Source organism: Heterodontus francisci, chromosome 6 (assembly GCF_036365525.1).
Source record: "Heterodontus francisci isolate sHetFra1 chromosome 6, sHetFra1.hap1, whole genome shotgun sequence".
NCBI lineage: Eukaryota > Metazoa > Chordata > Chondrichthyes > Heterodontiformes > Heterodontidae > Heterodontus > Heterodontus francisci.
In genome coordinates this window covers 69,327,247-69,471,425 of record NC_090376.1, presented here as the reverse complement: position 1 = coordinate 69,471,425, position 144,179 = coordinate 69,327,247, and the positions used below count along the sequence as shown (strand labels likewise).

The window sequence follows — 144,179 nt, the reverse complement described above, 5'->3', positions numbered from 1 at the left end:
TGATGGGGCGGTAATTGGCCAGGTTGGGCTTGTCCTGCTTTTTGTGTACAGGACATACCTGGGCAATTTTCCACATTGCAGGGTAGATGCCAGTGTTGTAGCTGTACTGGAACAGCTTGGCCAGGGGCGCAGCAAGTTCTGGAGCACAGGTCTTCAGTACTATTGCCGGAATATTGTCAGGGCCCATAGCTTTTGCAGTATCCAGTGCCTTCAATCCTTTCTTGATATCATGCAGAGTGAATCGAATTGGCTGAAGTCTGGCATCTGTGACGCTGGGGACTTCAGGACGAGGCTGAGATGGATCATCAACTCGGCACTTCTGGCTGAAGATTGTTGCAAATGCTTCAGCCTTATCTTTCGCACTGATGTGCTGGGCTCCCCCATCATTGAGGATGGGGATATTTGTGGAGCCACCTCCTCCAGTTAGCTGTTTAATTGTCCACCACCATTCACGGCTGGATGTGGCAGGACTGCACAGCTTCGATCTGATCCATTGGTTATGGGATCGCTTAGCTCTGTCTATCGCATGCTGCTTACGCAGTTTGGCACGCAGATAGTCCTGTGTTGTAGCTTCACCAGGTTGACACCTCATTTTGAGGTATGCCTGGTGCTGCTCCTGGCATCCCCTCCTGTACTCTTCATTGGTCTCCTGGCTTGATGGTAATGGTAGAGTGGGGGATATGCCGGGCCATGAGGTTACAGTTTGTGGTTGAGTACAATTCTGCTGCTGCTGATGGCCCACAGCGCCTCATGGATGCCCAGTTTAGCATTGCTAAATCTGTTCCAAATCTATCCCATTTAGCACGGTGATAGTGCCACACAACACGACGGACGGTATCCTCAATGTGAAGGCAGGACTTCGTCTCCACAAGGACTGTGCAGTGGTCACTCCTACCAATACAGTCATGGACAGAAGCATCTGCAGCAGGCAGACTGGTGAGGACGAGGTCAAGTATGTTTTTCCCTCGTGTTGGTTCCCCCACCACCTGCCGCAGACCCAGTCTAGCAGCTATGTCCTTTCGGACTTGGCCAGCTCGGTCAGTAGTGGTGCTACTGAGCCACTCTTGGTGATGGACATTGAGGTCCCCCACCCAGAGTACATTTTGTGCCCTTGCCACCCTCAGTGCTTTCTCCAAGTGGTGTTCAACATGCTGGAGTACTGTCATCAGCTGAGGGAGGGCGGTAGGTGGTAATCAGTAGGAGGTTACCTTGCCCATGTTTGATCTGATGCCATGAGACATCATGGGGTCCGGAGTCGATGTTGAAGACTCCCAGGGCAACTCCCTCCCTACTGTATACCACTGTCCCGCCACCTCTGGTGGGTCTGTCTTGCCAGTGGGACAGGACATACCCGGGGATGCTGATGGCAGTGTCTGGGACATTGTCTGTAAGGTATGATTCCGTGAGTATGACTATGTCAGGTTGTTGCTTGACGAGTCTGTGGGACAGCTCTCCCAACTTTGGCACAAGCCCCCAGATGTTAGTAAGGAGGACTTTGCAGGGTTGACAGGGCTGGGTTTGCCGTTGTCGTTTTCGGTGCCGAGGTCAATGCCGGGTGGTCCGTCCGGTTTCATTCCTATGTAAAAAGGAAAATATTGGCAAAGACAAATGTGGGCCCATTACAGGCACAGAGAAGAGAAATTATAATGGGGAATAAGAAAATGGCGGAGAGGAGAAAGATACAAAAACCTCCCAAAAATACTAGAGAACCAAGGGACTAGCAACAATGGGGAACTGAAAGAAATTAGTATTAGTATAAAATTATTACTGGAGAAATTAATGGGACCTGATGATCTACATCCCAGAGTTTTGAAAGAGGTGGCTGTAGAGATAGCGGATGTATTGGTGGTCATCTTCCTAAATTCTATAGATTCTGGAGCGGTTCCTGCAGATTGGAAGGTAGCAAATGCAACCCCACTATTTAAGAAAGGCGGGCGAGAAAAAATTGGGAAACTATAAATCTGTTAGCCTGACATCAGTAGTCGGGAAAATGCTAGAATATATTATAAAGGACACTTAGAAAATAATGGTAGGATTGCGCAGAGTCAACATGGATCTATGAAAGGGAAATCATGTTTGGCAAACCTGTTGGAGATTTTTGAGGATGTAACTAGCAGAATAGATAAGGGGGAACCAGTGAATGTGATGTATTTGGATTTTCAGAAGGCTTTCGATAAGGTCCCACACAGGTTAGACTGAGAATTGGTTAACAGATAGTAAACAGAATAGGAATCAATGTGTTATTCTCAGGTTGGCAGGCTGTGACTAGTGGGGTACCGTAAGGATCAATGCTTGGACCCCAGCTGTTCACAATCTATATCAATGATTTGGTTGTGGAGACCAAATGTAATATTTCCAAGTTTGCTGATGACACAAAACTAGGTGGGAATGTGAGTTGTGAGGAGAATACAAAGAGGCTTCAAGGGAATTTAGACAGGCTAAGTAACATGGCAGATGGAATATAATCTGGAAAACCAGAAATGCAGAGTATCTCTTAAATGGTGAGAGATTGGGAAGTGTTGAAATCCTGGTTCATGAGTCACTGAAAGCTAAAATGCAGGTGCATCAAGCAATTGGGAAGGCAAATGGCATTTTGGCCTTTATTGCAAGAGGATTTGAGTACAGGAGTAAAGATGCCTTGTTGCAATTGTATATAGCCTTGATGAGACCGCACCTGGAGTATTGTGTACAGTTTTGCTCTCCTTACCCAAGGAAGGATATACTTGTCTTAGAGGGAGTGCAACAAAGGTTCACCAGATTAATTCCTGGGATGGTGGGATTGTCCTATGAGGAGAGATTGAGGAGGCTGGGCCTGTATTCTCTAGAGTTTAGAAGAATGAGAGGGGATCTCATTGAAACATACAAAATTTTTTACAGGGCTTGACAGGATAGATGTTTCCCCTGGCTGAGGTTCAAGAACCAGGGGACACAGAATCAGAATAAGGGGAGGCTATTTAGGACTGAGATGAGGAGGAATTTCTTCACTCAGAGCGTGGTGAATCTTTGGAATTCTCTACCCCAGAGGGTGGTGGAGGCTCAGTCATTGAGTACGCTCAAGACAAAGATTGATAGATTTCTATATATTAAAGGCATCAAGGGATATGGGGATAGTGCAGGAAAATGGCGTTGAGGTAAAAGATCAACCTTGATCCAGTTGAATGGAGGAGCAGGCTTGAGGGGCCGAATGGCGTACTCACGCTCCTATTTCCTATGTTTCTTACATGGCTCAGTGTCATATTCTGTTTTATAAAGCTGCTGTGAAGCACCTTGGGATGTTTTATTATGTTAAATGCACTATAGAAATATAACTTGTAATTCATGATAAACTTAACTATGCAGTTCTTTTTGTTTGAAATCTCACAATTCATGTTTCTTATCATAGGCCAGGATTTTTTTTAATGATTGACAGAACATAAGAACATAAGAAATAGGAGCAGGAGTAGACCTACTCTGCCATTCAATATGATCATGGCTGATCTTTGGCTTCAACTCCACTTTCCCACCCACTCCCTATATCCCTTGATTCCCTTAGACACCAAAAATCTGCCTATACCTTAAATATATTCAATGATGGAGTGTCCACAAGCCTCTGGTGTAGAGAATTCCACCTTTGAGTGAAGGAATTTCTCCTCATATCAGTCCTAAATGATCATCTCCTTATCTTGAGACTTTGGCCCTCAGACAGCAAACCTGAATGCTAACAGCATGGTAGGACTTTCTGTTTGTAAGCTTTATGTACAACCCAATCCTCCACCTGGGTTTAATAATGCTAAATAAACTGAAAGGATTGGAAGTGAATCCGCTTGTCTAAACTGCAGTAAAGCACAAACTCAATATTCTATCAGACAACTAACAGGAAAAATAATGTAACTATTGACAAAGGCTTGTAATATGTATGAAAGAAATGTTACAGAGAACAAACACAACTGCTTTCAACAGCTTCCTTTCAGCCTCAATCCAACGAACATCTCTGCTCCCTGGAAATCCTTAATTCCTAGCCTCAGATCTAGAAATGCCTGTGCTCCCATCCTGAGCTCCAAGAATGCGTCTGCACCTGGCCTGAGGCCCAGGAACACTTTGAACTGTACTTTCCCATTCCCAGTTTCATATACCAAGAAACTAAACCTGCTCCAGTCCTACTTAGATGTTGGTCTCTTTCTAGGACAAGTAGTGAAGGTTACTAGACTGGTTCCTGGAATGAGGGGATTGCCCTGTAAGAAGAGATTAAGTAGACTTTATTCCCTGGAATTTAGAAGAATGAGAGGTGATCTAATTGAAAAGTATAAAATTATTAAGGGACTTGACAGGGTAGATGCTGAGAAAATGTTTCCTCTGGCTGGGGAATCTAGAACATGGGGCTGGCCATTGAGGACTGAGATGAGAAATTTCTTTGGAAACTTTGGAGTTCTCTACCCCAGAAAGCTTTGGATGCTCAGTCAACCAGCATATTGAAGACAGAGGTTGATATGTTTTTGGGTACAAAGGGAATTAAGGGATATGGGGATAGTATGGGAAGGTGGAGTTGAGCTGGAACATCAGCCATGATCTTATTGAATGGCGGAGCAGGCTCCAAGGGCCAATTGGCCTACTCTTGCTCCTGCTCCTAAGTTCTTATGTTGTGGCCCTATCTTTTTCTATCTCAAGACTTCATCCAAATGTTGTGCTCCCTAGCTATGTGTTATATTTTTCATTACTCCGCTTCCCAATCTCCATTCCCTTCATGATTGCTATTCGATGGCCACATTTCTGACTACTTATGAGAATTGCCATGGGTCACTGAGTGCTTTCAGGGTAGGCGGTGGTGTAGTGGTATTATTACTGGACTAGTAACCCAGAGAACCAGGGTATTGATCTGGAGACATGGGTTCGAATCCCACCACAGCAGAAGGTGGAATTTGAATTTACTTAATAAATCTGGAATTAAAAGCTAGTCTAATGATGGCCATGAAACCATTGTCGATTGTTGTAAGATCCCATCTGGTTCACTAATGTCCTTTAGGGAAGGAAATCTGCTGTCCTTACCTGGTCTGGCCTACATGTTACTCCAGACCCACAGCAATCTAGTTAACTCTTACATGCCTTCTGAAATGGCCTAGCAAGCCACTCAGTTGTACCTAACTGCAACAAAGTCAATAAAAAGGAATGAAACCGGATGGACCGCCCGGCATCGACCTTGGCACCACAAACGACAACGGCAAACCCAGCCCTTTCGATCCTGCAAAGTCCTCCTGACTAACATCTGGGGGCTTGTGCCAACGTTGGGAGAGCTGTCCCACAGACTAGTCAAGCAACAGCCTGACATAGTCATACTCACGGAATCATACCTGACAGACAATGTCCCAGACACTACAATCACTATCCCTGGGTGTGTCCTGTCCCACCGGCAGGACAGACCCACCAGAGGTGGCGGGACAGTGGTCTACAGTAGGGAGGGAGTTGCCCTGGGAGTCCTCAACATCGACTCTGGACCCCATGAAGTCTCATGGCACCAGGTCAAACATGGGCAAGGTAACCTCCTACTGATTACCACCGACCACCCTCCCTCAGCTGATGAGTCAACACTCCTCCATGTTGAACACCACTTCAGGAAGCACTGAGGGTGGCAAAGGCACAAAATGTACTCTGGGTGGTAGACTTCAATGTACATCACCAAAAGTGGCTCGGTAGCACCACTACTGACCGAGCTGGCCGAGTACTATAGGACATAGCTGCTAGACTGCGTCTGCAGCAGGTGCTGGGGGAACCAACACAAGGGAAAAACATACTTGACCTTGTCCTCACCAATCTGCCTGCCGCAGATGCTTCTGTCCATGACTGTATTGGTAGGAGAGACCACCGCACAGTCCTTGTGGAGACGAAGACCCGCCTTCACATTGAGGATACTGTCCATCGTGTTGTGTGACACTATCACTGTGCTAAATGGGATAGATTTCGAAAAGATCTAGCAATGCAAAACTGGGCATCCAGGAGGCGCTGTGGGCCATCAGCAGCAGCAAAATTGTACTCAACCACAATCTGTAACCTCATGGCCCGGCATATCCCCCACTCTACCATTACCATCAAGCTAGGAGACCAACCCCTGGTTCAGTAAAGAGTGCAGGAGGGCATGCCAGCAACAGCACCAAGCATACCTCAAAATGAGGTGTCAACCTGGTGAAGCTCCAACCCAGGACTATCTGCGTGCCAAACTGCATAAGCAGCATGCAATAGACAGAGCTAAGCAATCCCATAACCAACGGATGAGATCTAAGCTCTGCAGTCCTGCCACATCCAGCCGTGAATGGTGGTGGACAATTAAACAACTAGCTGGAGGAGGTGGCTCCACAAATATCCCCATCCTCAATGATGGGGGAGCCCAGCACATCAGTGCGAAAGATAAGGCTGAAGCATTTGCAACAATCTTCAGCCAGAAGTGCCGAGTTGATGATCCATCTCGGCCTTGTCCTGAAGTCCCCAGCATTACAGATGCCAGACTTCAGCCAATTCGATTCATTCCGTGTGATATCAAGAAATGACTGAAGGCACTGGATACTGCAAAGGCTGTGGGCCCTGACAATATTCCGGCAATAGTACTGAAGACCTGTGCTCCAGAACTTGCCGCACCCCTAGCCAAGCTGTTCCAGTATAGCTACAACACTGGCATCAACCCTGCAATGTGGAAAATTGCCCAGGTATGTCCTGTACACAAAAAGTAGGACAAGTCCAACCCGGCCAATTACCGCCCCATCAGCCTACTCTCAATCATCAGTAAAGTGATGGAAGGTGTCATCAACAGTGCCATCAAGCTGCACTTGCTTAGCAATAACCTGCTCAGTGACGCTCAGTTTGCGTTCCGCCAGGGCCACTCAGCTCCTGACCTCATTACAGCCTTGGTTCAAACATGGACAAAAGAGCTGAACTCAAGAGGTGAGGTGAGAGTGACTGCCCTTGACATCAAGGCAGCATTTGACCGAGTATGGCATCAAGGAGCCCGAGCAAAACTGGAGTCAATGGGAATCAGGGGAAAACTCTCTGCTGGTTGGAGTCATACCTAGCGCAAAGAAAGATGGCTGTGGGTATTGGAGGTCAATCATCTGAGCTCCAGGACATCACTGCAGGAGTTCATCAGGGTAATGTCCTGGGCCCAACCATCTTCAGCTGCTTCATCAATGGCCTTCCTTCAATCATAAGGTCAGAAGTGGGTTGTTTGCTGACGATTGCACAATGTTTAGCACCATTCACGACTCCTCAAATACTGAAGCAGTCCGTGTAGAAATGCAGCAAGATCTGGACAATATCCAGGCTTGGGCTGATAAGTGGCAAGTAACATTTGCGCCACACAAGTACTAGGCAATGACCATCTCCAACAAGAGAGAATCTAACCATCCCCCCTTGACATTCAATGGAATTACCATCGCTGAATCCCCCACTATCAACATCCTAGGGGCTACCATTGACCAGAAACTGAACTGGAGTAGCCATATAAATACCGTGGCTACAAAAGCAGGTCAGAGGCTTGGAATCCTGAGGCGAGTAACTCACCTCCTGACTCCTAAAGCCTGTCCACCATCTACAAGGTACAAGTCAGGAGTGTGATGGAATACTCTCCACTTGCCTGGATGGGTGCTGCTCCAACAACACTCAAGAAGCTCAACACCATCCAGAACAAAGCAGCCCGCTTGATTGGCACACCATCCACAAACATTCACTCCCTCCACCACGAACGCATAATGGCAGCAGTGTGTACCATCTACAAGATGCACTGCAGCAACGCACCAAGGCTCCTTAGACAGCACCTTCCAAACCTGCGACCTCCACCACCTCGAAGGACAAGAGCTGCAGATGCTTGGGAACATCACCACCTGCAAGTTCCCGTCTAAGTCACACACCATCCTGACCTGGAACTATATCGCCGTTCCTTCACTGTCGTTGGGTCAAAATCCTGGAACTCCCTTCCTAACAGCACTGTGGGTGTACCTACCCCACATGGAGTGCAGCGGTTCAAGAAGGCAGCTCACCACCACCTTCTCAAAGGCAATTAGGGATGGGCAATAAATGCTGGCATAGCCAGTGACGCCCACATCCCACAAATGAATTTAAAAAAAATTGTAATGATTCAAGTGTTCAACTTGATAATTTAAACTGCAAATATATGATGAAACTTAATTTGGGATTGACCAGAATTATTTTAGTGTGAAAAGTTGTAATCAATGCATTGGTGAATTTAAGTTATTTGTTATTTGACCATAATGTGCTGTTGCCAAACAGGTGAGTCCTAATTTTGTTATAGCAAAGGAAAATTTGGTTTGTTTAATGTTGATACTGATAGAGCTCTGTTTCAGGGGAAAACATACCATAAACTGGGTAAATATAATCCTAATTTACTTGAATCAGAGAAATATAAGCATAGCACTGTCAGGAAAAAATGTTATTAATAAAGTGCTGACAGAATTTGCTTTCAACAGTTGTCATCTACGAACACTTGTGGTGTATTGTCGAGCAAGAATCTCCAGTTCCTTGTATGAAAAGTCCTGAGGTCTGATATTCTTGATCTCTGTTCCCACCCTTTGCCTGGTTACTGGATAAGTGCAACATACCACAGCTGCTTTACACCTATCAAAGTCATGCTGTTTGAATTGGTTGGCTGGGTCATTACATTGCCCAATTCCGCCCTCAAATGCAGGATACCGCTGCTTCCCCTGCCCCCAGGTATGGTCTTGTGCTGGGAAACAGGTGGAAACAAGAGCCCAGCAGCAGGCCAGTTGGAGGACAGCAGCAGGAAGATCCAATGAGTCACTGAGTAAAAAGCAAGATAACTTACCCTTTTAACCTTCTTTGTTTTGCTGCCTAGCGGTCAGACCTCCCACTTTGAGTGGAGTCAAGATGCATGGCCCTTTGCAGGCTCCTTGAAGCATCATTACAAAAGCGAATCCCATGAATGCAACCAGAGGAAATTTGTGCCATGATATTTGACCTTAATGTGCTGTAGGCTTTGGTAGTGTAATGGTTTGGATTACTAGTCCAGTACATGAGGCTTGGACGAGTAACTGCAACAGTTTGTGAATTTAATTGTATTTTTAAACTGAACTCAGATAAATCTGGAATAAAAAGCTATTATCAGTAATGGTGACCGTGAAACTATTGTATTGTAAAAACTCAACTGGTTCACTAAAGTCCTTGAGAGAAGGAAATCTGCTGTCCTTATCTAGTTTGGCATACATGTGACTCTAGACCCACAGCAGTTAAGACTTTAACCTCCTTCTGAAAATGCCAATCAGGTGTATCAAACCACTACAAAGAAGTGTAAGACTGCTGCCCCACAGACTAGTCAAGCAACAGTCTGTCATAGTTGTATTCAAAGAATCCTATCACCCAAACTCCTCCATCACCATCCATGGAGCAAAAGAATTCCAGAGGTAAGATTGAGCCAGAATTTAACAGAGTATGGAACCAAGGAGTCTTAGTAAAACTGAAGTCAATGAATCATGGAGAAAACTCTCCCTATCTATCACAAAAGAAGATGGTTATGGTTGTTGGAGGCCGATCATCTCAGTCCCAGGACATTGCTGCAAGCGTTCCTCAGGGCAGTGTCCTAGGCCCAGCCATCTTCTGCTTCTTCATCAATGACCTTATCTCCATCATGCAGATGTTCACTGATGAGTGCATAGTGCTTAATTCGATTTGCAATTTTTAAAATTCTTCCACGGGATGTGGGGGTCACTGGCTAGGCCAGCATTTATTGCCCATCACTAATTGCCCTTGAGAAGGTGGTGGTGAGCCGTTTTTTGAACCGCTGCAGTCCACCTTATGTGACCAGACCCACAGTGCTGTTAGGGAGTTCCAGGATTTTGACCCAGCAGCAGTGAAAGAACAGCGATATCGTTCCAAGCTAGGATGGTGTGTGGCTTCAAGGGGAACTTGCAGGTGGTGATCTTCCCTTGCATTCGCTGCCCTTGTCCTTCTAGACGATAGAAATTGTACTTATATGGCTGGTCCAGTTCAGTTTCTGGTCAATGGTATTCCCCAGGATGTTGATAGTGGGGGATTCAGTGATGGCAATGCCATTGAATATCAAGGGGAAATGTTTAGATTGTCATAGTTGAAGACGGTCATTGCCTGGCACTTGTGTGGCACAAATGTAACTTGCCACTTATCAGCCCAAGCCTGAATGTTGTCCAGGTCCTGCTGCAAATGGACACAGACTGCTTCAGTATCTGAGGAGTCGCAAATGGTGAATATTGTGCAATCATTACTTTCCACCCCACCAGCCTCCACATCAAAAGGATCATCCTCCACCATTTCTGGCACCTCCAGTGTGATGCCACCACCAAACACATCTTCCCCTCCCCTCCCCTCCCCTGTCAGCATTCCGAAGGGACCATTCCCTCCACGACATCCTGGCCCACTCCTGCATCACCACCAACACCTCGTCCCCTTCCCATGGCACCTTCCCGTGCAATTGCAGTAGGTGCAACACTTGCCCTTTTACCTCCTATCTCCTCACCATCCAAGGCCTCAAACACTCCTTCCAGGTGAAGCGGCGATTTACTTGTTATTTTTTCAATTTAGTATACTGTATTCACTGCTTACAATGCAGTCTCCTCTACACTGGGGAGACCAAACGTGGATTAGGTGACCGCTTTGCGGAACATCTCCACTCAGTCCGAAAGCATGACTCCGAGCTTCCGATTGCTTGCCATTTTAATTCACCACCCTGCTCTAATGTCCACATTTCTGTCCTCGGGTTGCTATGGTGCTCCAGTGAAGTTCAACGTAAGCTCAAGGAACAGCACCTCATCTTCCAATTAGGCACTCTGCAGCATGTGGACTCAATATTGAGTTCAACAATTTCAGACCGTGAGCGCCATTTTGATTGGTTTTTTTTAAACCATGTACCAGTCTCAAACTCGTTTTTCATGTTTCTGCTTTCACTCAGGGGTTGTTCATTATTCTCACTGTATAAATGCTTTGTCTTTCATAAAACCTATTACATTTCTAACCTTTGCTAGTTCGGATGAAAGACCACAGACCGGAAATATTAACACTGTTTCTCTCTCCACAGATGCTGCCAGACCTGTTATGTATTGCCAGCACTCTTTTTATTTCAGATTTCCAGCATCTGCAGTATTTTGCTTTCATTTTAGGTTACAGAGTGTGGTTGAATACAATTAGGAACATAGGAAACAGGAGCAGGAGTAGGCCATTCAGCCCTCGAGCCTGCTCCGCCATTCAACTAGATCGTGGCTGATCTTCTACCTCAAAGCCATTTTCCTGTACTATCCCCATGTCCCTTGATGCCTTTGATATCTAGAAATCTATCAATCTCTGTCTTGAACGTACTCAATGACTGAACCTCCACCGCCCTCTGGGCTAGTGAATTCCAAAGATTCACCACGCTCTGAGTGAAGAGATTTCTCCTCATCTTAGTCCTAAATGGCCGACCCCTTATTCTGATTCTGTGTCCCCTGGTTCTCGAACCCCAGCCAGGGGAAACATCCTTCCTGCATATAACCTGTCGAGCCCTGTAAGAATTTTGTATGTTTCAATGACATCCCTCTCATTCGTCTAAACTCTAGAGAATACAGGCCCAGCCTTCTCAATCTCTCCTCATAGGACAATCCCACTATCCCAGGAATTAGTCTGGTGAACCTTTGTTGCACTCCCTCTATAGCAAGTATATCCTTCCTTAGGTAAGGAGAGCAAAACTGTATACAATATTCCAGGTGCAGTCTCACCAAGGTTATATACAATTGCAGCAAGGCATCTTTGCTCCTGTCTACAAATCCTCTTGCAATAAAGACCAATATACCATTTGCCTTCCCAACTGCCTGCTGCACCTGCATGTTAGCTTTCAGTGACTCATGAATAAGGTATTCCAGGTCCCTTTGAACACCAATACTTCCCAATCTCTCACCATTTAAGAAATACTCTGCATTTCTGTTTTTCCTACCAAAGTGGATAACTTCACATTTTTCCAGATTATATTCCATCTGCCATGTTCTTGCCCACTCACTTAGCCTGTCTAAATTCCATCGAAGCTTCTTCGCATCCTCCTCACAAATTACATTCCCTCCTAATTTTGTGTCATCAACAAACTTGGAAATATTACATTTGGTCCCCACATCCAAATCATTGATATAGATTGTGAATAGCTAGGCCCAAGCACTGATCCTTGCGGTACCCCTAGTCACAACCTGCTAACCTGAAAATGACCCGTTTATTCCTACTCTCTGTTTTTTGTATATTAACCAATTTTCAATCCATGACAGTATATTACTCCCAATCCCATGTACTCTAATTTTATTTACTAACCTCTTGTGTGGGACATTATCGAAAGCCTTCTGAAAATCCAAATACACCAGATCCACTGGTTCCCCCTTATCTATTCTGCTCATTACATCCTCAAAAAACTCCAACAGGTTTGTCAAACATGACTTCCCTTTCATAGATCCATGTTGACTCTGCCCGATCCTACCATTATTTTCTAAGTGTCCAGTTATCACATACTTTGTAATTGATTCTGGCATTTTTCCTACTACTGATGTCAGGATAAAAGGTCTGTAGTTCCCCATTTGCTCTCTCCCTCCTTTCTTAAATAGTGGGGTTACATTTGCTGCTTCCAATCTGCAGGAACCACTCCAGAATCTATAGAATTTTGGAAGATGATCACCAATAAATTCACTATCTCCATAGCTACCTCTTTCAACACTCTGGGATGCAGAATATCAGGTATGGGAACTTATCAACCATCAGTCCCATTAATTTCTCCAGTAATACTTTTATACGAATACTAATTTCTTTCAGCTCCCCATTGTTAATAGTCCTTTGGTTCTCTAGTATTTTTGTAAGGTTTTTTGTATCTTCCTCCGTGAAAGCAGACAGTAAAGGCTGAATTTTACCAACCCCTCGACGTCGGAGGTCGTGGTGGGGGGCACGTAAAATACTTACAGGAGCGGCCCGCCACGACCCCAACGCTGAGAAGGCCCGCTGCATTTTACCGCCGGCGCCGAGGCCTTGGTGTGGCCCATCTGCCGCTCGGCGGTGGGACCTTCATTTAAATAGCAAAATCAATGCAAATTAATTTACTTGTACTTACCTTGTCCCAGCGGCTGTCCCATGCTGATAATACGCCTGCCAGCCGCAACATATGCGCCTTCGAAACTCCATTTAGAGTTCCGAAGCGAGACACTGGTGGGGATGGGGCAGGAGTGAAATTATCAGGGTGGGAGGGGAACAGGGAAAACCTTTTCTATTGGTTGTGAGGATGTCAGGAAGGGGTTGAGGGTCAAATATTCTGAAGGTGGGGGGTTGAAGTTCGTAATTTTGCAAATTGGTTTTTCGGCAGGAATTGGTTATCTTATTGATAACTCAGTGGTGGGGGCGGGGGGTGGGGGGGGATTGGAAAGGGGATTGAAAGTGTTTCTGACATTTTGTTTGTTATTTTTGGGCACCAGCACCTTTCAAAATTTTACTTAACCTGAAGGGCTTGAAGCCCTTTAAAAATGGTGCCGGTGTGGTGGCGCCGGATGCCATTGCCGGGTACGCAGCGGATTGTCCCCTCCATTTAAATGAGCTCCCGTGCAAAATATCATGGGGGCTCAGCAGCAGGACTTCCATGTCTGAAGGCCGCTGAGTTCAAATAATAAAATTTAGCCCTAAGTATTTGTTTAGTTACTCTACCATTTCCTTATTCCGCATTATAAATTCTCCTTTCTCTGCATGTCATGGTCCCACATTTGTCTTTGCTAATCCTTTCTCTTTTACATACCTAGAGAAGCTTTTATTGTCTGTTTTCTTGTTTCTCGCTAGTTTACATTCATATTCTATTTTCCCTTTTTGTATCAGTTTCTGGGTCCTCCTTTACTCAATTCTAAAATGCTCCCAAACCTCAGGCATAGTACTTTTCTTGGCAGATAGTCAGTCAGGTGACCAAAAGCTTCTGCTGCTGCTGATGGCCCACAGTGCCTCATGGATGCCCAGTTCCGAGTTGCTGGATCTGTTTGAAATCTATCCCATTTAGCACGGTGGTTGTGCCACACAACACGATGGAAGGTCTCCTCAATGTGAAGATGGAACGTAGTCTCCACAAGGACAGTGCGGTAGTCACTCCTACCAAAACTGTCATTGACAGAGGCATCTGCGACAGGTAGATTGGTGAGGATGAGGTCAAGTAATTTTTTCCCCCTTGTTGTTCCTCAGATAATTAAGCCGTATGTGCCTGCATACAGCAAGACCTGGACACCATCCAGGTAGGGCAGATACGTGGCAAGTAACATTTGCACCATACAAGTGCTGGGCAATGACTATCTCCAACAAATGAGAGTGTAACCATCTCCCCTTGATATTCAATGTCATTACTATTACCGTGCTCCGTCATGACCCCCTGGGGGGTCACCACTGATCAGAAACCTCAGCCACATAAATATTGTGGCTACAAGAGCTGGTCAGAGGCTGGGCATGCTGTGGCAAATGACTCACTTCCTGATTCCCATCTATAAGGCACAAGTCATGAGTGTGAATGAATGCTCTCCACTTGCCTGGATGGTTACTGCTCCAACAAGACTAAATAAGCCTGGCACCATCCAGGACAAAGAAGCACACTTGACTGGCACCCCATCCACCACCTTAAACATTCACTCCCTCCAACACTGGCACACCTGGGCAGCAGTCTATATCATTTACAAGATACATTACAGTAACTCGCCAAGGCTTTTTCAACAGCACCTTCCAAACCAGCAAAATGTACCACCTAGAAGGACAAGGGCAGCAGGCACGAGATCATCACCGCTTCCAAGTTTCCCTCCAAGTCACACACTATAGTGACTTGAACACATATTGCTGTTCTTTCATCATCGCTGGGTCAAAATCCTGGAACTCCCTACCGAACAACACTGTGGAAGTACATTCACCAGAGGGATTGCTGTGATTCAAGAAAATTGAGTTAACAAAATTGAGGCTCATGGAATAGGAGCGTCAGTGTCCAATTGGATAAAAAATTGGCTTAAGGACAGAAAACGAGTCGTAGTAAAAGGTTATTTTTCAGACTGAGGATGGTAGACAGTGGTGTTCCCCAAGGGTCAGTGCTGGGACCACTGCTTTTTTTTTGCTATATATAAATGACTTGGATCTTGGAATACACAGTAGAATCTCAAAATTTGCTGATGACACCAAACTTGGAGGTGAGGCAAACAGTGAGGATGATATGAACTGCCTGCAACAGGACATACATAGGCTAGTGGAATGGGCAGACAAGTGGCAGATGGAATTTAATACTGACAAGTGTCAGGTAATACATTTTGGCAGAAGGAATAGGGAGAGGCAATATATACTTAATGGCACAGTTCGAAAGAGTGTGCAGGAGCAGAGGGACCTGGGGGTGCATGTGCATCGATCTTTGAAGTTGACAGGTCATATTGAGAGAGTGGTTACTAAAGCCTATGGGATCTTGGGCTTCATAAATAAAGGCATTGAGTACAAATGCAGGGAAGTTATGCTGATTCTTTATAAAGCTCTGGTTAGGCCCTAACTGGAGTATTACATCCAGTTTTGGTCACCACACTTCAAGAAGAATGAGGGTCCTTGAGAGGGTGCAGAGGAGATTTACCAGAATGGTTTCAGGGATGGGGGATTTTAGTTACAAGGTTAGGTTGGAAAAGCTGGGTTTGTTCTCCTCAGAACAAAGGAAATTGAGGGGAAATTTAATTGAAGTGTACAAAATTATGACAGGCTTAAGTTAGACAAGTAAAAACTGTTCCCATTAACTGATGCTACAAGGCCAAGGAGACACAGATTGAAAGTTTTGGGCAAGAGATGCAGGGGGAATATGAGGAATCAATTTTTTGCACAGTGGGTGGTAATGCCCGGAAGGGTGGTGGAAGTGGAGACGATCAACGACTTCAAGAGGAAATTAGATGGCCACCTGAGAGAAACAGACTTGCAGGGCTACGGGGATCGAGCCAGGGAGTGGGACTAACTGCACAGCTCCCTGAAGAGCCGGCATGTACTTGATGGGCCAAATGGCCTCCTTCTGTGCTGTAGATGACTCTATGATTCTAAGATAATACAGGCTGGCATTGCCAACAACACCCATATCCCAAGAATGAATAAATAAAAATTAAAATCTTGAGGTAAGATGGTTGGGATACTCCCTTTGCCCCATTTCCACAATTGGGCCTGTGCCTGTTGCAGGTACAGGACCTGGTCTCTCCTCTTGGTGGATGTCTCAGAAGTTCTAGAGCAACAAAATGGGGTTGAAGACCTGGTAAAGTCTCCAACCCCTTTTCTTGCCCTTTGCACATGGGGAAAAGCCATTCTCAGGGCAAAGGTCAGGAAAATTGGCTTTCTGATCTCTCTGATCCTGAGAGGTGCGAAGCAAATGCCAAGAAAACTGCAGGGTCTGGCTACTCTAACACATCATCTATTACCTGCTTTTCATAAGATCATAAGAGCTAGGAGCAGGAGTAGGCCGTCCGGCCCCTCGAGCCTGCTCCGCCATTCAATAAGATCATGGCTGATCTTTTCGTGGACTCAGATCCACTTACCTGCGCTCCCACCGTATCCCTTAATTCCTTTATTGTTCAAAAAGATATCTACCTTAGCTTTAAAGACGTTTACTGAAGAAGCGTCAACTACTTCACTGGGCAAGGAATTCCATAGATTAACAACCCTCTGGGTGAAGAAGTTCCTTCTTAATTCAGTCCTAAATCTGCTCCCTCTAATCTTGAGGCTATGCCCTCTTGTCCTAGATTCACCTGCCAGTGGAAACATCCTCTCTACTTGTATCTTATCTATTCCCTTCATGATTTTATATGTTTCTATAAGATTCCCCCCTCATTCTTCTGAACTCCAATGAATATAATCCCAATCTACTCAGTCTCTCCTCATAAGCCAACCCCCTCAACTCCGGAATCAACCTAGTGAACCTCCTCTGCACCCTCTCCAGTGCCAGTATATCCTTTCTCAAGTAAGGAGACCAAAACTGCACACAGTACTCCGGGTGCGGCCTCACCAGTACCTTATACAGTTGCAACATAACCTCTCTGCTTTTAAACTCAATCCCTTTAGCAATGAAGGACAAAATTCCATTTGCCTTCCTAATTACTTGCTGTACCTGCAGACCAACCTTCTGCGATTCATGCACAAGGACACCTAGGTCCCTCTGCATAGCAGCATGCTGCAACTTTTTACCATTCAAGTAATAATCCTCTTTACTGTTACTCCTACCGAAATGAATGACTTCACATTTATTAACATTGTATTCCATCTGCCAGACCTTTGCCCACTCACTCAATGTATCTATGTTCCTCTGCAAAGTTTCAGTCATCTGCACACTTTGCTCTGCCACTCATCTTAGTGTCATCTGCAAACTTTGACACCCTACACGTGGTCCCCAACTCCAAATCATCTATATAAATTGTAAATAATTGCGGTCCCAACACCGATCCCTGAGGCACACCACGAGTGACTGATTGCCAACCAGAATAGCACTCATTTATCCCCACTCTCTGCTTCCTGTTAGTCAACCAATCCTCTATCCATGCTAATACTTTACCCCTGACGCCATACATCCTTATCTTATGCAGCAGCCTCTTGTGCGGCACCTTGTCGAAGGCCTTTTGGAAATCTAGGTTCACCACATCCACTGGGTCCCCATTGTCCACCTTGCTCGTAATGTCATCATAGAATTCCAAAAGATTTGTCAAGCATGACCTGCCCTTCATGAACCCATGCTGCGTCTGCCCAACGTGACAATTTCTATCGAGATGCCCTGCTATCTCTTCCTTGATAATAGACTCAAGCATCTTCCCCACTACAGAGGTTAAGCTAATCGGTCTATAATTCCCCATCTTTTGTCTACCTCCCTTTTTAAACAGTGGCGTCACATCTGCTGTTTTCCAATCAACTGGGACTACCCCAGAGTCCAGCGAGTTTTGGAAAATTACCGTCAGTGCACCTGCTATTTCTCCCGCCATCTCTTTTAGTACCCTGGGATGCATTCCGTCAGAGCCAGGAGACTTATCAATCCTTAGCTCCATTAGCTTGCCCAACACTACCTCTTCCGTAATAATGATTGTTCCCAGGTCCTCACCTACGTTCATCTCTTTGTCAATTACTGGCATGTTATTAATGTCCTCCACTGTGAAGACCGATACAAAATACAAAATTCAATGCCTCGGCCATTTCATCATATCCCATAACTAAATTCCCCTTCTCATCCTCTAAAGGACCAACGTTTACTTTAGCCACTGTTTTTCGTTTTATATATTTATAGAAACTTTTGCTATCTGTCTTTATATTCTATGCTAGTTTTTTCTCATGTTCCATCTTACTTTTCTTTATAGCCCTTTTTGAAGCTTTCTGTTGACCTTTAAAGTTTTCCCAATCTTCTAGTTTCATGCTGCTTTTGGCCACTTTGTATGCCTTCTTTTTCAATTTGATAGCCTCCCTTATTTCCTTAGACACCCATGGCAGATTACCCCTTTTCATCCATGTCCTTCCTTTTCACTGGAATATACTTTTACTGAGCACTTTGAAAAATTGCTTTGAAAGTCCTCCACTGCTCGTCAACTGTCCCACCGTAAAATCTTTGTTTCCAGTCCACTTTAGCCAAGTCCTCCCTCATTCTATTGTAGTCCCTCTTGTTCAAGCACAGGACCCTGGTATTGAATTTTATCTTCACATTCTCCATCTGTATTCTAAATTCAACCATACTGTGATCACTCCTTCCAAGAGGATCCCTAACCATGAGGTCATTAATTATTCCTGTCTCATTACACAGTACTAGATCTAGGATAGCTTGCTCCCTCGTCGGTTCCATTACATACTGTTCAAGAAAACTATCACGAATTCCTCCTCAAGGCTACCCTGACTGAGCTGGTTCGACCAATCTACATGTAGATTAAAATCCCCCATGATAATTGCCGTACCATTTTTACAGGCATTAGTTATTTCTTTGTTTATTGCCCGCCCCAATGTGATATTATTTGGTGGCCTATAGACTACGCCTATCAATTACTTTTTCTTCTTAGAGTTTCTAATTTCCATCCAAATGGATTCAACCTCATTCTCCATAGAACCTATATCATCTCTCAGCACCGCCCTGATGTCGTCCTTGAGTATCAGAGCTACACCACCTCCCTTACCTTCCTATCTGTCCTTCCGAATAGTCTGGTACCCCTGGATATTTAACTCCCAGTCGTGACCAACCTGCAACCATGTCTCCGTAATGGCTACCAAATCATATTTATTCGCGATGATTTGTGCCGTTAACTCATCAACCTTGTTACGAATGCTACGAGCATTCAGGTAAAGTGCCTTTATGCTAGCTTTCTTACCCTCATGATTCCCAACATCTCTAATAATAACTCCTGAGTTATCCTTCCTTTCTGCTTCTTTCATCGTCTGCCTTGAACTTAAACCCTCCTGCACACATGTTAGCCTGCTGCTTACCTTTTTATTTATCATACTCCCTGTCGTTTTCCCTTTCCCTTCCCCCCGAGTCACTAGTTTAAAGTCCTAGAGACCACCCTATTTATCCGTTTCGCTAGAACACTGGTTCCAGATCGGTTCAGGTGGAGACCGTCCCATCGGTACAGATCCCCCCGGTTCCAAAACTGATGCCAATGCCCCATGAAATGGAACCCCTCTTTCCCACACCACTCCCTTAGCCACGTGTTTACTTCCCTAATATTCTTATCCCTAAGCCAATTTGCACGTGGCTCGGGCAGTAATCCGGAGATTATGACCCTCGAGGACCTGTTCCTTAATTTCGTTCCTAGTGCTTTATAATCCCCAAACAGGTCCTCCATCCTAGCCTTGCCTATGTTGTTAGTCCCAATGTGGACCACAACAACTGGATCCTCCCCCTCCCGCTCCAATATCCTTTCAAGCTGGTCAGAGATGTCCTGCACCCTGGCACCGGGCAGGCAACACACCATGCGGGACTCCCGATCCGGCTTGCAAAGGATACTATCTATCCCCCTAATTATAGAATCCCCTATAACTACCACTTGTCTTTTTGCTCCCCCCTCTTGAATGGCCTTCTGCACCATGGTGCCATGGTCAGTTGGCTCATCCTCCCCGCAGCCCTTTTCCTCATCCACACAGGGAGCAAGTATCTCGTACCTGTTGGATAAGGTCAAAGGCTGAGGCTCCTCCACTCCTGAACTCAGGATCCCCCTACCTGCCTCATTTGCAATCACACCCTGTTGTCCCTGATCACTAACTGAATTTGAATTACTTAATCTACCAGGTGTGACTGCCTCCTGAAACAAAACGTCCAGGTAACTCTCCCCCTCCCGGATGTGCCGCAGTGTTTGAAGCTCAGATTCCAGATCATCAACTCTGAGCCGGTGTTCTTCCAGCAACCAACACTTGCTGCAGATGTGGTCCCTGCCGTTCACAATGGGGTCAGCCAGCTCCCACATCATTCAGCTACAGCACATCACCTGCCCAGCCATCTCTACTTAGTTAATTACTTTATTACTTTATATAAATTTATGAGTTAAATACTTTGATACTTCTCTGCTATGGTCTTTTTCAAATAACCAATAGATAAATCAAAAAAAGTAAGTAAGTAAATTTTTAACCAATCACACGATACAGAAGAAATAAAAAAGCTTACCTTATCAACACACCAGAGTCCTTTTTTTTGGTTAGAGGAGGAGGGCGGGTGGGAGACACTACATGTGTAGTGTCTCAGGTTCAGCCACTGCCCAAATATACAAGTTTTTACTTACCCAGCGGCCCCCTGTTCCACCGAAACAAATGGTAATCTACATTAGGCTGAAACTGACTTCCCAGCTGTTCACTCGCTCGCACTGCCTCTGCTTCCGAAAAAGCTGCTGCACAAAAGGTAAGATATTTTACACTGCCCAAATATATAAGTTTTTACTTACCCAGCAGCCCCCTGTTCCACCGAAACAAACGGTAATCTACTTTAGGCTGAAACTGACTTCCCAGCTGTTCACTCGCTCGCACTGCCTCTGCTTCCGAAAAAGCTGCTGCACAAAAGGAATTAGGTAGTGTACTGGGCGAGCAGGTTGGTCTCTCACCTCCGAGTCTTGGGTTTGAATCCAAGCCAGGCTAATGGAGCGAATGGCTACAAGGGTCTTCAATGAAATAGATTTGGTCAGTGTCAGCACACTACCTAATGGCTGTAATACAGATGTACATCAGCTCTGTGATCGGTGCCATGGTTTCCAGGGTCAGCTTCATTTGAATATGTTGGGCAAACGCTAGCATTGTCACTACCTCTTACTAAGAGCATGGCCGCTTGGGATTATAAATAACATGCTGCTTAAAGGATGATAAATAATCAAAATAAGTCTTACTTAAAATTAGGGGCATGTCTCATTGGACAATCTGAGATAAATTTGCTGCAGAACAGACCCACAGAAGCAGGAGTAGAAACTACTGGCTCAAGTAAAGCAGAGGAGGGAGGCTCTATTTGGCAGCTAGCAAAATAATGTGCCCAGGTCCAGTGGGAGTAAGTGGCCAGGAGAGACAGTGACAATGCCAGGAACCCACAAAGTGCTATTCATTGTCACAAGAAGTTTAGTAATCTTACCAGGTCAGCTTTGTTTTTCACATGTTTTTGAAAACAAAGCTCAGGTCATATAGAACACTTGTGTTGGAATGTAAATCAGACAGAATACAATTAAATAATGAGATCAAAATGTAATCAGTCTTTAAGAAGCAAATACTACAAGTTTATCTTAAAAATGACTCTAAGGGATTTTTTTCAATTAATTTTAAGATCAGTTCACAGGATAAAAAAAGTAAGCAGTAATTTGTTAAGCATTTGTTGGAATAATAATTTTTGTTTAACATTTTCAATTTGTACGTTAAAGAGTAATGAACAAGCAATTACTTTTCATACAAAAGACCGCAATTGGAACCAAAATCTTCTATTGGGTGTATGAAATCCCTCGATTTTCCCTCAGGCAAGCTTCAACAGATCACACATTTCTTCCAGCTGAGAGACTGGGTAGGCAACTTATTTTCACCCTTTCATTAAAGCTACTCCAAAATTGGCTACTAGGAGGTATGTGCAGTGGCATGTCAATTCATCTCCCTCCAATTTTCTTTTTCTAGGGTGAAAGTGCCTTGTTTTCCAACACCACTGTTGCAGAAATCATTTGCTAAAATGAGCAAGGGTAATCAAATCAATGTCCCACCAATCTGTGCTGTAATACTGCCACAAATCAAACACATTTCAGAGAAGATATCTTCCCCATTTCTCCCAACTTGATTGCTTCTCATGTTATTCACTGCATCAATACTGGCATGCCTAGTTAGGGTGGCAAAATAGTATAATCCATAAATATAATCACTGGCATTCAACATTCAATCTGCCAGAAAGACTGAAGGTTGATTAATGCAGCAAAGGATACCAATTTTTTTTTTACAATCAAAGGAATTCTCATACTAATGAATCATATTAAAGGCACTCTACTTAAATTGATCTATCAGAAGAAGCTCTACCTTGCAGTTCTTTAGCAACTCGTCAGTAGGAAATGCACCATTTTTCTTTTCTAAACAGTTAGTAGAAGTAAAGTGACAAAAGATTTTCACAATATCAACGTCTGAGTAACCACTTTTTAATTAGATTGAAAGAATAACGCATTATATTAAGTTCAGATTAGTTTTGGTCTGAAGAGAGGAGGTTTCATGTATTCAAGGTTTTGCTACAATGGAACAAAGGAAAAAGTCAGTATAAAAATGGATTTGCAAGCAGTGGACCAAAGACCAAATCCAAATCTTCAATAATTATTTCCAATTCCCACCTTTCTTTACGGGGAAATTTAATTACTGAATGCAGCCTCAAATGATAGAATATCGTCATGCAGACCCCACCTGCCAAGACTGAGGCACACATTATTTCACCACATGAACATTAAAACTTAAAATTATGGCTGGGAAGAGGGCCTTTCACAAGGAACTGCCAAGCCCCTGACTGGAAAGACATTTGCATAGTAATAGACAGTACTTGGAATGGACAAAGGGGCCACTCCCTGCTCCAGTGTAACCCACAATAGACTTTTGATTACCAGACGTTGAAGCATTCCAGGTTAACTGCTAAGATGGCCGAATACACAGACGTGGTCAGACCAATTTAGTCACATGACTAACTGACTTGGAGTTTTTTGAATTTGAACTTGCCACAGAGATTTGAACTCAGAAAGCTGTTTTCTCCTGGACTGAGAACAGGGCCGGAATTTTACGCTGGGCGGACGGGAGCCGGACTCCGACATAAACGTCGGTGCTGATCCCACTCCCGCCCAACCAGGGGATCCGTCCCGTATTTTACGGATCCCCAGGCTTTAATTGGCCTGAGGTGGGACTTGCACCCACTTGAGGGAGGAGGTCCCGCCTCAGTGAGCTGCCGGCCAATCAGCGGGCCGGCAGCTCTTAGTCTCAGCAGCGCCACCGGGAGCGGTGGCCACTGCTGAGACTGCAGCCCAGCCGACCGAGGAGGACGCAATAGAACCGGGACAGAAGGTAAGTTCGGGCAGCCTCACCAGGGAAATCAGTCATGCCCTGCTGAGGCTAGGGTGGCCGTTTGGGGGGAGGGGGGGGCTGCGTCTTGGATCCCGGGCTTGGGTTGGGAGGCGGCCCTCAATCAGGCACCCTGTGCCCGATTGCCAGGCCCCCCTTCCCAGGGTGCGGAAAGGCCGGCAGCTTTAGTTGAGTGGCCTTTCACGTCCCCGACACACCCGCTTGCCACGGGTAAAATACCAGTGGAGGTGGGCGAGGGCCCTTAAGTGGCCACTTAAGGGTCTTGATTGGCATCGGGCAGGCGGGCCGCTTCTCACCCACCCCGCCGGACCTCCGTAAACTTGGTCGGAGGTAGAATCGGGGCGGTTAGGCCTCCTGGAACCTGCCGCTCAATTTTACGCCGCCCCCCCGCCACCATCCGACCTGCTGGGGCGGCGTAAAATTCCGCCCACCTCTCTCCTGCATGCTTTCATCCCGCTCTCACCAGGTTTGGAAACCACTGAAGATACATGAACCCCAAGAGAGAAAAGTCTCCTACAGTAAACAAGGTTTGAGAAGAATACCAGGCCCCAACGAAAAGCAAAACTACTTACAAAAGGACTACAGTGAGCTCGAAGCACAGTAAACAAGAAACTCTTCAGATATTGCCTCAAACCTCTCCATTTTATTTTTCTTCTGCTCTTTTCTGTCCCTATTTGCATGCGTGTATTGCATGTGCATACTAGCGTGGGTGCGTTGTCTGTCAGTAGGCCTTAACCGTATTAGAGTTTAAGTTTAAGGTTTAATAAATTTTACTTTTCTTCTTTAAACCTAAGAAAGGCTGTTTATGCTCATTTCTTTGCCTTATAATTGGAAAGTGAACAAGGATTCATTAAAACACGATGTGTTTAAAATTTAAACCCTGTTACAATAAGACCAGGTGAAGACAGTAAAAGACCCCTAGATACATTTCTCACCTGGCCATAACAATATTTTATGTGTTGCTCTCAAACTTGTATTTCAGCTGAACTGAACGATGCATTCTACACACAGCAAGATACTACAAACAGTTGTGAATTGAATGATGTGTTTACTCTGTTCTTTTCAGTGATGTTAATTGAGGAAGGAGCAACAGGACACTAGGTGTATTCCCCATTTATCTTTGAATAATGCTATAGGATTTAAAGCCAGAGTTCTCTGCTTCCAGTTTCGCTAGTTTATGACTCTCATTAAAATGAATGGATGGTGAGTGCAGAAGCAGAAAATTTCAGCATTAATGTCCAGGTAAACCACTGGAAATGAGCATAGAGGAACATGGTTTAATATCCTATCCTAAGGGCAACAACTTGAACAGGTGCGCCCTCTGCCACTACAGCTGCACCCCCACCTCCACCACATAAGGGCGGCACAGTGGTGCAGTGGTTAGCACCGCAGCCTCACAGCTCCAGGGACCCGGGTTCGATTCCGGGTACTGCCTGTGTGGAGTTTGCAAGTTCTCCCTGTGTCTGCGTGGGTTTTCTCCGGGTGCTCCGGTTTCCTCCCACAAGCCAAAAGACTTGCAGGTTGATAGGTAAATTGGCCATTATAAATTGTCACTAGTATAGGTAGGTGGTAGGGAAATATAGGGACAGGTGGGGATGTTTGGTAGGATTATGGGATTAGTGTAGGATTAGTATAAATGGGTGGTTGATGTTCGGCACAGACTCGGTGGGCCGAAGGGCCTGTTTCAGTGCTGTATCTCTAATCTAATCTAATCTAAAAAACATCTCCCCTCAAACATACAAACTCCCAGAGTTTTGATGAAGGGTCACCGACCTGAAACGTTAACTTTTCTCTCTCCACAGCCAGACTTGCTGAGTATTTCCAGCATTTCTTGTTTTATTAACTCCCAGATTTGTTATGCCAGATTACTTACTAGTGACTGATGGAATGCTTACATGTGGACAAGGGTGGACTTGATTGTGATGCCAAATCATAGGCAGAGCCACATTTTCCAAGACCATACAATGAAAACTGACAATGGAAAAAATGAAGACTACATCCCAGTAAAGCCTGGCTACCCGACCCGAACCCAACTAGACTCAATTACATGTGTCGTGTACGGGTCGGGTCGGGTCGGGTCGAAAGTTTGAGTCCGCCATTCGGGCTCGGGTCGGGTGGGGCTGGACACTGCTTCCGGGAAGTCATGGGATCAGGCTTACCCATTATTCCCCACAACTCCAGCTGCAGGAATAGCCTGCTGCCGGAACAGATGAAGGAGATTTGTGTCGGGTCAGGTTGGGTCGGGCACAAAAGAAAATTAAAGGGCTCAGGCTCGGGTTGGGTTTGGGTTGGCTGTGGTCGGGTCGGGCCCGGGTCAGGTTTTAATTTTATATCCGAGCCAGGCTTCACATCCCAGTATATGTTTAAGAGGGAAGGGTAAAATCATAAAATTATGAGGGACATTGAAGAGGTAAAAAGATATGTTGACTGTAGGCCTAGAATTTATCCTTGTCCATGACCAATTCAAATGTGTATGTTGGAACAAATATTTTTATTCAAAAAACACACTGTAATTGAAAAGTACAATTAAAATCTGATATAATGCACAGCTCAAAGTGTGTTTATTGCGTGCATATAAATTCACTAAGGGGCTAGTCTTTAAAACCCTTGCAAATACCTAAGCTTATTTGCAACAATTATTATCACAAATTGACCCTGGAGCTTTTACAACAGACATGTTTAAACTACACAGCTGGCCAGGCACAAAATGAAGTAAAATGGCAGATTGAAGGAAATTCCTCTAAAGAAGCTGGAGGCAAGTAGAGTCTTGCTGCAACTTCCTTGCAACAAATTGCATCTTGTCACAATGTATTGCTGGCATTTCATTTGTTAAGTTGAAAAACCCTCGTACTTTTTAGACTCCTGGTACTTCACTGGTTTGACCTGGGCCTCACATAAAAAATAAAATAGTAGCAAATTGTCTGCTGTGTAACTTGCAGATCAGATTAAAATTTCCTTACAATTCCATACTTTTGCAACATTCATGCCATTACATGCAGTTAACGTTGAATAATTTTATAAAAATTAGGAATTAATTGTTTTGTTACACCTGCTTTGAAATTACTTGAAAATAATAGAATTTTGTATTCTATTACAAGAGTTCCTAAAATTAATATACTTTTCCAGGTTGATGTCCAAATCATTGTATAAATAAGAGGATTTGAGAATTATAAATTATTATAGATTATAAACTCTATTTTGTTGGCATAAGGCACAAGGCTTTATTGCTTTTTTACACTTAAAAGAAGTGTAAGTGTAAGATCATACTCTTTGGCCTAATTAGAAAACATTGCCAATTTCAAGTCCTGTCCTTTAGTTCTTTTATATGATGTGGTAACACGGTATTGCAATAACGGACATAATAATTAGCTTTAAATTGATAAAGTTGCATCACTGCTTCAGAACTACTGAGGTTCGTAAGTTTATTAGAATTATTTTTATGGAAATCTTTACCAAACAATTTTCAACATCTGTTCCATGACATTTCTGCAGTACAGAGAATTCAACACCACAAACAGGGACTCTGCAAAATATATTCTGATCCAATTACAATATGAAGTCTTTTATGGCAGCTGTGATAATTAGAAGTTTAACAGATTTTTTAAAAATTCTGCAATCTTTTTAGTGCATTTTAATAGAAAACTAATTTCGCCATTAGAGGTTTATCACTACAGATGCAAAAATTAAATTACCATACAATATCTTTAAAGTGGAATGGATACTTACAGACAATACGACTAAACACCAAGTAAAGGTTGAGGACCAAACCAGTACCATAGATTAATGCTCCGGTATAACATTATGCATTACTAGTTCGATTAAAGTCATTGACAATACCACCACCTGACAACTAAGTACAGGACAAGTAACTCTTTAACTCTCTAAACATCTGAAAAATTGGCTAAGAAGAAATTCAATGAAAATAAGCATATTTACAAATATATTTTATAGGCTGCACAGTACTTACAGAGAATAATATATGAAGACAAAAGGGGCACACTTGTAACCAAACAGTGATTGAAAGCTGTAAATTCCAGTTTCAGTAAACACACCATAAGATCAAAGTACCTTTTTTTTTAAAGAGTGGAAGAACAGGAATTTTGCTGTGTCTAAGCAGGAGTCCCCATGCGTTACCAAATCAACATAGTGACCTCTATAAAGCATATCCATTTTTTTCCATTTTGGCTAAGGTTATTTTAATCAGTTAGAACTGCAATGAAATGAATTAGAAATGCATGATCTAGTATTTTGTTGCACACATTAAACAGTGTTTTCATTTCTGTTCCAAGAACTCACAATGGCCTTTCTTGTGCTTTAAAATCAAAACCGATTTCCAATTTATTTTCTTCAGAAATATTCATCTGGCATCTGGACATCCAATGGGACAAGACGAACTGTCACTATTTGTTTGATTTTCTAAATTCGCTTCTAGAAATAGAAGGAGAGAAAGTATAAAACTCTAGCAAGACGCAAAGCCTTAAGTTTTAAAAAAAGCTAACTATATATTGGGCCAGATTCTACGGTCAGCGGCAAAGCAAGGGCACTTGCCACTGACGACAAAGCAAGTCTTGGTGAGAGATCAAGCAATCTCTCTGGTGAGAATTTCACCTCTATTACATGCAGTGGTACTGCAATTGATTGCAGTGTTCTTTACTGGGCATTCACAGCATGGAGCTGGAATGATGTCAACAGGCAATCCAAGCAGCCAATCACATTAAAGGATTTTCACAGACGAGAAAAGCACTAAAATAAAAAACTTTTTAAAAAATGTTTACACAAAAATTAAAGATTGGAACATGCACATGGGGTGAAAGTAGAAGGTAAAACATTCTGAAAAAACGTTTTCTAAGATATTAAAACAATTTAGCTTAAAAAAATCTTGTTGGCATTTCTTCGCTGACAAAGGTTTTGGGAAAGTTGTAGTCATCGGTTGTAGGGCCGCTGGTGGCTAGTCAGGCCTATCCGTGAGGGGCAGATTCTCCCACAGCAGGTACAACTGAAGGTGTAGTCACTGCTGGGGGCAATTGGATCTATACTTCTCCTCCTTTTCTCTTTCATGCTGGTTCTTCACTCAGTCTCAAAGGTGTCTGTAGCCCTCCTGATGTAGCATTTCCAGGCATCACGATCTATGGCCTGCGCTTCCCACTGGCGATGGTCAATGCAGCACACAGAGAGGGACTTCTTCAGGGAGTCCCTGAGATGTTTGCCAGTCGTCAGCTCTTCATAAAACACAATCTTGGGCAGGTGACTCTCGTCCATCTGGGCAATGTGACCCGCCCAATGCTGGTGATGCTGGCTGTTTCCAGGACTTCAATGTTTGTGATGTGGTCCTGCCAGCGGATCTTGAGGATGTTGCGGAGGCAGCATTAATGGAAGCGCTCTGGAAGGCGTACATGACGGTGGTATAGGACCCATGACTCTGCATTGAACAGTACTCCATGATGATAAAATTATTTTTCAGGGCCAGTTCTATTCAGCAAATTTTATTAATCACATCACTATTAAAAACCTTGTTACACCTGAATGAACAAGGTGCAACTTTTTAAGGTTTCAAGTTCAAGGTTTTAAGTTTTTGTCAGGTGTGTCCAGGAAGGTTTCCTGACTCAATATGTAGATAGGCCGACTAGAGGGGAGAGAGACTATGTTGGACTTGGTGCTTGGCAACGAACCAGGCCAGGTGGCAGATCTCTCGGTGGGAGAGCATTTCGGTGACAGTGATCACAACTCCCTGACCTTTACTATAGTCATGGAGAGGGACAGGAGCAGACGGGATGGGAAAATATTTAATTGGGGGAGGGGGAATTACAATGCTATTAGGCAGGAACTGGGGAGCATAAATTGGGAACAGATGTTCTCAGGGAAATGCACGACAGAAATGTGGAGGTTGTTTAGGGAGCATTTGCTGCGACTGCTGGATAGGTTTGTCCCGATGAGGCAGGGAAGGGATGGTAGGGTGAAGGAACCTTGGATGACAAGAGATGTGGAACAGCTAGTCAAGAGGAAGAAGGAAGCTTACTTAAGGTTGAGGAAGCAAGGATCAGACAGGGCTCTAGAGGGTTACAAGGTAGCCAGGAAGGAACTGAAGAATGGACTTAGGAGAGCTAGAAGGGGACATGAAAAAGTCTTGGCGGGTAGGATTAAGGAAAATCCCAAGGCGTTCTACACTTATGTGAGGAACAAGAGGATGGCCAGAGTGAGGGTAGGGCCGATCAGGGATAGTGGAGGGAACTTGTGCCTGGAGTCGAAGGAGGTAGGGGAGGTCCTAAATGAATACTTTGCTTCAGTATTCACCAGTGAGAGGGACCTGGTCATTTGTGAGGACAGCGTGGAACCGGCTGATATGCTCAAACAGGTTGAGGTTAAGAGGGAGGATGTGCTGGAAATTTTGAATGATATGAGAACAGATAAGTCCCCGGGGCCAGACGGGATAAACCCAAGGATATTACGGGAAGCGAGGGAAGAGATTGCTGCGCCTTTGGCGATGATCTTTGCATCTTCACAGTCCACTGGAGTAGTACTGGATGATTGGAGGGTGGCAAATGTTGTTCCCTTGTTCAAGAAAGGGAATAGGGATAACCCTGGGAATTATAGACCAGTTAATCTTACGTCGGTAGTGGGCAAATTATTGGAGAAGATTCTGAGAGACAGGATTTATGATTATTTGGAGAAGCATGGTTTGATTAGAGACAGTCAGCATGGCTTTGTGAGGGGCAGGTCATGCCTCACAAGCCTTATTGAATTCTTTGAAGATGTGACAAAACACATTGATGAAGGAAGAGCAGTGAATGTGGTGTATATGGATTGTAGCAAGGCGTTTGATAAGGTTCCCCATGGTAGGCTCATTCAGAAAGTAAGGAGGCATGGGATTCAGGGAAAGTTGGCTGTCTGGATACAGAATTGGCTGGCCCATAGAAGTCAGAGGGTGGTAGTAGATGGAAAGTATTCAGCATGGAGCTCGGTGACCAGTGGTGTTCCACAAGGATCTGTTCTGGGACCTCTGCTCTTTGTGATTTTTATAAATGACTTGGATGAGGAAGTGGAAGGCTGGGTTAGCAAGTTTGCCGATGACACGAAGGTTGCTGGAGTTGTGGATAGTGTGGAAGGCTGTTGTAGGTTGCAACAGGACATTGACAGGATGCAGAGCTGGGCTGAGAAGTGGCAGATGGAGTTCAACCTGGAAAAGTGTGAAGTGATTCATTTTGGAAGGTCGAATTTGAATGCGGAATGCAGGCTTAAAGACAGGATTCTTGGTAGTGTGGAGGAACAGAGGGATCTTGGGGTCCATGTCCATAGATCGCTCAAAGTTGCCACCCAAGTTGATAGGGTTGTTAAGAAGGCGTATGGTGTGTTGGCTTTCATTAACAGGGGGATTGAGTTTAAGAGCCACGAGGTTATGCTGCAGCTCTATAAGGCCCTGGTTCGACCACACTTGGAATATTGTGTTCAGTTCTGGTCGCCTCATTATAGGAAGGATGTGGAAGCTTTAGAGAGGGTGCAGAGGAGATTTACCAGGATGCTGCCTGGACTGGAGGGCATGTCCTACGAAGAAAGATTGAGGGAGCTACGGCTTTTCTCATTGGAGCGAAGAAGGATGAGAGGTGACTTGATAGAGGGGTACAAGATGATGAGAGGCATAGATAGAGTGGATAGTCAGAGACTTTTTCCCAGGGTGGAAAGGGCTATCACTAGGGGGCATAATTTTAAGGTTATTGGAGGAAGGTTTCGGGGAGATGTCAGAGGTAGGTTCTTTACACAGAGAGTGGTGGGTGCGTGGAATGCGCTGCCAGCGGTGGTAGTAGAAGCAGATACGTTAGGGGCATTTAAGCGATTCTTGGATAGGTACATGGATGATAGTAGAATGAAGGGTAGGTAGTTAGTTTGATCTTAGAGTAGGTTAAAGGTTCGGCACAACATCGTGGGCCGAAGGGCCTGTACTGTGCTGTACTGTTCTATGTTCTAACGACGATGTGAGGGTCAAGAAAGTTGAAATTCTCACTGATTTCAGTGATTGCCGGTTCTGGGAGTAGCCACAGTGCAGCTTGTGTCAGAGTCCTGAGTGAGAGACTGCAACCACAGGATTTCCACACTAATCTGCGTGTAAAGTTGATGTCAGCTTCACAGGAGTAAAACCGGCGACCACTAACAGTTCGCTGTAAACCGCACCCTCCCAATCCATCCACCCACCCCGCAAAATTGGCCCACTTTAATAGATTCTACATACTCAGCATGCAAATCTGCTATCTGTTTGAAAGAGTGCCTCTGTGCACTGCATGTAGCAAAATCATTATCAACATATTTATGATTTTGCTGTATGTAGAAGACATCTTGGGGGTAATTGTGACTTTATGTGACAATGTGAAACTGGTGATAGTGAATTGGCAGCCCATTTTACATCTATCCTGATTTTTAATTCCATTGGCTTAAAACCCTCCTATCACCCATTTTACACCATCACACCAAGTTAAAATTACCCCTTGCTCCTTTAACAAAGTGCGAGAAAATCTGTGGGAGAAGCTTGATGTAATAACCACAAGTGAAGAATGAAGTCCATTAGCTGGGAGTAACATGATGCATTGAACATTTACGAATTTCTTCTCTTGCAGTTTGTGATATATAGTCCTCAGGTGCAAAAAAAAAGACATCTATCCAGAATACTCTGCATTGCTACAACATGTGTGCAGGCAATCATTGACTACTTGTGCAAGCAAAAAATTGCCAGGTATCTCACTAAATCAGTGTCCAACATAGCGACCAGAAATCAAGTCAATGAATTAGTCTTCTCACTTAAAGTTTCTTCAAAAAAATGCACCTTTGTTGTTGTTTTGATTAATACTAAGATACATTTTTCATGCCTTTATCTTTCTGAAATGGTCTTACCAGCCCCCTATGTTAAGACAAAAATTGTAATGTGGCTCCCCACGCGAAAATGTTGGACACCCCTGCTTCAAGTCTTTAAGCTTGGGCTGAATTTTGCCAGCCCTCCAACGTCGGGGGTCTTGGTGGGGGACCTGGAATATTCTAGTGGGAGAGGCACGCGCAATCCCAGACGCCAGGTATGTCCCACCCCATTTTATCGGTGGCGGTGGGACCTCGGTTCCCGCCCCACCCCCCACCCACCGCTCAGTGGCGGCACCCCTATTACTGTGTATAACTTGCCTGATTATGCATCTGCTGCTCGTCGCTCCTCAGTTCCATATTTTTCGCTGAACAGGCGTCTGTCATCTGCCGTCCTGTTCACGAATGAGTGAAGCTGGCGGGACAGCAGAAGAGGAAGCAATCGGACAGTGCAGGAAAGTCTCTGTCTACCAGTGTCTTCCTTCTGCATACTTGAAGGGAGATGGGAGGTGATGGGATTACTGGGGGCACAGCTCTGCATACTTGAAGGGGGGAATGAGATTACTGGGGGCACATCTCTGCATACTTGAAGGGGGGTTGGGATTACTGGGGGCACAGCTCTGCAGGCATGATGGGAGGTACTGTGTGCCCTCCCTCCATAAAGACCGCTCAGCATTGTTTACTTGGCTGAGGGCATCTTCTTACCATCGCTGGGGAAAAGAACCTCCTGTCTTGCCCGCACAGCCTGGAGGAGAGTGAACAGTGAGGCATCGCTAAACCGTGGGGCCATCCTACAGCACCCCTCTGTCATCTTCGGTTTCTGCTCTGATCCTTTAAATGTAAAGGTGATTCCAAACAGTAATTGTCTAATTTCTGGCTGCAAGGTTTTTCTTGCACATGTTTGAAAACTAATGCAGGACTAGTGAGGAAATCTGTTGTCCTAGTTTTTCCATCTATGACAGATCGACAAATGTTCATGTACACTTTGCTTCTGCAGCAGCTGATCATACTTACTGATATAATATTTCTGGTTTGCAGTGCAGCTAGAATAAAAAAATATGTTCCTGGTTCTTTAAGAAGTACTTTTAATTTCAGTTACATGTCTTTTCACATAACAGTTAGCAAAGAAATTAATACAGATTCCAAATGCATATTAGCCTGCAGCTTTTCACATACAGGTAATTAAAAGGCCATAGTATGTAGATATTCTTAAATTATGCTTTTATTTCTGATAGCGTATTTGCCATTTATGATGCAATTCAGTCTCACGTTCTGGTATGTGCAAAATTAAGATTATTCACCCAGGTGCAGCATACCTACAAAAAGAAATGTTACACTTGAGTGGAAGAAGAGGATCTCAGCTGCACAGGACATTGGGACAAAGCAGTGTAAGTATGTGGCAGCAAAGGAGAAAGTGCTGGAGAAACTCAGCAGGCTCCAGCACTTTTGGCTTTGCTGCCAGACTGCTAGCAGCCCCACTCTTCAGTAAACTGGTAAGCATTCATTTAGCAGCTGTCAGGAAGCAGGTGCTGGGGTGCTTTAAATAGGGCCCCACCACCTGCTACACAGCTGAGCCAATGTCCATCATGGTGCCGGATGTCCTGTCTCCCGCCACGTACTATGGGGGGCGGCTATGCATCGCCGTGATGATAATGAGCCCCGCGTCTAATATAGCGGGGGCTCATCGACGGGTGATCCGCAAGGGCGGACCGCCATCTTCAAAGCACACTGCCACAATCGGCGGTGCACTCGTGAAATTCAGCCCCTTGTGTTTTAAAATAACCTAGCAGCTAGGTTATTTTAAAATGCAAGTTTAAAGGCTTGCATTGTGTAAACTCATTTTAAAATGTCATAAGTTATTTAGGAAATGTCTCAATTTCTACTCTCTGGCATGCATTACTTTCACCTGGGTCACAAGCTCAGTGACATGTCAAAAGTTGCTGGAATTTTACTTCTTTATAAATGTCGCAATTCCGCTGCTATCCATTTGGAATCACATTGCTCTAGAACTTGTACTGAGGGGAAAACAGGCAAGAAAATCCAAGGAATCTCCAGAAGTCAGCACTGTGCGGTGTAATGGGGCTGAGTGACATTGGCAAAAATAGGATGCTACTGACCCACATACAATAGTTAGTAAGTACAATGTAATGGATAGCTTTAATAAAATTTAATCTATGATGAACTTTCTACAATTCCTTAATAAAATCCAAGCTGCATTTTCAGTTTTAAAAACCATCAGGGAAGACACAGTAAAAATTTATTATATTTCGATGATCACTTTAGAAATAGACATTAACTGATTTTTTTTTTTGCTGTGAATTGGATTAAAGGGCAAGTTTTGCAAGTCTGTCAAAGATCAGTAACCGCAATTTGCCTCATTTACTATCCAGTCGGAGGGTAGATAACCTGAGTAGCCTATGTCATTTGAAAGATGTCTGTATCATATAATTACATTATGTTAAAAGTGTACCTTTGTTGATAGGTAATATATTTGGCTTAGACAGAAATTGGTTAGTCTGGAGTACAAACTTACAGATAGTGACTAAATATTTTTTAACTGAATAATACATGCTGTAACAACTGCTCAACTTTTTGCAGAAAAGCTTTTTGTTATTATCTTATCAGAGCTGAATCGGAATCGACAGTGATAGACTGAGATATAGACATAAGCGAATTTAAGAAAATCGCTTTTCTTTATTTTTTATTTTTCTTATTTAGCGATACAGCACCGAAACAGGCCCTTCGGCCCACTGAGTCTCTGCCGACCATCAACCACCCATTTATATTAATCCTATATTCCCCTACCACCTTTCTATACTAGGGGCAATTTATAATGGCCAATTTACCTATCAACCTGCAAGTCTTTGGCTGTGGGAGGAAACCGGAGCACCCGGCGAAAACCCACGTGGTCACAGGGAGAACTTGCAAACTCCGCACAGGCAGTACCCAGAATTGAACCCGGGTCGCTGGAGCTGTGAGGCTGCGGTGCTAACCACTGCGCCGCCCGGAGGAACTGAAGGACGCTCTTTATTTGTAATTGTGTTTATATAATTTTGTCACTAGCTTTAGTGAGCAAATTACATTTTGTCCATGAGAGATTCTGTTTTTTCTGTATTTTAGAATCCAGGACTTAGTTTAACAGCCTGTCAAGATGAATAAACTAGTCTTGGCTACCGACTATCAATCTCTCTGTCCCTTCCTGTCCCACTCTGCTTTTCTGTTTTACATGACTCTTCTGAATTACTATCTGCTTCATGCTATAAAATTCTCCTGATTTGGAGATCACTGCCCTTTTGTTGGCTGCCCTGTCTTCAGACACATATTACACACAGGTGGAGACGTTGCACAAACATTGACCATCACGGGTTAAACTGTCTTGTGACAATAGCAGTGTAAAAAATGGTCCATCTTCCTATTGCTGATTTTTCTATTGCCTCACCTCAGTAACCACAATAACAATCCTCTCCTTAGGTTTCATAGTTTATTGAATGAATTTGCACTCCTGACACAGTGTGAATCCACAGAGGTCATCCGATAAGGTTCATCTACACCATGACATGGTGTAGCTAGCTCTATTCAGCCAACAAAAGTATTGTTGATAGAACAGTAAAAGTAATCTCTGGATGATTACCTGAGCCACATGCAAATTGGAGTAGGGCAAATAAGATTAGAGAAATGAATGCGCGGCTCAAAGATTGGCGTGGGAGAAGTGGGTTCCAGTTCGTGGGGCAGTGGCATTTGAAAAATTCCAAGGGGTGGACCCACCATCATGGTTAACTAAAACAGTTAGAGATAATATCAAACTTAAAGAAAAAGCATATAATTGTGCAAAGATGGGTGGCAGGTCAGAAGATTAAAGAGAATATAAAAAGCTGCAAAAAACAACTAAAAGATTAATAAAGAGGGAAAAATTAGAGTATGAGAGAAAGCTGGCGAGAAATATAAAGACAGATCATAAGAGGAAGTGAGTCTGGGGAATTAATAAGGAAAAATACAGAGATGGCAGATGAATTGAACAGGTATTTTGCATCAGTCTTCAACACAGAGGATGCAAACAACATCCTAGAAATAGCTGTAAGTCAGGAAATGGAAGGGTGGGAAGAACTCAAGAAAATTACAATCACCAGGGAAGTGGTACTGAGCAAATTGTTGGAGCTGCAGGCTGACAAGTCCCCGGGTTCTGATGGAATTCATCCTAGGGTCTTAAAAGAAGTGGCTAATGAGATAGTTGATGCGTTGGTTTCGATTTTCCAAAACTACCTGGATTTGGGGAAGGTTCGATTTGATTGGAAAATAGTCAATGTAACTCCTTTATTCAAAAGGGAGGGAGACTGAAAGCAGGAAACTACAGGCCAGTTAGCTTAACATCTGTCACAGGGAAAATGTTAGAAGCTATTATTAAAGACGTTATAGAAGGGCACTTAGAAAAATTCACGGTAATCAGGCAGAGTCAACATGATTTTGAGAAAGGGAAATCATTTTTAACCAATTTATTGGAGTTCTTTGAAGAAGCAACAGGTGCTATGGATAAAGGGGAACCAGTGGATGCATTGCACTTAGATTTCCAGAAGACATTTGATAACGTGCCACATCAAAGGTTATTGCAGGAAATAAAAGCTCATGGTGTAGGGGGTAACATTTTGGCATGGATAGAAGATTGGCGAACTAACTTGAAACAGAGTAGCAGCCATAAATGGGTCATTTTCTGGTTGGCAAGATGTAACAAATGGTGTGCCACAGGGATCAGTGCTGGGGCCTCAACTTTTTACAATTTATATAAATGACTTGAATAAAGGGATTGAAGGTATCGTTACTAAATTTGCTGATGACACAAAGATAGGTAGGGAAGTAAATTGTGAAGAGGACATAAGGAGGCTACAAAGGGATATAGATAGGTTAAGTGAGTGGGAAAAGATCTGGCAAATGGAGTATAATGTGGGAAAATGTGTAATTGTCCATTTTGGCAGGAAGAATAAAAATCTAAATGGTGAGCGATTGCAGAGCTCTGAGATGCAGAGACATCTGGGTGTCCTAGTGCATGAATCACAAAAGGTTAGTATGCAGGTTCAGCAAGTAATTAGGAAAGCTAATAGAATGTTATTGTTTATTGTGAGGGGAATTGAATACAAAACTAGGGAGGTTATGCTTCAGCTATATAGGGCATTGGTGAGACCACATCTGGAGTAGTGTGTACAGTATTGGTCTCCTTATTTAAGGAAGGATGTAAATGAGTTGGAAGCAGTTCAGAGAAGGTTTGCTAAACTAATACCTGGAATGGGCGGGTTGTCTTATGACGTAAGGTTGGACAGACTAGGCTTGTATCCGCTGGAATTTCGAAGAATAAGAGGCATCTTGATTGAAACATGGAAGATTCTGAGGGGTCTTAACATGGTGGATGTGAAAAGGATGTTTCCTGCTGTGGCAGAATCTAGAAGTAGGGGTCACTGTTTAAAAATAAGGGGTCGCCCATTTAAGACAGAGACAAGGAGAAATTTTTCCTCTCAGAGGGTCGTGAGTCTTTGGAACTCTCTTCCTCAAAAGGTAGTGGAGGCAGAGTCTTTAAATATTTTTAAGGCAGAGGTAGATAGATTCTTGATAAGCAAGGGGGTGAAAGGTTATTGGGGATAGGCAGGAATGTGGAGGTGAGGTTACACTCAGATCAGCCATGATCTTATTGAATGGCGCAGCAGGCTCGAGGGAACATAGGAAAATAGGAACAGGAGTAGGCCATTCAGCCCCTCGAGCCGTCCCGCCATTCAATGAGATCATGGCTGATCGGTGGCCTAACTCCATATACCTGCCTTTGGCCCATATCCCTTAATATCTTTGCTTAACAAAAATTCCAAACCTCTACCACCCTTTGCATGAAGAAGTGCTTCCTAACATCTCTCCTGAACGGTCTGCTCCTAATTTTTAGACTATGCCCCCTAGTTTTTGAATCTCCAACCAGTGGAAATAGTTTATCTTTATCTAGCCTGTCTGGTCCTGTTAATATTTTGAAGACTTCAATCAGATCACCCCTTAACCTTCTAAATTCTCGTGAAAACAGGCCTAATTTGTGTAATCTCTCCTTGTAACTTAACCTCTGTAGTCCAGGTATCATACAGTGACGTACTCCTGCTCCTAATTTGTATGTTTGGATGTAATTCGCATTGGCATTGTATACTAGTTTACTTGCTAGCTAGCTTATACAGTTGTGCTGCTCTCCATTGATGTTTGTATGCTTGGCTACTTTATTTATCGGCAGAAATGTGTTTTAAATTGGCCTGTGTTTCGATGGCATTAGATTGGTTATATAATTTATACACTGATTAATTGTCCCCATGTCTGTGCCTGAGTCAATAACTTTGTCAAACGTCCCTGGGGAAGGCGCGGGATGGGAGCCTAATGTCTTGCCGCCACCATGCCATATTGCCAGCAGCAGGAAAGCTGGCGGCTCGGCCACCCTCTGGGTGGCCATTTGAATCACTTAAGTGGCCAATTAAGGGCCACTTCTCAATTCCGCAGGCATTTTGCCCGTATTGGAAGGTCCTACCCCCATGTGTGGAGGCTGCCCGGTGAAACCTGGCGGCCTCGCAATGGGCTCTGGAGGGGAGGGCCCTCCTTTATGGGCACCACATGACCCACATGGGGCCCCCCAGTGGCCAGGGCCACCCTTGCGACAATGGGACTCTTGCTGCTCAATGATCCACACTCCCCAATTGCTGGGTCTGCTTGCCTGGCCCCAGCTACCCCCAACCGCATTTAACCCTCTTCGAGGGTGCCCTGTTATTCAGGCACCCTCTCTGTCGTGTTGCAGCCTCAGTAGTGGCCACAACAAGCAGTAATGCTGCCGAGGCTACTGAGCTGCCGGGCCTCTGATCGGGACATTACCACCAGCCACAAAATTCAGCCCTGTGTTTACGGATGACGTTGCCGAGGGGCTGCATGCAGATGAGAAATAGATCTTTGGGGGACACCAAAGGTAACACTGTGGGAATGGGAAGAGAAGCCACTGTAGGTGATTATTTGGCTATGACTGGATATATAAGAATGGAACCAGACGATGCTTGCCCACCCCAGCTGGGCAATGATTGGAGGAGGATGGTGTGGTCAACAGTGTTAAGGGTTGCAGACAGGTTGAGAAGGTCAAGAAGGGATAGTTTACCTTTGTCACAGTCACATAGGATGTCATTTTTGACTTTGATAAGAGCTACTGTGGCAGGAGTGGATTCAAACATGGAGTGCCAGGAAAAATGGGCACAGATTTGGGAGGTGACAACAAGTTCAAGGACTTTGCAGAGGAGAGAGAGGTCAGGGATGAGGCATCAGTTGCAAAGTCAGTGGGGCCACGAGTTTTTTTTTTGGAGGGGTGATGATGGCAGATTTGAAGGAGAAAAGAACCTGAGAAAAGAGAATCATTAACAATATCAACTAACATGGGAGCCAGGTAGACAAATTGGGTGATCAGTAGTTTAGGTATTGTTATGTGTACTGCATTACATTTTTTCTTAGAACTTTCATGCTTAGTTTCCTATTTTCTTTCTTCTCCCCGCATGGACATAATTAAAGATAGTCATGTTGTTGAAAAATGCAATTAATACACGACCATTTTCATTTTTGTAGTATTTGAAAATTTCTTTAAAAGTTTGCTTCAAACATACACAAAATGAGGTTGAATTTCAGCATAAAATGTCAAATGATATAAATCTAGCTTTGACTGAAGTATCAACTAAAAGATCACAGAGGTAAACTGAAACATTTATATTTCTACATTATAATTTGAATTCCTTGGGCAGGATTTTGGGTTGTGACCCCGACATCGGTGTCAAATGGGGGTCCTGACCCCACACTGTATTCAGAGCAGTCACCCAACAGTGATTTTCCTGTTGGCCAAGGAATGGCCAGAGGGCACATTCACTGTCAAATTAAGGATGGCGGACGAGCCCTTGAAGCTGAAGGGCCAGTGGGAGGCCCTCACGCACAGAAGGAGTTGCAGCCTGCTGTTGCAGGTAAGGGAGAGAGAGGGCACTTCTCTCAGCAACTTTAAGAAATTTGAAATGAAAAATGGCTACAGCTGCTGGGCCACCATTGTGGAGGGGAAACCCCGCCACAGGGCAGCCTGTGACCACAGCTTGGCACATCGGCAGAGGTTGGGGGGGACCTCCCACTGGCCCCCCCGGTTTGCCACTGGGAGACCGCCTTCAGGCATCTGCTGTGCTCCTGATGCGTGGGGGGCCTGCGCAGGCTGACTGGAAAATTCCAGTTGGTCTATGATGATTATCCTTTAAATGACCTTAATAAGCTACCCGCTGCTTGCGGGCAGGTAACTGTTCTGCCCCCAAACCAGCCTCCAGCAAAATGGCTCGGTGTCGGATGGTGCCAGCAAACTAGCATGCTGGCCAGCAGTGTGAAATTATGTGCCCGCCTCCTTTCTCACCTCTGTATTGGCAGAAAATCCTGACCCAAGTCAATTAAAATATAAAATGTATTATTCAGTACCAACTGCATATTTCGTCTAAATAGATTGTAATTTTTTTGTTATCTATATTAATAAACATAGTTGTAATATAAAAAAACCTTTACAATATGAAATAGTTCGGGCAGGTTAAAGTTTGGCCGTATCAACCTAACCCTTCTGCTTCAACTGAAACTATAATAGGGCCCGATCTTAACTCAACTACAGAGTTAAAATTGGGCCCTATGACATTGTTTTTCTTAATTTGTGAATCAGCATATCAAAGAATTTACAGCACAGAAGGAAGCCATTCTAATAGTCATGCCTGTGTGACTATAAGTGAACAATCCAATACTCCTGCACTTCCACATAACTTTTATTTTTTTAAATTTTCAAATACTTATCCACTTCCTTTTTAAAAGATATCATGGATTGGCTTCCACCACTGTTTTTCGTATAGCAATCCATGTCCTAAGATCCCTCTACAGAAATGATAATTTCTAACTTCTCTTTGTCTTCTTTGGGTGATGATCTTCAATTTATGTCCTCTAGTTACTGATTCATTGACCAATGGGAATACCCTTTCATCAAAACTACGAATAATTTTGAACAATTCCTCAGATCTCCTCTTAGCTTCTTTATCATAATGAAAACAATACTCCAGCATCTCCTCATAGTTAAAGCCTCTCATCCTTGGTATTATCTTAATGAATCTCTTGTGCACGGTCATGAGAGCTATCTTAAAGTAAGGCATCCAATATAAATAATAATTTATATAGGTTGAAAATTACCTTATTTCTAAAAAAAAAACACAATTTTATCAACTTGTCCCCAGATTTGTAAAGATTTGCCTAACTGGTCCCTCAAGTCTCTCTGCTCCTCTAATCCTTTTTTGCTATTTTGTGCACATCACGCCATTTTTCTTCTCCAAATGTATCAGCACACATTTCTCTGCACTAAATTTGATCTGACATTTATCTGTTTAACCTACTAACCTATTTATTCCCTCCTCAAGTTGCATATAGTCATCTTCAGTTAACACATTTCCATTTTTACGCCTACAGTTATTATTATGGTGTTCCTTATACCCAAGGAGAGAGGAAGAGAAAGGGAGAAGTAAAGGACTCAATACTGACCTTACTGTTTACATTCCTCCAGGCTGAAATACATTCAATAAGCTTTACTCATCAGCTTCTCTCCTTTAACCTAATTCCTATCCATGCTACCACACTCTTGTGGACCTTCATTTTATCAACAAGCTTCCTATCAAATGACGGAAAGAAGTTCATTAAAAGTTACTGCTCATGAGGTGTACAGATTTTGGCATTATCTGTCTAATAATATTGTCCTATGCTATTGTTCTTGTAGCTTTTGACTACTATATTAACACAATGTAATAAAAGCAAAATACTGCGGATGCTGGAAATCTGAAACAAAAACAAGAAATGCTGGATTCACTCAGCAGGTCTGGCAGCATCTGTGGAAAGAGAAGCAGAGTTAACGTTTCGGGTCAGTGACCCTTCTTCGGAACACAATGGTCTGGTTTTACTTTCACCATGAATTTTCCTTCATTTATTTCTTGTTTTCCTTCATCCTTCAGTCACAGATTTTACTCAGTAACAATAATAGTGATCAGCCAGACTGTAAGTCTTATAAACCTGGAAGTTATTGCTAGAGGTAATTCTAACAGCCAAATGACATTTGGGGCAAAGATGAACAACATAGAGAGCACATGCTTCCAAATCACTGTCAAGGGGGAATGTAAAACATGCGTTAAGCTGGTTATTTCCTGGATTACATGAAAGGCCCATGCATTGCACAACATGCATTTTTAATGCTTATATTGACCAGGTGATTCAGAGGAGACAGGTTATCATATGTCTGTAGTGACAGGTGAGCTTCAAATTGCTGAAATCTGTGTAAAATTGTTATTGCATTCAGTGACCCCTAATACTGCACCGGACTGTGCAAGACTCGCAAGAAGAAAACAATGGTGTGGATCTCAGGTAGCACACAATCTGTACAGTCTAGTTCTGCTAATACATCTATGTCAAGCCACAGCTACCTGCATGTGACCACTAGCACAGAATCATCCAGGTCAATGCCTGTATTCTCAGCAACTCCCACATGCTTTTATTTTATGTCAATAATCTGTGGTAGGCCTCACTTGAAGGTGAATTTATTCTAGTCAGTAACATTGAACTTTAATACTTACCAATTAAAGCTGCAGCTTCATCCTCTTCCATTAGTCTATCATCATGCTGTAGTGACTCAAAGGTTGGAGAGTTTGGGAAGATGCTTGATTCAGCTCCTGCTCCTTCTTGTAAAACAACATTTGAATTGCCAACTGGAATGCTGTCAGGCACTGATTCTGGTATAACTACTTCAACATTTTCATGTGCATCCACCTAGCACAGATATAATCAATAAAGATAACAACAAAAGACATTTAATGTAGAAAAATGTCCCACAGCTCTTCAGAGGCATGATCAAAAAAACTGAGCCGAAGGAGATTTTAGGATAGGCAACCAAATGAGTTAGGTTTTTAGGAAGATCATAAAGAAAGAGAGGAATGTGCAGAAGCAGAGGAGTTTAAGGAGAAAACTTCAGAGTTTGGGACATATGTGGCTGAAGGGACTGCCGCTAATTGTGAGGCAAAAGCTGAAGCACACGGGGCAGCATGTACAGGAGGAAAATAAGAGGCGAGGATAGAAGTTTGGGTGACTCTGTATATAATAGTGCATGGAGAAGAGAATCCATTGCTGGAGATGCTCTGATTATGATCATTAAGAACAGTCACATACGATCATAAGAAAGAGGAGCAGGAATAGGCCATTTAGCCCCTCGAGCTTGCTCTGCCATTCAATAAAATTGTGGTTGATCTGATTGTGGCCGTAACTCCACTTTCCTGTCTGCCCCCATAACCCATGACTCCCTTGTCGATCAAAAATCTGTCACCAAGCTGGACAAGGGAGAAGAGGCACTGGAGATAATTGGTGTGGATGACCATGCCAAAAGGTTGCAGTGAGATCAAGAAGGACGAAGAGGGAAAATGCACACAGTCACAGAGAATGTAGATTATTGGAAGGGTCGTTTTGGAAGGGCAGAAACTGATTGGAGAGCTGAAAACAGGGGCTGCAGGAGAGATGGGCACAGTGGGAGGCAACAATTTTACAGACAAGCACTTTCAAATATTGAAACATTGGACAAAGGGCTGTAGTTTGCAAGGACAGAGCAGGCAAGGGTGGGTGTTCTGAGAAAGTGGGTGATGACAGTGATCTTGAAAGAGAGTGTAAGTGCCTGCAGAGAAGGAGCCATTTCAAATGTCATTGCATGAAAACCAGTCGGGTGGCCAGCAGTTTAGTGGGAATGGGATCAAGGGAGCATGAACATAAGAAACAGGAGCAAGAGTACGCCTTTTGAACTTCAAACCTGCTCTGCCATTCAACAAGATCATGGCTGATCTTCTACCTTAACTCCACATTCCGCACTATCCCAATATCCCTTAATACCTAAAAATCTATTGACCTTTGTCTTGAATATACTCAAAGACTGAGCAGCCATAGCTCTTGGGGTACAAAATTCCAAAGAAATTTCTCCTTATCTCAGTCCTAAATAGCCAACCCTTTATTCTGAGACTGTGAACCCATGTTCTAGATTCTCCAACCAGGGGAAACATTTTCTCAGCAGCTACCCTGTCAAGCCCCTTAAGAATTTTATATGTTTCAATTAGATCACCTCTCATTCTTCTAAAGTCCAGGAAATATAGGCCTAGTCTACTCAATCTCTCCTCATAGGACAATCCCCTCTCCCAGGAACTAGTCTTACAAACCTTTGTTGCATTCCCTCTAGGACAAGTATGTACTGCTTTGTATAAGGAGACCAAAACTACACACAATACTCCAGGTGCAGCCTCACCAACACTCTGTACAATTGTAATAAGACTTCTTTACTCTTGTATTCCAATTCCTTTGTAACAAAAGCTGTCATACTATTTGCCTTCCCAATAGCTTGCTGTACCTGCTTGTTAATTTTCTGTGAATCATATACAAGAACATCCAGGTCCCTCTAAATGCACACCTTTCCAAATCTATCACCATTCAAAAAACAGCCTGCTTTTTTATTTTACCTGCCAAAGTGGATAATATCACACTTCGCCCCATTATTTTTTTTTATTCGCTTGTGGGATGTGGGCATCGCTGGCTAGACCAGCATTTATTGCCCATCCTTAATCGCCCTCAACGGAGAGGCTTGTTGGGCCATTTCAGAGGGTAACATTATAAGCTACTTCTTTTGATCTAATACTACCTTTAATTCCGCTTAGCCACAGTTGGACCACTTTGTTTGTGAGGCTTTTGTGCCTTAAAGGATGTATACTTTTGCAGATTATGTATTAATTATTTAAATGCTAGCCATTGCTTGTCTACTGTCATATCTTTTAATGTACCTACGTCGTTTGCTTTGTTTAGATTTTCGATCCTAGTTTCGTATTTAATTAAATGGCGTGTCTCCTGACAATGCAGAGCATCCGCAGAGCGATCGCCGACATCATTAGCGCGTCCGAACATTTGCCAGCTTGAATCCATGCATGCGCGCATCGTGTCACCACATAATGACATCCAAGTGTTGCCTCACCCCTCAATGGCATTCGATTGCCGTCTCCAACCACCCTCCCCCCCAGCAACAGTACCCTGCTCCCTCCTGCAATCACCGCCTCAATCACCATTTCTCTTCCCTGCTCCCTCCCGTGCCCATCTGCTCACCACTCCATCCTGCCACCCCTGACTGCTTGCCGCTCCAGCCCTCTGTTCTCTCCCGCTCCCAACTGCTCGCTTCCTGCCACGATGCTTCCCCCCTCCAACCGCTTCTCCAGGCAACGAGGCAGAGAGCAAGCAGTGGAAGGGAATGGCGAGCAGTCGGGAGCGGTACAATGCAGCGGTAAGCAGGTGAGTGCAGGAGGGAGTGGCGAAGGGAAGCGACGATGGTGGGTTGAGCGGGAAACTGAATGCAGCAATCGGGGCCATTGAGGGGGGGGAAGGGGTTTGGGTTCAATTCGTTCTTTTGTCAAACTGAGCAGTGCCATTTTTATTATTGGCAGCTGCCTGAGATGTCTCAGACAGTGACATTTCAGTCGATCAGGTTGCATTTGTGCATGTGCCCGTACCGCGCCACCTAGTAGTTGCATTGTCAGCAAACACAGCCTTAATTAAATCACTTTCAACTCAATATAAAATTATTTCATTATATGGTCAGTCTTCTGGAGAGGCCCCTTTACTACAGGTTAATGAATTAACCCTTTCTCAATTCTCAATACCAGATCCAAAATACAAATGCAAAATACTGCAGATGCTGGAAATCTGAAATAAAAACAGAAAATGCTGGATATACTCAGCAGGTCAGGAAGCAGCTGTTTTGATAAAAAAAGCATTAATGTTTCAGGTGTGTGAACTTTCCTCTAGAACCATGAAAAGTTAGAAATGTAATAGGTTTTGAGCAAGTGAATGGGGGGAAGGCTGCGAGGAGCAGCCTTGATAGAACGGGGTGCGGAGCGGACTTTCAGCTGAGCGGTCAATTTCAGTAAGTTACAAGTTAATCCCTTTTTTGTTTCGGAGGACCGGGGACTGCTGGGTAGGGGAAAACTATTTATTTGGGCAGTTTTAAAATCTTTGTCTTTTGCGAGGAGCAGCCTTGATAGAACGGGGTGCGGAGCGGACTTTCAGCTGAGCGGTCAATTTCAGTAAGTTACAAGTTAATCCCTTTTTTGTTTCGGAGGACCGGGGACTGCTGGGTAGGGGAAAACTATTTATTTGGGCAGTTTTAAAATCTTTGTCTTTTGCGAGGAGCAGCCTTGATAGAACGGGGTGCGGAGCGGACTTTCAGCTGAGCGGTCAATTTCAGTAAGTTACAAGTTAATCCCTTTTTTGTTTCGGAGGACCGGGGACTGCTGGGTAGGGGAAAACTATTTATTTGGGCAGTTTTAAAATCTTTGTCTTTTGCGAGGAGCAGCCTTGATAGAACGGGGTGCGGAGCGGACTTTCAGCTGAGCGGTCAATTTCAGTAAGTTACAAGTTAATCCCTTTTTTGTTTCGGAGGACCGGGGACTGCTGGGTAGGGGAAAACTATTTATTTGGGCAGTGGCAGTACCCGAGACACTACACCTGTAGTGTCTCCCACCCACCCTCCTCCTCTAACCAAAAAAAAAGGACTCTAGGGTGTTGATAAGGTAAGCTTTTTATTTAAAACTTCAGTCCGTCGGATTGCTAAGCGAACAAGTTTTGACTTTTTTTTTCGTTTGGTTTTTCAGTAGATTTATTGGGAATCTAGAATAGTGGGAATGGAGGTAAAGGCAGTTGTATGTTCCTCCTGCAGAATGTGGGAGGTAGGGGTCGCCAAGAGTGTCCCTGCTGACTGCATCTGCGGGAAGTGCACCCAACTCCAGCTCCTCGCAGACCGCGTTAGGGAACTGGAGCTGGAGCTGGATGAACTTCGGATCATTCGGGAGGCGGAGGGGATTATTGACAGGAGTTATAGGGAGGCAGTCACACCTCAGGTAAAAGAAGTAGGTAGATGGGTTACCGTCAGGAGAAGGAAAGGGAACCAGCAGGCAGTGCAGGGATCCCCTGTGGCCGTTTCCCTCAACAACAGGTATACCGTTTTGGATACTGTTGGGGGGGACGACTTACCAGGGGTAAGCAATGGGGTGCAGGTCTCTGGCACAGAGTCTGTCCCTGTTGCTCAGAAGGGAAAAGGGAAGAGGCGTAGAGCATTAGTCATTGGGGACTCCATAGTTAGGGGAACAGATAGGAGGTTCTGTGGGAACGAGAGAGACTCACGGTTGGTGTGTTGCCTCCCAGGTGCCAGGGTACGTGATGTCTCCGATCGTGTTTTTGGGATCCTTAAGGGGGAGGGGGAGCACCCCCAAGTCGTGGTCCACATAGGCACCAACGACATAGGTAGGAAGAGAGATGGGGATTTAAGGCAGAAATTCAGGGAGCTAGGGTGGAAGCTTAGAGCGACAACAACCAGAGTTGTTATCTCTGGGTTGTTGCCTGTGCCACGTGCTAGCGAAGAGAGGAATAGGGAGAGAGAGGAGTTGAACACGTGGCTGCAGGGATGGTGTAGGAGGGAGGGTTTTGGTTTCCTGGATAATTGGGGCTCTTTCTGGGGTAGGTGGGACCTCTACAAACAGGATGGTCTTCACCTGAACCAGAGGGGTACCAATATCCTGGGGGGGAGATTTGTTAGTGCTCTTCGGGGGGGTTTAAACTAAATCAGCAGGGGAATGGGAACCTAAATTGCAGTGCCAGTGTACAGGCTGTTGAGAGTAGTGAGGTAGGGGATAAGGTTACAGGGACGCAAGAGGGCACTGGCAAGCAAGAACTTGGTTTAAAGTGTGTCTACTTCAACGCCAGGAGCATCCGGAATAAGGTGGGTGAGCTTGCAGCATGGGTTGGTACCTGGGATCCTGATGTTGTGGCCATTTCGGAGACATGGGTAGAGCAGGGGCAGGAATGGATGTTGCAGGTTCCGGGATTTAGATGTTTCAGAAAGAACAGAGAAGAGGGTAAAAGAGGGGGGGGTGTGGCATTGTTAATCAAGGAAAGTATTACAGCGGCAGAAAGGACGTTTGAGGACTCGTCTACTGAGGTAGTATGGGCCGAGGTTAGAAACAGGAGAGGAGAGGTCACCCTGTTGGGAGTTTTCTATAGACCTCCGAATAGTTCCAGAGATGTAGAGGAAAGGATAGCGAAGATGATTCTCGACAGGAGCGAGAGTAACAGGGTAGTGGTTATGGGGGACTTTAACTTTCCAAATATTGACTGGAAATACTATAGTTCGAGTACTTTAGATGGGTCTGTTTTTGTCCAGTGTGTGCAGGAGGGTTTTCTGACACAGTATGTGGACAGGCCAACCAGGGGCGATGCCACATTGGATTTGGTACTGGGTAATGAACCCGGCCAGGTGTTCGATTTAGATGTAGGTGAGCACTTTGGCGATAGTGATCACAATTCGGTTAGGTTTACCTTAGCGATGGGCAGGGACAGGTATATACCGCAGGGCAAGAATTATAGCTGGGGGAAAGGAAATTATGACGCGATTAGGCAAGATTTAGGATGTGTAGGATGGGGAAGGAAACTGCAGGGGATGGGCACAAACGAAATGTGGAGCTTATTCAAGGAGCAGCTAATGCGTGTCCTTGATAAGTATGTACCTGTCAGGCAGGGAGGAAGTTGTCGAGCGAGGGAGCCGTGGTTTACTCAAGAAGTTGAAGCGCTTGTCAAGAGGAAGAGGGCGGCTTATGTTAGGATGAGACGTGAAGGCTCAGTTAGGGCGCTTGAGAGTTACAAGCGAGCCAGGAAGGATCTAAAGGGAGGGCTAAGAAGAGCAAGGAGAGGACACGAGAAGTCATTGGCGGATAGGATCAAAGAAAACCCTAAGGCTTTCTATAGGTATATCAGGAATAAACGAATGATAAGAGTTAGAACAGGGCCAATCAAGGATAGTAGTGGGAAGTTGTGTGCGGAATCAGAGGAGATAGGGGAAGCGTTAAATGAATATTTTTCGTCAGTATTTACAGTAGAGAAAGAAAATGTTGCCGAGGAGATTACTGAGATACAGCCTACTAGGCTAGATGGGATTGAGATTCACAAGGAGGAGGTGTTAGCAATTTTGGAAAGAGTGAAAATAGATAAGTCCCCTGGGCCAGATGGGATTTATCCTAGGATTCTCTGGGAAGCCAGGGAGGAGATTGCAGAGCCGTTGTTGTTGATCTTTAAGTCGTCATTGTCGACAGGAGTAGTGCCGGAGGACTGGAGGATAGCAAATGTTGTCCCCTTGTTCAAGAAGGGGAGTAGAGACAGCCCTGGTAATTATAGACCTGTGAGCCTTACTTCGGTTGTGGGTAAAATGTTGGAAAAGGTTATAAGAGACAGGATTTATAATCATCTTGAAAAGAATAAGTTCATTTGCGATAGTCAGCACGGTTTTGTGAAAGGTAGGTCGTGCCTCACAAACCTTATTGAGTTTTTCGAGAAGGTGACCAAACAGGTGGATGAGGGTAAAGCCGTGGATGTGGTGTATATGGATTTCAGTAAGGCGTTTGATAAGGTTCCCCACGGTAGGCTATTGCAGAAAATACGCAAGTATGGGGTTGAAGGTGATTTAGAGCTTTGGATCAGAAATTGGCTAGCTGAAAGAAGACAGAGGGTGGTGGTTGATGGCAAATGTTCATCCTGGAGTTTAGTTACTAGTGGTGTACCGCAAGGTTCTGTTTTGGGGCCACTGCTGTTTGTCATTTTTATAAACGACCTGGATGAGGGTGTAGAAGGGTGGGTTAGTAAATTTGCGGATGACACGAAGGTCGGTGGAGTTGTGGATAGTGTCGAAGGGTGTTGTAGGGTACAGAGGGACATAGATAGGCTGCAGAGCTGGGCTGAGAGATGGCAAATGGAGTTTAATGCGGAGAAGTGTGAGGTGATTCACTTTGGAAGGAGTAACAGCAATGCAGAGTACTGGGCTAATGGGAAGATTCTTGGTAGTGTAGATGAGCAGAGAGATCTTGGTATCCAGGTACATAAATCCCTGAAAGTTGCTACCCAGGTTAATAGGGCTGTTAAGAAGGCATATGGTGTGTTAGCCTTTATTAGTAGGGGGATCGAGTTTCAGAGCCACGGGGTCATGATGCAGCTGTACAAAACTCTGGTGAGGCCGCACCTGGAGTATTGCGTGCAGTTCTGGTCACCGCATTATAGGAAGGATGTCGAAGCTTTGGAAAGGGTGCAGAGGAGATTTACTAGGATGTTGCCTGGTATGGAAGGAAGGTCTTACGAGGAAAGGCTGAGGGACTTGGGGTTGTTTTCGTTAGAGAGAAGGAGGAGGAGAGGTGACTTAATAGAGACATACAAGATAATCAGAGGGTTAGATAGGGTGGATAGTGAGAGTCTTTTTCCTCGGATGAGGATGGCAAACACGAGGGGACATAGCTTTAAGTTGAGGGGTGAAAGATATAGGACAGATGTCAGAGGTAGTTTCTTTACGCAGAGAGTAGTAGGGGCGTGGAACGCCCTGCCTGCAACAGTAGTAGACTCGCCAACTTTAAGGGCATTTAAGTGGTCATTGGATAGACATATGGATGTAAATGGAATAGTGTAGGTCAGATGATCGGCGCAACATCGAGGGCCGAAGGGCCTGTACTGCGCTGTAATATTCTAATTCTAATTCTAATTCTAAAAGGGAAGGTCTGTAATGGAATGGAAGGCAGGACAGATTATATGACAAAAGGTTTCATGGTAGAAAGCCAAAGGGAGTGGTAATGGGACAAGTAAAGTCTGGATGAGCTGTGAATGGCAGGAGAACAGCAGTCTAAACGCAAATGCAAAGTAGAGGGATTGAGAAAGAAACACGAGGAGGAGAAAAATGAACCAGCATCCAAAATAGTCAGTTCCCTAGTTGGTTCTTCGACATACTGATCTAACAAACTATCTTGTATACATTCCATGAACTTGTCCTCCACACTATTCCTGCAAATTTGGTTTGCCCAGTCTACATGAAGATTAAAGTCCCCCATGATTACTATATTACCCTTGTTACATACACCTCCAATTTCCTGATTTATACTTTTGCCCAACATTACAATTACTGTTAGACGGCTGAGCCACACAGGTGAGGAAAGGGTGCTACAACCTCTTTGGGTTAGAGAAGAGGAAATCAGGCAGAATTTCTAAGTCCGATCATTAGTTATTGCCCAAGCTAGATATGTGCAAGGACAGCAGATGGCTTGGCAGTAATTAAATAGCGTGCCAACAATCATCATTACAGGTCCCAAAGAATCCATACCTAACAAGGAGACAACGTCCAGGAGAGATGTGAATTGTTGATGATATAATTTGGCAAATATATCCAAATGTCCTTTGGGAATTATTCAGTCTGCTTACTGATACAATGGCATGTTCAGTAAGAAAGAAGAAGTTGGATTTATACAGCACTTTATACATCCTCACAACATCCAAAAGCACATCATAGCCAGTGAAGTACTTTTGAAGTATAGTCACTGTGTAATATAGGCAAATTCAGCAGCACGGTCTCAAAACAGCAATGAGATAGTTGACTGTTTGATTGGTGGTAGAGTGATGAATGTTGATCAGGCCACAGTGGAAACTCTGCTGTTCTTCTCTGAATACTGCCAAGGGACCTTTTATAGCCACATGTGCAAGCAGCTGTGGTTCCAATTTAATATCTCATCCAAAAGATGGCACCACTCACAGTGCAGTACTTCCTTAGCACTGTGCTGAAATGTCAGCCTACATTATGTACTCTTTCTGGAGTGAGGCTTAAATCCACGGTGTTCTGACTCAGAGGAAAGAGTGTTATCATTTAATACAACATTATAAATATTTATTCTGCTAATTATACATATTCTCTTTTAACTTTATGCCAGCTGAATAACTAATTATTTCATCTGATTATTTTTCCATCACTTACCACAAAGCCAAGCGCTTTAATGACATCAAGTTTACACATTGGACAGGTTTGGTGCTCAAGAAGCCATGGATCAATACATATTCTGTGGAAAACATGCCTAAAAAACAGATACAAATCATGAACAGATGGCAGTGTATACTTGAACTGGTTTCAAACCACAGCTTGCCAGCTATTTCTTACAAGTCATGTTCTCCTCGAGATTGGTTTATAAGTATTGTGTGTATTCAATTCCTGCTAAATTCATATAAGCAAGAGGCAAAGAATGTCTGAACATCTAAGAAGTTACAACTTCTGTTCCAACAATGCTGATACAGAACTTACGTAGAACGCTAAAACATAATAGATTCATTCACAATTGTAATTTATGCCCAATCATTAAAAATTAATTAGATTTAAGTACAGAAATCAGATCTGGAAATATGTTGATCACCAGAGGTAATTGAGCGGCGCAATTCACACATTCTCTTACTTTCTATCCTCCAGGTAGGCATTTAGCTGACATTTCAAGTACAACACCTTTTCTAAACTCAAATCATGACTCATTTATTGAGTATAAATGAGAAACCCATGCATGGAGAATTTTGTTTGGGCATGGTTTCAAACAAATTCTAATAACAACAACTTGCATTCATATAGTGCCTTTAACATAGTTAAACGCCCCAAGGCACATCTCAGGAACGATCAAATGAAATTTGACATCAAGCCACATAAGGAGATATTAGTACAGGATCTTGGTCAAAGAAGTAGGTTTTAAGGAGCATTTTAAAGGAGGAGAGAGAGATAGACATGCGTAGAGAATTTAAGGAAAGAATTTCAGAATTTAGGGCTTCAGCAGCTGAAGGCACAGCTGCCATGATAGAACAATAATAATGCCCAAGAGACCAGAACATGCAGGTACAGCAAGCAATTAGGAAATCAAATGGTAGGTTAGCTTTTGTTACAAAAGGATTGGAGTATCAGAGTAAACAAGTTTTATCACAATTATACAGGGCATAAGTGATGCCACACCTGGAGTACTGTGCGCAGTTTTAGTCTCCATACCTTAGGAAGAACATACTTGCCCTAGAGGGAGTGCAACAAAGGTTTCTGGGATGAGGGGATTATCCTATGAGGAAAGATTCAGTAGACTAGGCCTATGTTCCCTAGAGTTTAGAAGAAGGTGATCTAATTGAAACATTCTTAAGGGGCTTGACAGGATAGATGCTGAGAAAATGTTTCCCCTGACTGGGGAATCTAGAATGCGGTCACATTCTCAGAATAAGTGGCAGGCCATTTAGGACTGAGATCAGGAGAAATTTCTTCACTCAAAGGGTTGTGAATCTTTGGAATTCTCTACCCCAGAGAACAGTGGATGCTCAATCATTGAATATATTCAAGACAGAGGTGGATAGATTTTTGGACACTAAGGAAATTAAGGGATATGGGGATAGTGAGAAAAGGTGAAGTTGAGTTAGAAGATCAGCCATGATCTTATTGATGGTGGAGCAGGCTCCAAGAGTCAAATGGCCTACTCCTGCTCCTATTTCTTATGTTCTTAACTGGCGGAACACAGAGATCTTGGAGGGTTCTCGGACTGAAGGAGGTTAATAATGCTGAGATCTTAAACATGACTTTATTTACACAACTATCTGTGTATGATTACAAAAAGATCAACACTTTGCTTATTTAATTGGTTCTATGAGTTGTGTACATGACTGCAAATACTTTTAGGAAAATAATGATTATTTAATGTGAATAATCTGAAATTTTCTCAAAACCTGAATCTTCCCAATTTGTGCAAATGTTGGAAGATAAACAAAATATTTAATTTGATAATGAACTCTATGCAGAGATAATGCTAAATTTATTTGGATCAATACCAATAAACCCAGGCCTACTTGTGTTTAAGTGTGCATCAAAATTGAGTAGTAGACTCAGTACCAAATTGTCACTACTGTACATGCTAAAACCTCACCGTCTACATTCACTTAATCTTGGCTTCATTTACCGCACCAATTTCTCTGTACTATTAGTTGCCATCTTTTGCCCAATACCAGCTGTTGACATTTCCAGAAACAATTTCCCAAAATCACATGTAAATGCATAAAAAAATGTCAGCTGAGAATCCACTGCATCCTGCATATTTCTGCTAAACTGAGTTTGAACTGGAGTACTAGTTATGTACCAGGTAAGACCTTGCGTTATTCAACAACCTTTCTGGGCTAGCTTAGTAGATCAGTGTGCATCTCTTCCTCTCTCTTTCACCTCTCTTCTCCCCTCCTCAAAAAAAGTGCCCCACATGGCCAACCAAAGGAAAATAGCAAACTGAAAGGTTGCCACTTAGTCACACATTCATATTTAGCCCTATGGACGGAAATCCATTGCTCTTTAACCATCAAGATTGTCTTATTTTTAAAGTTTGATTTTTTCACCTCATTCTTAGTCCACATGGATCTATTCTGTAATTGCCAGTAGTAGGTGGCTTGTGTCAGTTGTGCAAGGATTTCCATTTCTTCTTGTGGAGTACTGCTTCCCTCACCAACATAAGAGCTCACTTATTTATGTAGAATCAAGGTGATCATTACAGTTCTACAGTAGCCCATTTGCCCAGTTCAAAATTGTATTTTTTTGTAGCAAAGGTCAAGAGAGCTCAGAAAGTATTCCAAAACTACTTTTCATTTTATTTGAGGTATTTTAAAATATTTTTTGTCTTTATAAATTAAGACTATTCAGATTGTATTCCTTTACATGTCCTTTCAGGTTAAAATATCGAAATCAATGTATTATATATTACATTAAAGGTACATACTTGCATGGGAGAATTCGCACAACATCGCGGGATCTATACACTTCAATGCAAACAGCACAACCATCAATGTCCAAATCTATTTCCTAACAAAAGTAAAAGTGTGAAGTTAGATACAGTACACAAAACTTCTATTGAAAATTATTTTTGACATAGGGATGAGTTATGCTCTACAGATGGAACATTAAACGTCAGTGCTTTTTAAAAAATCAAATATTTTTAAAGGATTTTGAATGTTGTACACTATTGAACAAATATGTATGACAGATAAGCACACATTTTTGTGGATGTAAGCTATACTTAGTGTGGTTTTACAACTTTAGGTATCAAAAGGCTTGTTTTCCCATATTCTCCATTTTAGGAGGAATATTAGCTGGAGGACATAATTGAGAACTTGAGTTATGGTTGTCTGATAAGCAATCACCTAAACAGTTGTCTAGACAAATAGGGTAACCATATGGAGTAACTGTCACACCTCTGATACTTGGAATTGTTGGCAATTCTTTGCCAGAGAGGATACTGGGATAGAAATTGGTAGTCGTTGCGCCTGTGTTTTGGGTGTCTATATGGGTACAATACCGACAAATTTTGCAATAGAATGGCCTAAGGCCAATCAGAGATGCGTTTGGGTCACTGCTAAATTGGCCATGGCTTGAGTGATTACCTACAACAGGCATTAGGTTCTTACATTTCATGTGCAAGGGGCCTAATGCCTGTTGGAGGAACCCTCTGGAAAATGTGTTCACTATTGGTAGAGCTGGTGCTGAGCCTGACCCACTCAGACTTTTTCAGTGGCCCCTGAAGCTGCCAACAAAATGCAGGTTTTTAAAAAATTTAAATTTAAAAAGAAAACATTACTGTAGAGCCAGAAGGATTAGGAGCGCTCCTACGACTCCACAGTCATCATGATCACCCCAGCCAATTCTAACTCCAACCCTTCTCCAGGGATTTACAAGTGGTCCAAAATGCTACATCTTTAATCTGAGAGCGGCCCGTGGAGGGTGACAGGCACTAGCGGCTCACGCATAAAAATGTTAATGACGTCTGAGGCCCAATTTCAGGCTGGTCCCAGATCCCTTGGTTGAGGTAAAAACAGAAAGTGCTGGAAATACCCAGCAGGTCTGGCAGCATCTGTGGAGAGAGATACAGAGTTGACATTTCAGGTCCATGACCTTTCCAGCACTTTCTGTTCTTATTTCAGATTTCCAGCATCTACAGTACTTTGCTTTTATTTCCTTGGTTGGGGTATGGGCCCAGATGAATGTATGCCTCTATGAGGGAAAGACGATGAAAAGAAAATGTATCAATGTCACTTTAAGTAGCACAGAAGTGTGCTGCATTGAACATATTTTCACAGCAATGCAAATATGAGCAGCATTTTTATGGTCTTGGAAGGGTGACTGAATGTCTGGTTGTGAAAATGCTTTTAAAGGAGGAGAGAGAACTGGAGAGGCAGAAGGATTTAGGGAGTCAATTCCAGTGTGTGAGGGCAATCTGACTGAAGGTCCTGACACCAATGTTAGTGTGAAGGAAGGGGAAATGCACAAAATGCCAGAGTCAAAGATTTGAGGGGCAGGTTGTAGGGATGGAGTGAATCAAGGCCATGTAGGGATAGGAAGAAGATGTTGGTTTTAATTTAATATGCCAGGTAACAGTTTTGATTTGGACCAGGAAAATTTAGTGTCAGGCAGGTTACTGTATTAGCATAATCAAATTTGGAAGTGGCAAAGAATGAATAAATGTTTCAGCTTGAGAGAGTATGTAGTACGGGTTGAGATGAAGTAAGTTGTGAGGGTGAAAACAGGCGATTTTGATGATGGATAGGATATAAGATTTAAAGCTCAGCTTAGAGTCAAACATACAAACATTGATGGACAGGAATAGACCAGCTGACCCATCAAGCCTGCCCCAAACAGGACACCAAGGTTTCACATATTCTGGTTTACTGGATCCCCAGCCAGAGAAAATGAGAAAAAACTCTTCATATAATTTGTGAAAAACCCTATTAAATCTCTTTTTGGCCTTCTCTGCTCCCTGTATCTCAACTGTCTCATCAATACTATATTTTCCCATCCTTGACATCAGCCTGGTGAATCTATGCAGCACCCTTTCTATGAGTTTAATGTCTGTTCTATAATGGGGCACCCAAAACAGCACATATGGGGCTGAATTTATGGCCCCCCCCCGATAAGTGGTCGGAGGTGGGAGTACCAATAGAATTGCAACGGGAGGCAGGGGAGGGGTTGTGGGGGCGTGTGGGACAGAGGGCCCTTCGCCTCCCTGTTGCAATGCGATTTTGTCAGAGGTGAGATAGGCCGAAGATGGCTTTCCTGCCTCTGAGCCAATTGAGGCCCTTCAGAGGCTTATTAACAGCCACTTAAGGGCCCCTTCCTGCTGCCGCTGGGATTTAAGCAGCGGTGGGAGGATTGGGGGGGGGGGGGGGGGGGCAGGGCTCCGTCACTTGGGGAGGTCGTCCAATAAAGTGAAGCGACCTCCCTGCTGGCTTGGTGGGGGTGGGGTGGGGTCAGGGATGCCCTTTGCCATGGGCAATCTGTGGCTCAGAGAGGGCCTCCGTCAGCAAACGAAATATGTCCCTATACCCCCTTCTCCTTACTCAATGCCCACCCTTCTCCCACCCCACCATTGCCGGGGCCTGCTGAACTGGCCCTGGCGACCTTGCCTCACTTACTTGAGGTCTGGGGCTCCAGCGCTGGGCCTGGGTCCATGGCCTCTGCAGCACCGGCAGTGGAGCTGCTGATACTACTGAGCTGTTGGCCCTCTGATTGGCCAGCAACTCTTGGAGGCAGGATCCCTGTCTTTAAAGGGATGGAGATGCTGGCGCCGGACTGTTGATTGGCCTGGCGCCATAGAATCACTCCGAGGGTCTCCAGCTGGCCGAAACGGGATTCCCCCCCACCTTTTTGGCCTGGTGCTCGGATCCCCACTGTGGGCACAGAAGTCAGTCCATGGGTTGCCTAACTAATGTTTTGTATGAATTTTTCATTATTTCCTCCTTTCTATTCCACATATTCCTATTCATATAATTCAACAAGCTGTTAGCCTTTTTTAGGATTTCATTTTCCTGCACTTGTACTTGCAGCAAATTACGTATTGAACCCCGGGGCTTTATGTTCACTCACACTTTGCAGAATCTTTGCACTGAGTATAAACTCTTATTCCTTGTTCATCCTCCCAAAGTGTACTACCTCAAACTTCTCCACATTTGCAGGACAGGGCGGAGACCTGCGCAGCAAAGGTAAAAAGGGGGAAATGATGCAAGAGACACCAGAGTCTGAAGAGTGGAGGACAAGTTTTAGACAAGTTGAAATTTATGTAGTCTGGTGCTTGAGAGACGAATTCTTCAGAGAGATTATTCAGTTTTAAACATCAGATTTAGATGAGTGTTAGTACTCCTGCCTCTAAAACACAAGGTCATAGGGTCAAGCCCCACTCCACGACATGAGTATATATGGACATGGACTGCTTCAGTATCTGAGGTGTTGCAAATGGGACTGAACACTGTGCAATCATCAGAAAACATCCTACTTCTGACCTTATGGTGGAGGGAAGGTCATTGGTGAAGCAGCTGAAGATGGTTAGGCCTAGGTCACTACCCTAAGGAACTCCTGCAGTGAGGTCTTGGGCCTGAGATGTTTAGCCACCAACAACCACAACCACCTTCCTTTGTGCTAGGTATGACTCCAACCAGTGGAGAGTTTCTCCCTGATTCCCGTTGACTCCAGTTTTGCTAGGGCTCCGTGATGCCACACTCAGTCAAATGCTGCCTTGATATCAAAGGCAGTCACTCTCACCTCACCTCCTGAACTCACCTCTTTTGTCTGTCCATATTTGGACCAAGGCTGTAATGAGGTCTGGGGTCAAGTGGCCCTGGCAGAACCCAACCTAAGCATCGGTGAACAGGTTATTGCTGAGTAAGTACCACTTGATAGCGCTGTCAATGAAACCTTCCATCATTTCTCTGATGATCGAGAGCAGACTGATGGGGCGGTAATTGGCCAGATTGGATTTGTTCTACTTTTTGTGTACAGGGCATACCTGGGCAATTTTCCACATTGTCAGGTAGATGCCAGTATTGTAGCTGTACTGGAACAGCATGGCTAGGAGCATTGTTATGTCTGGAGCACAAGTCTTCAGTACTACTGCTGGAATGCTGTCAGGGCCTATAGCCTTGGCTGTATCCAGTACATTCAGCCATTTCTTGATATCACATGGAGTGAATCAAATTGGCTGAAGACTTGCATCTGTGATGCTGGGGACCTCAGGAGGAAGCTAAGATGGATCATCTACTCAGCACTTCTGGTTGAAGATGGTTGCAAATGCTTCAGCCTTGTCTTTTGCACTAACATGCCGAACTCCCCACCATTGAGGATGGGAGTGTTTGTGGAGCTTCCTCCTCTGTTAGTTGTTTAATTGTCCACCATCATTCACGACTGGATGTGACAGGACTGCAAAGCTTTGATCTGATCCATTGATTGTGGGATCGCTTAGCCCTGTCTATTGCATGTTGCTTCTGCTGTTTACGATGTATGCAGTCCTGTGTTGCAGCTTCACCAGGTTGGCACCTCATTTTTAGGTATGCCTGGAGCTGCTCCTGGCATGCTTTCCTGCACTCGTCACTGAATCAAGGTTGATCCCCTGGCTGATGGGAATGGTAGAGTGAGGAATATGCCAGCCCATGAGATTACAGCTTGTAGTTGAATACAATTCTGTTGCTGCTGATGATCCACAGCACATCATAGATGCCCAGTTTTGAGCTGCTAGGTCTGTTCTGAATCTATCCCATTTTGCACGGTGGTAAGTGCCACAGAATACGATGGACGGTATCCTCAGTGTGAAGTAAGAATTCGTCTCCACAGGACTGTATGGTGGTTACTCCTACCAATACTGAGCTATCCAGATGCATCTGCGATGGGTAGTTTGTGAGGGTGAGATCAAGCAGGTTTTTCCCTTATTGGTTCCCTCACCATCTGCCGCAGGCCAGTCTAGCAGCCATGTCCTTCAGGACTCGGTCAGCTCGGTCAGTAGTGGTGCTACCCAATCTTCGTGATGGGCATTGAAGTCCCCCATCCAGATTACATTCTGTGCCCTTGCTACCCTCAGTGCTTCTTTTAAGTGGGAGGAACATAGGAACAGGAGTAGGCCATTTAGGCCATTGAGCCTGCTCTGCCATTCAAATAGATCATGGCTGATCATCTACCTCAATTCCACATTCCCGCACTATCCCCATATCCCTTGATGTCATTAGTATCCACAAATCTATCAATTTCTGTCTTGAACATGCTCAATGATTGAGCTTCCACAGCCATCTGGGGTAGAGAACTCCAAAGATTCACTACCCTATGAGTGAAGAAATTCCTCCTCATCTCAGTCATAAATGATCTACCCCTTATTCTGAGACTATGTCCTCTGGTTCTAGACTCACCAGCCAGGGGAAAAATCCTATCTACCTCCATCCTGTCACACCCTGTAAGAATTTTGTAAGTTTCAATGAGATCACCACTTATTCTTCAAAACTCTAGAGCATACAGGCCCAGTTTCCTCAATCTCCCCTCAAAAGACAATCCTGTCATCCCAGGGATTAGTCTAGTGAACCTCCATTGCACTTCCTCTAAGGCAAGTATATCCTTCCTTAGATGAGGAGTCCAAAACTGTACACAATACTCCAGGTGCAGTCTCACCAAGGCTTTATACAATCGAAGCAATACAATTGCAGCAAGACTTCTTTACTCCTGTACTCAAAACCCCTTGCGATGAAGGGCAACATATTATTTGCCTTCTTAATTGCTTGCTACACCTGCATGCTACCTTTTAGTGACTCATGAACAAGGGCACCCAGGTCCCTTTGAGATCAACACTTCCCAACCTCTCACCATTTAAGAAATACTGTGCATTTTTGTTTTTTCTACCAAAGTGGATGACTTCACACTTATTCATATTATACTCCATCTGCCATGTTCTTGCCCATTCACTTCGGCTGTCCAAGTCCCCTTGAAGCCTTCTTGCATCCTCCTCACAAATTACATTCCCTCCTAATTTTGTGTCAACAACAAACTTGGAAATATTACATTCAGTCCCCACATCCAAATCATTTATATAGATCATGAACAGCTGTGGCCCCAGCACTGATCCTTGTGGTACCCAACTAGTCACAGCCTGCATCCTCAGAATGACCCAATTATTCCTACTCTCTCTTTTCTGTCTGTTAAGAAATTATCAATCCATGCCGTATATTACCCCCAATCCCATGTGCTCTAATTTTATTTACTAACCTCCTGTGTGGGACCTTATCAAAAGCCTTCTGAAAATTCAAATACACCACATCCACTGGATTCCCCTTATCTATTCTGCGAGTTACATCCTCAAAAAACTCCAACAGGTTTGTCAAACATGATTTCCCTTTCATAAATGCATGTTGACTCTGCCCAATCATATCATTATTTTCCGTGTCTAGTTATCACATCCTTTATAGTAGATTCTAACATTTTCCCTACTACTGAAGTCAAACTAACAGGTCTGTAGTTCCCCGTTTTCTCTCTCCCTCTTTCTTAAATAGTGGGGTTACATTTGATACTTTCCAGTCTGCAGGAACCTTTCCAGAATCTACAGAATTTTGAAAGATAACCACCCACGCATCCACTATCTCTATAGCCACCTCCTTTAACACTCTGGGATGTAGCTTATATGGTCCAGGGAGTTTATCAAGCTTCAATCCAGTTAATATTTCGAGTACTACCGCTTTATTAATACCAATTTCTTTCAGTTCCTCATTTTCACAAGCCCCTTGGTTCCCTATTATTTCTGGGAGATTTTCTGTATCTTCCTCTGTGAAGACAGACACAAAGTAATTGTTTAGTTTCTCTGCCATTTCCCTATTCTCCATTATAATGGACCCACATTTGTCTTTGCTAATCTTTTCCTTTCCACATACCTAAAGAAACTTTTACAGTCTACCTTTATGTTTCTTGCTAGCTTGCATTCATAATCTCTTTTCCCTTTCTTTATCAGTTTCTTGGTCATCCTTTGCTAGATTCTAAATTGCTTCTAATCCCTGGGCATACCACTTTTTCTGGCAATCTCATAAGCCACTTCCTTTGATTTAATTCAATCTTTAACTTCTTATGTTAGCCATGGTTGATTTATCTTTCCTGTTGGGTTTTCTTTTTTTGGAGGAATGTATATTTGTTGCAGACCATGGAATACTTATTTAAATACTAGCCATTATTTGTCTACCGTCAAATCTTTAAGTGTATTTTCCCAATCCACCATAGCCAACTTGCCCCGCATACCTTCATAGTTTCCTTTGTTCAGATTTAAGACCCCAGTTTCAGAATGAAATATATCTTTTTCAAACTTAATGTAGAATTCTATCATATTGTGGTCACTATTTCCCAAAGGATCCTTTACAGCAAGGTTATCAATCAGCCCTTTCTCATTACATAATACTAAATCTAAAATAGCCCAATCCCTAGTTGGTTCTTCAACATACTGCTCCAGAAACCCATCTCGTACACACTCCAGGAATTCATCCTCCACAGCATTAGCACTGATTAGGTTTATCCAGTCTATTTGTAAATTGATGTCGCCCATTATTACTGTATTACACATGTTACATGCACCTCTAAATTCCTGCTTTATACCGTGACCAACATTAACACTACTGTTTGGTGGCCTGTAAACAACTCCCACCAATGTTTGCTGCCACGTGCTGTTTCTTAGCTCCAACCAAACTGATTCTACATCTTGATCCTTCGATCTAAGATCCTCTCTCACTAATGTACTGATCTCATCCCTTACTAAGACCTCCTTTTCCTTTTTTCCTATCCTTCCTAAACGACGAATATTCTTGAATATTCATCTCCCTGTCTTGGTCACCCCGTAACCACGTCTCTGTAATGGCAATTAAATCATACCAGTTTACCTCTATATGTGCCTTCAAATCATGTATCTTGCTGCGAATGCTGCATACATTCAGATAGTGCCCTTAACTTTGTCTTTTTAGCATTATCCACACTCTGAACCTATTTGCTTCGCCTGTGTTCTAATTTCGCTTACTACTTTTCTACTTCCTGTTGCCAGTTTTGCTTCCCTCCAATCTGAGCTCACTCTCAGGTCCCCATCCCCTGCCAATCTAGTTTAAACTCTCCTCAACAGCAATAGCAAATCTCCCTGCAAGGACGTTAGTCCTGGTCCTGCTAAGGTGCACCCTGTCCATCTTGTACAGGTCCCACCTGCCCCAGAACCGGTCCCAATGCCTCAGAAATCTGATGCCCTCCCTCTGATCACATGTTCAATCGCTCAATTCTCCTATTCAGATGCACACTAGCATGTAAGCATGTTCCAAAACCCAGAGCTCAAGCTTCTGCAGCTGGTAACATTTCCTGCAGATGTGTCAGTCTAGGACACTTGGTGCGTCCATGATTTCCCACATGCCACAGGATGCACATTCCACTCAGCCGAGCTGCCCTGCCATACCTTAACTTTATCAACTATTTATTATAAGTAGAATACTTACCACTGGGAGCAATCCTGAGATTGCTGCTTTGGAGGTCCTGCTTTTTAATCGCTCTCCTAGCTCCCTAAAATCTGTATTCAGGAGACCTCAGCCCTCTTCCTACCTATGTCGTTGGTACCAATGTGGACCACGACCTCTGGCTGTTCACCCTCCCCCAGAAGAATGTCCTGCAGCCGCTCTGTGACGTCCTTGATCCTGGCACCAGGGAGGCAACATACCATCCTGGTGTCACGTCTAGGGCCACAGAAACGCTTGTTTGTTCTCCTAACTAATGAATCCCCTATCACTATTGCTCTTCCACTCTTCTTTCCCCCCACTCTTGAGCAGCTGAGCCACTCATAGTGCCACGGACTTGGCTCTGGCTGCAATTCTTTGAAGAACCATCGCCCTCACCAGTATCCAAAATGGAAAACCAGTTAGCATGTGAGATTGTCTCAGGGTACTCTTGCACTCTCTTAGACTGCCTGGCGATCACTCATTTCCTCTCTGCCTGCATGGTCCGAACCTGTGGTATGACCACTTCCCTCAACATGCTATCCACGTAGTTCTCAACCTCACGGATGTACCACAGTGATTCCAGTCGCCGCTCAAGTTCCAAAACACGGAGCTCAAGCTTTTGCAGCTGGTGACATTTATTTATTTAGAGATACAGCACTGAAACAGGCCCTTCGGCCCACCGAGTCTGTGCCGACCATCAACCACCCATTTATACTAATCCTACACTAATCCCATATTCCTACCACATCCCCACCTTCCGTATATTCCCCTACCACCTACCTATACTAGGGGCAATTTATAATGGCCAATTTACCTATCAACCTGCAAGTCTTTGGCTGTGGGAGGAAACTGGAGTACCCGGCAAAAACCCACGCAGACACAGGGAGAACTTGCAAACTCCACACAGGCAGTACCCAGAATTGAACCCAGGTCGCTGGAGCTGTGAGGCTGCGGTGCTAACCACTGCGCCGCCCCACATCGTGTGTCCATGACTTCCCACATGCCACAGGTTGCACATTCCACTTGGCCGAGCTACCCTGCCATACCTTAACTTTATCAACTATTTATTATAAGTAGAATACTTACCAGTTACTCACCAATCAGCTTCTTCCCTTGTACTTGTTGCTACAGAAACCAGATTAAATTGGCTACCTAATTAACTAATTACAGCTGCTGTCCAATAGAGGGCTTGTTCATTCCTGCCTAAGGCTGGAAGGAACTTAAACCTTTCTTAAACAGGAAATTTCAGTTAAATGCTAAGTGCAAACAAGACTAGATTTTCAAAAAGAGATTGACCCTTAAGGATTCCCACACTCACCAAACTCCCAAAGCAGTAATATCAGCCAATCAACTCACTGCTTTCCTGTGATGTCATAATTTGATTTTTTTTTTCTCAAACTCCAGAGCATAGGGGTAGTAGGTTCCACACATGTCCACCGCAGCAGCCTCTCCTGATTCTCTCCAGGTAAGTGGAAGGCCCCGAGCCTGGGTCTCTCTCATCTGCTCCCAGTAGTAGGTTCCATGCAGGTCTGCTGCCACCGCTCCCAACTCTCTCCAGGTAAGTGGAAGGTCCTGAGCCTGGTTCTCTCTTTTATCCGCCCCTGATAGTAGGTTCCATGAAGGTCCGCTGCTGCCATCCCTCTTGACTCTCTCCAGTTAAGTGTTCAACATGGAGGAGTACGGATTCATCAGCTGAGGGAGGGCAGTAGGTGGTAATCAGCAGGAGGTTTCTTTGCCTATGTTTGACCTGATGCCATAAGATTTCATGGGGTCCAGAGTCAATGTCGAGGACTCCCAGGGCAACTCCCTCCTGACTGTATACCCCTGTGCTGCCACCTCTGGTGGGTCTGTCTTGCCCATCGGACAGGATATTCCCAGGGATGCTGTTGTGTCTGGGTCATTGTCTGTAAGGTATGATTCGGTGAGTATGACTGTCAGGCTGTTGCTTGACTCGTCTGTGGGACAGCTCTCCAAATTCTGGCACAAGTCCTCAGATGTTAGTAAGAAGAATTTTGCAGGGTGGGCTAGGCAGGGTGTGCTGTTGTTGTTTTTGCTGCCTAGGTCAATGCTGGGTCTTCTATATGGTATTATTCTTTTTTGACTTTTCTGTAGCGGTTTGGTACAACTGAGCAGCTTGCCAGGCCATTTCACAGGGTAGTTAAGAGTCAACCACATTGCTGTGGGTCTGCAGTCACATGTAGGCCAGACCAGGTAAGAATGGTAGGTTTCCTTCCCTAAAGGGCACATTAGTGAACGAGATGGTAGTTCCATGGTCACCATTACGGAGACTAGCTTTCAATTCCAGATTTATTAATTCATTGGAATTTAAATTCCACCAGTTGCCATGGTGGGATTTGAACTCATTTCTCCAGAGCATTTGTTAGAGCCTCTGGATTACTAGTCCAGTAACATCACCACTGTGCCACCACTCATGTCTATAAAGCTCCAAACACATCTTAACCATCCCACAGTTTAAAATGTTGACTGAAAGGCATCCATTGTCTTGCAGCGAGGGGGATGGATTTTAGAAGGAGGCAATCCAACCATGTTTATATACCTATCAGCTGCTGATCAGAGTGCACATGCAGAGGAGTGGGCTGTCCACAATCAATGCTGGAGGTAATGCATGAAAACCAAGTATATAGATTAAAAAGTTTAAAATGTCCTAAAAAAAAAAATCACAGTGCAATTGGAAATTCAATATCTTACTTTCTGAAAATAACCTGATTATGCTTTTGAAATGGATATAAGGCAAATTTTAGCAAGTACCGACAGTACCTCACATCCTGAAAGCTGTTAAAAATAAGTTAAAAACAAAATCCTGTCAAGAGACAAATGGAATAATAGTGCCTTACCTTGTCTCCATGCCTGACAGTATGAAGTTGAAGTTTGCTAATAGCCTTCTTGGCTTCTTTCCTGTTATTCTTGTTTTTCTTGTTCTGATAATAGACAACATAAAATGATATGAAAAATGATCATGTTCATATCTTTTAAGCCAGTATCTTAAATATTTTAAGTTGAATCTAATCTTGAACTTGTAGAACCTGCTCCAAAGCCCAGCCAGGCAAGCTGCTCTGCCTTTGCACTTCTTGGCGTAGAAATTTATTGACATTGTGCTTGCTTTAAAGATGTAAAAAGGATGCTTAACCTTCCAATATATCAGGCAGTTCATGCACTCATTCCGCACTGAAATTGGGCCACCCGCCGTATTGGTAAAAGCTGAAGTATTCGTGTCCACAGCCCATACCTGAAACAGCTTTAGGCCATATGCATATGCAAATTGGGGGCCTAACACTGTTTCAGGACCCCTTCCCAAAATTAAGCTTCCCTAATGAAGAAATGGGCTGAAATTTAAATCCAGTTTGTTTGGAGACAAGTAGCTGGCGTCCAAAGCTCAGATTCAACTTAAATGAGGCCCAAGTAGCACGATGAGATTGTTTCCTGTTGCCAGATCGCGCTAGCAGGCCAGCACTACCCTATTTTACACCCCCCCCACCCCCAACTTTTTCCTAACTCCCTGATGTTTGATGCAACAGGAATGTCAATCAATGAAACCTCTCCTGAAAAAGAAACCTATTTTGTTTTGCTAATCATTTGATGAGATTGCTGGGGTTGGACTCTTAAATATCATTCCTGGACTAGATCTCAAGCTTTATTCAAGCTTCTTGATACTTTCTTTGTTACTAAGTTTATGCTCTCCCTAGACCTCTTTTGAAGCTCTTGTCTCTTTGCTGGGCTATGGTTCTACAGACAACAGTTGTCTCATTTAGTGGCCACTCTTCACATGTGAGACGAGACAACAAATGTCATCAGCGACATGAGGAAAAACTTTTTCACGCAGCAAGTGGTTAGGATCTGAAATACACTTGCTGAGAGTGTGGTGGAGGCAGGTTCAATCGAGGCATTCAAGAGGAAATTGGATTGTTATCTGAAAAGGAAGAATGTGCAGGGCCACGGGGAGAAGACCAGGAAGTGGCACTCGATAAATTGCTCTTTCAGAGAGCTGGTGCAGACACGACAGGCTGAACAGCCTCCTTCTGTGCTGTAACAATTCTGTGATTCTGTGATCAGGCCATTTGATTGTCTTTGTTGATTTTTCTGTTAAATAACCCAGGGAATCTGGGATCTCCCTAGCTTAAATATGGTTTGCTTGCCTCTCAACCAGAAGACTGAGAATTCAAGTTGTGGGGTTGCCCACAAAGCCATACTAATGTTGCTTCTACACCTCTACCAAAGAAATTTGAACATTATTAGAGAAAGCTCAGTATCAAATTCTGTCCAAATCACTGCTACAATGCCATGACCTACTGTAGACTGGATAAGATTTCAAGGCTATCAACATTCAAAGTACTGTGCTGATACAGCACTCTGAAGTGGTTTTAAAGAAAGGCACTTTAAGACCAGGATAAAGGGAAAATCAGAAGGAACTGCCGCAGACCCTATTTGAGCACTTTTGGAAGGTGGTATATACAGAGACCTGGATGCAGTCCACCATTCACCTTTTTACTTGTAAAAGGAGTAAAGTGTGGGAAAGCAAAAAGGCGTAAAATTTAAAACTTGATTTTAGAAAGAGAAAGTATTCATTTTCACACTTTCTGTGATGATCATAACATTCAAATTATTTAACAAAACTCCAGTTAAAGAAACTACCAGGAGTACTGACATCCAGAGTGATATTTTATTTGATAGCTAGGAAACTGAAAGTTTCAAATGAACACTTTAGAGAATTGATGGGAATTTTAAAGTACTTTTAAAGTTATAATTCATAACTATTTACCTGGCTTGCAAACTGAGATCCTGCATATAGAAATCTCTGAATGTAGTAGAAGATGAGCCAAGCCAGAGAGATGATCATCATTGTTATGAAAGCGATAATTACAAATACTACTGACTGAGAGCTCATCCACTCTTGCACATGACGTGTACCAACAGTTATGGACATGATCACTGGGATACCTCGACGAACTAACTCCAGAATTTCCATTCCCTTTGAATTGCCGATCATGATAGCAACAGTATTTCCAGTCCCTGAAAACAAAGAAAACAGAATAAATGTTGGTAACAGACCCCAATCCAAATGTGAGGCAAGACGGAGATAAACGAAAGTAACTCAATTTGAAGAATTCAAATTAAAAATAGACAAAGATAGCAGGAATCAAGATTAAACATAGTTTGTGTTAAAAGTGATGCACTCCCTCGTACTCACATCCTTCAGTTTAATTAGAATAATCCAGCAAAAAATAATATATACCTGAAAATCCTCAAGGCCATTTACAACAGTGTTGTGTTCTGGAGATGGGACTCCGCTGAATGATCCTCCATATCAATGATTACATTATAAATAATAAAGGCAGCTAACTTGCATACCCTCTGGCACTGGCTGGGCACAACTGCCATGCAATATGGGAGTACCATGTTGTGGGAATTGAAGCGAAAAAAAATCAATAAATCTAGAATGGTTTGAAATTGCAGCAGCAGGCTGGAAAAGCTGCAGATAAGTACTGACCAGCTTTGAAGACTGAAGGAACTATCACAGATGGCTCATGTGAGCTATTCAGGCAATTTTAAAGTATGTCTTCAAGTGGAGGATCTCACAGAGGCAACCAAAGAAGGGAACATGGCATTGCAAAGAGGTCAATAAGAGCATAACATTTTAATAAGCCAGACCTTCAGTGACTCTGGATTGAGAGGCACTAAAGGGAGAGGCTACTGAATACCAATGGGAGAAAACTGCCATGTGGAGAGAGGTGACAGTGGCACCGAGTGTCACTTCTCACCCCAGGACTACAGACTGGTGCCACAAGAAACTCAATGACAAGAGAATGCAAGGTAATACTGAAAGCCAGTGACCCTTTACTTCCTTGGGCCCCCCAACCTCAGAGGTAGCCTTGATCCAGTCCGCAACATCATCTCCACAAAAGCACAGACTGAGGGCGTGGTGGTTCAGGATCTGATATCAACCATAAGACCAACCAGCTTGCTGGTCAATGGAGAGAGATCGGGTCACAGTAGAAAGGAAACAGCTGCAGCAAACCTGCACAAGCCTGCCATTGCTCAGGAGATTAGGTCAAACATCTGGTCTTCCCCCACACAGCATCTGGGATATGGCACACAAAAGGCAACCCCCAGGCTTTCTAGGCTAAAGCTTCAGATACAGTCAGCAGGGGCAGCTCAGTCCCATAAGCCTTGTGTGCCAAAGTAACAGTCAACCATTCCACATGATCGTAGCCCAGAGATTGCACGTAGAAGAACTAGGAGAAAAGAAGACCACTGGAGGGGAGCACAGTGCGAGCCAAGAGTAGGGATGGTTTCTGTTATCTTTTGAATTCTTTGCATTAAAGGGAGATGGTGCACCTTTTTTTTCTTTCATGGAATGTGGGTGTCGCTGGCAAGGCCAGCATTTGTTGCCCAATCCTAATTGACCTTGACAGCTGAGTGGTTTGCTGGGCCATTTCAGAGGGCAGTTAAGAGTCAACCACATTGCTGTGGGTCTGGAGTCACATGTAGGCAGACCTGCAGGTAAGGATGGCAGATTTCCTTCCCTATAGGATATTAGTGAACCAGATGTGTTTTCACGACAATCCATGATATTGTTATGGCACTATTACTGAGACTAGCTTTCAATTCCACATTTTCTTGTTTTTTTAATTAATTAAATTTATTAATTGAATTTAAATTCCACCAGCTGCCATGGTGGGATTTGAACCCCTTTCCCCTGCGTTGCTAGTTCAGTGATATTAGTACTGTCTTCCCTGAGATGCAGTGTGTGAGTTTCAGACTGGCATGAGTCACAGTTTAAAGGGTATCTCAGGTTCCTCACAATCCATCCAACTAGTCTGAATATTGTTAAATGATAGTGGCACTGTCGACTGTCTTGATAAATATTTTGTAGCAGCTTCCAGGGTAGCTGCATGATATGTTGCTGATGATTACATATAATCGGTGTATATATATATATATATATATATATATATATATATATATATATAGAATAGAAGACCTTCCTATTCATAAAAATAATGCATTGTTGAAAGCAGACAATATGGCCACAATGTCCATTAATAAGGCCTTGCACTTTTGGCAAACCACCACTGAAAAAGTAGAGCCATCTCCTGCTGCTGCTTATTTCTTGTTTTAACGTAAGAAACAGATGTCGGAGTAGGCCATACAGCTGCTTGAGCCTGCTCCATCATTCACCAAGATCATAGCTGACCTACTGCCTCAACTCCACTTTTACACCCTATCCCTGGATTTCCTTCGTGTCCAATATCTATTGATCTCAGTATTGACTCAATGGGGTAGAGAATTCCAAGGACTTACAACCCTCTGAGTGAAGTAGTTTCTCCTAATCTCAGTCCTAAATGCTGACCCTGTACCCTGAAATTATGACCAATAGTTCAAGACTCTGCTGCCAAGGAAAACAACCTCTTAGTATCTACCGTGTCAAGCCCTCTAAGAATTTCATATGTTTCAATGAGATCACTTCTCACTTTTCTAAATTCCAGAGAATATAGCCCCATTCTACTCACTTTTCCTCAGGACAACACTCTCGTCCCAGGAGTCAATCTAGTGATCCTTCGCTGCACCCCCTTAGGTGATAACATTTATTCAGCTGACCAAACCAGTAACTTGATGTATGGAGTAATGCACTGCAGACTGATTGATCTGGCAGATATCAGCCAAGGAAGCTTGTAAAGGGCCATTTGCAAAAACGTTCAAGGAATCATTGACCTTTGTGGCCACAATACAAAATAAAGGCCCAGCCTCCACAAGAAGCCAAGTTTGCAGTCCAATAATGTTTTAGAAATAGTTTGTGTGTCACTTCAAAATAGTCTGGAGAAAATGTCATTAAATGGAGAGTTTTAAGCACGCTCCCCTCTGATCCTAGACAATGTTTGCAGGCCAGATTACAGGTGATAGCAAAGTTCTGAGATTGTCTTTCTGATGAGATGTAGGAGGTGGAGGCAGCTTTTGGACATTCCTAAGTAACTAATGGGATCTACTGTCTTTCCTCCTTGGGTAAATGTGGGGAAGAGGGGGTGCAGCACACTGCGCTTTCCTTTGGATAAAAAGAATTACCAAGGGAATGCCCTTCCTACCACCTCTTGGAGCTTAAATAAGGAGTGGAGTTCCCCATAATGATGGGATGTGAAAAACAAAAGCAACTGGAAATGTCACAAAAATCCAGTCTCTCGCTCACTCCCAAAACAAGTCAACTCACTCTCAAAGGTCAGGAAGTCAATTTCAAAATGTGCCTTTTTTATTATTTGCCTACAGCAATGAATTTGCTTTAAGTGGAGCAAACCAAGAAAAGAGAATGGGGAAGCCTCATCCACATCTGCATAATTTTGAATACTTTAAGGAGCTTGCACTGAAGTGTTATCAAGCGCCACCTGTAGCAACACTGCATTCAGTTTGCAGAATGCTGGCCTGTTCGATCCCACCATTGAGTACAGACAAGGCCTACTTTGGAAATTTTCTGACCGCACCCCCACCCCCCCCCCCCCCAAACCAAATTCAACACACCAATTGTGAATGTGTGCAAGCAGCACATTGCATCAAACAGCTTACCTTAATACTGCTAACAGGGCACAAAAATAGGATCACATCCAACTGTTCAATCAATGTGATAAAAAAAATTGAAGTCCAAGGTTTGTGACCATATGTTAGAAACTAAGCACACCTCTGCTAGTACTAACACGATCTGCATATTAACTAGTGTGAGAAACGTAGCCCACGTAATAATAATTTACACCAAGTCAAACTCTGAAGAAGTAAGTTTATTTAACGTTCTTGCAAGATCGGGTGTCCTACAAGCAGGCACACCGATCAACATATTCAGTTCATGTTTATACAATACAAATCCATTTGTCCACGCCTTTATTTTACATTATTGGTTATAACGTATTATGACACTAACCTATCCTATGGTTGCTACAGTCTCCTCCTCTGTTTACTTCTCCCCCTACTCTAACTTTCTAGCCCCTAACTCTTGTTTTTGTTTTACCTTATTTGGCTCTCCATTATGTGTTTTCCACAAGCTGTAGAAACAACATTTCAGTATTTCTTATTCTCACAATTCCCCCTTTTCTTTTACTTTAATTCACCTTTCTTTTTCCCTTCTCTAACTGTTACTCCAAACACCTTGTTGTCTAATTGGAAGTGGGTAATACAAAAACATCCAACCCATTTTATTTCCTGGCTACTTTTGAAAAGAAAGAGAGAAGGCACACAATATTACAGACAGTATTTCCGTGCTCGCGCCGCTATATTAAAAAAAAGTTCGTTACTCATAGTCTTTTTAGCTTTATTTTCAATGGTTCTTCTGTTAAGTCGGTTGTCCAAGTTCCTTCCTCGGCCGGGGTTTGTACCGGCCCTTTGATTCTTGTGTAGTGGGTCCAACCTCTTTCTGCCGTTCTTATGGCTGTTTCAGTGGTTAGGAGAGTCTGGTATGGTCTTTCCCAGTTCAGTTGTAGTTTAGTCTCTTTCCATGATTTCACCAGAACCCAATCTCCTGGTTGGATCTTGTGCACTGCAAATTCGAGAGGTGGTGTCTGTGCTAACAGGCCTTGCTTCCTGAGGAATGACAATGAGGAAGACAACGCCAGTATATAGTTCTTTAGAAACGAATCTTTAGTTTCTAAGGTTGGCATCTTGCCCCTGGTTCCCATATAGGGTACTCCGAATAGCATTTCATAGGGGGACAGTCCCACATCTTTTCTAGGGGCTGTCCGAATTCTGAGTATCGCTATAGGTAAACATTTTGTCCAGGGTAACCTTGTTTCAAGTATCAGTTTGGACAGGTGTTTCTTTAAGGTCTGATTCATTCTTTCCACCCGCCCTGAAGAGGGAGGGTGCCAAGGGGTATGGAAGTCCCATTGGATTCCCAATCCCCTAACTATTTCTTGTAATAGCTTCGAGGTATAATGACTTCCTTGGTCTGAAGTGCTGCGGCTGCCACAGCTTGCACACACTCTGGCCATCCCTTTTAGCTATTTCATTGTGGTTTCTGCCACTTAAAATCAAAGCTCAGCAAAGCTACTATTCCTAACTTGGCTATATTTCCCATTAAGCATTGTGCCATGCCTTTCTGCTCACTTCCACATTGCCCCCTTTTATCATTCTATGATAACCTTCTCTCTACTGATCAACTTATATATGATTATATATATTCACTAGGATTATGTGGATCTATTTACTCAAATAACATTTAAACAGTATAATATAAAAGCAAATATAAAAAAACTCAGCAACTGCTGAATCAGAAGGGTAGGCTGAGCCACCCTCTAACAAGGGGGTGTGTATTAGCCTGGTCGGTATGTTTTTCATTCTAACTTTTCCCTAGGATTGTCATGTCTGGGTGATAAGAAGAGTGCTGTTGAAGTACAAAATCTCTCTCTCTCTCTCTCTCTCTCTCTCGCTGTACCAGCTGCAAGGCCAAGTTGCCTCTGCAGCCCTGAAGTTATGAAGTCATTTCTAATGAGCTGTCCCTCCCTGCAGCACTGAAGCTAGCTTGTTAGCAATACATGACTGATTAATTGTTTCATCTTAAATGTTCCCATGTAATTCTGTTCTTAAAAATTCTAAAATCTAAATTCTGTTCTCACAGTCCCCCCTTTGATTCTTCAAAACATTTTAAAAAATCAATCCCTTGATCCCACCTAGGTGCCTTTAATGGTCTCTATTTGTCTAGAAACAGCCTTCAACACCCAGAGGGGTCGCACTCAATACGCCGCCTGCTTGTGCCATAAGAGGGGCCTGCGGTAACTCTGTAAAGGCATACGTTTTGCAGGGGCTTCAACTACTTGTTTACAACAATGCCTTTTACTATCAGATTTCTAAGGTCTTTCATCTGGCCCCTATGGCCGATATTATTGTTCTGCCACTGCGGGTCTTGATTAGGGTATTTTTGTTCAGCTGGTTCGTTTCCCCCTACCCCGGGAGGGTTTTCTCTTTCCCAAATTTTCAGGGGTCTTCTACGAGGACTTTCATTTCCTTTTTAAACACTCTTACCTCTCCTGACATTAATGGTGCACTAACAAATCCAATTTCATTATTTCCTATTGGTACCTCTCTCAAGGGCATCATTGTCTTAGGAGACTCTCTGTCTCTATCGTCGTCGTTATCGTCGGGTTTAGGGGTGGTCCTTCTTGCTGTCCTTAGATCATATTTGGGTCTTTTTCTCCTTGGTTTTTGACTAAATCCCAATACTCCAACATCCGTCCCAATGGACTTTCTGGAGGGATGTTGCCGGCAGACTTTCCTTGTCTCCCATCGTCTTCCTTTTTCGATGATTTATTTCCCATGGTTAACTGAAGGGTCTTGTACCCTACGGTATTCACCTCCTAACTGAAGGGTCTTATACCCGACAGTATTCACCTCCTAACTGAAGGGTCTTGTACCCTACGGTATTCACCTCCTAGCTGAAGGGTCTTATACCTTACGGTATTCACCTCCTAACTGAAGGATCTTATACCATACAGTACTCACCTCCTAGCTGAAGGGTCTTATACTGCCCCACAGTATTCACCTCCTAACTGAAGGGTCTTGTACCCTACGGTACTCACCTCCTAGCTGAAGGGTCTTATACTGCCCCACAGTATTCACCTCCTAACTGAAGGGTCTTGTACCCTACGGTACTCACCTCCTAGCTGAAGGGTCTTATACTGCAGTACTTAGAAGGTCTTATCCTACAGTTAACCAGTATTCACCTCCTAACTGAAGGGTCTTATACCTTACGGTATTCACCTCCTAGCTGAAGGGTCTTATACTGCCCCACAGTATTCACCTCCTAACTGAAGGGTCTTGTACCCTACGGTATTCACCTCCTAGCTGAAGGGTCTTATACCTTACGGTATTCACCTCCTAACTGAAGGGTCTTATACCATACAGTACTCACCTCCTAGCTGAAGGGTCTTATACTGCCCCACAGTATTCACCTCCTAACTGAAGGGTCTTGTACCCCACGGTATTCACCTCCTAGCTGAAGGGTCTTATACCTTACGGTATTCACCTCCTAACTGAAGGGTCTTACACCATACAGTACTCACCTCCTAGCTGAAGGGTCTTATACTGCAGGACTGTAAAATTCACTCCTCAAGGACGTTTGGTACTTAGAAGGTCTTATCCTACAGTTAACCATAAGTCACCAAGATAATACTTAGAAGTCGTTTTTCTTACCTTGGTCCGTGCACGGAGTTGCCTGACTTCACATCTGTACCTGCCGCACTAAATACTCGTTCAGAGTGACTTCCCTAGGATCTTTTTCAGTCAATTACTCGGGTCCGCTACCGACGAGAGAAACGAGACAGTTTTTAAATTAACGGGACGCGTCTTCTCGTCTGTCGTCGGCCGCGGTCCCGGCAATGATGAATAGATCCCGGACGAGCCCCCAATTGTGAGAAACGTAGCCCACTTAATAATAATTTACACCAAGTCAAACTCTGAAGAAGTAAGTTTATTTAACGTTCTTGCAAGATCGGGTGTCCTACAAGCAGGCACACCGATCAACATATTCAGTTCATGTTTATACAATACAAATCCATTTGTCCACGCCTTTATTTTACATTATTGGTTATAACGTATTATGACACTAACCTATCCTATGGTTGCTACAGTCTCCTCCTCTGTTTACTTCTCCCCCTACTCTAACTTTCTAGCCCCTAACTCTTGTTTTTGTTTTACCTTATTTGGCTCTCCATTATGTGTTTTCCACAAGTTGTAGAAACAACATTTCAGTATTTCTTATTCTCACACTAGGATGGTCAAAACAGTATCCTATGAGGGTAACAATAAATGTGGGCACATAGAAACTGTGACACAACAGAGCTGTCAAACCAGTAAATACGAAGGCAATGCCCATTGTTCAATATGACAATGCAGCACAGTAACAATCTACATTCATAATGCAAGTATAGCACAGGAAAATTCACATGCCTGATTTTTCAAAAGTGATTGGTTTCTTATTTCTTAAAGAGTTATTTGTGCACGGCTGTAAGAATGCCAGATCTCAGAATTCTAAGAAAATGGCACTGATCTGAAATGTCACAGCTGTGCATTGGTATGTCAGAGAACTACAGTAATTCTCAGAGGCAGGAGTACTGTATCTATAAATCCTATATATAAACTTATTTTCCAGGTTGTGTTTTACAATTATGAAAGGAGGAAGAGAGGATGCTTAAATTATTGGTTTTATATCATGACATCATCCATAAGTGACATATTCATAGCTGGGTAATAACTATGAGGCATTTAGTTTTAGATTAGATTAGGGATACAGCACTGAAACAAGCCCTTCGGCCCACCGAGTCTGTGCCGAACATCAACCACCCATTTATACTAATCCTACACTAATCCCATATTCCTACCAAACATCCCCCCCTGTTCCTATATTTCCCTACCACCTACCTATACTAGTGACAATTTATAATGGCCAATTTACCTATGAACCTGCAAGTCTTTTGGCTTGTGGGAGGAAACCGGAGCACCCGGAGAAAACCCACGCAGACACAGGGAGAACTTGCAAACTCCACACAGGCAGTACCAGGAAATGAACCCGGGTCCCTGGAGCTGTGAGGCTGCGGTGCTAACCACTGCGCCACTGTGCCGCCCCTATGATGTTCATGACCAATGCCATGAAGTTATAGCTAAAGTGAATAAGGTGCTGGTGTATTTATAGGACAATTCACTATTCAAACAAAGCACACCATTTTGCCTTTGGACAAAATTTTGGTTAGGCCTCAGTTAGAATAGTGTGTTGTTTTGGTCTCCTCACATTGTGGGTGATATTGAAGCTTTGCAGAGGAGGGCCACATTCTCAGTTCAAAGCATCTTAGTTACTTGTATAGGTTCAAACAGCTGGGTCTCTATACTTTAGAGAAGTGTAGATTTAGTGGTTATTTAATCAAGGTTTATAAGATGATGAAGGGACTAGATTGTGTTAGATTAGATTAGATTAGAGATACAGCACTGAAACAGGCCCTTCGGCCCACCGAGTCTGTGCCGACCATCAACCACCCATTTATACTAATCCTACACTAATCCCATATTCCTACCAAACATCCCCAACCTGTCCCTATATTTCCCTACCACCTACCTATAACTAGTGACAATTTATAATGGCCAATTTACCTATCAACCTGCAAGTCTTTTGGCTTGTGGGAGGAAACCGGAGCACCCGGAGAAAACCCACGCAGACACAGGGAGAACTTGCAAACTCCACACAGGCAGTACCCAGAATCGAACCCGGGTCCCTGGAGCTGTGAGGCTGCAGTGCTAACCACTGCGCCACTGTGCCGCTGTACATCAATTCTTTCAACTGAATGGTTTAGGGAGGACTGGGATCACTCTTACAAGTATGTAATGGCAGAACTAGATCTGATGTTAGAGATTCTTCTTTTCACTGAGAATAGTGGACCTGAAACATGTTTCCCGTTTGTGCAAGGAAAGCTGATTTGCTGAATTCCTTCAAGCTCACCCTAACATTGATCAGGGTCAGAGTCTCCTGGACTTGTTTTGATTGCCTAAGGAGGAATTTTCCAGATTTCTCTTCCTCCACCACCACCCACAAGATGGTTTGAGTTTTTATCTGATTTTTCACCTCTCCCAGCTGATTACATGGCTGCAGGTGGGGTGAGGAGTGTATGTATTGTGAAGTACTACACATCACAATTGTATGGGATAGGTTGGATGGACTAGTAAGTCTTTTGCTATATGTCTTTTTTTGTATGTTTGTATGTCGAAGCTATCAGAAATGAGCTGCAACCTTCAAAGAAAAGAAAGGATTTGGCAAACATTTTTACATTTTGTCTACAAATGAATGACGATACAAATTATATTGAAGCACATAATATAATTAATAAATGTGATACACCAAGTCAAAAAAAGCTTGTTCTTTGTAATGACTAGCAATGCATTTCAATATAAATGGATTGCGTTCTACTCTTTCATTTGGGATGGTTAAAGTTTCTTTGAACTTTCTTTTGTTTTTTTAAGCATCATTTGAATAAAATGCTACAACTGGATCCACATTAAATTCAAATTGCCTCAATTCCTCCATCAATCACACCTGGATTATAAGTGACTGGGATTGATTTTATGCACATAATTTGAATTATGTAACTTGCCCCCACTCACTGCATTTTGCTGGAGAAATCGCTGTGCTTTTATTGGGAGAAGTTGCTGCACTTTCATTCATGAATTATGTTTGCTGTAGTTTGTAGAGGCTCTGTTTAAATAGACTCTGTAAATAGACATTGGCTGCTTTGCTGTTTGCTTTTTTTGCTGTAAATTGTGCTGTAAATTCCAACTTGCCTCCAATTCACTGGGTGACACAGTGGTGACAATAGACACCCTGTTAAAAAATGCAATGAGGAATAAAGTTTGAGAAAGTCTTCATGTTTGGTGCCATCACAACTCTAAAGCACTTTCGTACTGCCTATTCCCCACTGGACCCACTCCCCATCTTTACCAAAACTGCTCATTGAATCTGATGGGAGGGAGATCCACTTGTCTGATGTTGCGTACATTCCTAGAATACAAAATGTTAATGTTTTCATGGATTCCCAATCACCATGTTTGTCAGGCAGATATAAAGGTTAGTGGCTTGTCCAACACCCGGTCAAGCATAAACCAAACTATATTTCTGTTTTAACAGTGTCATGATTGGCCCCCACCTGCCAATAATGAGGCATATTAATTTTGCCACATGGACATTAAATTTCAAATTGTTGCTGGGAAGAAGAGAGGCATGTTACAAGAACTGCTAGACCTTGGCTGGAAAAAACAATTACATACTAACAGCCATTGAAGGCAGGGAAGCGCATTCCATTCCCTGCTAAGATGATACAATACACAGAGCCAAGATGTGGTCAGACCAGTTAGTCACATGACTAACCTGCTGGACAACCTTTTTTTTTAATTGTACAGTTTGAACTGAGAGTCTGCAGAGTGTCTGTTTGCTCCTGGACTGAGAAGATCTCTCTCCTGTTTGCTCCCATCTCTTTCTCACAAGCCTCCAAATCTGAAGACACATGAACCCCAAGAGAGAAAAGTCTCCGACAGCGAACAAGGTTTAAGAAGAATACTGGGCCCCAATGAAAAGCAAGATCTACCTACAATCAAGGACTGTACAGTGAGCTCGAAGAACCGTAACGACTCTGCAGATATTGCCTCAAACTTTGCCACTTTATTTTTCTTCTGCTCTTTTCTGTCTCTATTTGCATGTGTGTATCGCGTATGCATGCTGGCGTGGGTGTGTCATGTATCCGTAGGTGTTAACCGAATTAGAGTTTAAGTTTAATAAATTTCAACCTTTCTTCTTTAAACCTAAGAAAGCCTGCTTGCGCTGGTTTCTTTGCCTTATAATTGGAAAGCGGTGAACAAGGATTCACCAAGGGCAGCTAAAAACACTGTGTGTAAAAGTAAAACCCTGGTACAGTAAGACCAGATGAAGGCTGAAAGGGAACCCTAGACCTCTTTCTCACCTGGTTGTAACAACAGTAAAATCTAAATATATTGCACATACTTACATACAACGACTAATCACCATGGTTCCAGAGGCATTAAGTCATGAAACTACCAGGACTCTTCAAGTCCCTTAAATTAGCAAATGAAGGAATTGTTACAAAAGTGCTTCCATTTAAAAAAAACATTTTTGAGGACTTGTGTTAAAACTGAAGCCTTTTTTTTTAACCAAGTTCACTGAAAGGACACTAGAGATGTTGTTTGAAAGACTACCTGTGCTGGAAGTCATGTGCCTTGGGCTCAGTAAACAACAGAATCCTTGGTGACCTGGGGAAAAATGGTTACAGAGAAACCACATGTCAAACTTTATGGAGGTCAGGGGTTTGGATTTTGTTTTCAGTGCAGTTGGGGTGTGAATTGCTTGAAAACAGTTTGTGTTTTCTTGCCAGGGAAAAAAAACACCCAACTCACCTCCTTCTCTACCACTTTGAAGAAATTCTGCAAAGATCCTGTGTGGGAGAGCTAAAATCCCTGGTGCTGCATAGCTCCCGAGAAGCTGGAAAAAATCCTGCGATTCAAAAGTGTGCTGGCGGAAAACCCTGATGCCACATTTCTCCTAGAAAGCCTACTATAATAATTCTCAACATTTCCAGAACGGACAGCTTCTGAAATGATCCCAGTGACCCGTTTCTGTATACCCGGAAGCCAGACCAAAAAAGGGACAACTGACTTCCTTCATATCTTCTCTTTTTTCAACAAGAATTAGCAAGTATTTGGCCAAAGTAGTTTTTTTTTGTAACAGACCTCTGTAGAGAGAATTTCTGTATTTTTTTTCCAGTGTGTGCGCGAGTGTAATTGCGGAATTTTAAAAAGGGAACTTTCATATTTCAATCTGTGTGTTAATGCTTTGCTTTGTTACTGGCTAAGTCTTGTTTTGTAATAAACTGATAATTTTGTTTATTAAAGAAACATGGTTGGTGTATTTTATTTAAATATATGTTGTGACCTGTGGAGAAGTGGAACTAGAAAAGACAGTGCATTCCTCCCACCAAGGTCGTAACAGTATTCCAGTAGACAATATTTATTTAGGTTTTTAGAAAGCTTATGGTGAGGCTTTTAAAAATTAAGGCTCATGACATTAAACAGCAAATTAGCTAATCGAATGAATGAAAGTTGGCTTGATAATTGGAAGCAAATGACGATAAATAGAAATGGTTCTGCTTGGAGGAGTCCACTCTGGTTTTCCTGCTGCTCATGTTATTCATACTAAGGTACTTCGAGGAATGTTTGAAAATTTCCAATAAACATCATAGTTTTAAATCAACATTGGGAAAATCAAAGCCTTCTTGTTCAGCTCCCACTGAAACGTCTCAATAGTTTACAACCTGACTCGAATTGTCTCCAGTCTCAAGTTTCAACCCATTTTTTAAGGCCATCTGAATTTGGCTTCCCGTGCATCCCTGCTCCCGGTGCTCCTCATTTGGTGGTGGAGCTTCCAGCCATCTAGAACATACCTTCCTTTAATCCTTGCTACATCTCTTCCAGCCTTTAAAGTACTCCTCCTAGGCCTTGTTGTCAACTATTCATTCAGTACATTCTATCTAATCCTTTCGACTATCTCTCTGTCCATCTGAAATGGGTTGAGCTATTTTATTTTACCAAAGGTATTATACAAACACAAATTGATGCTGAGTGAGTTAAAATGGTGATTTGAACAAGGGCAATAGGCAATAGAATGACAAGTGGGTTTCAACAGTCAAAGAATGGTGTGCACATCTGAGTGTGAAATATGCATATACAGTGAATGGCATCCAATAGCTGAATTGCAAAAAGATAAGGATTAAAGTGTGATTATGGACAATTCACCAAATGTAATTGGTCAGCGGGAAACTGCCATCAAAGTCCAATGAGCACTTAGATGCTTCACAGAGGCATTTAACTGCAAGCAAAAACAGGATATTTTAACCGTGAAAAGCTCATTAGCCACATTCAGCATATTCTGTGCAGTTTTTTGACAAATTGATAGAATAGAATCGTAGCGCCTGACATTCTGATAGGTCTGTTCCACCATGAACAGCGATGCATTGGACTTTGACTCTGCCTGAGCAAAAGGCCCAGACTACTTCCCAAAATGCAGGGTGTGATTATTGGCATGCTCAGGGCAGGCACCTACATAGCTGTGGTTCACCCTGACAGTTAGTTGGAAAATTAGAGCAGCTTGATGCCACTCTGAACGAAGAAAGAAGGCTTGGTAAGGGCCAGCAAAAAAATATTGATTACTGCAAGCTCTTGCTCCCAATGGAGAAAGTGGGCTTGGTGTTTAGAGAGCAAATTCCAGAGTGTGGGGCTAGGTGGCTGACAGCATGACTGCCAGTGATCGGCCAAAGAATAGGGTGATGCACAAGAGGTCTGAGAGTTGGAGGAATTGATAGTTCTGGGGAGGTTGCAAGGCCAGAGAAATATACAGAGATAAGAAGGGGTAAGGCCATGAATTACATAGGATGACATAAGATATATGGCACAGCCAGTCCATGCCGGCATTTATGCACCACTCAAGCCTCCTCCCATCTTTCCTCATCTAAATCTATCATAACCCTCTATTCCCTTTGTCATAGCTTCCCCTTAAATGCATCTATACTATTCACTTCAACTACTCCCTGTGGCCTTTGACCTCATCAGCAGACGGACGTGGTCTCTTCAAACTACTAGCAAAGATTGGATGTCCACCCAAAGCTACTAAGTATCATCACCTCATTCCATGACAATATGAAAGGCACAATTCAGCATAGCGGCGCCTCATCAGACCCCTTTCTTATCCTGAGTGGCGTGAAACAGGGCTGTGTTCTCGCACCTACACTGTTTGGGATCTTCTTCTCCCTGCTGCTCTCACATGCGTTCAAGTCTTCACAAGAAGGAATTTTCCTCCACACAAGATCAGATGGTAGCTTGTTTGACCTTGCCCATCGAAGAGTAAAGTACAGAAAGTCCTCATCAGGGAACTCCTCTTTGCTGACGATGCTGCAGTAACATCCCACACAGAAGAGTGTCTGCAGAGACTCATGGAGAGGATTGCAGCTGCCTGCAACGAATTTGGCCTAACCATCAGCCTCAAGAAAATGAACATCATGGGACAGGACGTCAGAAATGCTCCATCCATCAACATTGGTGACCACGCTCTGGAAGTGGTTCAAGAGTTCACCTACCTAGGCTCAAATATCACCAGTAACCTGTCTCTCGATGCAGAAATCAACAAGCGCATGGGAAAGGCGACCGCTGCTATGTCCAGACTGGCCAAGAGAGTGTGGAAAAATGGCGCACTGACACGGAACACAAAAGTCCGAGTGTATCAAGCCTGTGTCCTCAGCAGCTTGCTCTACGGCAACGAGGCCTGGACAACGTACGTCAGCCAAGAGCGACGTCTCAATTCATTCCATCTTCGCTGCCTCCGGAGAATACTTGGCATCAGGCGGCAGGACCATATCCCCAATGCAGAAGTCCTCGAGGCGGCCAACATCCCCAGCATGTACACACTACTAAGCCAGCGGCGCTCGAGATGGCTTGGCCCTGTGAGCCACATGGAAGATGGAAGGATCCCCAAGGACACATTGTACAGCGAGCTCGTCACTGGTAACAGACCCACCGGCCGTCCATGTCTCCGCTTTAAAGACGTCTGCAAACGCGACATGAAGTCCTGTGACATTGATCACAAGTCGTGGGAGTCAGTTGCCAGTGATTGCCAGAGCTGGCGGACAGCCATGAAGGCGGGGCTAAAGAGTGGTGAGTCGAAGAGACTTAGCTGTTGGCAGGAAAAAAGACAGAAGCACAAGGGGACAGCCAATTGTGTAACAGCCCTAACAATTAATTTTATCTGCAACACCTGTGGAAGAGTCTGTCACTCTGGAATTGGCCTTTATAGCCACTCCAGGCGCAGCTTCACAAACCACTGACCACCTCCAGGCGCTTACCCATTGTCTCTCGAGACAAGGAGGCCAAAGAAGACGATGACTCCCTGTGGTAGCAAGTTTCACATTCTCATCATTCTCTAGGTAAAGATGTTTTTTCTGAACTCCCTACTGGATTTCTTGATGACTATTTTATATTGATGGCCTCTACTTATGCTCTTCTCCACATGTGGAAACATTCTCTCTGTATCCACTCTATCAAAACTTTTCATAATTTTAAAGAGCTCTATTAAGTCACCCCTCAACCTTCTTTTTTCAAGAGAAAAGAGACCCAGCCTGTTCATCCTTTCTTGATATGTATATCCAGCGTTTCTAGTGTCAATTTTCTCTGCACCCTCCCCAGTGCCTCTATATCCTTTTTATAATATGGCAACCAGAACTGCACACAGTACTCTAAGGTCATCTAACCAAGGTTTGATACAGGTTTAGCATAACTTCCCCACTTTTCAATTCTATCCCTCGAGAAATAAAGCCTAGTGCTAAGTTTCCTTTTTTTATGACCTTGCTAATCTGTGATGCAACTTTTAGTGATTGCTGTATTTCTACTCCAAGACCCCTTTGTTTCTCAATCCCACCTGGACTTGTACCTTCCAAGTAATAATTAACCTCCCTATTCTTCCTACCAAAATACACTACCTCACATTTATCTGTTTTGAACTTCATTTGCCAATTATTTGCCCATTTTGCAAGTTTATTAATGCCCTCCTGTAACTTGTTGCAGTCCTCCTCAGCAATTGAAAATCCACAAATTTAGAAATTGTGTTTTTGATTCCAATGTCCAAATCATGAATGTAAATTGTGAACAGCAGTGGTCCCAGCACTGATCCTTGTGGAACACCACTTCCCACCTTCTGCCACTCTGAATAACTACCCTTTACTCCCACTGTCTTGAAGCCAACTCGCAATCCATTGTGCCACTTCTTCCCTGACTTTGCATTCTCTGACCTTTAGTCTATTATGGGGTACCTTATCGAAGGCCTTTTGAAAATCCAGATAAATTACATGTACTGCATTACTATTATCCACTCTGTTACCTCCTCAAAAAATTCAATAAGGTTGGTCAACAGGATTTTCCCTTTTGAACTCCATGCTGGCTATTCATCAATATATTTTTCTTTTCTAGATGTTCTTCTGTGCTCTCCTTTACTAGGGATTCCATTATTTTTCCTACCACCAATGTTAAGCTGACTGGTTTATAATTCCCTGGGTTCTGTGTCCCTTCTTAAATATAGGAATTATGTTAGCTCTCCGCCAGTCCTCTGGCATTACATCTTTTTCTAACAAATTATTAATTATGTGTAGTAATTCCTCTGCTGTCTCTTCCCTAGATTCTTTGTAAATGTGTGGATGCAATCCATCCAGATCAGGGGATTTATCCTGTTTGACTTTGCTTAGTTTATTCAATACATCCCCTTTTTACTTTAAAAGGCACTATCTCTTAACTTATCACATCATTCAATGCCATGTCTACCTGTTCCATCTCTCCGGTAAATACTGCAGCAAAATTATTTAATATTTCTTCCATCTATATCTCTGGTATTAGTTCATCTATCCCTTAATGGTCCAACCTTCCATTTTTATTGATATGCCTGTAAAATATTTTACTATTTGGTATTATGTTCCTTGATAATTTAATTTCATAGTTCCTCTTTAGCTTCCTAATTGCTTTTTTGACCTCTCTCCTAATCTCTTCGTATTATGTTATTCCTGTTATGACCAGGTGAGAAAGGTGTCTAGGGGTCCCTCTCAGCCTTCACCTGGTCTTACTGTAACAGGGTTTAATTTTAAACACACCATGTTTTTAGCTCCCCCTTGGTGAATTCTTGTTCACCACTTTCCAATTACAAGGCAAAGAAACCAGCACAAACAGGCTTTCTTAGGTTTAAAGAAGAAAGATTGAAATTTATTGAACTTAAACAGTAATTCGGTTAACGCCTAAGGATACACGACACGCCCCACGCTAGCATGCATACGCAATACGCACATGCAAATAGAGACAGAAAAGAGAAGAAAAATAAAGTGGAAAGGTTTGAGGCAATATCTGAAGAGTTGTTGTTACAATTCTTTGAGCTCACTGTAGAGTCCTTGATTGTAGATAGATCTTGCTTTTTGTTGGGGCCCAGTATCCTTCTTAAACCTTGTTCGCTGTAGCAGACCTTTCTCTCTTGGGGTTCATGTGTCTTCGGTGGATTCAGAGGCTTGTGAGAAAGAGATGGGAGCAGACAGGAGAGAGATCTTCTCAATCCAGGAGCAAATAGACTTTCTGCCCAAACTGTTTGTACAAATTCATAGAGTAATTTACGGCATAGAAGGAGATCCATCAAGTCCGTGCCGGCTCTCTGCAGAGCAATCCAGTCAGTCTCACTCCCCCACTTGATCCCCGTAGCCCTGCAAGTTTATTTCCTTCAAATGCCCATCCAATTTCCTTTTGAAATCATTGATTGTCTCCGCTTCCATCACCCTTGTGGGCAGCGAGTTCCAGGTTATTACCACTAGCTACGTAAAAAAAGTTCTTCCTCACATTCCTCTTGCATCTCTTGCCCAAAAACTTCAATCTGTCCCCTAGTCCTTGTAACATCAGTTAATGGGAACAATTTTTGCTTGTCTAACATATCTAAGCCTGTCATAATCTTGTACACCTCTATCAAATCTCTCTTCAATCTCCTTTGATCCAGGGAAAACAACTCCAGCTTTTCCAACCTAACCTTGTAACTAAAACCCCATCCCTGGTTTAAAGCCTCTGCCACCTCCCCATCTCCCCTTTCCACTGAGACACAAGTCACACCCCGGTTCAGGTGGAGCCTGTCCCATCAGTACAGCTCCTTTGTGTCCCAGAACTGGCTCCAGTGTTCCATGAAAAGGAACCTCTCTTTCCTTCACAAGCCCTTTAGCCATGTGTTAACACTGATCTGTCTGCTGCTATGCCAATTTACACGTGGCTCAGGCAGTAATCCAGAGATTATTACCCTTGATGTCCTGCTTTTTAATTTAGAGCCTAACTCCTGATACTCTTTCAGCAGGTCCTCCTCCCTGTTCCTACCTATGTCATTTGTTCCAACATGGAACACAACAACTGGATTTACCCCCTCCCTTTCCAAGTTCCTCTCCAGCCACTGTGAGATATCCCTTACCCTGGTTCCGGGTAGGCAACACACTCCCTCGGGATTCTTGCTCTTGGCTGCAGAGGATACTATCTATGCCCCTAATGATAGTGTCCCTTATTTTACCACATTTCTATTCTGCTCTTCTCCCACTTGGACAACCTTCTAAGCCATGTGCCTTGGTCTGGATTGTGGCTCAGGATTTAAACATGAGGTTGAGAATTTTAAACTTGAGATGTTAGTGGACTAGCAGCCAATTCAGGTCAGCAAGAACATAGGTCATCGTGTAGGCCAGGATACAGGCAGCAGATTTTTGGATGAACTGAAGTTTATGGAGGATAAAAACCATGGTGGTTGTGGAGCCATGAAGAGATGACATTGTCCACATTCCCAGCATTTCCTTTATCAGTACACTCCTTCAAGAACACTCTTAAATTTGGCAAACATGAATTGCTTTTTACAACTTGCTGCTGGATTTCTTAACTAACCCACGTTGGGCGAGTAGGAATGAATTATATTCTGTATTATGGACTCGAAACCTGACCCACTACTGATGTTAGGTTGATTGGTTTATTGTTACATCGCTCTCCCTTTTGGAACCAAGGTTTTACATGAGCAACCCTCAAATCCTCTGGTACAACATCCATATCTAAAGTAAAAGCAAAATACTGCAGATGCTGGAAATCTGAAACAAAAACAAGAAATGCTGGAGTCACTCAGCAGGTCTGGCAGCACAGATGCTGCCAGACCTGCTGAGTGACTCCAGCATTTCTTGTTTTTGATCCATATCTAAAGATTGTGGTCAAAACCTTTGCTATTTTCTCTCTGGATTCCGAGCACTCTATATTGCCTGCGAACAGGTGTCATGCGAGGCCCCTATCTGCCAAGAAAGAGGCACATCAATTTTATCATGAACATTGATTTTTAACTGTTGTTGGAGTGAGGAAATGACTTGTTAAACAGATCAGCCGTGGCTGGAATTTTTTTTTTTTTACATACTAACAGACATCGAAGGTGAGGAAGCACACTTCAGGGTCTGCTAAGGAGGATACAATCCACACTGGCCAGTACTGGTTAGACCAGCTGGTCACATGACTATCTGGCCGTTCCAGGGTTTTCTTTTGAACTGGCCACAGCGAATTTGAACTCAGAGTGTCTGTTTGCTCCTGGACTGACAAGATCTCTCCTGAAGGCTCCCATCTCTTTCTCACAAGCCTCTGAATCCACACATGAATCCCAAGGGAGAAAAGTCTTCTACAGCGAACAAGGTTTAAGAAGAATACTGGGCCCCAATGAAAAGCAAGATCTACCTACAATCAAGGACTGTACAGTGAGCTCGAAGAACCGTAACAAAAACTCTTCAGATATTGCCTCAAACGTTTCCACTTTATTTTTCTTCTGCTCTTTTCTGTCTCTATTTGCATGTGCACCACGTATACATGCTAGCGTGAGCACGTCATGTACCCGTAGGCGTTAACCGAATTAGAGTTTAAGTTTAATAAATTTCAACTTTTCTTCTTTAAACCTAAGAAAGCCGGTTTGTGCTCGTTTCTTTGCCTTATAATTGGAAAGTGGTGAACAAGGATTCATCAAGGGGGAACTAAAAACACGGTGTGTTTGCAATTAAACCCTGTTAGAGAAAGACCAGGTGAAGGCTGAAAGGACCCCTAGACTTCTTTCTCACCTGATTGTAATACAGGTCACTGCAACTTCTGCACCTCAAACTCTACAATCTTCTTCAAAACAATTTACTTGCTTATAGTAATCTTAACTAATTGTTCCATCTCATCCTCCCTTTTATTCAAACTGCTACGTTCTCCTGTGAAAACTGAGGTAATCATGTAATATCTCTGCCATTCTTTCATCCTCTATAAAGAGATTTCCTTTCTCAACTTTAATCAGTCTTACCCTTTACTACATCCCTTTAAATTACCTGCCATTGGACATAGTTCAAAGAAAAGCAACAAGATCATTCTAGCACTAGGTGGTTTTAAGTTACAAAGCAAAATTCATGGAACTGAACTTGTCATTAGAAAAGATGGACTGGAACATCAGGTAGCCGGAAAACGTAGATGTTCGGTTTTATCATAATCACAGAACTAGAAGACGAAAACACAAAATTAACAAGTTTTAAACAAATTTTATTCTTACAAATGTATATACATAGAATGGGCACTCAGCAAGTATTTAATGTTTTCTTAGTCAAGTCTTTTATCATGAAGTAGATAAATAACTCTAAAAAATGGAAATTAATGTTAGAAGGACAGAGGAATAGGCACAGATCATCAAATGCACCACAAACATGACAGTTCCTGTTTTGCTGGATGAATGTGTAATCTGTGGAATGCACCTGGTTAGAGCTAATTTGTATCACCTGTGGGTTTGACTTACTACTTATTGGCTTAATTACCTTCAAAGGAAAATATCCTTCAGATAAAAAGTTAAAAAAGATCTCATCTACCTTTTTAAGTGTGTGTTAAAAGTCTAATTGCACTAATTTAAGAAAAACTAGAGCATTCTCGTGTCCTCAACAACATTTCTTCCTCAACCAATATCACCAAAAAATTAAATAAGTGGCCATTTGTCTCACTGCTTCCAGTGAGATGTTGCTGGTACAGAATGTTCACCTAAAGGACCGTGGAATCTCCCTGCTCAGCACAGTGGGGAAAGTCTTCTCTCGAGTCATTTTAAACAGCCTCCAGAAGCTGGCTGAGCGTGTCTACCCTGAAGCACAGTGCGGCTTTTGAGCAGAGAGATCCACCATTGACATGCTGTTCTCCCTTCGCCAGCTACAGGAGAAATGCCGCGAACAACGGAATCCCCTCTACGTTGCCTTCATAGATCTCACCAAAGCCTTTGACCTCATCAGCAGATGTGGTCTCTTCAGACTACTAGCAAAGATCGGATGTCCACCAAAGCTACTAATTATCATCACCTCGTTCCATGACAATATGAAAAGGCACAATTCAGCATAATGGTGCCTCATCAGAACCCTTTCCTATCCTGAGTGGCGTGAAACAGGGCTGTGTTCTCGCATCTACACTGTTTGGGATATTCTTCTCACTGTTGCTCTCTCACGTGTTTGAGTCTTCAGAGGAAGGAATTTTCCTCCACACAAGATCAGATGGCAGATTGTTCAACCTTGCCCATCTAAGAGCGAAGACTAAAGTACGGAAGGTCCTCATCAGCGAACTCCTCTTTGCTGACGATGCTGCATTAACATCCCACACGGAACAGTGTGTGCAGAGGCTCATCAACAGGCTTGCAGCTGCCTGCAACGAATTTGGCCTAACCATCAGTTTCAAGAAAATGAACATTATGGGACAGGACATCAGAAATGCTCCATCCATCAATATCGGTAACCATGCTCTGGAAGTGGTTCAAGAGTTCACCTACCTAGGCTCAACCATCACCAATAATCTGTCTCGATGCAGAAATCAACAAGCGCATGGGAAAGGCATCTGCTGTTATGTCCAGACTGGCCAAGAGAGTGTGGGAAAATGTCACACTGACACGGAACACAAAAGTCCGAGTGATTCAAGCCTTTGTCCTCAGTACCTTACTTTATGGCAGCGAGGCCTGGACAACGTATGTCAGCCAAAAGCGACATCTCAACGCATTCCATCTTCGCTGTCTCCGGAGAATCCTTGGCATCAGGTGGCAAGACCGTATCTCCAACTTAAAGTCCTCGAGGCAGCCAACATCCCCAGCATGTACACCCTACTGAGCCAGTGGAGCTTGAGATGGCTTGGCCATGTGAGCCGCATGGAAGATGGCAGGATCCCCAAGGACGTATTGTACAGCGAGCCCATCACTAGTATCAGACCCACCAGCTGTCATGTCTCCGCTTTAAAGACATTTGCAAACGCGACATGAAGTCCTGTGGCACTGACCACAAGTCGTGGGAGCCAGTTGCCAGCGATCGCCAGAGCTGGCAGACAGCTATAAAGGCGGGACTGAAGAGAGGCAAGTCGAAGAGACTCAGCAGTAGGCAGGAAAAGAGACAGAAGTGTAAGGAGAGAGCCAACTGTGTAACAGCCCCGACAACCAACTTCACCTGCAGCGCCTGTGGAAGAGTCTGTCACTCTTGAATTAGCCTTTATTGCCACTCCTGGCGCTACTCCACAAACCACTAGGTGCATACCCATTGTCTATTGAGACAAGAAGGCCAAAAGGAAGGAAGGAGTTAGAAAACCTTCAAATTTACAACAGCTCTGTTCTCCAATCCTGACCCCTTATACATCCCCAATTTTAATTGCTCCACCATTTGTGATCGTGCTTTTAGCGACCTGGGACCCAAGCTTTGGAATTTCTTTCCTAAACCTCGAAACCCATATACCTCGCTCTCCTTTAAGATGCTCCTTAAAACCTACTCTTGAACCAAGCTTTGGGTCACATTCCCTAATATCTCCATATGTGGCCCAGTGTCAAGTTTTGTTTGATAACTCTCCTTTGATGTTTTACTATGTTAAAGTTGCTATATAAATGCAAGTTGCTGTGTTACTTTTCACTGTTGCCTTAATGTTACTGTATTTCACTTTCTTCTGTTTTTCTTGTCTCTCCCTCTCTCTTTTTGCTTCACTCTATTTTAGTCTGCTTTTCGCTTCCCTTTCAGGTGAGAAGAGATGGATTGGAAGGCTTTACAAGGTGAGGGAAGAAATCACCAATACCATTTGGATGGAGACTATGAAGAAAATGTGTCCTTCATCAAATCCCTTACAATCTCCTTCCCAATCAATCAATCATGTTAACTACACACCCTCTCTTCTATCTCATTCCCAACATCTTCACCTTCTTACAACACCTCTCCTCCTGCTATCACCTTACTCACATCAGTACCCCTACCTCTTCCCCTCTGATGTACACTCAATCCCTATAACCTCCCTTCTCTCTCGCTCCACTCTCACACACCTCAACCTGGTCTTGCATTCACTCCCTGACCCTTCCCCCTTAATTCGTCAAGGGCTGGTATCAAGAAGTCAAAGGCTCCTCATCCTGCTTTCCTCCTCCCCTCACCCTTGTTAATTGTATTAATTGCGTTTAATTGTATGTAGGTGGTGGGCTTTAACTTGCGCCCCTATAAAGAGACACAGACTGAAACCGTGGTTGTTGGATTCGGAGGTGCATGCTTGTAATGTGTAATGCTGCAAATAAATGCTTATAAAAGTGTGTAAAGACTGCCTCCAATTCTACCCTTCACCAACTGGCTTTTTGGAGTTCAACATGGTAGCAGAGGATGGTTGCCTTAAGGTAACGATTGGACATGAAGAAAAAGATTTTCAGACTGAAAACTACAATCCTAGTGGCCATTGTGGAAAATAGCAGAGAGCAAGTCTAAATTGTTGGGGCACGATTACCCTCCGATGTTCTCGGAGTCTGAAACATATGACCAGTGGAAGAATGAAATGGATATGTGGACACTGGCTACATCCCTACCAAAGAGGAAACAAGGTATGCACTTGGCATTACCACTTCCCACCAGAAGTAAAATCACAAGTATTTTGTGATCTGGATGCCCGTCAGTTGGATTGTGATGAGTTCTGGGATGAAATCTACAAGAAAGATGATCTGGTAAATGCCTATGATCAGACTTTGACAGATTTTGGAAAACAGTTGGTTATTCCATGGAAGAATATATCATGGATTTTAACAGAATGTATAAACAATTGACAATTCAATTTGGGGATCCCTGGTTAGTACTAGTGTTTAAATTGCTGGATTATGCTCAAGTGTTTCATGAGCAGGTGACTGGTCCTAACTGGAGTTTGGTTCTTGGGGAGGGAGGCTCTATTGGATGAGATGTTTGCTGTCTTGAAGATAATACTGGAGAAACAGTCGTTATTTCCTTCAGCTTTCATGGAACAAATGGGACATTCTGCTATGACACAAATAGAGGACTCAATGATTGCCGGATTCTGAAATGGTTCAGATATTGAACACAGGAGTCAATGCAATGGAAGGATTAAAGAGAGGCAGGATGAAAATGAAAGCACCTTAGCAGATCTGGCTATTACAGCAGAAAACGAATTGAACATAAGAACATAAGAAATAGGAGCAGGAGTAGGCCATTTGGCCCCTCAAGCCTGCTCTGCCATTCAATAAGATCATAGTTGATGTGACTATGGCCTTAACTCCACTTTCCTGGCTGGTCCCCACCATTATTGGAACAGCAATATTAGCAAATTAATCCCAGAAATGCCCAAGGAAGAGTTAATAGGTGCTTCAGGTGTGACTCCAAGTATCATTCTGCTGTGAAGTGCCCAAAGAGGAGAGGCGGTTTCCTTGAAATGGTACACAAAGAAGCGAATTGAGGATGAAGATAATAATGAATTCGAACAAATTATACTGCTCACAAGGAGTTTTAGTTCTGTGTTGAATGTGTTAGTAGCAGACTCCTTTAACGGTACACTTCTAGATAGTACTTGCACTTCAACAGTACGTAGAACGGAATAGTTAAAAGTAGTGAGGGTCGACACAAGATTAAGGAATATAAAAGTAGTGCTTGCTTTAGGTTTGGTGATGACAATGCATTGAACTCATTAAGAAGAATTGTAATTCCATGTAAAATAGCTGGAGTAAGCCATTTTATAAGTACTGATGCAGTCTCTAATGAGATACCTTTACTGTTGAGTAAACCTTCTATGAAAAAAGCACAAATAAAACTTGACATGGAGCATGATAAGACAATTATTTTTGGAAAGTCAGTAAATCTGCAATTTACCCAGTCAGGACATTATTGTATGTCCTTAATACAACCTGAAACTTCTCAGAGTGTTAGGTATTAATGGCATCAGGTGATAAGAATGAGAGAAAAAAAACTGTCTTCAAGTTACATCGACGATTTGTTCAACTTACTTGTCAAAGGTTAAAAATCCTGCTAAAAGATGCAGGTGTGGTTGATGAGGAGTATACGAGGCTAATAAAAGAGATTTGTGAGAAGTGTGAAATCTGTAAAAACATATCGGAAGACACCGCAACATCCTATTGTAAGCCCTCCATTGGCGTATGACTTTTACAAGGCAGTTGCCATGAATCTAATGGTATCGGACAAAGACAACAATATCTTCATTCTACATTTTATGGACCTGGCACCAGATTTTGTCTTTTTACAATACTACTTAAGAAGGACAAAAGGATTATTATAGACAAAAACATGGAGAAATGGATAGGGACCAGACCTGGGACACCAGTGAAGTTTCTGACTGATAATGGAGGGAAATTTGTCAATGATGAGCTCAGAGACACGTGTTAAAAAGTGGACATCATGGCCATGAATACTGCTGAAAATCCTTTTAGCAATGGACTCTGAAAGGAATCATGTGGTGATTGATGAAATGCTGCATAAAATTTTAGCTGCAAATTGACAACCACCTTATCATGGGCGGTTCATGCAAAGAATTCACTCCAGATGGGTGGAGGGTATAGTCTCCATCAATTAGTCGATGGATGAAATCCCAAATTGCCTTCTACAAAAGTAAAATGGGAAAGGTAGCCAAAGTATGGCTTACAAGGGAAATTAGAGATAGCATTAAATCCAAGGAAGAGGCATATAAATTTGCCAGGAAAAACAACAGACCTGAGGATTGGGAGCAGTTTAGAATTCAGCAAAGAAGGATCAAGGGATTGATTAAGAAGGGGAAAATAGAGTACGAGGGCAAGCTTGCAGGAAACATAAAAATTGACTGGCTAGTGCTGTTGGGGGTGGGGGGAGGGTTTAACCTAATTTGGCAGGGGGATGGGATAGAGTGGAAGCACAGTAGGGGGTGATGTACAATCCAATATAAATGTGAAGCTAGGTCAGTTCGGAAGTCAGAGTAAATGTAGATCTGTTAAGGTTCAGGCAAATAATGCAAGGCTGGATTGTATCTATTTTAATGCAAGGAGTCTTACTAGTAAGGCAGATGAATTGAGGGCGTTGATTAACACATGGGAATATGATATTATTGCTATTACTGAGACAAGGTCGCGGGAAGGGCAAGACTGGCAGCTTAATATCCCAGGGTATAGAATCTTCAAATATGATAGGGGAGGGGGTAAAAGAGGAGGTTGCATTGCACTGTTGATTGAGACAATTTTCTGCAGTAAGGAGGGATGATATCTTAGAAGGTTCCTCTAATGAGGCCATATGGGTAGAACTTAAAAACAAAAAGGGGGCGATTACTTGGCTGGGAGTGTACTACAGACCTCCAAACAGTCAGGCAGTGGTACAGGAGCAGATATGTAGGCAAATCTCAGAGAATTTCAATAATAACAGAGTAATAATAGTAGGGGATTTCAACTTCCCCTATGTTAGAGGGGATAGTATTAGTGCAAAAAGCTTAAAGGGGGCAGAATTCTTCAAGTGCATTCAGGACAGCTTTTTGAGCCAGCACGTAGAGAGTCCTACAAGAGGAGGAGCGGTACTGGACTTAATCCTAGCGAATGAAGCCGGACAAGTGGTAGAAGTGTCAGTGGGGTAGCATTTTGGGGATAGTTAAGATAATAGTAAGATTTAAGGTTATTATGGAAAAGGACATAGAGGGTCCAGAAATAAGAGTACTGAATTGGGGGAAGGCAGATTTCAATATGATAAAACAGGATCTGGCCAAAGTGAACTGGGAGCAGCTTCTTAATAGGAAAGTCTACATCAGACAAGTGGGAGTCATTTAGAAGGGAAATTGTGAGGGTTCAGCTGCAGCATGTTCCTGTAAAGGTGCAGAGTAGGACCAACAGGTCAAGGGAACCCTGGATGTCAAGGGATATAGAGGATTGGATAAGGAAAAAAAAGGAGGCATATGGCAGATTCAGAGTGTTGAAAACAGCAGAGGCCCTAGAGGAGTATAGTAAGTGTAGGGGAGTACTTAAAAAAGTAATTAGGAGAGCGAAGAGGGGGCATGAAAAATCACTGGCAGACAAGATAAAGGAAAATCCGAAGGCATTTTATAAGTATGTTAGGGGCAAGAGGATAACCATGGAAAAAGTGGGGCCAATTAGGAATCAAAGAGGCAATCTGTGTGTGGAGCTGGAGGACATAGGTGAGGTTTTGAATGATTACTTTTAATCTGTGTTCACTATGGAGAAGGACAATGTAGGTGTAGTGATCAGGGAGGGGGATTGTATATACTTGAACACATTAGCATTGAAAGGGAGGAAGTATTAGCTGCATTAGTGGGCTTCAAAGTGGATAAATCGCCAGGCCCCGATGAGATGTATCCCAGGCTGTTATGTGAGGCAAGGGAAGAGATAGCAGGGGCTCTGACACAAATTTTCAAATCCTCTCTGGCCATAGGAGAGGTACCAGAGGACTGGAGGACAGCGAATGAGGTATCATTATTCAAGAAGGGTAGCAGGGATAAACCAGGTAATTACAGGCCAGTGAGTCTAACATCAATGGTTGGGAAATTATTGGAAAATATTCTGAGAGACAGGATTAATCTCCACTTGGAGAGGCAGGGATTAATCAGGGATAGTCAGCATGGCTTTGTCGGGGGAGATCGTGTCTAACTAACTTGATTGAATTTTTCGAGGAGGTGACTAGAGGTGTAGATGATTGTAAAGCAGTTGATGTAGTCTACATGGACTTCAGTAAGGCTTTTGATAAGGTCCCGCATGGGAGATTGGTTGAGATTGGTTAAGAAAGTAAAGGTCCATGGGATCCAGGGTCATCTGGCAAATTGGATTCAAAATTTGCTTAGTGGCAGGAGGCAGAGGGTGATGGTAGAGGGTTGTTTCTGCGAGTGGAAGCCTGTGACCAGTGGTGTACCGCAGGGATCGGTGCTGGGACCCTTACTGTTTGTAGTGTACATTAATGATTTAGACGTGAATGTAGAAGGTATGATCCGTAAGTTGCAGACGACACGAAAATTGGTGGTGTCATAAATAGTGAGGAGGAAAGCCTTAGATTACAGGACGATATAGATGGGCTGGTAAGATGGGCGTAGCAGTTGCAAATGGAGTTTAATCCTGAGAAGTGTGAGGTGATGCACTTTGGGAGGTCTAACAAGGCAATGGAATATAAAATGGATGGTAGGACCCTAGGGAGTACAGAGGGCAGAGGGACCTTGGGGTGTTTGTCCATAGATCAATGAAGGCAGCAGCACAGGTAGATAAGGTGGTTAGGAAGGCATACGGGATACTTGCCTTTATTAGCCGAGGCACAGAATATAAGAGCAGGGAGGTTATGATGTAGCTGTATAAAACGCTAGTTAGGCCACAGCTGGAGTACTGTGTACAGTTCTAGGCACCACACTATAGGAAGGATGTGATTGCAATGGAGAGGGTGCAGAGGAGATTCACTAGGATGTTCCCTGGGCTGGAGCATTTCAGTTACGAAGACAGACTAGATAGGCTGCGGTTGTTTTCCTTGGAGCGGAGAAGACTGAAGGGGGACCTGATTGAGGTATACAAAATTATGAGGGGCATTGATAGGATAGATAGGAAGAAACATTTTTCCTTAGCGAAGAGGTTAATAACTAAGGGGCATAGATTTAAGGTAAGGGGCAGGAGGTTTGGAACGGAGTTGAGGAGGAATTTTTTCACCCAGAGGGTGGGTGGAATCTGGAACACACCGCCTGAAGGGGTGATAGAGGCAGGAACACTCACGACATTCAAGAAATATTTAGATGAGCACTTGAAACACCCGAGCATACAAGGCTATTGGCCAAGTGCGGGGAAATGGGATTAGTTAGGACGGGTGCTTGATGGTTGGCGCAGGTGCGTTGGGCCGAAGGGCCTGTTTCTGTGCTGTAAAACTCTGACTCTATAAGTTTCTATAGGTATGTGAAGAGAAAAAGATTGGTGAAGGAGTTAGATATAACTCTTGGGTTTAAAGGGATCAAAGGGTATGGGGCGAAAGCGGGAACAGGCTACTGAGTTGGATGATCAGCCATGATCATAATGAATGGCGGAGCAGGCTCGAAGGGCTGAATGGCCTACTCCTGCTCCTGTTTTCTATGTTTCTATGTACTATGCGATAGCCCTCTTGCTCTTGAAAGTACCACAATTAGTTCCTCTTTTTAGTACATTTGAATGCTTTACATGCAGGCAGGGAAGACTGGCTTTCATCAAGGCTGAGGTCTTGGAGAAAATTCAAAGAGCTCTGAGGCATCATATAAGACCACCCGAGTCCGAATTTAACTCAGGAGATTTGGTGTATTATAAAAGAAAGGGTCACAGGAAAGGCCCTGGTAAGGTAATAGGGTGTGATGGTAAAACAGTAGTCATCAAACTGTTAATGTTCATTCCGCACAATTAATTGAAATTAATTACAAAATCTGACTCTGAACTGCTAGAAGAAGTAAATGAGGCACCTTGTACCTCAAAAGCTCATGTATTTTGTGATGGAACAGAATACAGTCGATCAATGGCTGTATAGTGGTAATGTGAGTGATCATGACACACATGACAGAGCTATCACATCCAAAGGCCATTTGCCCAGAGTGGGTACTTGGGTGACATATATTCCAGAGGGGTTAAGTGAATGAAGGGATGTGACAATTGTGGGACATGCAGGAAAAGCTACTGGCAAGTTTAAATATTGGTTGAATGCTCAGGATGACAGCCAAGAAGTGACACCCATGGACTGGCAGAATGGGGTGAAACAGTGGAAAGTAAGAAAGAGCAGCGCAAGTATTGACAGTGGTTCTGGAAGAAACATTGCATCAGAAAACGATCACGTACCGGAGAAAAAGCCACTGATAGTGCAAGAGGGGGTTCTCACATTAGTAGTCCTGACAGCCATAAAAGTGCAAGCCATTGCTTGAACAGATTAGACAATGAAAAAAGGGCCACAGGACAGTTCTGGGGATGCGATGCTGACAGAAGTCGGCCAGCTAGTGCAGCTGGGCCGGCCACTGCAGTGGGCAGGTCAGTCGCTAATGGTGACGACCCAGAGGGGCACGTGTCTCGGTGGAGGACACCAGGTGAAGATTTGGAGTCCATCGCCAGTAAGGCTGTGGACTCCCTCATGCCCCTTACCAAGTCTCCCCTCATCCCCCTTGTGGAACTCTGGAAATTCCTGGTCAATAGCTTGGGTCACCGTGATTAGGCCCAGCTGGCCCTCAACCGATGATCAGAGCTGGTGCTGTTCGTCTTGTCTGTCCACTCTGCTGTAAAGACTGCGGCCATGAGCAAGGACATGAGCCAATTCGAACTGTGCCGGCTCAAAGTGTTCCTCACTGGGCTGCTGAGGGAGTGGAGGATCACGAGTGACTCCACTCGCTCCTGACAGTAAAATATAGGTCGTGGTTGCACTAGACCCTTGCATTGAAGATAACCATAGGCAGCATCAACATCAATGGCAGTAGAGGGGCACACTGTAGATTTCTCAACTTCTCGCTCCTTAAGGAAGGAGGTATGTGGTGTACTTTCTACAAGAAATCCACACCGTTCCAGGAGACAAGGCTACGTGGCTCCTGGAGTGGCAAGCAGGGGTCTACACGAACCAGCTCGCCTCCAATTCAGGTGGGGTGGCTATCTTGCTGGCCCCACATTTTCAGCAGAAATCTTGGGGGTCAGGAAGCCTGTACGAGGCTGTTTGCTTCAGCTCACCATCAAGCTGGTGGGGGGGGACGGTGCGGGGGTGGTGCTGCTTCACTTAGTGAACAAGTACGCTCCCCAGGTCAATGCGCAGCAAGTGTGCTTCTATGAAGAAGTGTCCACTCATCTTTGCTCCATTGATGCCAGCGAGTGCATCATCCTCAGGAGGGATTTCAACTGTACTCTTGAGACAAAGGCCCACGCTGGTACTCCGCATGGCAGGACAGCAATGGGGAAGTTGAGTGACCTGGTCAGGTACGATGACTTGGTGGATGTCTGGCGAAATCTCCACCCCAACTCCAGCGCTTTCACTTTTGTGAGGTCTGGAGGAAGAAAGTTCAGAATTGACTGCCATGACATTTCTCAGACATATGTCTCTTGAATTCTGGTGGCTTCCATGCAGCAGGTGCTATGTTTGGACCACCGCCTGGTGTGGACAAAGCTGGTCCTTCTCCACACATGGGTGGAGTCCGGTTAATGGCATTTTAGCAACCTGCTGCTGGAGTACAAGCGGTTCTGGGAGCTGTTCCTCCGATTCTGGGCTGATATAGAAACATAGAAAATAGGAGCAGGAGTAGGCCATTCAGCCCTTCGAGACTGCTCCACCATTCATTATGATCATGGCTGATCATCCAACTCAGTAACCTGTTCCCGCTTTTGCCCCATATCCTTTGATCCCTTTAAACCCAAGAGCTATATCTAACTCCTTCTTGAAAACATACAATGTTTTGGCCTCAATTACTTTCTGTGGTAGAGAATTCCACAGGCTCACAACTCTCTGGGTGAAGAAATTTCTCCTCTTCTCAGTCCTGAAAGATTTACCCCGTATCCTTAGACTATGACCCCTGTTTCTGGACTCCCCCACCATCAGGATCATCCTTCCTGCATTTACCCTGTCAAGATCCAATAGAATTTTATAGGTTTCTATGAGATACCCCCTCACTCTTCTGAACTCCAGCGAATATAATCCTAACCGACTCAATCTCTCCTCATACGTCAGTCCCACCATCCCAGGAATCAGTCTGGTAAACCTTCGCTGCACTCCCTCTATAGCAAGAACATCCTTCCTCAGATAAGGAGAACAAAACTGCACACACTATTCCAGGTGTGGCCTCACCAAGGCCCTGTATAATTGCAGCAAGACATCCCTGCTCCTGTACTCGAATCCTCTCGCTATGAAGGCCAACATACCATTTGCCTTTTTTATCGCCTGTTGCACCTGCATGCTTACCTTCAGCGACTGGTGTACGAGAACACCCAGGTCTCGTTGCGTATTCCCCTCTCTCAGTTTATAGCCGTTCAGATAATAATCTGCCTTCCTGTTTTTGCTACCAAAGTGGATAACCTCACATTTATCCACTTTATACTGCATCTGCCATGCATTAGCCCACTCACTCAACTTGTCCAAATCACCCTGAAACCTCTGCATCCTCCTCACAACTCACCTCCCACCCAGTTTTGTGTCATCTGCAAATTTGGAGATTCTCCTGACTGGAGAAGGAGCTGGAGGGCTCCCCTTCTTGAGGCTATGGTGGGACATGGGCAAGGCTCACATCCGCATCTTCTGTCAAGAGTACACGACGGAGTCGACCAGGAAGTAGAAGGCCAGGGTCGAGTGGCTGGAGCAGGAGGTGCTTGACCTGGAGTCCCGTCTCAGTCAGGCCGTCAAAGATCCAGCCCTGCGGAAAGTGTACGAAGAGAAGGGCACATTGAAGGACCTGCAACTTGTCAGGTCCCAAAGTGTGTTCATGAGGTCGTGGACCCAGTTCCTCCAGGACCTGGACCACAGCTCCCCCTTCTTCTACTTGCTGAGAAAAGGCAGGGGGTCTCTAAGCAACTGGCTGCCAATGGACGCCTGGTCTCAGATCTGGAGGGCATCAGCACCCATGCCTGAACCTATTACTGATCTCTCTAGATCCATCCAGCAAGGATGCTCGCAGAGTTTTGTGGGAGAACCTTTTAACGGTTAGCATGGAGGAGCTGACTGGTGCCCTCGACTGGCTCTCAAGGGGCAAGTTGTTGAGCCTGGATGGGCTGACCGTGGAGTTCCACAGGGTATTCTGTGATGTCCCGGGGTGCGGGTGACTATACGCAGGACCTGGAGGAAAGTCTGGTGACCAGGAATATGCCCATCTCTTGGTGCAGGGCTGTCATTGTCTTGCTGCTGATGAGGGGTGATCTCCGTCTGCTTAGGAACTGATGCCCGGTCTCCCTCCTCAGCACGGACTACAAGATTTTATGCCAGGGCCTTGTCTGCTCACCTTGGTACTGTGCTCGCCCACATGATCCACCCTGACCAGACCTACATGGTTCCGGGCTGAACAATCCATGACAACATTCATTTGGTCTGAGACCTGGCCACCATTCCCAGAGGGTTGGTCTATTGGTTACCTTCCTTTACCTGGATCAGGAGAAGGAGTTTGACGGGTAGATCATGAATATTTATTCAGGACTCTGCAGGCATTCAGGTTCGGGATGCATCTCGTCACCCAGCTCTGACTTCTCTACACTGCTGCTGAGTGTCTGAGTAAGGTTAATAGGTCTTTGATGGCGCCTCTTCACTTTCGGCAAAGAGTGAATCAGGGTGCCCTATGTCCAGACAGTTTTATGGAATCTGTATGGGGTCTTTCCTGTGCCTCTTACAGAGGCGATTGATGAGACTGGCTCTGCATGGGCCGGGTGTGGCAGTCGTCTTCTTGGCTTATGCCAATGACATGCTCCTTATGGTCACAGATCCCATTGACCTGTGGAGGTACTGACCCCCTGTACAGACGGAATTTCTCATTAGTGCCAGCCCTGAAACATCCCTCGGGAGTCTCGGCCCACAGCTTGAGCCGTCTCTCGCAAATCCCCTCCTTGCCATTGCACTCTGTGTGGAGGGGTTTCCTCTGTAGGCTGCTTTTGCACACCCTCCACTTCCTCGCCCTTGTCGGCCATCCGGACACGCTCTGGTATTCCATCTTGCTGTCTGGAGGAGGCAATGGTCGCTGGCTGGAGATTCTCTACTTGGGAGTCCTCCCTTTGTCCATTGGGGATTTAGCGTGGAGGGGGTTGCATGCGGCAGACTCATGCAATAGACTGTTAAGTTGATTCATGGACTTCCGGGCTGCCTGTAATTTCTGCAGCCTGGAGGAGTCCGTGAATCAAACTATGTAGGATGTGTAAAGTTGCAGCCCCTCTTTCATTATCTAAGGGGGCTGCTCCTCAATTTCTGGCTGCACTTCAGTCAGGCCCACCTGATCTTTAGCTACGCGGCACAGAGGGCAGCGGGCAATTCGCAGGACCTCCTCGTGGGACTGCTCCTGGGCCTGGCCAAAGTGACCATCAACTGATTCAGCCAGCGGACGGTCGAGGGGGTTGTTCAGCCCAACTGCCAGCCTCTCTTCTGTGACTACGTCCACGTCCAGGTGTCCCTGTAGAGGGAGTATATGGTGTCCGCCAGTACGCTTGAAGCCTCCCACAACCCGTGGGCACCGATGGACTGGAGTGCATCACCCCTGGAAATGTCACCTTAATTTGATTAGCTAAGTTTCCTTTAAGTTTTGTTTTTCTGTTCATAGTGTATTCATAGTGCTCCTTTCAAGAGTGGAACTTTGTTTCTCTTTATTGGCAGCCTTCTGGTTGAATCAAAAGAGGTATAAATCAATGCTGACTTAAACTGTGGTTGTTGGGTTAGGAGGTGCATGTTTGTAACATGTAACTGTGTAAATGCTTGTAAAAGTGTGTAAAGATTGGCTCCAGTTCTATCCTTCACCAAGTGGCTTTCTGCGGTATAACACCTTATCCTTTCTTCCTCAGTTTTCCTCCCCTAGCTTTGTTTGCTTTCAAAATTCAAATTTCTTGCTTTTTAGTTTTAGTTTAGTTTAGAGATACAGCACTGAAACAGGCCCTTCGGCCTACCAAGTCTGTGCCGACCATCAACCACCCATTTATACTAATCCTACACTAATCCCATATTCCTACCACATCCCCACCTATCCCTATATTTCCCTACCACCTACCTATACAAGGGACAATTTATAATGGCCAATTTACCTACCAACCTGCAAGTCTTTTGGCTTGTGGGAGGAAACTGGAGCACCCGGAGAAAACCCACGCAGACACAGGGAGAACTTGCAAACTCCACACAGGCAGTACCCAGAATTGAATCGCTGGAGCTGTGAGGCTGCGGTGCTAACCACTGCTATTTTCACATTCTCAGCGACATTATCCAAAAGCACAGCATTAGTTTTCACATGTATGCTAATAACACCCAGCTCTATCTCACGACCATCTCTCTCGACTGTTGCTAAACTATCAAACAACCTATCTGATAGTACTGGATGAGCAGAAATTTCCTCCAGTTAAATACTGGGAAGACTGCAGTTCCCACTCCAAACTTCGTTCCCCAGCTACTGACTCCATCCTTCTCCCTGTCAACCGTCTGAGACGACAGACTATTTGCAATCTTGGTGCCATATTTGGTCCTGAGATGAGCTTCTGACCACATACCAATATCACCAAGACTACCTATTTCCACTTCCATAATGTCACCTGACTTCATCCCTGCCTCAGCTCATCTGCTGCTGAAACCCTTATTCATGCCTTTGCTGCCTGTAGAATATTGCAACACACTCCTGGCTGGTCTCCCACATTCTACCCTCTGTAGATTTGAGGTCATCCAAAACTTTGCTGCCCGTCTCCAAACTCACACTAAGTCCTGTTCACCAATTACTCCTGCGCTCGCTGACCTACCTTGGCTCTCAGCCAAGCAATGCCTTGATTTTAAAATTCTCATCCCTGTTTTTAAATCCCTCCATGGTCTCACCTCTCCCCATCTCTATCTCTGTAATCTCCTCCAGCACCACAACCATCCAAGAATTCTACGCTCATATAATTCTGTTTTTTTGAGCATCCCTGATTTTAATTGCTCCAACATTGTGCCTTCAGCTGCCTAGGCCCTAAGTTTCTAATTCTTGCATTCCGTACACCATCAACATTTTATGTTACCAATCTGTCGAGATTGTAATTATGCTGAAGTTTTTACTTTTCATTTTTCGTTTTCCCTACCCAAACCTCTCTGACACTTTACCTTCCTTTCATCCTTTAAAAGACTCCTTAAAACTACCTCTTTGGCCAGGTTTTTGGCCATCTGCTCTAATATCGCCCTATGTGGCTATCCATCTAATTTTGCTTTATAACGTTCCTGTGAAGCCCCTTGGGACATTTTAATACATAAAAGGCAGGATATAAATAAGTCGTTGTCAGTTTGAGATACAGAAAGACAGATTTTTGAACTCTAAAGGAAGCAAGGGCTATGGGGATCAAGTGGAAAAGTCGAATTGAGGTCAGGGATCAGCCATGATCTTATTGAATATCAGAGCAAACTCAAGGTACCACACGGCCATCTCCTGCTCCTATTTCTTATACTCTTATGTTATGTTCTTATCTTTTACTTTTTTGTATCATGGATGCTAGCACTTTATAATCTTTCTTTTTAGGTGTAAGCATATAGATGATTTGCCTTCTCTAACCATCAATAAGGCACAGGTTGGATAACTAGATGGCTTCAAAATTCCACTGATCTTATGTGAAGTGACAATAAAATGAGGAATGATACTTTTTCTTTTTCTCTCAGCTTAATACATTTTCTAAAGTTTATGGAACACAAAACAAAAGCTGCAATTGGTGCATGATCAGTACATGATCAGTACATGCATTTTTTTCCTCACTCGCCCACACACAAACACAAATACATAGCCTCTCTGCTTCACACTCAACAGAAGCTTTACCTGAATAAAGCTTTTGAATAAAAGTTCAAAGAAAATTTACATGTAAACAGCTGAACAGAAACTCCTAGAAGCTGTATAAATATATCCCAGTAAATCAGACAACAGAATGAATGGTACTGATATATCCTGTCAACTGTACCCGTTCAATAGTTGAGGCCTGGAACTAATCCATGGGATACACGACTGGTCACATTTCACCAATCAAGAGTACCTACTCTTCATCCCCATTTTCTGTCTCCTATCTCGCAACCAATTTCCAACCCAAGTTAAAATGCTACCTGCAATTTTGTGCTCTCTGTTTTTGCTGTTAATTTTTTGTTGTTAATTTTTTGTGCGAACCTTATTGAATGTCTTCTGGGAGTCTACTTAGATAACATCCATAGACCCTTCCTTGTCTACCTCATTACCTGACCTCCTCTAAACAATTTACCTTGATTATTCAGACATGACTTCCTGGTGTGGACGAGGGCACAGGCTGCAGGGAGGTTGAGTGAACTGACCACAGCACCGTGGTTCAGAGCGCCATTCAAGTAGGGGGAGAAAAGAGAAATGCAGTAGTAATAGGGGATAGCATTGTTAGGGGAATAGATACTATTCTCGGCAGGAAAGACAGGGAGTCCCGAAGGCTGTGTTACCTAGCTGGTGCCAAGGTTAAGGACATCTCTTCTGGGCTGGAGAGAAGCTTGGAGTGGGAGAGGAAGGATCCAGTTGTTGTGGTCTACGTAGGTACGAATGAGATAGGTAGGGCTAGGAAAGAGGTTCTACTGAGGGACTATGAGCAGCTTGGGGCTAAACTAAAAAGCAGAATTACAAAGGTAATAATCTCCGGATTACTACCTGAGTCACGTGCAAATTGGTGTAGGGTAAATAAGATTGGAGAGGTAAACGCTTGGCACAAAAGATTGGTGTGGGAGAAATGGGTTCCGATTCATGGGGCACTGGCACCTGTACTGGAGGAGAGAGCTGTTCCATTGGGATGGCTCCATTTGAGCCATGCTGGGACTAGTGCCCTGGCGAATTGTATAACTGGGGTGCTAGATAGGACTTTAAACTAATTAGTGGGGGCGAGGGTTCAATTGAAGGGAAGTTTAAAAAATCAAAAAGAAACGAGAGAGCAGAGGTGCAGGGTAGTGAAGAGGCTAACTGTAATCAAAACTGGAAGGGGCAGAAAATATAAGCAGAAGAGTGCAGCAGAAATTAGAACCAGAATGAGTAATAATGGCAAAAAGTCAAAACTTAAGGCTTTTTATCTGAATGCAAGCAGCATTTGTAACAAGATAGATGAGTTGACGGCACAAATAGAAATTAATGAGTATGACTTGATAACTATGACATAGATGTGGTTGCAGGGTGACCAAGACTGGAAACTCAATATTCAAGGGTATTCGAATTTCTGGAAAAATAGACAAAAAGGAAAAGGAGCTGGGGTAGCTTTGTTAATAAAGAAAGGTATCAGTGCGGTGGTGAGTAGTGATATAGGTGCAATAGATCGTGATGTGGAATCAGTTTGGGTGGAAATAAGGAATAGCAAGGGGAAGAAGTCACGGGTGGGAGTCGTCTATAGGGCCCCAAAGAGTTGCCTCACTGTAGGACAAAGTATAAATCAGGAAATAATGGTGGCGTGTAAGAAGAGTGCTACAATTGTCATGAATGATTTTAATCTGCATATTGACTGAACAAATCAGATTGGCAGAGAACTGATAACGGGGAACAGGAAACTGGCAGATAATTTAAACCAATATTTTGCATTCTTCACGGTGGAGGACATTATAAACAACCCAACAATCATGGATGAGCAAGGTGTAAATAGGAGGGAAGAACTTGTAACAGTCTCTATCACGAGGGACAAAGTATTTGACAAACTAATGGGACTAAAGGCAGACCTGTTGGCCTGCATCCAAAGGTTTTAAAGGAAGTGGCTGCAGAGATAGTGGAGGCATTATCCAAAATATTCCAGAACTCATTGGATTCCGGGAGGGTCCCAGCGGATTGGAAAACTGCTAATGTGAAGTCCCTGTTCAAGAAGGGAGGGAGACAAAAAGCAGGAAACTATAGGCCAGTCAGCCTAACATTGGTCGCTGGGAAAATGCTAGAGTCCATTATTAAGGAAGAAATAGCAGGACATTTAGAAAAGCTTAATGCAATCAAACAGAGTCAACATGGTTTTGTGAAAGGGAAATCATGTTTGACAGATTTGCTAGAGTTCTTTGAGGATATAACAAGCAGAGTTGATAAAGGGGAACCGGTAGATGTAGGATATTTAGATTTCCAAAAGGCATTCGATAAGGTGCCACATAAAAGATTATTGCACAAGATAGGAGCTCACAGTATTGGGGGTAATGTATTAGCATGGATTGAGGATTGGTTAACTCACAGAAGACAGAGATTCAGGATTAATGGGTCTTTTTCAAGTTGGAAAGACGTAACTAGTGGAGTGCCACAAGGATCAGTCCTAGGGGCTCAATTATTTACTATCTATATTAATGACTTGGAGGAGGGGGCAGAGTGTAATATATCCAAATGGGAGGGCATGTTGTAATGAGGACATAAGGAATCTGCAAGGGGATATAGATAGGTTGAGTGAGTGGGCAAAAACTTGGTAGATGGAGTTTAATGTAGGAAAGTGTGAGGTCATGCACTTTGGTAGGAAGAATGAAAAGGTAGACTATTATTTAGATGGAGAGAGACTTTGAAAAAATGCAGCACAGAGGGATCTGGGTGTTCTTATGCATGAAACACAAACGTTAGCATGAAGGTGCAGCAAGTAATTAAGAAGGCAAATGGAATTTTGGCCTTTATTGCTAGGGGGTTGGAGTTTAAAATTAGGGAAGTCTTGTTACAACTGTACAGGGTGTTGGTGAGGCCGCACCTGGAGTACTGTGTACAGTTTTGGTCCCTGTATTTAAGAAAGGATATACTGGTATTGAAAGCAGTTCAAAAGAGATTCACTAGGCTGATTCCTGAGAAGAAGGGGGTAACTTATCACGAACAGCTAAACAGGTTAGGCCTTTATTCATTACAGTTTAAAGGAAGGAGGGGTGATCTTATTGAAATGTACAAGATTCTGAGGGGGCTTGACAGGGTAGATGTTGAAAAGATGTTTCCACTAGTGGAGGAATCTCGAACTAGGGGACAAAGTTATAGAATAAAGGGACACTCATTTAAAACTGAGATGCAAAGGAATTTCTTCTCTCAGAAGGTAAAGAATGTCTGGAATTCTCTACCCCAGAGATTTGTGGAGGCTAGATCACTGGAAGTATTTAAAGAGGAGGTAGATATATTTTTGAAATATCGGGGAGTTGAGGGCTATGAGGAGCTGGCACGAAAGAGGAGCTGAGGTCTGGGGCAGATCAGCCATGATCGTATTGAATGGCGGGACAGACTTGAGGGGCCGAATGGCCTACTGCTGCTCCTATTTCTTATGTTCTAATGACTTATCCTTAACAATGACACATTGGCTATCACTAATGCACTCATATATGACAGATTCTAGTAGCTTCCCCATAACTGACAGGCCTGTAGATACTTGGTTTCTCTCTCCCACCTTTCTTAAATGGAGTGAGATCACCAAATTTCCAAACTAATGGCACAATCCCTGAATCAAGAGAGCTTTGAAAGATTATGATGAACCCTTTGGCAATTTCCTCACCCACTTCTTTAAATACAAAATGGATGTCAGAAACAAGGGCAAATACACTTAACATATGCGTGTTGCAAATACAAATCTTCACAATACCAAGAAGCAGTTCTTTTTTGCTCAAAAGTAATAATTCACTAACTAGAGGAAATCATTCAATTTGATTTTTTTGTTTGACACAATCTGATCTTTATGCAAACAGAACAAACAATTCAAACCTTTCAACATCAGTAACTAAAGTTCTAATGATTTTTTAATTATGATAACAGCCTGTTTGGGAGGCTTTGACAATCTCAGTAGCTGATGTACAATTGCTCATGTCATCAACATAAAAACAATTCATTTCCAGTGATACCAAGCTGCTCAATTATCCAAATTCCTTTGGTAACAGGACTGCAACATTGCAGTAACAGCAAAAACACACTTTTTGTGTCCTGCTAAAAGACCAAGCTGCAATGTTTTTGAAAATCAGTTATTTAAACTTTACTGTTTCCACAAAGCTTTATGGAATGCCAAAAAACTTACCAATGTGGTTCATGGTGACTGTTGCATTCCCAGTCCCAAGAAAATTGTAAATCACAACAGCAGATGCCATTTTTTTTGCAGCATTTAAAATCTTCTCCTTGAAAGTACAGTTCCCTCTGGCAACCAGAGCTATCCATGGTTCTCCTGATCTGGGTATGAAGTATTCTGTGTTTGGGTCACACCCCAATTGGTCCCCGTTGGTCCTGGGGATTCCAATCACCCCCTGCACACTATCTTTAGGCGAGCTATCACCATACCTAGAAAAACAAGAATAAAAACTCTAAAAAAAAACTCTCAGCTGATCAAATTTCATTTGCTCCCTCATTAAAAAAAATCTGATCTGCTCATTCCCGTCTCTCTTTTCCTCATCCTTGACCCCTTCTCCCACCACACTCCCCTTTCCTCCTATCCCAATCACCCTTCTCTCCCTCCATTCCCCATCTCCCTTCCTCTCACACTCTCCCCAAGCTTACTTGCCTTTCCTCAACTCTCTTTCCCTTCCCAGTCCTCTCTCCCACTCCCCATCCATCCATCCCTCTCTCCACAGCCATCCCACCCATCCCCACCCTATGCATTTCTCACGCCTCGACCATTCTCCATGGCCCCCCTCAAGCTTCCCACCACTCCCCATTTCATCATCTCTCTCTCTCCCCTTCCCTCTCTCCGAAACTACACCTCCCTTCTCAGCCCTCCCACCACTCTCCTTCCTCCTCCCATCCCCTCTCTCTATTCCCCTCGCCCTCTCTCTCATCCCCTCCTCCACCCCATCACACTCTCTCTCTCAACCCCTCCTCCCACCCCTTCCTCACTCTCTCTCTCATCCCCTCCCACCACCTCCCCTCCATCTCATCCCCACCCCCTCCCCTTTACCCCTTAACCCTTTTCCCTAACCCCACCCCCTCCATATCCCCTCCCTCCCCTCTCCAAACCCCTCCTCCTCTCCCCACCCACCCCCAACTCTCTCCCTCCCCACCCCCCCAACTAACAACCCCCGAGCCCCCAACACTCTCCCCTTGCCCCCCCACTGTCTCCCTGCCCCCAACCCCCACACTCTCTCTCCGCACTTCCTCTCTCTTCCCTCCCCTACCCTCTACACACCACGGCCCACTCTCTCCCCTCCACCCTCCTCTCTCCTGCCCCACCTCCACCCCACACCCCACCCTCCCACATCATTCTCTCCCCCTGCCCCACCACCCCCATTCCCCCTCTCCCCACCCCACCACCCCCATTCCCACCCTTCCACTCTATCCCTCCCTGCCCCCCCACTCTCTCTCCTCCGCTACCCACCAGTGTCTCCCTCCCCCCCCGCCCCCTAACTCTCTACCCTCCTTCACCCCCCTACGCACTTCCCTCCCCCACTCTCTCTCCCCCCCCCCTCACCCCCCTCCCCCCTCCCCCCACTCCCCCACCCTTCCACTCTATCCCTCCCTGCCCCCCACTCTCTCTCCTCCGCTACCCACCAGTGTCTCCCTCCCCCCCGCCCCCTAACTCTCTACCCTCCTTCACCCCCCTACGCACTTCCCTCCCCCACTCTCTCTCTCCCCCCCGTTCCCTCCCCCTCCTCCCCTCCTCCCCCCCCTCCCCCCGTCCTCCTCCCTCTCCCCCCCCGTCCTCCTCCCCCCCCCCGTCCTCCTCCCTCCCTCTCCCCCCCCCCGTCCTCCTCCTCCTCCTCTCCCCCCCCGTCCTCCTCCTCCTCCTCCCCCCCCCGTCCTCCTCCTCCTCCTCCCCCCCCGTCCTCCTCCTCCTCCTCCCCCCCCCGTCCTCCTCCTCCTCCTCCCCCCCCGTCCTCCCTCCTCCTCCTCCCCCCCGTCCTCCTCCTCCTCCTCCCCCCCGTCCTCCTCCTCCTCCTCCTCCTCCCCCCCGTCCTCCTCCTCCTCCTCCTCCCCCCCGTCCTCCTCCTCCTCCTCCCCCCCCCGTCCTCCGCCTCCTCCTCCCCCCCCCGTCCTCCGCCTCCTCCTCCCCCCCCCGTCCTCCTCCTCCTCCTCCCCCCCCCCGTCCTCCTCCTCCTCCTCCCCCCCCCGTCCTCCTCCTCCTCCTCCCCCCCCCCGTCCTCCTCCTCCTCCTCCCCCCCGTCCTCCTCCTCCTCCTCCTCCTCCCCCCCGTCCTCCTCCTCCTCCTCCTCCCCCCCGTCCTCCTCCTCCTCCTCCCCCCCCCGTCCTCCGCCTCCTCCTCCCCCCCCCGTCCTCCTCCTCCTCCTCCCCCCCCCCGTCCTCCTCCTCCTCCTCCCCCCCCCGTCCTCCTCCTCCTCCTCCCCCCCCCGTCCTCCTCCTCCTCCTCCCCCCCCCCGTCCTCCTCCTCCTCCTCCCCCCCCCCCGTCCTCCTCCTCCTCCTCCCCCCCCCCCCGTCCTCCTCCTCCTCCTCCCCCCCCCGTCCTCCTCCTCCTCCTCCCCCCCGTCCTCCTCCTCCTCCTCCTCCTCCTCCCCCCCCGTCCTCCTCCTCCTCCTCCTCCTCCTCCTCCCCCCCGTCCTCCTCCTCCTCCTCCCCCCCCCCGTCCTCCGCCTCCTCCTCCCCCCCCCGTCCTCCTCCTCCTCCTCCCCCCCCCGTCCTCCTCCTCCTCCTCCCCCCCCCCGTCCTCCTCCTCCTCCCTCCCCCCCCCCGTCCTCCTCCTCCTCCTCCCCCCCCACCGTCCTCCTCCTCCTCCTCCCCCCCCCGTCCTCCTCCTCCTCCTCCCCCCCGTCCTCCTCCTCCTCCTCCCCCCCCCGTCCTCCTCCTCCTCCTCCCCCAACCGTCCTCCTCCTCCTCCTCCCCCCACCGTCCTCCTCCTCCCCCCCCCGTCCTCCTCCTCCTCCTCCCCCCCCGTCCTCCTCCTCCTCCTCCCCCCCCCGTCCTCCTCCTCCTCCTCCCCCCCCGTCCTCCTCCTCCTCCTCCTCCCCCCCCCCGTCCTCTCCTCCTCCTCCCCCCCCCCGTCCTCCTCCTCCTCCCCCCCCATATCCTCCTCCTCCTCCCCCCCCCATCCTCCTCCTCCTCCTCCCCCGTCCTCCTCCTCCTCCCCCCCCCCTTCCTCCTCCTCCACCTCCCCCCCCCCGTCCTCCTCCTCCACCTCCCCCCCCGTCCTCCTCCCCGTCCTCCCCCCCCCACTCCCCGTCCTCCCCCCCACTCCCCGTCCTCCTCCTCCTCCTCCCCCCCCACCTCCCCCGTCCTCCTCCCCCCCCCCGTCCTCCTCCTCCACCTCCCCCCCCCCGTCCTCCTCCTCCACCTCCTCCCGTCCTCCTCCTCCACCTCCTCCCCCCCCCCGTCCTCCTCCTCCACCCCCCCCGTCCTCCTCCTCCACCCCGTTCTCCTCCTCCCCCCCCTCCTCCTCCTCCTCCCCCCCCTCCTCCTCCTCCACCCCGTCCTCCTCCTCCTCCTCTCCCCCCCCCGTCCTCCTCCTCCTCCCCCCCCCCGTCCTCCTCCTCCTCCTCCTCCCCCCCCGTCCTCCTCCTCCTCCTCCTCCCCCCGTCCTCCTCCTCCTCCCCCCCGTCCTCCTCCTCCTCCTCCTCCCCCCCCCCCGTCCTCCTCCTCCTCCTCCTCCTCCCCCCCCCGTCCTCCTCCTCCTCCTCTCCCCCCGTCCTCCTCCTCCTCCTCCTCCCCCCGTCCTCCTCCCCCCCCCCCCGTCCTCCTCCTCCTCCTCCTCCTCCCCCCCCCCCCCGTCCTCCTCCTCCTCCCCCCCCCCGTCCTCCTCCTCCTCCTCCCCCCCCCCCCCCGTCCTCCTCCTCCCCCCCCCCCCCCCCCGTCCTCCTCCTCTCCCCCCCCCCCCCCGTCCTCCTCCTCCTCCCCCCCCCCCCCCCCGTCCTCCTCCTCCCCCCCCCCCGTCCTCCTCCTCCTCCCCCCCCCCGTCCTCCTCCTCCTCCTCCCCCCCCCCCCCCGTCCTCCTCCTCCTCCTCCTCCCCCTCCCCCACCGTCCTCCTCCTCCCCCCCCCCCCACCGTCCTCCTCCACCCCCCCCCCGTCCTCCCCCTCCCCCTCCTCTGGTGTCCTACCTGCCGCTCTCGCTGCTGGCGGACACGGTCATGTTGGTTGCTGGATCCAGGTAAGCGGTGCTGACGAAGGCCGTGTACCATTCAGCGGTGCGGCCCGATACCGACACCGGCCATGGGAGCAGCAGCAGCAGAGGCCAGGAGAACAGGCCGGCGGTCCAGCCCCGCATTTTCGCTCCGATCACCGACGACAGCAGCAGTTTCAAGGAGCTTAGGTTCGCCGTTTCCCGAGCGAGAGTGCTCGGTCGGGGCCTGAACGTCTCTGCACACACCAGCTCTTGACTCGACACACCGCTCTCCGACTGTACACACCGGCCCCTGACTCTACACACCGATCTCCGACTGTACACACCGGCCCCTGACTCTACACACCGATCTCCGACTGTACACACCGGCCCCTGACTCTACACACCGATCTCCGACTGTACACACCGACCTCCGACTGTACACACCGGCCCCTGACTCTACACACCGACCTCCGACTGTACACACCGATCTCCGACTGTACACACCGGCCCCTGACTGTACACACCGATCTCCGACTGTACACACCGATCTCCGACTGTACACACCGGCCCCTGACTGTACACACCGATCTCCGACTGTACACACCGATCTCCGACTGTACACACCGGCCCCTGACTGTACACACCGATCTCGACTGTACACACCGGCCCCTGACTCTACACACCGATCTCCGACTGTACACACCGACCTCCGACTGTACACACCGGCCCCTGACTCTACACACCGACCTCCGACTGTACACACCGATCACCGACTGTACACACCGGCCCCTGACTCTACACACCGACCTCCGACTCTACACACCGACCTCCGACTGTACACACCGATCTCCGACTGTACACACCGGCCCCTGACTGTACACACCGATCTCCGACTGTACACACCGGCCCCTGACTCTACACACCGATCTCCGACTGTACACACCGGCCCCTGACTCTACACACCGATCTCCGACTGTACACACCGGCCCCCTGACTCTACACACCGATCTCCGACTGTACACACCGGCCCCTGACTCTACACACCGATCTCCGACTGTACACACCGGCCCCTGACTCTACACACCGATCTCCGACTGTACACACCGGCCCCTGACTCTACACACCGATCTCCTACTGTACACACCGGCCCCTGACTACACACCGGCCCCTGACTCTACACACCGATCTCCGACTGTACACACCGGCCCCTGACTCTACACACCGATCTCCGACTGTACACACCGGCCCCTGACTGTAAGCACCGGCTCCTACTGACAAAACCAATCTCTGAGTCTATATCCTGATTCTGTATAAATCAGTCTGTTTCTATGCACTGATTTATATGTATATCCCAGTCGCTGTCTTCCTTACTATTTCTTGTCGTAGTCTGTCAATACCCGGAAACTGTACGCCCTCGTCTTAAGTCCCTCCAGTGTTATCTCGCTGCGTCTAAGACCCAGATACTGTCTGTTGCTTGACTCTGCACCAGATTTTGTTAGTTATTGCTGTTCAACCCTTGTCCTCCTGCTGATGGTGTCTCTGTACCAGTCTCAATCTGTTGTAACTCTGGGTGCACTCGTCTTCATCTCTGTCTGTCTATTGTACTCTGTCTCGGGTTTTCAATCCTTCCTGCTGATTCTCCCTTTTCCGGGGTCTCTGTCAGATGATGCTGTCTCTCGGTTTTACATTCCCGGGCAGTTCTGACCTGACTTTAAGAGCTAACGTCAGTAACAGTCGGGGTGAACAATGACGCTCAATGGGAGTGACAGGAAGTTGCCAATAGCTTGGTGCCTTAGCACCTGCTTCTCCCTACTACTTGCAATTTAACCCATAATCATATCATATCTTCCGGAGTGGCAAGGAAATATACTCCTATATTTTTTCTTCTACCACCATCTTCAAAAAATGATCCAAGGAAGAAGTGTTCAAAACAATGTTATGGTTCTTTCATAATTAAAAGGATACTGTCATAATGAAAAATAATTTGGCCAATCTTTTTCGTGGCGAGAGGCAGAAAAGTCGGAAGAACTATACATAACTTTTGTTACAACCAGGCCACACCGCAATGTGATTTGAAGTTTATCTTACTCCATTGCTCATTTAATGACAAACACCCCCGCCCCTGCAAAAAATACATTTTTCTCAAAGTATGTTTCTTTAACAAGACCCAGCCTTGATTCCTTGGGAATATTTATATCTAATTTAACTGATGGAAGATACAAGTCTGGTATGAGATGATCTGCCCTCTTTTGGGCAACCAGCCGTTTGCTAGTTTCTGTCACCAGCTGAACGAAAGTAGGGGATTTGCCAGGAGAGGAAATCATGGTGGGAGTAGAACTTGAATCATTCTGTTCCATGGTAAGCGCCTGGAGGTTGTCAGTGGTGTGTGGAGCAGCGCCTGGAGTGGCTATAAAGGCCAATTCTAGAGTGACAGACTCTTCCACAGGTGGTGCAGAAAAATTTGTTTGTCGGGGCTGTTACACAGTTGGCTCTCCCCTTGCGCCTCTGTCTTTTTTCCTGCCAACTGCTAAGTCTCTTCGACTCGCGACACTTTAGCCCCGCCTTTATGGCTGCCCGTCAGCTCTGGCGAACGCTGGCAACTGACTCCCACGACTTGTGATCAATGTCACAGGACTTCATGTCGCGTTTGCAGACGTCTTTAAAGCGGAGACATGGACGGCTGGTGGGTCTGATACCAGTGGCGAGCTCGCTGTACAATGTGTCTTTGGGGATCCTGCCATCTTCCATGCGGCTCACATGGCCAAGCCATCTCAAGCGCCGCTGACTCAGTAGTGTGTATAAGCTGGGGATGTTGGCCGCCTCGAGGACTTCTGTGTTGGAGATACGGTCCTGCCACCTGATGCCAAGTATTCTCCGGAGGCAGCGAAGATGGAATGAATTGAGACGTCGCTCTTGGCTGACATACGTTGTCCAGGCCTCGCTGCCATAGAGCAAGGTACTGAGGACGTGGAAGTGAGTCCATCATTAAATAGGATACAATGAAGCAAATTTTACTTAGAAACAGATTCCCATAAGTGAGGCTGCTTCAAGTATATAATAAACTACAGAAAATACTGGAAATACTCAGCAGGTCTGGCAGCATCTGTGGAGAGAAACAGATTTAACATTTCAGGTCAATGACTTTTCATCAGGACATCAAGTCATCAACCTGAAACGTTAACTCTGTTTCTTCACAGATACTATCTAACCAGTAGAGTATTTCCAAATTTTTATGTTTGTATTTCAGATTTCCAGTATCTGCAGTATTTTGCTTTTATATAATAAACAACACTGGCCAGTGAAATTTGAAAAATATTCCACTGAGGTTAACTAATATAATTGAATCCAAAGCTGATTGTATGGCACAACATGTGAGAGTGAGTTTCACTATTAGTATCCCTTTTAAAAAAAGAATAATGAAGAGCATAATGTTATTCATTTATGTACCTTAAAATGTTGTTGATTACTTTGTGTAAACAGTTCATACTTTTGATACCACTGGAGTTATTATTGTTGGAGTTATAGTTGCGTGTGATAGTGTGAAAAACCTCAGTTCACAACAGGATAGAAAGGCAAGAAAATAATAAATACTGTGCAAAATACTACTGTTAGTAGAGTTGAGCCCAGCAGTCTTTTCTAGCCATTTCCTTGGTAAGGTCATCAGCACTCACCACTTAAGCAAGAACATTACATGCTGTTCCATGTTGATGTAGGACAATTTGCCTCGCAGCTAGTTTCCAAAATGACTTGTGTGACGCGAGGGGGAAGAGGAAGGGAACAAAAAGAGTCATTCTTGTTTAGTCTGTATTTACGTTCCATGCTCAGTAGCATGTCCTGAATAAAAGCTATCCTATTTGCTGTTAGATAAGGTTTTCATGAATACTACCATTCATTATTAATCTCTTCCCTCAAACCCTTTAAATGTGATACATTTAAAGTAGTATAATTGAGTATTGGTTTGCACCAATCAAATTTATTCATGTTGTGGTTGTTGTCACCCCGAGGTACCTCTACTTCAATTCCCAGTATGTTATCTGGGTCTTGTGTCATGGTGAGTTACGAAATGTAGTATTCCTAATCAACTAGGAAAGCAACCAGTCACTAGCTCAGAATCTGGATGGCTGAGACATTCCAATTTATGCGGTCAGTTAAAATACTCCGATTAATATATCATCTTTATATTTCCAATTACTTTCCTTATCTCTTCATAGAATAACCTGTCTTCCCTTTTTTTGGCTTGGTGATTCATAGGAAGCACCAAAATATTTGCTGCCTTTACAAAACATCATTTCAACAAGACTAGTTCAATGGGAAGCTTATCCTTATGAGATTATTTCTTTTACGGATGTATAGGTTCCAGGTGCCCTGACATATAGAATTACTCTTCTTCGTCTTTTTTTAAATCCATATTTGGGATGTGGGTTTTACTGGTAAGGCAGTATTTATTACCCATCCCAAGTTGCCTTAATGGCATTAAGAATAAGCCACATAGGCCAGACTGGATAGGGGTGGCAAGTCTTCCTGGTGATATTTTTCAGCTGTCAATCACATTATTAGTTTCATTGAACTCACTTGGCATGGTGCAATTTGAACTCAACCTTTGGATTCCTATTCCGGTACCATAACCACTAGACTACTGTGCCCATTTCTGAAAACTCTAAAGCTTTTGCGGATGATATGAAACTTGGAAGCATTGTGAACTATGAGGAGGATACTGTAGAACTTCAAAAGGACATAGACTAGTTGGTGGAATGGGTGGACAGGTGGCAGATGAAGTTCAATGTGGAGAACTGTGAAGTGATGCATTTTGGTAGGAAGAACATGGAGAGAATATAAAATAAAGGGTACAGTTCTAAAGTGGGCGCAGGAGCAGAGGGACCTGGGTGTATATGTGCATAAATCATTGAAGGTGGCAGGACAGGTTGAGAGAACGGTTAATAAAGGATACAGTATCCTAGGCTTTATTAATAGGGGCATAGAGTACACGACCAAGGAGGTTATATTAAACATATATAAGACACTAGTTCGGCCTCAGCTGGAGTATTGCATCCAGTTCTGGGTACCGCGCTTTAGGAAGGATGTGAAGGCTTTAGAGAGGGTGTGGAAAGGATTTACCAGATTTCTTCCAGGGATGAAGAACTTCAGTTATGAGGATAGATGGAGAAGTTGGGACTGTTTTCTTTGGAGAAGAGAAGGCTGAGAGGTGATTTGACAAGATATTCAAAATCATGAGAGAGCTGGACAGAGTAGATAGGGGGAAACTGTTACCACTTGTGAAAGGATCAAGAATGAGAGGGCACAGATTTAAAGTAATTGGTAAAAGAAGCAAAAATGGCAGGAAAAACTTCTTCTCGCAGCGAGTGGTTAAGTTCTGGAATGCACTGTGTGAGAGTGTGGTGGAGGCAGGTTCAATTGAAGCATTCAAAAGGGAATTAGACTGTTATATGAGAAGGAAGAATGTGCAGGGGTACAGGGAGAAGGCGAGGGAGTGGCACTAAGTGTAATACTCATTAAGAGAGCTGGTGCATACATTTTTTTATTTATTTCCAAAATATACTTTATTCATAAAAATCTGTAAAAATTACATTGCCAAACAGTTTCAAACAGCACCAAAAAATACAAATATTGCAAGGGAGATCAGTTTCCTTCAATACAATCATGAGTTACCTCACAACCCTTCCATTTCACATTTGTCATGCCAATTACATTTTTACATTTACAGCAAATGAAAATTTTCCCAATACAGTTCGAGGGGTTTCCCATGGATCCAGCCCCTCAGTTCACTTTGGTGGGGGGACCTTACACAGTGGTCTTTCCCCATTGAGCCTTTGCTGCGGCTGCCCCAAGCTTTAGTGCGTCCCTCAGCACGTAGTCCTGGACCTTGGAATGTGCCAGTCTGCAACATTCGGTCGTGGACAACTCTTTTCGCTGGAAGACCAGCAAGTTTCGGGCAGACCAAAGGGCGTCTTTCACCGAATTGATAGTCCTCCAGCAGCAGTTGATGTTTGTCTCTGTGTGCGTCCCTGGGAACAGCCCATAGAGCACAGACTCCTGTGTTACAGAGCTGCTTGGGATGAACCTCGACAAAAACCACTGCATCTCTTTCCACACCTGCTTTGCAAAGACACATTCCACAAGGAGGTGGGCAACTGTCTCTTCCCCACCACAGCCACCGCGGGGACATTGTGCGGAGGGGGCGAGACTTTGGGTGTGCATGAAGGATCTGACGGGGAGGGCCCTTCTCACCACCAGCCAAGCTACGTCTTGCTGCTTGTTTGAAAGTTCTGGTGATGAGGCATTCCGCCAAATGACTTTGGTGGTCTGCTCGGGGAACCATCCGACAGGATCCACCGTCTCCTTTTCCCGTAGGACCTTGAGGACATTCCGTGCAGACCACTGCCTGATGGACCGGTGGTCAAAGGTGTTTTCCCGCAGAAACTGCTCCACGAAGGATAGGTGGTACGGCACGGCCCAACTGAATGGAGCGTTCCGCGGCAATGTGACCAGGCCCATCCTTCGCAACACCGGGGACAGATAGAACCTCAGCAGGTAGTGACACTTGGAGTTTGCGTACTGGAGGTCTCCACATAGCTTGATGCAGCCGCACACGAAGGTGGTCATCAGGATGAGGGCCACGTTGGGTACATTTTTCCCGCCCTTATCCAGAGATTTGAACATCGTGTCCCTCCGGACCCGGTCCATTTTAGATCCCCAGATGAAGCGGAAAATGGCTCGGGTGACTGCCACAGCGCAGGAGTGGGGTATGGGCCAGACCTGCGCCACGTACAGCAACAACGTGAGCGCCTCGCACCTGATGACCAGGTTCTTACCCACAATGGAGAAAGATCACTGCCCCCACATGCTCAACTTTTGTTGTACCTTGGCTACTCGCTCCTCCCAGGTTTTGGTGCACGCCCCGGCCCTTCCGAACCATATCCCCAGCACCTTCAGGTAATCTGACCTGATGGTGAAGGGGACAAAGGATCGGTCAGCCCAGTTCCCAAAGCACATGGCCTCGCTCTTGCCGTGGTTGACTTTGGCTCCCGAGGCCAGTTCGAACTGGTCGCAGATGCTCATCAGTCTGCGCACGGACAGCGGATCCGAGCAGAAGACGGCGACGTCATCCATGTACAGGGAGGTTTTAACCTGAGTGCCTCCGCTGCCTGGGATTGTCACCCCTCTTATGCTCGCATCCTTCCTAATGGACTCAGCAAAGGGTTCAATACAGCAAACAAACAAGACCGGGGAGAGAGGACAGCCCTGTCTGACTCCAGATTTGATCGGGAAACTTTCCGATTCCCACCCATTGATTGAGACTGCGCTACTGATGTTTGTGTAGAGCAGTTGGATCCAATTGCAGATTCCCTCCCCAAACCCCATTTTGGAAAGCACATCCATCATGTAGGTGTGCGATATCCTGTCAAAAGCCTTCTCCTGGTCCAGGCTGACGAGGCAGGTGTCCACCCTCCTGTCCCGTACGTAGGCGATCGTATCCCTGAGTAGCGCGAGACTATCAGAGATCTTCCTGCCGGGTACAGTACAGGTCTGATCGGGGTGGATCACCAACTCCAGAGCAGACTTGACTCGACTGGCTATGACTTTGGACAGAACCTTGTAGTCAACATTAAGCAGTGAGATGGGCCGCCAATTTCTGATTTCTGCCCTCTCCCCCTTCCGCTTGGAAATGAGGGTGATGATGCCTTTCCTCATGGATTCTGACATGCTGCCGGCCAGGAGCATACTCTCGTATACTTCCAGCAGGTCCGGGCCGACCCAGTCCCACAGGGCCGAGTACAACTCGACCGGTAAGCCGTCGCTTCCGGGAGTTTTACTCGTCTCGAAGGACTCGACGGCCTTTGTCAGCTCGTCCAGAGTTAGCGACTTGTCCAGTCTCTCCCTCCTGCTGTCATCTAAGACCTCTGTGATAGATGACAGGAAGGACTGGGAGGCTCTGCTGTCTATGGGCTTCGCGTCATACAGCCCAGCATAAAAGGATTTGCTGATTCTTAGTATGTCGGACTGCGAAGACATTACCGAGCCATCGTCTTCCTTCAGGCTGCTGATAACAGAGCTCTCTCTGTGTACCTTTTGGAAGAAGTAACGCGAGCACGTCTCATCCTGCTCGATGGAGCGGACTCTGGACCGGAAGATGATCTTGGAGGCCTCCTTGGCAAAGAGCGAGGCCTGCTGGCTCTTCACCTCTTGGAGGTCCTCCTTGACCTCGACCACCATTGACTGCAACCGGAGCAGATTTTGCATACTTTTCTGGAGTCGGGACATTTCCCTCTGTCTCTCTCTCGCCCTCTGAACACCTTTGTGGATGAAGAACCTCTTGATGTTCTCCTTGATCGCATCCCACCAGTGAACTGGAGACTCAAAGAGGGGTTTCACGGTCCTCCAACCTTTGTAATCCCTTTTGAGTTCCTCAATGTTCTCTGGGGTTAGCAGTGTAGCATTGAGCTTCCACGTCCCTCTGCCAACCCGCTGGTCGTCCTGTAAGTGACAGTCGGCCAGTAAGAGGCAGAGGTCGGAGAAGAACACCGGCTTGACGTCGGTGGATCCGACCGTGACAGCACGGGACACAAACAGGAAGTCAATCCTGGAACGGGCAGACCCATCCGATCTTGACCATGTGTATCTGCGCTGCGCTCCGTCTGCAGGTTTGCTGAAGACGTCGTGCAGTTTGGCATCTTTAACTGTTTCCATTAGGAATCTGGATGTAGCGTCCAGTTTGCTGTCGTCACTGCCGGATCGTCCAGCCGCATCGATGATGCAGTTGAAGTCACTGCCTAGGATGACCGGCCTGGACGTCACCAGCAGCAGTGGGAGCTGCTGGAAGACGGTCAGCCGCTCGCTGCGTTGTACCGGGGCGTACACGTTGATCAACTGGAGGGGAGCGTTGTTGTACATTACGCCTGCTACGAGGAGGCGACCGCCCACCACCTCCTTAACTTCGGAGATGGTGAAGTTACCTCCCCGCAGCAGAATACCCAGGCCGGAGGAACAGCAATCATTACCCCCCGACCAGATCGATGGCCCGTGGGACCACCATCGCGACCACTGCCTGTAGGTGCTGAGGTGTGGTATTCCACACTCCTGCAGAAACAGTAGGTCAGCTTTGACGTTGGCAAGGTAATCCAAGGTTGAAACACATCACGTAGTAGATTTAATGCTACGCACATTAATGGAAGCAATTCTTACACCCATTTTTAAAAAATTAGTTGTTGGTGACAGCGCATACATGATGAGGCGAATAGCCGCCTTCTGCACTGTAACAATTCAGTGATTCTGCATATTGTACTAATTTCCATCATTGGGGACACCCTTTTACATCGTAGTTCCTAACTGTTACAATAGTCTCACTTTTGTAGTCCTATTACAGTATGAGTTTTTCTAGTATTTGCATATGTGAATCGTAATGGGATAAGCCTATTCTTCAACACATGCTTTTTATTTCATTCCATTTTTAGACCTCCCAAACGTGCTTTAAATCTTGTTTTTTCATTAATCCTCTTAATTTACATTGACTGATTTTTTGAAACTAATTAGAAATAGAATTGCATTTCAATCTTATACTTTACAAATGCTGTTTTGATGACCATTCTCGCTGCCTTAGGCAGAATAACATGTTAATTGAAAACATAAAGAAATATGTTTCATGGTTTAATCTATACAGTCATTATATATTTAATAAAGCAGAACAACTCCACAGTTACGAGAAAAAAAACCTGTCAAGAAATCAAAGTCAGACTATCAAAGTAAGTTGATAACCCAATATTCGCAACTCCTCAGATCCTGAAGCAGTCCCTGTAGAAGTGCAGCAAGACCTGGAGAATATCCATTTGGGCTGATAAGTGACAAGTAATATTCGCACTACACAAGCGCCAGGCAATGACCATCTCCAACAAGACAGAATCTAACCATCTCCCCTTGACATTCAATGGCATTACCATCGCTGAATCCCCCACTATCAACATCCTAGGGGTTACCATTGACCAGAAACTGAACTCGAGAAGCCATATAACTACTGTGGCTACAAGAGCAGGCCAGAGGCTCGGAATCCTGCGGCGATTAACTCACCTCCTGACTCCTCAAAGCCTGTCCACCATCGACAAGGCACAAGTCAGGAGTGCGATGGAATACTCTCCACTTGCCTGGATGGGTGCAGCTCCAACAACACTCAAGAAGCTCAACACCATCCAGGACAAAGCAGCCCGCTTGATTAGCACCCCATCTACAAACATTCACTCCCTCCACCACCGATGCACAGTGGCAGCAGTGTGTACCATCTATAAGATGCACTGCAGCAATGCACCAAGGCTCCTCAGACAGCACCTTCCAAACCAGTGACCTCGACCAACTAGAAGGACAAGGACAGCAAATACATGGGAACACCACCACCTGCAAGTTCCCGTCCAAGCCACACACCATCCTGACTTGGAACTATATCGCTGTTCCATCACTGTCGCTGGGTCAAAATCCTGGAACTCCCTTCCTAACAGCACTATTTGTGTACCTACCTCACATAGACTGCAGCAGTTCAAGAAGGCAGCTCACGACCACCTTCTCAAGGGCAATTAGGGATGGGTAATAAATGCTGGTGTTACGACCAGGTGAGAAAGGTGTCTCGGGGTCCGTCTCAGCCTTCACCTGCTCTTACTGTAAAAGGGTTTAATTTTAAACACACCGTTTTTTTTAGCTCCCCCTTGGTGAATCCTTGTTCACCCCTTTCCAATCATAAGGCAAAGAAACCAGCACAAACAGGCTTTCTCGGGATTAAAGAAGGGCCTGTTTCAGTGCTGTATCTCTAAATAAAATAAATAAAAAATAAAAAAGTTGAAATTTATTAAACTTAAACCGAAACTCTAATTCGGTTAATGTCTACGGATACACAACGTGCCCACGCTAGCATACGCGATACACACATGCAAATAGAGACAGGAAAGAGCAAAAGAAAAATAAAGTGGAAAGATTTGAGGCAATATCTGAAGAGTTGTTACGGTTCTTCGAGCTCACTGTACAGTCCTTGATTGTAGGTAGATCTTGCTTTTCGTTGGGGCCCAGTATTTTTCTTAAATCTTGTTCAATGTAGGAAACTTTTCTCTCTTGGGGTTCATGTGTCTTCAGTGGATTCAGAGGCTTGTGAGAAAGAGATGGGAGCAGACAGGAGAGAGATCTCCTCAGTCCAGGAGCAAACAGACTCTGTCTTCAAACTCTCTGTGGCCAGTTCAAAAGAAAACCCTGGAACAGCCAGGTAATCATGTGATCAGCTGGTCTAACCAGTCCTGGCCCTTGTGGATGTATTCTCCTTAGCAGGCCCTGGAATGCACTTCCTCACCTTCGATGTCTGTTAGTATGTAAAAAAATCTTTTCAGCCACGCCTGATCTGTTTAACAAGTCATTTCCTCATGCCAACAACAGTTAAAAATCAATGTTCATGATAAAATTGATGTGCCTCATTCTTGGCAAGTGGGGGCCTAGCGATGCCAACATCCCATGAACGAATAAAAAAAAAAATGTGGCTCTGTGTACAGACCCAGCTGGATGCTTGTATCATGGAAGAAGTACTCACCTAATTGAGGTCATTGAGAGCTACAGGGAGAAGGCGGTGGAGTGACAGTAGGTAAATTGTTCCTTCAGACAGCCAGAGCAGACCCAATGGACTGAATGGCCTCCTTCTGTGCTGTAACAATTCTGTGATTCTGTGAAATGAAGGAAGACTTACCTGGAGGAATTCAGGAGTGGCAGCAGCAGCTGCAGATCTGCGTAGAATCTACTACCGGGAGCAGTTGAAGCAATACCAAGGCTTGAGAATTTCCACTTACCTGAAGGGAGTTGGGAGCAGCGGCGGCAACAGTGGACCTGCGAGGAACCTACTACCTCTATGAATGGAGTTTGAAAAAGGGAAAGAAAAATCAAACTGTGACATCACAAGAAAGCGATGAGTTGATTGGTGAAAATTGCTGCTTAGGAACTGAGTCTACACAACTGGGATTAAAAAACATTAAAAATATCAAGTATTAATAATAGGTAACAAGTGAGTAGCTGGTGAGTCTTATCTTTTATTTTAAAGAAAGTTTATTAATATTGGTAAGGTTTATTACTACTATTGGTAACATTTTAGTATTGGTACGGTGTATTAATAGTGGTAGGATAGATTAGTATTGGTAAAGTTTAGTATTAGCAGTAGTAAGGTTATTATTACTATTTGTAAAAGCTCACTCAATTAATTCCAAAATTCAATGAGGAAGATGTGGGAACATTTTTCGTGTCTTTTGAGAAACTGGCAAGGCAGTGAAAATGGCCTGCTGAGACCTGGCAAAGCAAGCTAATTGGAAAAGCCCATGAGGTTTATTCTTCGTTGCCAGATGAGAGTTCATCAAATTATGAACTGACCAAAAATGCTATTCTCGGGGCATATGAATTAGTACCCGAAGCCTATTGCCAAAAGTTTAGAACCCTCAAAAAGCAAGCCAATCAAACTTACCTAGAGCTTGAAAAAAGCAAGCAGTTAGCTTTTGACCAGGTTGAGGGCTTTGAAAATACAGCTCAGCTATGAGACTCAAAGAGGAATTTAAAAACTCTCTCCCATTCTCAATAAAGACCCGTGTAGAGGAGCAGCGGGATCAGGGAGCCCAGCAAGCGGCCGTTCTAGCCGATGAATTTGCTTTAATTTATAAGTCGGTTTCCCAGGGGAGAAACTTTCTTAATCACCCCCACAAATCCGAAAAGGACAAAGGGTGGGAAGGTGATATCCGCCCAGGCAGTCCTGGATGAGAAAGGAAAGCAGGAGACACAGGGGGCCCTCCTCCAGCCAAAAGGGAAAGTGCTGTGAGCAAGAGTGAGATCTGGAGACCTATGTGCTTCCATTGTAATAAAGCAGGACATTTAAAAGCTGACTGCTGGAAACTAAAGGGGAAACCGGTAGGGTTAATCAGGGCACACCTGTTCAGTGAAGATGGGACCCTGATGGAAAACACAGAACAAGCTGTGGCTTTAACTGCAGTGAGTTCAACCCAGGAAGCTTACTACAGCCAGTGCAGGAAAAGTTAATAGGATTCCTGAAGATTATCAGGGTTTTGTGTTTGAGAGGAAAGTAACCCCATACCCCTCGACTGGGACAAGCAAGCCCATAGTAATTCTCAGGGACAGAGGGGCGGCTAGATCCCTTTTACTGGGAAAAGGCTTCACCTTTCCCCCAGAGAGTGCAGTGAACACCAAAATGGTGGTGAATGGTATTGGAGGGCAGTGTATGCCTGTACCTGTACACAGGGTGCACCTGGAGTGCAACCTAGTTTTGGGACTGGTGACTGTAGGGATTGTCCCTTGTTGTCTGTGGACAGGGTTGACCTGCTCCTAGGTAATGATCTGGCAGGGGTGAAGGTGATAGTCCCCCCCCCCCCACCAGTTGTGAAAGAAAGACCGCAGGAGGTCAGAGAGACAGGGCTGTGGCAGGAGACAGTCCCCTGCAGAGTGCCATCAGGCCATGATCAAACCAGCTCCCCCAGAGGAGATTGCATTGTCATTGCAGGCAAATGACCATGAGGTCTGCTTGTCCAAGACTTTCTTTGGAAAGTTAGGAGACCCAGGAAATGAATTAAATGGATTTTCCCTAGGTGAGGCTCAGCGAGCCGACCCAGTATTGCGAGAGTTAGCACAGGCTGCCCAGTCTGAACCTGAAGCAGAGGGCGTCCTGATTGCTACTATTTAAAGAATGAGGTACTGATGAGGAAATGGAGTTCTCCTCACAGACCTGAGGGCAGGGAGTGGACAGTAGTTCCCCAGTTAGTGGTGCCACAGAGGTACCGGGGAGACTACAGTGGCTGTACATGCCAGTATACAAAAGACCAAAGCCCGCATAAGACAGCAGTTTGACTGGACAAAGATGTGGCAGAGTACTGCAGGAGTTGCCACTTGTGCCAGGTTGAGAGGAAACCCCAGCCTACAGTGAAACTTGCACCCTAGGTCCTGTACCGGTGTTAGGAGGACCCTCCAGCAGAAGGTTGGTGAACTGTAAGAGGCCCCTGCCAAGAACAAAAGAGGACAGGCAAGCACACGGCTGGCAAAAGTTTAGAAAGAGAAGGGGAAAAAGTGACCAAGAGGGCAGGTTAAAGGAAGTCCTGGAAGAATCCCAGATGAAAACCTCTACTGTCTGGTCAGCCAATCCCGAAAAAATGTGAAAACTTGGAACCCTAATCCTCCTATGTAAATGCAAACTCTAGAAGTATCCCACCAGAGTTGCTAACAGCATTTACAAGAACCTGCAGAGACAAAGGAAGACCTCTAGGGGGCAGAGAAACCATGAGGGTAATGCCTCACCTAGTCGAAGTACCACAGGGGAGTGTAATCAAGTCTGCACAAATACCTGCAGGCAGGAATGTCCCAGAGAACAAAGGGGAGAGTAACAAAGCCTCCTGGCCCCACAGTCAGAGGAAAAGGGAACCACCCAACCCCTGAAGTCAAAAGTGTTTGCATGATTCAGAGAGTTCAGGATATACCCGCCCACTACTAACTGTCCTGAGGAAAAAAAAGGGGGAAATTAAAGCAGCCCTTGCACCCCAAAAAGACCATTTTTAATAAGCTTTAGGATTGGTGAATGAATGGAAATGAATGAGAGAAATGCATGGTTTTTCTTTCTTTATCTTACGTTTCTCTTAAACCCTGTAATGAAATGCGCTGTTTTTTTTTCAAATCGCATTTCATTCCCTTGGATGTGGAGGTGTCAGGCAAGCCCCGCACCTGCCAAGAATGTGGAAGATTAATTTCACCTAATGAACATTGATTTTGGATTGTTGTTGGTGATAAAAGAACTTGCTTTAAAAAACAATTGCAGACATTGGCTGGAGAGAGACATTAGCATATCAACAGACAGTACTACAAAGGGACTATTCCCTGCTCTAATTTAATCCACAATGAACTTTTGATTACCAGACATTGAAGGTGCAAAAATTAGCGTTCCAGGTTAACTGCTAAGATGGCCGAATACGCAAACAGACGTGGTCGGACTGGTTTGGGTCACATGACTAACTGACTGTTGGAGTTTTTTTAATTTGAACTTCCAACAAGGAATTTGAAATCAGAAGGCTATTTTCTCCTGGACTGAGAACACCTCTCTCCTGTCTGCTCTCATCTCACTCTCACCAGCTTCGGAAACCGTTGAAGACACATGAACCCCAAGAGAGAAAAGTCTTCTACTGTAAACAAGGATTAAGAAGAATACTGGACCCCAGTGAAAAGCAAGACTACATACAAGTGGACTACACTGAGCTCGAAGCACAGTGAACAAGAAACTCTTTTGATATTGCCTCAAACTTCTCCATTTTATATTTCATCTGCTCTTTTCTGTCCCTATTTGCATGTGTGTATCGCATGTGCATGCTAGTGTGGGCACATTGTATATCCGTAGGCCTTAACCTTATTACAATTTGAGTTTAAGGTTTAATAAATGTCACTTTTCTTCTTTAAACCTAAGAAAGCCTGTTTTTTACTCATTTCTTCGCCTTATAATTGGAAAGTGGTGAACAAGGATTCACTAAAGGGGGAGCTCAAAACACAGTGGGTTTAAAAATTAAACCCTTTTATAATAAGACCAGGTGAAGACAGAGTAAAAGACCCCAAGACACCTTTCTCACTTGGTCATAACAGTAATGTTTATTACTATTGGTAGGGTTATTAGTATTAGTAGTAGCAGTGTTTACTAGTAGTAGGGTTTATTCGTAGCACCAAGGTTTATTATCTAATAGATTGAGGATAGAATGACAGGGCTATTCCAATCTCGGGAGTACACATCCTGTGCTATGTGGGAACTCCAGGACAATTCTTGTGTCCTGGATAACCATATGTGCAGGAAGTGTCATTAGCTGCAGCAGCTTGAGATCTGTTTTTCAGAACTTGAGCAGCAGCAGACGTCACTGCGGTGCATCCATGAGGTTGAGAGTATCATGTATAGCACGTTTATAAGTGTGGTCACCCCACAGCTTGAGAGTATGCAGGAATAAAGGGAATGGGTGATCACCAGGCAGTCAAAGAGGAACAGGCAGTTAGTGCAGGAGTCCCCTGAGTGTGTCTCACTCTCCAACCAGTATTTAGTTCTGAATACTAAGCAAAGTGATGGTTCGTCTGGGGAGTGCAGTCAGAGCCAAGGCATTGGCAGCGCAGGTGGCACAGCTGCACAGGGGGGTACAAGGAAGATTGGAAGAGCAATAGTGATAGGAGATTCCATAGTCAGGGGAACAGACAGGCATTTCTGTGGCTGCAGACGTGAATCAAGGATGATGTGTCGCCTCCCTGGTTCCAGGGTGAAGGATGTCACTGAATGGCTGCAGAGCATCCTGAGGGGGATGGGTGAACAGCCAGCAGTCGTGGTCCACATTGGTACCAAGAACATAGGTAGGATGAGGGATGTGGCCCTGCAGAAAGAGTTTAGTGGGTTAGGTAAGAAATTAGCAAACAGGACCTCAGAAGTCCAGATTATTCCCGGTAACACGCGCAAGTGAGTATAGAAATAGGAAGATAGTGCAGATGAATGCGTGACTGAAAAGATGGTGCATGAGGGAGGGCTTTAGATTCCTGGAACACTGGGACTAGTTCTGGAGAAGGTGGGACCTGTACAGGCTGGACAGGTTGCACCTGAACAGAGCTGGGTTAAATTTGCATGTGGAGCGATTTGCTATTTCTATTGGGGAGGGTGTAAGCTAACTTGGCAAGGGTATGGGAGCCAGGAGATAATACATGAGAGGAACGCCAAAGTGCACAGAGAATTGGAAGAGACAGACAACATGAGAATAGGAAATAGCAAAGTAGTAGGTGGGGTCAGAGTGAGAGTGTTAGACAGTAATAGAGAAGGGAGTAATAGTAGAATGGAAACCTGAGCGCAGTCTCAGATAGGACAATTTCAGGGCAGGGAGTGGGAGGCAGAAAATTAGCGAGTGACTCTGAAAGACAGAAAAAGCACAGGAATTTGGCAGCGTTAGAAGGTATTTATTTAAATGTGAACAGCATCTGACGGTACACATGGCAACACGATATCATTGCTATAACAGAACCTTGGCTTAAAGAGGGGCAAAAATGGCAGCTCAGCATCCCTGGATATAGAGTTTTCAGGCAGGATAGAGAGGGGGATAAAAAAAGGAGGGGGTGTAGCATTTTTAGTTAAGGAATTAATAGCAGCTTTGAGGAGGGATGATATGCTAAATGAATCATCAAATGAGGCCATATGGGTGGAGCTCACAGATAAAAAAAGGGCAGCCACACTACTAGGAGTGTACTATACACCCCCAAATAGTGAGAGGGTGATAGAAGAACAAATATGTAGGCAAATTTCTGAGTGCAAAAACTATAGGGCAATAATAGTTGGGGATTTCAACTACCCTAATATAAACTGGGATACAAACAGTGTGAAGGGCACAGAGGGCACAAAATTCTTGAACTGTATTCAAGAGAACTTTTTTAGCCAGCACGTAACAAGCCCAACGACAGGGGGCACAATTCTAGATTTAATCTTCGGTAATGAAGCTGGGCAAGTGGATGATGTAACAGTGGGTGACCATTTTGGAGATAGTGACCATAATACAGTTAGTTTTAGCATAATCATGGAAAAGGACAAAGATAAAATAGGAATAAAAGTTCTAAATTGGGGAAAGGCAAATTTTACGAAACTGAGAGGTGACCTGGCGAAAGTGGACTGGATACAGCTACTTGAAGGAAAATTAGTGGCAAACCAGTGGGAGGCATTCAAAAGTGAGATACTAAAGGCACAGTGTCGGCATCTCCCCAAAAAGATAAAGGGTGGTATTGCCAAATCTAGAGACCCCAAGCAGAAAAAGAAAGCTGATGACGATCACAAAAAACTTAATACTTTAGAAAGCCTAGAGGAGTATAGAAAGTGCAGGGGTGAAGTAAAAAAGGAAATTAAAAAAGCAAAGGGAGGACATAAAAAATTATTGGCAGGTAAAATCAAGGAAAACCCAAAGATGTTTTATCAGTACATTAAGAGCAGGAGGTTAACTAAGGAAAGGGTAGGGCCTATCAGAGATGTACAAGGGAACCTATGCGTGAATGCAGAAGATGTGGGCAGGGTTCTTAATTAGTTTTTTGTCTCTGTCTTCACAGAGGAGAGGATTGATGCAGATATTGTAGTTAAAGAGGAGGAGTGTGAAATATTAGATACGATAAGCATAATGAGAGAGGAAGTACTAGAGGATCTGACATCCTTGAAAGTGGATAAATCGCCAGGGCTGGATGGATTGCATCCCAGGTTGTTAAAGGAAACCAGGGAGGAAATAGCGGATGTGCTGAGGATCCTCTTCAAATCCTCACTGGATACGGGTGAGGTGCCAGAGGATTGGAGGTCTGTGAATGTTATACCATTGTTTAAAAAGGGTGCAAGGGATAGGCTAAATAATTATAGGCCGGTCAGTCTGACCTCAGTGGTGAGTAAATTATTAGAATCTATTCCCTGAGGACAGGATAAACTGCCACTTAGAAAGGCACAGATTAATCAGGGAAAGTCAGCATGGATTTGTTAAGGGAAGGTCATGTCTTACTAACTTGATTGAGTGTTTTGAGGAAGTAACAAGGAGGATTGATGAGGGTAGTGCAGTGGATGTGGTCTACATGGATTTTAACAAGGCATTTGACAATTTCCCACATGGCAGACTGGTCAGTAAAATGAAAGCCCATGGGATAGAGGGGAATGTGGCAGGTTGGATCCAAAATTGGCTCAGTGACAGGAAACAAAGGGTAGTAGTTGAGGGATGTTTTTGCAAATGGAAAGAGGTTTCCAGCAGGAGGATATTGAGCGGTGTCGAAGAAGTGAGAGACCTTGGACTGGATGTTCACAGGTCCTTGAAGGTGGCAGGACACGTAGATAGAGTGGTAAAGAAGGCATATGGAATGCTTTCCTTTATTGACTGAAGTATAGAATACGAAAGCAGGGATGTAATGCTGGAACCGTATAAAACGCTGGTTTGGCCACAGCTGGAGTATTGCGTACAGTTCTGGTCACCACATTACGGGAAGGACATAATTGCTCTGGAGAGAGTACAGAGGAGATTTACAAGAATGTTGCCAGGGCTTGAAAGTTGCAGCTATGAGGAAAGATTGGATTGGCTAGGGTTGTTTTCCTTAGAACAGAGGAGGCTGAGGGATGACTTAATTGAGGTGTACAAGATTATGAGGGGCCTAGATAGAGTAGACAGGAAGGACTTGTTTCCCCTAGCGGAGAGTTCAATTACCAGGGGGCACAGATTTCAAGTGGTTGGGATAAAGATTAGAAGGGACAAGAGGAAAAACCTTTTCACCCAGAGGGTGGTGGGTGTCTGGAATTCACTGCCAGGAACGACGGTGGAGGCAGAAACCCTCAACTCATTTAAAAGGTACCTGGACATGCACCTGAAGTGCTGTAACCTGCAAGGCTATGGACCAGGTGCTGTAAAGTGGGATTAGATTGGGCAGCTAGTTTTTTTGGCCGGCACGGACACGAAGGGCTGAATGGCCTCCTTCTGTGCCATAATTTTTCTATGGTTCTAGTTCTGTATTAGATGGGAATAGATTGAGAAGGACTACAACGAATGCAAAGACAGGATTACTTGTGTGTAAGCACACAAAGTGTAGTGAATAAAGTTGGTGAGCTACAAGCACAAATAGCAGTATGGGAATATGATGTCGTGGCAACAATGGAAACATGACTTAAAAATGGCGAGGACTGGGCGCTTAATATACAAGGATATAAAGTGTTCAGAAAAGATAGAAAAGGAAAAAAAAAGGTGTGGTAGCACTCCTGATTAGGGAAGACATTGCAGTGCTGGAAAGGAAGGATGTCCTTGAAGGGGCAAGGACAGAATCCATTTGGTTAGAGTTGAGGAGCAAAAAGGATATGATCACACTACTAGGGGTATTCTATAGGGCTCCAAATAGTGAAAGAGAGATAGAGGAGAAAATCTGCAGGGAAATCACAGAGATGTGCAAGAACTATAGGGGGACTTTAATTACCCAAATATGGATTGGGATAATTTTTGAGTAAAGGGTAAGGAGAGGAGAAATTCCTCAAATGTATTCAGGAGGACTTCCTTGATCAGTATGTTCTCAGCCCAACTGGAAAAGAGGCATTGCTGGATCTGGTGCTGGGAAATGAGGTGGGCCAAGTGGACCAAGTGTCTGGGGGAGCACTTTAGTAAGTGTGACCATCGTATCAAGGTTTCGACTGGTAATGCAGAGAAACAAGGAACAAAATAAAGTCGAATGTCTAGATTGGAAGAGGGATAATTTCAACGTGATGAAAAGGGATCTAGAAAATGGAACTAAAGACTGGCAAAGGTAGCCTTGAGGACCAGTTCATAGAGTGTAGTCGGGATAGTTTCTTAGAACAGTGCGCTGTGGAACCAACCAGGGAACAGGCCATTTTCGACTTGGTAATGTGTAATGAAATAGGATTAATTAATGATCTCAAAGTAAGGGATCCTTTTGGGAAAAGTGCTCATAACATTATAGAATTTCAAATTCACTTTGAAGGTGAGGAACATGAGAAACTAATGTCTTAAACTTAAATAAAGGTAATTGCAAAGGTATGAAGACAGAGTTGGCTAAAGTGAACTGGGAACTAGGTTAAAAGGTAAATTAGTAGATTAGCAGTGGCAGGCATTTAAGGAGATATTTCTTAACTCTCAACAAAGATCTATTCTGTTGCGAAAGAAAGACTCTGAGAAGGACGAAGCATCTGTGGCTAACTAAGGAAGTTAAGGATGGTATCAAATTGAAAGAAAAGGCATACAATTCTACGAAGATTAGTAGTAGGCCAGAAGATTGGGAAATTTTTAGAAACCAGCAAAGGATGACTAAAAAAAAGGGAAAAATTAGAATGAGAGTAAACTAGCAAGAAATATAAAAATAGGCATAAGAGTTTCTACAAATATATAAAAAGGAAGAGAGTAGTTAACATAAACGTTGGTCCCTTAGAAATGAGACTTGGGAATTAATAATGGGAAACAAGAAAACGGCAGAGAGTTTGGACAAATGTTTTATATCTGTCTTCACTGTAGAAGACACTAAAAGCATCCCAATAATAGTAGAAAGTCAGGGGACAAAAGGGAAGGAGGAACATAAAACAATCACTGTCAGCAGAGAAAAGTACCAAGAAAACGAATGGGACTAAAGGCTGACATAAAAATAGAAAGTTCTGGAAATACTCAGCAGGTCTGGCAGCATCTGTGGAGAGAGAAACGGAGTTAACATTTCAGGTCTGTGACCTTACATCAGGAGTATTTCTAGCACTTTCTGTTTTTATTTCAGATTTCCAGCATCCACAGTATTGTGCTTTTACTAAAGGCTGACAAGTCCCCTGCACCTGATGGCCTGCATCCTAAGGTCTTAAAAGAAGTGGTTGCAGATATAGCGGATGCATTGGTTGTAATCCTCCAAAATTCCATAGATTCTGGAAATGTCTATGCAGATTGAAAAACTGCAAATGTTTTCAAGAAAGGAGGGAGACAGAAAGCAGGGAACTATAATCAGTTAGCCTAACATCTGTCATTGGCTAGAATCCGTTATTAATGAAGTAGTAGCAGGACATTAAGTAAATCATAATACAATTGGGCAGAGCCAACATGGTTTTATGAAAGGGAAATGATGTTTGACAAAATTATTAGAGTTATTTGAGGATGTGACAAGTAGGTTGGATAAAGGGGAACCCGCAGATGTGGTGTATTTGTACTAACAAAAGGCATTCAATATGGTGCCATGTAAAAGGTTACTACACAAAATAAGAGCTCATTGTGTTGGGGTAATATACTAGAATGGATAGAGGATTGACTAACAGGAAACAGAGAGTCGGGATAAATGGGGCATTTTCGGGTTGGAAAACTGTAACTAATGGAGTGCCACAGGGATCAGTGATGGGGCCTCAACTATTTATGGTCTATATTAATGACTTGGATGAAGGGACAGAGTGGTAGCCAAATTTGCTGACAATGCAAAGATAGGTATGAAAGCAAGTTGTGAGGATAACACAGAGAGTCTGCAAAGGGATAAAGATAGGTTAAGTGAGTACGCAAAAATTGGCAGATGGAGTATAATGTGGGAAAATGTGAGGTTGTCCACTTTGGCAGGAAGAACAGAAAACCAAAATATTATTTAAATGGAGAGTGACTCCATTCTGATCTGTGCGATTCTTTTCAGGGGATTATGCTCCCCAGTTTCCCATCAATCATTTAGGCCTTTATCAATCATGCAGTCTTTCTATTAACCATGCGTAAAATCATCACAAAAGATAGTAAAGTTGTACAGGTTTTTAAGGAATGTAAAGTACAGGAAAAGAAAATATAAAATGAATTCCATGACCTCAGCAAAGCTACATGAAAATGTTGTGTGCTTATGGAAAATTAGTTCTTATGCATTGATTTGAACTTAACAAGAGACTGATATATTTTAAACCAATATGGCACAAGACCCAAACTGTAAACAGTCATAATTTCAGCCCAAAGAGGTGGCACCATTTATTGAGTGGCATTGACAATATGATGGAGCCTCAGCACAACATAGGTGTGTGTCAATTCAAAATCCAGCAACTTTTCATACACAACAGGATGTTAACTTTGTTGAAGAGATAGATTTGTTTTCAAAGTATACAGTGTAGCAATGGCCGGCAAGTACACAGAAACTTCAAGAAATTTGTCATTCTCAAAAGCGGGATGAGGAATGCATTCGGATACGCCAATATTGTACACAAAGTTGTCCACAAGAATGTCCTAGTGGGAAGATAATGAACATTTTCTTCAAATTCAGGAAACGCTTCACAATCGTAGACATAGATTGCTAGTGTATAATGACAGACTGGTCATTCCAGTTTCTCTTTGATCAGATATCTTGGCAAGAATCCATCAAGGCCACTTGGGAATCACAAAATGCAGAGCATGAGCTCAATCATCTGTTTGGTGGCCAGGAATATCCAAAGATATAGAAAACATGATCTTGAATTGCCAGGTACGTGCAGCACACAGACCAGACCAGAGGGAACCTCTGATAACTACACAATTTCCAACCAGACCATGGGAATGTCTAGGAATGGAATTATTTATGTACAATGGAAAATCTTACATCACAGTGATCAATTATTTCTCAAGATAGATTGAAGTGAAAAGATTGTACTCCACAACAACAGAATTTGTTATTAGAGCTTCACAAGAGATCTTTGCAACACATGGTATTCCTGATGTGGTGGTGCCAGACAATGGACCACAATTTGCAAATGAATACTTCACACAATTTGCGAGGAAGTGGGAAGTTGAACATCTCACAAGTACCCCTCAATACCCTAAATCGAATGGTGAAGCGGAGAGAGGAGTTCTAACTATTAAATCGTTTATGTGGAAGAATGAAGATCTTCCAACTACACTATTGGAGTATCAATCTACTCCATGTTACATTACAGCTATTGATGGGGAGGAAGATAAAAACTCAACTTCCTATTCTACCCAAAAAATTACTTTCGGGGCAAGATGTACAAGACTATAAAAAGTTCAAGACAGAGAGCAGTCTTACAGGAACCAACAAGCTTGCAATTACAATAAGAGATTTTGTACCAGAAGCCTAACAATCGTAAAGGAAGGAAAGAAGGTATGGATACGAGATCTAGGACGTGAAGGTAGAGTCATCCAGAGAGACGAAGTTCATCTGAAATCTTATGTAGTACTCACTCTTGAGGGTACTATACGCAGAAATAGGAGAAACTTATCTCTATACTGCAAACACAACAACCAGCCATATATCTGGAAGAACCAGATGATCAAGAAACCCAGAGACAACAGGATACTATAAACATTGGGGGAGGCCATTCAGGTTGTTGAACAAAACTTTCAAGAAAGACTAGAGATCTTTCAAGTCCGACAAGAACATGATCAGGAAGAGTCAGGTGTTAACACATCAGGTGTTAAGGGAACGCAAACTCCAGCAACTCATGGGTACCAACCCCCCTCCTGTTCTTTCTTCTCCTTCCCTTCCTTCTGATCCCATCCCTTCTCCTAATCTCACCCCTTGCCGTTTATTCACAATACTCTCTGACCTTCCCCTCTCTGACGCTGAACAATCTGTACTTAGCAAAGGACTCAGTTTTATACCTTTAGACCCTCACCTCGATGAATTTCACGCTCGACATGATGTTGAGCTTTTCTTCTGTTGCCTTCGCCTTCAGGCTCACTTCTTTGACCAGGAGTTCTCCCCCTGACCAGCGGACCCATTCACCCACCTCCAGTACTCTCCATCCACCTGGACCCCTCCCTCTGGCCTCTTACCCGCTCTTGATCTTTTCATTGAAAACTGTCAGTGTGACATCAGCTGTCTTAATTTCTCTGCCCCCCTTACTCAGTTTACCTTCTCTCTCTCTGAACTTGCTGCTCTCCGTTCCCTCAGGTTTAACCCTGACATTGTGATCAAACCTGCTGACAAGGGTGGTGCTGTTGTTGTCTGGTGTACTGACCTCTGCCTCCCCCTGTACCATGACCCCACCACCAAATATCAAGCTACTGTCCACAGGACTGTCACAGACCTTATCTCCTCTGGAGATCTTCCCTCTACAGCTTCCAACCTCATAGTCCCACAACTCCAAACAGCCTGCTTCTATCTCCTTCCCAAAATCCACAAACAGGACTGTCCTGGTAGGCCTATCATTTCAGTCTGTTCCTGCTCCACTGAACTTATTTCCTCCTATCTTGATTCTGTTTTTCTCCCCTTGTCCAGCCTCTTCCCACCTACATCCGTGACTCTTCTGACGCCCTACGTCATTTCGACAATTTCCAGTTTCCTGGCCCTAACCACCTCCTCTTTACTGTGCATGTCCAATCTCACTACATCTCCATCTTCCACTAAGATGGTCTGTGGGCTCTCCGCTTCTTCCTTAAACAGAGGCCCAACCCATCCACCACTATCCTCCTCCACCTGGCTGAACTTGTTCTCACATTGAACAACTTCTCCTTCAAGTCCACTCACTTTCTCCAAATAAAAGGTGTTGCTTTGGGTACCCACATGGGTCCTAGCTTTGCCTGTCTTTTTGTGGGATATGTCGAACATTCCAAGTTCCAGTCCTACCCAGGCCCCCTTCCCCAACTCTTTTTCCAGTACATTGATAATGGTATCGGTGCCACTTCCTGCTCTCGCCCCAAACTGGAAAACTTCATCAACTTTGCTTCCAATTCCCACCTTTCACTCATCTACACATGGTCCATCTACGCCCCTTCCCTGCCCTTCCTCGACTTCTCTGTCTCCATCTCTGGGGATAGGCTATCTACTAATATTTATTATAAGCCCACCAACTTCCACGGCCACCTTGATTACACTTCCTCACACCCTGCTTCCTGTAAGGGTTCCATTCCATTTTCCCAGTTTCGCCGTCTCTGACGCATCTGCTCTGATGATGCAACCTTCCACAACAGCGCTTGGTGGGGGAGTCTAGAATGAAGGGGCATAACCTTACAATTAGAGCTGGATCATTCAGGAGAGAAATTACTGTTCGAGGGAAGGTGTCGTCGACAGTGCTATCAAGTGTCACTTGCACAGCAATACTCTGCTCACTGATGTTCAGTTTGGGTTCCGCTGGGGCCACCCATCTGCAGACCTCATTACAGCCTTAGTCTAAACATGGACAAAAGAGCTGAATTCCAAAGGGGATATGAGATTGACTGCCCTTGACATTAAGGCAATATTTGACCAAGTGTGGCATCAAGGAGCCCTGACAGCATTGAAGTCAATGGGAATCAGGGGGGAAACGCTCCACTGGTTGGAGTCATGCCTAGCTCAAAGAAAGATGGTTGTGCTTGTTGGGAGGCCAATCATCTCAGTCGCAGTGTATGCCTGTACCTGTACACCAGGCGTACCTGGAGTGTGACCTAGTTTCGGGACCGGTGACCATAGGGATTGTCCCTAGTTTGCTTGTGGACGGGGTTGACCTGCTGCTTGGTAATGATCTGGCAAGGGTGAAGGTGGTAGCTTCCCCGGTAGTGAAAGAAAGACCGCAGGAGGTCAGAGAGACAGAACCATGGCAGGAGACAGATGCCTGCAATTTCCCTGAATGTGTAGTGGATCAGGCAATGATCAAACCAGCTCCCCAGAGGAGACTGCATTGGCACTGCAGGCAGATGATCAGGTCTGTCAGTCTGAGACTTTGTTTGGAGAGTTAGGAGACCCAGGGAATGAATTAAATGGATTTTCCCTAGCTGAGGCTCAGCGAGCCGACCCAGTATTACGAGAGTTAGCACAGGCTGCCCAGTCTGAAAATGAAGCAGAGGGAGTCCCTGATTGCTGCTATTTAAATAATGAGGTATTGATGAGGAAATGGAGTTCTCCTCACAGAACTGAGAGCAAGGAGTGGACAGTAGTTCACAAATTATTGGTGCTGCTGAGGTACCAGAGAGAAATATTAAGAAGGGCCCACGAGGCTACAGTGGCTGTACATGCCGATATAAGAAAGACCAAAGCCCGCAAAAGACAGCAGTTTGACTGGCCAAAACTCCACAAAGATGTGATGGAGTACTGCAGGCGTTGCCACATGTGCCAGGTTGAGGGGAAACCACAACGTACAGTGAAACCTGCACCCCTAAGTCCTTTTAGGAGGACACTCCAGCAGAGGGCTGGTGAACTGTAAGGGACCCCGCCAAGAACAAAAGGGGACCGGCAGGCACAAGGCTGGCAAAAGTTTAGAAAGAGATGGGGAAAAAGTGACCAAGAGGACAGGTTAAAGGAAGTCTGGGAGGAATCCCCGATGAAAACCCCTACTGTCTGGACAGCCAACCCTGAAAAATGTGAAATGTTAGTCCCCACATCCTCCTATGTAAATGCAGACACTAGAACCACCCCACTAGAGTTGCTAACAGCATTTACAGGAACCTGCAGAGACAAAGAGAGACCTCTAGGGGGCAGAGGAACCATGAGGGTGATGCCTCACCTAGTCAAAGTGCCACAGGGGAGTGCAGTAGAGTCTGCACAAATACCTGCGGGCAGGAGTGTCCTCTGGGACAAAGGAGAGGTTAGCAAAGAATCCTACTCCACAGTCGGAACCAAAGAGAATCACCCTTCCCTCAAAGTCAAAAGCCTTTGCAAAGCACTGAAAGAGAGTTCAGGATAGACCCGCCCACTACCGAGTCTCCTGAGAAAAAATTACTTCAGCAGGAACAAAGACCCTAGGCAGCCATGGAAATGGGCAAATGGAAGATAAACTTCCCCAAAAAAGAACCACATGTTTACTGGGATGCCAAAATTGCGGTGGGGGGAGAGGGGCAATATTAATAAGTTTTAGAATTTGTGAATGAATGAGGGAAATGCATTGTTTTTTTTTGTATCTTATATTTTCTCTCGACCCTTTTAATGAAAGCCGCTTTTCTAAAATCGCATTTCATTCCACTGGGTGTGGAGGTGTCCTGCTAGGCCCCCACCTGCCGAGAATAAGGTGCATCAATTTTATCATGAACATTGACTATTAACTCTTGTTGGAGCGAGGAAATGACTTGTTAAACAGATCAGCCGTGGCTGGAAAAAAACATTTACATGATAAGAGACATCGAAGGTGAGGAAATACATTCCAGGGCCTGCTAAGGAGGATACAATCCACAAGGGCCAGGACTGGTTAGACCAGCTGGTCACATGACTTACAGGCTGTTCTCGGGTTTTCTTTTGAACTAGCCACAGAAAGTTTGAACTCAGAAAGACTGTTTGCTCCTGGACTGAGAACATCTCTCCCATCTGCTCCCACCTCTGTCCACAAGCCACTGAATCACTGAAGACACATGAATTCCAAGAGAGAAAAGTCTCCTACAGCGAACAAGGTTTAAGAAGAATACAGGGCCCCAACGAAAAGCAAGATCTACCTACAATCAAGGACTCTACAGTGAGCTCGAAGAACCGTAACAAAAACTCTTCAGGTATTGCCTTACACTTTTCACTTTATTTTTATCTTCTGCTCTTTTCTGTCTCTATTTTCAATGTGTGTATCACATATGCATGCTAGCTGGGCGCGTCATGTATCCATAGGCATCAACCAAATTAGAGTGTAAGTTTAAGTTCAATAAATTTCAATCTTTCTTCTTTAAACCTAGAAAACCTGTTTGTGCTAGTTTCTTTGCCTTATAATTGGAAAGCAGTGAACAAGGATTCACTAAGGGGGAGCAAAAACCATGGTGTGTTTAAAGTTAAACCCTGTTACAGTAAGACTAGGTGAAGGCTGAAAGGGACCCCAAGAAACTTTTCTCACATGTTAATAACAGTGTACAGGGCACAATTTCAAAGTTTGCAGATGATAGGAAACTTGGAAGCAATGTGAACTGTGAGGAAGATAGTGTAGAACTTCAAAAGGACATAGATAAGTTGTTGGAATGGGCAGACCGGTGGCAGATGAAGTTCAATGCAGAGAAATGTGAAGTGGTTCATTTTGGTGGGAAGAACATGGAGAGACAATATAGAATAAAGGGTACAATTCTAAATGGGGTGCAGGAGCTGAGGGACATAGGTGTATATGTGCATTAATCATTGAAGGTGGCAGGACAGGTTGAGAGAGCAGTCAATAAAGCATACAGTATCCTGGGCTTCATTAATCGGGTCATAGAGTACAAGAGCAAGGAAGTTATGTTGAACTTGTATAAGACACTAGGTCGGCCTCAGCTGGAGTATTGCATCCAGTTCTGGGTGCCGCACATTAGGAAAGACGTGAGGGAATTGGAGAGAGTACAGAAAGGATTCACGAAAATGATTCCAGGGATGAGGAATTTCAGTTATGAAGATAGATTGGAGAAGTTAGGCCTGTTTTCCTTGGAGAAGAGAAGGCTGAGAGGTGATTTGATAGAGGTATTCAAAATCATGGGGGTTCTGGACAGAATAGATAGAGAGAAACTGTTCCCACTCATGAAAGGATCGAGAATGAGAGGGCACAGATTTAACATATTTGGTAAGAGAAGCAAAAGTGACATGAGGAAAAACCTTTTCATGCAGCGAGTGGTTAAGGTATGGAATGCGCTGCCTGAGAATGTGGTGGAGGCAGGTTCAATTGAAACATTCAAAAGGGAATTAGACAGTTATATGAAAAGGAAGAATGTGCAAGGTTATGGGGAGAAGGCAGGGGAATGAAACTGAGGGAATTGCTATTTCGGACAGCCAGTGCAGACACAATGGCCAAATGGTCTCCTTCTGCACTGTAATGATTCTCTAATTCTATTTGAGATTGACATTTTTAAGCTGCTTCTTTCAGTCAGTACTACATTTTTTCTGCTTTTCACATAGACTAATAATTTAGAATTTGTTCTTCAAACCTAAGGTCTTATCATGATTACTGTTGGGCAAGAAGTATTTTAACTTTTACTCAACCATGAATTCATAACCGATAAGGATAATCTCTCTTTTTATTATATCCTGGGTTCAAGACCAATTCAAACATTTAATTATGTACATTGGGTCCTCTTGACGCATTTTGTGCTGGTTTTGCAGAGGCACTAAAGCGTAATTCAGCTTAACTCTCAGTATCAGAGATACAAGGCTTTAGAAACATCATGGATACAGATAACACTCTCATATCAAAGCATTTGTTTCTTCTGAGGCTGGCTTTAGCTGGGTGTTTCTGTCACAAGGCTGTTCTTTGACTGCCCTTGTAATGAGGCCTCCAGCATAGCTACTCAGAGGAATCATGCTAATATAAGAAACAATTGGACAATGTTGGCAGCTCTCATCTTCTAAGGTAGAACTCTGGTGAGCGAACATTGAAAGTTTGAGCTAAAGATAGCTTGGAACATGAAGAAATAGATATTTGGATATCGGCTTCTCATGTTTACATCACAAAAAACAGTTTTCTAATTCTGATGGTAGAAGAATTTTCATAGGCCCATGATTCAGACATCAGGGTAAAGCAGTTGGTTTGAACAATGTAAGCATGAAGGATCAGACTGCAAACATTGCTTTCCCATGTTCTGAGCAACAGCACCTTAATGTGCCTTAAAAAAAGTCAGCTTCTACTTAATTATACAGCACAGAAATGAAAAACATCTCGCGTAATCTCACTCCTGATTATACTGCTAAGTTCATCTGCACTGGTAGTGTGTACAATGGAAAACTGATAGCACAAAATACATCCCTTTATTTCAATTTTTTCAATGTGCCTGTGTAAATCAGCCAGTATACCATTTGCTTTTCTAAACAACCAGCAACATCACACTTGCATGCTTCATATGTAAAAGCAAAAGGCTTTTCTCAATGTCATATGCTTCAATATCGATTTTTAGAACATAAGAACTAGGAGCAGGAGTAGGCAATTCAGCCCCTTGAGCCTGCTCTGCCATTCACTACGATCATGGCTGATCTCATCTCGGCCTCGACTCCACTTTCCTGCCATTCTCCATAACCCTTCAACCCATTACTAATTTAAAATCTGTTTTTAGATGCTTCTGAACAAAGCGGGAGGCAGCTCTGAAGAAAGTAGTGTAAAAAAGGACACCAATTTTTCGATATTAACTGCACCAGCACAAGTTATATATTACTACAACAATTTGTGTTTCTTATAACACCTTCAATAAAAATCAGTCCTGAGGTGTTTCACAGCACCAAGGAAAAATGGAAGCCAAACATAAGGAAAAGAGATTTGAAGGGGTGACCAATGGTCAAAGAGCTAAGTTTTAAGAAGGATCTTAGAGGAGTCGGAGGTGGAGTCGAA

At 44.6% G+C, this 144,179-nt stretch overlaps 1 protein-coding gene across 4 annotated transcripts; it reads right to left on the bottom strand.

Annotated features, from left to right (window-relative positions):
- Positions 1 to 26,904: 26,904 nt before the first annotated feature.
- On the bottom strand, positions 26,905 to 115,248 carry LOC137371372 (E3 ubiquitin-protein ligase RNF149-like). Of its 4 annotated transcripts, none has more exons than XM_068033858.1 (8): positions 113,502 to 115,247; positions 109,544 to 109,800; positions 68,345 to 68,595; positions 66,423 to 66,506; positions 55,041 to 55,123; positions 52,253 to 52,349; positions 42,987 to 43,179; positions 26,905 to 27,927 (listed from the first exon to the last, which is right to left on the bottom strand). In XM_068033858.1, the coding sequence occupies exons 1-8, from the start codon at positions 113,666 to 113,668 to the stop codon at positions 27,857 to 27,859; spliced, it is 1,203 nt and encodes a 400-aa protein (XP_067889959.1). In that variant the 5' UTR covers positions 113,669 to 115,247; the 3' UTR covers positions 26,905 to 27,856. The 4 variants fall into 4 exon arrangements, with proteins under 4 accessions (XP_067889959.1, XP_067889960.1, XP_067889961.1 ...); XM_068033859.1 differs by lacking the exon at positions 26,905 to 27,927 and adding an exon at positions 32,679 to 32,749 and having other exon boundaries at positions 113,502 to 115,248; XM_068033860.1 differs by lacking the exon at positions 26,905 to 27,927 and adding an exon at positions 33,439 to 42,248 and having other exon boundaries at positions 113,502 to 115,248.
- Positions 115,249 to 144,179: the final 28,931 nt, after the last annotated feature.

Bases quoted from the DNA above. Each gene is read 5' to 3' on its own strand.
- LOC137371372 (XM_068033858.1), bottom strand. From the start codon at position 113,668: ATGCGGGGCTGGACCGCCGGCCTGTTCTCCTGGCCTCTGCTGCTGCTG. The intron at 66,507-68,344 runs GTAAATAGTTAT...GTCTATTATCAG, and splicing joins GATCTCAGTTTGCAAGCCAG to AACAAGAAAAACAAGAATAA. The intron at 55,124-66,422 runs GTAAGGCACTAT...TACTTTTGTTAG, and splicing joins CTGTCAGGCATGGAGACAAG to GAAATAGATTTGGACATTGA.